General features: G+C 39.8%; 3 protein-coding genes across 6 annotated transcripts in view; 2 read left to right on the forward strand and 1 right to left on the reverse strand.

Moving 5' to 3' along the window:
• Window positions 1-3,678: 3,678 nt before the first annotated feature.
• Window positions 3,679-73,406, forward strand: nfx1 (nuclear transcription factor, X-box binding 1). 2 transcript variants are annotated; one of them, XM_072575504.1, is made up of 24 exons: window positions 3,679-3,874; window positions 8,434-9,528; window positions 15,249-15,410; window positions 20,118-20,195; window positions 24,143-24,248; window positions 26,889-26,960; window positions 35,620-35,759; window positions 40,252-40,351; window positions 42,772-42,989; window positions 46,497-46,594; window positions 47,308-47,338; window positions 48,060-48,142; window positions 51,022-51,130; window positions 52,084-52,203; window positions 53,438-53,517; window positions 54,798-55,028; window positions 56,137-56,210; window positions 59,399-59,500; window positions 60,134-60,175; window positions 63,494-63,592; window positions 64,581-64,647; window positions 67,060-67,205; window positions 70,861-70,965; window positions 73,012-73,406. In XM_072575504.1, the coding sequence occupies exons 1-24, from the start codon at window positions 3,682-3,684 to the stop codon at window positions 73,088-73,090; spliced, it is 3,630 nt and encodes a 1,209-aa protein (XP_072431605.1). In that variant the 5' UTR covers window positions 3,679-3,681; the 3' UTR covers window positions 73,091-73,406. The 2 variants fall into 2 exon arrangements, with proteins under 2 accessions (XP_072431605.1, XP_072431606.1); XM_072575505.1 differs by having other exon boundaries at window positions 48,063-48,142.
• A 99-nt stretch (window positions 73,407-73,505) lies between these two features.
• Window positions 73,506-119,046, reverse strand: LOC140480540 (uncharacterized). 3 transcript variants are annotated; one of them, XM_072575502.1, is made up of 15 exons: window positions 118,904-119,046; window positions 118,659-118,748; window positions 109,009-111,015; window positions 107,338-107,563; window positions 105,572-105,702; window positions 105,266-105,437; window positions 101,638-101,777; window positions 100,475-100,609; window positions 93,904-94,061; window positions 91,318-91,444; window positions 89,123-89,308; window positions 82,422-82,571; window positions 80,781-80,935; window positions 79,130-79,256; window positions 73,506-77,063 (listed from the first exon to the last, which is right to left on the reverse strand). In XM_072575502.1, exons 2-15 carry the CDS (start codon window positions 118,744-118,746, stop codon window positions 76,867-76,869), a joined length of 3,999 nt encoding a protein of 1,332 aa, XP_072431603.1. In that variant the 5' UTR covers window positions 118,747-118,748; window positions 118,904-119,046; the 3' UTR covers window positions 73,506-76,866. The 3 variants fall into 3 exon arrangements, with proteins under 3 accessions (XP_072431603.1, XP_072431602.1, XP_072431601.1); XM_072575501.1 differs by having other exon boundaries at window positions 105,278-105,437; window positions 108,427-111,015; XM_072575500.1 differs by having other exon boundaries at window positions 108,427-111,015.
• Window positions 119,047-131,585: 12,539 nt separating this feature from the next.
• Window positions 131,586-144,179, forward strand: part of LOC140480542 (charged multivesicular body protein 5) — a 20,187-nt gene continuing 7,593 nt past the window's right edge. The window contains exons 1-5 of the mRNA XM_072575506.1: window positions 131,586-131,723; window positions 141,835-141,939; window positions 142,303-142,349; window positions 142,444-142,537; window positions 142,996-143,067. Coding sequence (XP_072431607.1) covers window positions 131,655-131,723; window positions 141,835-141,939; window positions 142,303-142,349; window positions 142,444-142,537; window positions 142,996-143,067 — 387 coding nt within the window. The 5' untranslated portion in view covers window positions 131,586-131,654. The remainder of the gene's footprint in view (window positions 131,724-141,834; window positions 141,940-142,302; window positions 142,350-142,443; window positions 142,538-142,995; window positions 143,068-144,179) is intronic.

Raw genomic sequence — 144,179 nt, forward strand, 5'->3', positions numbered from 1 at the left:
ATTGTTAATGGAGAGCCGAGGCTTCCTGAAGGGCTTTTGCCTGAAATGTCGATTTTCCTGCTCCTCGAATGCTGCCTGACCTGCTGTGCTTTTCCAGCACCACTCTAATCTTGACTCTAATCTCCAGCATCTGCAGCACTCACTTTTGCCATTTTTGGATTCCTGTCAATATTCAAGAATTTCTATCCAGAATGAATCTTACTCTGAGGAAGGGTCAGTGGATCTGAAACGTTAACTTTGATTTCTCTCCATAGACACTGCCACACCTGCTGAGCTTTCCCAGATTTTGTATCCTACTCTGACGATTTTCTCCCAAGCCTTGCTTCAACCAACATATGACTGCTAATAATGGTTTCTTGCCTACATACTACTACACCAAATGCTTATAAGAGGAATTCCAATTGCAATACACTGTAAATTAGCATTTTTACAAGAATCCTTTTGGAAACCAGAACTCTTTGAAAACTATAGAGCCTTTCTTTCAATTCATCGGGCTGGTGGTGCAGTTAGAATCATAGAATCCCTGGTGTGGAAACAGGGCATCGGCCCAACAAGTCCATACCAGCCCTCCAAAGAGCATCCCACCCAGACTCACTTCCCTAACCTATCCCTGTAAGCCCACCTTTCTCATGGCTCATCCACCTAATCTACACATCCCTGATCAGTATGGGTAATTTATCATGGCCAATTCACCTAACCTACACGTCTTTGGACTGTGGGAGGAAACCCATGCAGAATCAGTAGAATGTGCAAACTCCACACAGACATTCACCCGAGGCTGGAAATGAACCCGAGTCCCTGGTGCAATGAGACAACAGTGTTAAACATTGTGCCGCCCCTTATAGTTTAACATTCTGGTTAACAATCCATTCAATGGCTTAACTGACACAAAGTGAACAGTTGTGATGCCACTAGGTATGGGTTTTCTCAGGAGTGAAATTGTGACTGTGTCAGACCATTGATCCGGTACTGAATATTTCAGCAGTTCCTCATAAACATTGGCCCCATCTTCCATAGCCTGTCAGAGAAGTATACAACTCGGAAACGGGCCTCAAGTGGTTGAACATTCTCTGCATGTTCCATGGCATGTGAAATCTGGGATTTCCCATTCTAATCAGGTTTTTGCTGATAATGTTCACAGCAGGAAGTGCCCCACCAAAGATTACAGCTATTAACAGTCTGTACTATGTGGCTGGAGGGAACATAGTCCTACACTTTGTTCTCTCTTGTTGCCTGCTCCTGGCTCTCCAGTAACACCGCCATCTGTGGCTAGAGGGTGCACCATCCTCTCGAGGCTCTCCATCAACAACGTCCCATGTGAATGATGAAGGCACCATACTCTCCTTCCTCTCGGGGAATAGTGCCCCATATGGCCAGAGGGAGCACCATCCTCTCCTGGTTCTCCGGACACAGTGCCCTTGTATCTGGGGGAGGCATCATCCTGCCCTGGCTCTCCATGTACCCTGTACAGTGCCCGATGAGGCTGGAGGGAGCACCATTCACCCCTGGCTCTCCGGATATAGTGCCCCTGTGGACGGAGGGAGCACCATTCTGCCCCGGCTCTCTGGGCACAGTGCCCCCTATGGCCTGAGGAGGCACCATGCTCTCCTGGCTCTCCATGTACCCTACAGTGCCCAATCTGGCTGGAAGAAGCAACATTCTCACCTGGCTCTCTGTGCGCAGTGCCACTTGTGGACTGAGGGAGCACCATCCCCGCCTAGCTTTCTGTGCACAGTAACTGATGCGGCCAGAGAAAGCATCATCCTCCCCTGGCTGTCCAGGTAAAGTGCCCCTTGTGGCTGGAGGGAGAACCATACTCCCCTGGCATTCTGGGTACAGTGCTCCTTGTGGATTGAAGGAGCACAATCCTCCCCTGGATCTCTGGGGACAGTGCCCCTTGTGTCTGGAGGGAGCACCATCCTTCCCTACCTCTCCAGGTACAGTGCCCCCTGTGGCCAGAGGGAGCACAATCCTCCCCTGGTTCATTGAGTACAGTGCTCTCTGTTCGCGGAGGGAGCAACATCCTCCGCGGCTCTCCAGATAGAGTGCCCCCTGTGGCCGGAGGGTCACCATCTACCCCTTGCTCTCCGGGTACAGTGCCCCCTGTGGCCGGAGGGAGCACCATCCTCCTCTGCCTCTCTGGGTACGGTGCCCCTTCTGGCCGAAGGAAGCACTATCCTCCCTTGGCTCTCCGGATATTCCTGAAGAAGGGCTTATGCCCGAAACGTTGATTCTCCTACTCCTTGGATGCTGCCTGACCTGCTGGGCTTTTCCAGCACATTTTTCAGCTCTGATCTCCAGCATCTGCAGTGCTCACTTTCTCCGGATACAGTGCCCCTGTGGCCAGAGGGAGCACCATCCTCCCTTGCCTCTCTGTTACAGTGCCCCCTGTGGCAGAAGGGAGCACCATCCTCCCATGGCTCTCTGGGTCCAGTGCCCCCTATGGCCGGAGGGAGCACCATCCACCCCTGCCTCTCCAGGCACAATGCCCTCTGTGGCCGGAAGGAGCATCATTCTCCCCTGCCTCTCTGGGTACAATGCGCCCTGTGGCCAGAAGGAGCACCATCCTCCCCAGGCTCTCTGGGTACTATGCCCCTTGTGGCCGGAGGAAGCATTATCCTCCCTTGGCTCTCCAGATACAGTGCCCCTGTGGCCAGACAGAGCACCATCTTCCCCTGCCTCTCTGTTACAGTGCCCCCTGTGGCAAAAGGGTGCACCATGCTCCCGGCTCTCTGGTTACAATGCCCCCTGTGGCCAGAGGGAGCACCATCCTCCCCTGCCTCTCTGGGTACAATGCCCTTTGTGGCCTCAGGGAGCATCATGCTCTCCTGCCTCTCTGGGTACAGTGCCCCCTACGGCTGAAGGGAGCACCAATCTCCCCTGCTTCTCTGGGTACAGTGCCCCTGCAGCCACAAAGGAGCACCATCATCCCCTGGTTCTCTGAATTCACTGCCCCCTGTGCCCAGAAGGAGCACCATCCTCCCTTGCCTCTCTGGGTACTGTACCCCTTGTGGCTGGAGGAAGCACTATCCTCCCTTGGCTCTCCGGATACAGTGCTCCCTGTGGCCAGAGGGAGCACAATCCTCCCCTGGCTCTCCGGGTAGAGTGCCCCCTGTGGCCGGAGGGAGTGCCATCCTCCCTGGCTCTCCTGGTACAGTGCTCCATGTGGTTGGAGGGAGCACTGTCCTCTCCTGGCTCTCTGGGTACAATGCTCTCTGTGGCCTTAGGGAGCACCATGCTCTCCTGCCTCTCTGGGTACCGTGCCTCCTGTGGCCAGAGGGAGGACGATCCTCCCCTGGCTATCCGGGTACACAGCTCCATGTGGCCAAAAGGAACACCATCCTCCCCTGGCTCTCCGGGTACAGGGCCCCCTGTGGCCGGAGGGAGCATCATCCTCCCCTGGCTCTCCGGGTACAGTGCCCCCTGTGGCCGGAGGGAGCATCATCCTCCCCTGGCTCTCCGGATACAGTGCCCCCTGTGGCCGGAGGGAGCATCATCCTCCACTGGCTCTCCGGGTACAGTGCCCCCTGTGGCCGGAGGGAGCATCATCCTCCCCTGGCTCTCCGGATACAGTGCCCCCTGTGGCCGGAGGGAGCATCATCCTCCCCTGGCTCTCCGGGTATAGAGCTCCATGTGGCTCCGCCTCGCCGCTTCTATTGGCTTGAAATGAGAATGTGACACATGCGCAGTAGGGTGGGGTTTGGGTTGGCCTGGGGATTGTCGTTTATTTTCTGTCAGTTTCCCCCATCCTCCGGCCGTTGGCTGAATTGGGGTTTTGTTTGGTCGGAGGCCTTTGGCCTTGACAATATCCTGCACAATGTGAATGATAGCGGCAGGGACATGATGGCGGTGCCCAGGGCCGGAGAGCCACCAGGTAGGTTACCCTAGCGGGCTCGGGACGGTGAGGCCTGGGACCTGGACCTGGACCTGGACCTGGATCTGGATCTGGGGCCGGGGCCTGGGGCTAGGCCTTATCGTCGGCTCCGTTTTTCCAGTGCGGCTGTGGATGGTGGTGTATAGGAACATCTTGCTTGAGGGCGTTAAAACCTCCCAACGTTGTGTGCGAGGCGACCTAATAAAGTCTTTAATACGGTCGAATTTGGTAGATGAAACTTCAAATAACTGGAGTCCAAAACGATGATTCATAATATATTTCTTTAATTATTGGAAAATTGCTAATAATTCCCATAAGGAATTAAGAAATCTCAACCCGAAGTGTGAGCAAACAAGAAAGGAATAGAAGGATACACTGATCAAGTGGGAGGAAGCTCAGAGTCTATAAATCTCAATGTAGTCTACAGTATTTAGATTAATTGGTCTGACTTTATTTTGCTGCAAACTCTTTCTTTTTTTAAAACCTATTGAAACAAATAGCATCACTGGGTAAAGGTTGAAGTGAGGATTTCCAGGACTGGTGTGAATGATGGCAATGTGGGATCCCTGTTCAATCCAGTGTCTTTATAAATATGATGCCTTTGTATAGTCTATGCAACTGTTACCATCAACCTTCGGTGTTAATCCCAGCCTATAAGAAAGTGAGGACTGCAGATGCTGGAGGTCCGGGTTAGAGTGGGAATCATTCCTGATGAAGGGTTTATGCCTGAAATGTCAATTCTCCTGCTCCTTGGATGCTGCCTGACTTGCTGTGCTTTTCCAGCACCACACTCAACTCTAATCCCAGTCTATAAATGGGATTTCACATAAATTAATCTGCAAGACATATGACACCTTCAAATAGTGAAGGAGCATCATAGATGCAAGCAAAGTAAATAAAGTCTGGTGTTGATTTACTAAATCCTCTTAATATCGAATGCAGTATTACAGTTTTGGGGTTCAGGTTAAAAGCAAGTGCTTGTCACATTTTATTCTGTTAATATGTTATAACTGTCACTTAATTGCATTTATAATGCATCTTGAATGTCCTCAAAAGTCTTTGTACACTTCACCAGAGTGGTGAATAAAATATTTGCAAAAAGTTAGGAGAGGTAGTAAAAAAAAGTGGAAAATGTAGTTCCAAATAAGGATGGCATGTGTCTGAAAGAAAAATTTGCAAATAATGTGTTCCCACGTGCCTTTGTCTGCCTTCGTCCTCTTAACTCTTAACTCTTCGTCCTCGTTAAGGTTGTAAGTTTGGAAGATGCCATTCAAGCAGGTTTATTTACTTTCTTTGCATCTTGTAGCTGGTTCTGCTACCACTGAGCAGCTGGTGAAGCATGTAATGTTTAAGTTGGTGAACAGTCTATTGATCAAGTCAGTCACTTCATCAGTCATTGAGTGTTTTTGAAGTTACATATGAATTGAATTAATGGTGAGTACCTTAGAGGAGTGCTTCGCAAATTATATTGTAACCCCATTTTGACACATTACCATGCCCCTCGACTTCAACAAAAAGACATAGATCATAGAGATGTACAGCACAGAAACAGACCCTTCGGTCCAACCCGTCCATGCCGACCATCTGCATAGTAACTGTTGAAGTTTGCTTATTATACTTAAACATAATGTTATGATCATTATATATGAAAATCTGTGACTGATACTAAATTATTTTGTGGAAAGGTTGTTTTAGTGTGTTTCAATGCCTCAAAATCTAGCAGCAAATGATACTGCACACCTAAACCCCAAAGTGATATTCAAGGTTGGTCGATGTCTGATCTGATGTAGGCAATTGTGTTTCACACAAATTCTGTTAACAGAAGGAACCATCACTACTTCAATGTGACTAGTGCAACACTAGTTTGAGTGAGTAAGAATGTTGTCAGAGAACTTCTGAAAATGGTTTCTTGTAAAAATTGTTTCGATAAAGCTGCGCCCAAATCCAGTTGTTCTCAGGAACTTTTGAAACAGATTTTGCACCCAGCCAAACTTTTTGCATTCTTTCCCTTCAATTTGGATGACATGAAGTGTACCTTCAAGTGGCTGAGATGATTGGTTATCGCATAAATGAGACATTGTTTGATTCTCATTGACAGAAAGAAACTTGTAAAATTGTGGAAAAAAGTCATAGTTCACCTTGACCATTACTCTCTCAAAATGCAGTTTGCTTCAAGAACACTGATTTGATCAGCCAATTGAATGTTTGTGTTCTTTTTCTTGCACAATTGCTTTTAATTAATTTAATTTCCCCAAATTTAAGAACTTTCAAAGTTTCCTTTATCTTGACAGCAGGTAACATCACAATAATCTAATCCCATGTCTTCAAACACATTTACAATTAGATACCCATGAAGTCAGTGCTTAATTAAGTTTACAGTTGATGTGACCTGCTGGACTGCTTCAACTTGTTTTGTTCTCTGTTCTTCTATTGTATTGTCCCTGTAAATAGTGCAGCAATCCAAAGAGCTAATAGCAAATCTCTTCATTAGGGCATAGGCACCTGACCTATAGCCTGCCAGAGCCAGAAAATAGTTAGTACTACCAACAATGCAGTCTCATGGAATATATTTGCCCTCCATGTACCCTGTAATTCACTGAATAGTCCATCTCATAGCCAAGGTTTAAAGCCAGAACAGTGGCTTCAAGAATACTATTTATCCATGTATAGTGTACAAAAGCCATTCTGTGTGCATCATGTCGTCAGTGCTCACCATCAATTTAAGCAGCTAAACAGTGTATGGATCACAGATACTCCACCAGCAGAGATTCTTGATCACTTGCAGTTGCCTCATTCCCCACTACATATTTGTGCTTCAGGGAGACACAGCTGCAAGTTTGTTTGCCTCTGCTTCTTCAAACGTTATTTTATACCATTTTGATTGACAAAGAACAAAAGAAAATTACAGCACATGAACAGGCCCTTTGGCCCTCCAAGCCTGCGCCAATCCAGATCCTCTAACTAAACCTATCGCCTATTTTCTGAAGATCTGTATACCTCTGCTCCCTGCCCATTCATGTATCTGTCTAGATACATCTTCAATGATGCTATCGTGCCTGCCTCTACCACCTCCGCTGGCAACGCATTCCAGGACCCCACCACCCTCTGCTTAAAGAACTTTGCACGCATAGCTCCCCTAAACCTTTCCTCTCTCACTTTGAACTCATGACCCCTAGTAATTGAGTTCCACACTCCAGGAGAAAGCTTCTTGCTATCCACCCTGTTTATACCCCTCATGATTGAGGTCTACAAAATCAATGAAGGAAAGCATCCCTTTGCCTTGACCACTTTACTGACTTGCTTTGCCACTTTCAGGGAACAATGGACCTGAATACCCAGATCTCTCTGTATATCAGTTTCCCCCAGGACCTTTCCACTTATTGAATACTTCACTCTTGAATTGGATCTTCCAAAATGCATCACCTGGCATTTGCCTGGATTGAACTCCAACTGCCATTTCTCTGCAGTCTCTCCCATCTATCTATATTCTGCTGTACTCTGACAGTCCCCATCAATATCTGCTACTCCATCAATCTTGGTGTCATTTGCAAACTTGTTAATCAGGCAACCAATACCTTCCTCAAAATCATTTTTATATAGTCCCAGGATGGATCCCTGTGGAACACCACTGGTCACAGGTGTCCATTTTGAGAAACTCCTTCCACGATTACTGTGTCTCTTGTTGCCCAGCCAGTTCTCTATCCATCTAGCTAGAACACTGCAGTCATGTAAAGCATCTTTTGCCTGTGAAATTTGTTGGTTCACCTCAAAAGATGCTCTTTCAGTTCCTTTGGATGCAGTTTAGGCCCTCTTCAATTGTTCTTTCAAAAGCTCCTCTTTCTATGTGCATGCAGTATTTGTATGAACAACTTGTCTTGCTCACTATCCATTCCCATTAGTCACATGATTCCATGATTTCATTAATTAATGATTATAGTCAATGTGTCAATTAACCTACAGTAGACGTGAAGTGAAGAAATCCTTGGAAATTGTAGGTGATTTCTAATCAACTTGCTCATCTTGTTAAACATCTCTCTAAACATTTTTGTGAGATATTAGTCAATTCTTCTGCAAAAAAAATCAGGAAAATTAGAGAAAATTGGTATTACTGTCTTGTAAGCCTGAGTTTTCAGGTAGGAATTATCTCATGTTCATGTTGTTACCTGTCTAAAGCTATAGCTTAATACTGGGGCAACATACTCTGCATTTTATATGTCAAAAAGAGCAGCACTCCTAATAGCAACTACTGCAGGATGCTGCAATTTACTTTTGCTCTATTTGGGAAAATGACTATTTAGTACTCTGCTTTCTGCCTTCTGGCCAATTTTGTCTACTCTTCCTTTAATCTTATATCTTAGTTTGCAAACCAATGCTGCGCAATATTTAGATTGCTGAAAGTGTCTGGTGCCTGCTTCTGTTCTGAAAGTTTCTGAATGTGAGATTTTTCTAATTATTTTTAATGATGGTTATGCTATTCAGATTATACGGGGGAACTCGGATAAATAATTTTTCAGTGCTTCATATGAAACTCCTAATTGTTATGCATTTGTGTTTAACAGGTGGACTGGAACTTAATCCAGATGCTGCAGATTTCATTCCTCGGGAAATGCAAGAAACAGAAAGAAAAAAGAAACCAGAGGATTTTGGCAGGAACAATAATACAAATCTATCATTATCAAGGCAGCGACCATTTCGTAGCTATCGCTGTGGTTTAACACACAAAGGGGAGTATTCTCAGCAGTCAAGGAATCATTATGATGACGATGCTATCTCTGATCCCAGGGCAAGTAGTGAGGGGCACAGGACTAACCAGAATAGAGCAGGCATGCATAGTTTCCAAAATCAGCGGCGACACCGTGTAAGAGAAGAGAAGGCCTGTTCTGGAGAAATGTCACTTGCCAATGAGTCACAGCAGGAAATTGCTGGAAATCTATTGCAGTCAAGGCTTTTTGAAAAACATTTGGTGGAGGATAGCGCACAGAAAGACCCAGTGGAGGCAGGGGCAGAATGGGTGGGGCACAGAAAGATTCACAATTCAGACCAAGAAAATTGGAGAGCACCAGAAAATCGGACTGGAGCCAAACCAAAGAAAGTTAACTTGCACATGTATAAATCCAGTCGAGGAATCGTTAACCAAGGAAAATTTACTTTTGAGAAAGACGCTAGAACATTTGGGAAAAAACACAATATAATTGAAAACGTGAGCCCACCAGAGACGAATCAAATAGAAAACGCTTGTGAACCTTCTGTAATGGATAAAAATTACGAAAGATGCAATGATCAGTCACAGAGAAAGTTTCTTAAAAATAGAAGTAGCCAGAGAGAATTCACCTGGGGCAAACCGTACTCTGACAATGAAGCGTACAGAGGTTTGACAGCAGATAATGTTCGGACAGGCACCGGTTTCGCCACGACTGCTTCAGCAACGGATACCAAGACTGATTTCAATGAGGAGAGCGTGAATCCTAAATTACAGGATCGTTTGACCCACCGAACACAAACATGGAAAGTGGGTGAGGTAGAAAGAAGAAGAAAACGCCCAGAAGATCTACAAAAAAAATCCTTTGATTCGCAAAAGAAATCCTTTGATTCAGGAAGGAAGAGCTTTTGGAAAAAACAAATGGAAGTTCACAAGAGCAAGGAGACTCACACAGGTTCACTTCCTCAATCAATTCATCAATTACAATTTCTTGAAAATGCGTTTTTACAAATTGTTGAATAAACAAGTTTGTATTGTGGGAAAGTTCTTGAATTCCAGCAGTTATAGTGTTTTGGGATAGTTTAAATCTCTTGTTTCACCTTGTCTCATCACTTTCTTTGGATACAAAATTGGCTTGAAGGTTGGAGAGGGAGGGTGGTGATGGAGGATTGTTTTTCAGGCTGGATGCCTCTGACTGGTGGTGTGCTATAAGGATCAATGTTAGGTCCAGTTTTTTTTTGTCGTTTATATTAAGCATTTGGATGTGAATATAGGAGGTAGGGTTAGTAAGTTTGGTGTAGAAGCTTACCTCAGTACAATGGGACCTTGATCAAATGGGCTAAGGAGTGGCAAATGGAGTTTAATTTAGATAAATGAGATGTTACATTTTGGAAAAACAAATCAGAGCAGGACTTGCGCACTTAATGGTAGGGTCCTAGGGAGTGTTGCAGAACAAAGAGACCTTGGTTCCTTTAGAGTGGAGTTTTAAGTAGATAGGATAGTAAAGGTGTTTTTTATGCTTTCTTTTATTGGTGAGAGCATTGAGTATAGGAATTGGAATTTCATTTTGCAGCTATACAGAGCATTATGACAGGTTTATAATATTGTGTGCACTTCTGCTCTCCCTGCTTTAGAAATTATGTTGTGAAACTTGAAAGGGTTCAGAAAAGTGACAAGGAAGTTGCCAGGATTGGAGGACTAGAGCTATAGGGAGAGGCTGAATAAGCTGGGGCTTTCTGCCCTGGAAGAGGCTAAGGGATGACTCTAGAGATTTGTAAAATCACAAGGGGAAGAATAGGATGAATAGCTAAGGTTGTTTTTTTTTCCTGCTGGTAGGGAGTCCAAAACTAGAGGGCATAGGTTTAAGGTGAGGGGGGAAAGATTTAAAAGTGACTTGAGGGTCAATTTGTTTTTCACACAGCGGGTGGTAAATGTATGGAACAATGAAGTGGTGGAGGCTGGGTACCATTACAACAATTAAAAAGCATCTGGATAAGTACATGAATAGGAAGGGTTAGAGGGATATGGGACATCTGCTACCAAATGCAACTAAATCAGTTTGGGATATCTGATCAGCATGGTTGAATTAGACCAAAGGGTCTATTTCGGTGTTATATAACTATGACTCTATGACTAAGTGTCTTAAACTAATTGGGCTGCCTTCACTTTCTGGAAATTTCGATTAGGATTGTGAATTGGCCATTCAGTTTTTTGAACATAGCCTGCCTTTTGATAAATTTGTAGCTTCTACTCCATTTAGCTATCCACTCCTAATGTCTTTTGGCTTCTTTACTTGTGAAAAATCTGCTTACCTCTGCCTTAAGTATGATAGTAGGTTATCCTATTAATTTAGTACTGAAGACATTATGTGCGCTACACAAAGCATATTGAGAATCCTTTTCATTTTCTTGATTTTTTTTTTGTTGTTCAGATCACCCCTCCTGATGCATGTCTACTTAAAGCTAACAGGATTTTTTTATTTTAAAGAAAACTTCTCACAATTAAATTTAACATTAGCTTTTAAAAGCAGGGAGTTGAATATGAATAAGGCCATTCACCTCCTGGAATGTGTTCCACCATTCTCTACAATCATGGTTGATCTCATTGTGTCTGCAAATTTGATCTCATTGTGTACCAAATCACCTTTTCGCCTCATTCCTTAACTAGAATTTATCAAAACATTAAAAATAATATATTTTTTAAGCTACTCCATGATTCTGCTTTCAAAACCTTTTCAGGAAGAGTTTTGAAGGCTTGTGACCCCCTGAGGGGGAAAGAAGGATTTTTTTGCATTGCCTTTTGTGCTATTTATTAAATATGGATAGCACCGACATGGCAGCATTTATTTCCTGCCCTATTTATCCTGATGATTTTAGGGCTGAAACTTTGTTATGACAGCTCAAATTCTGCTGCTGAGGCCAGAGACAGACCTGCCCTGCTTTGTTCAGCAGCAGAGTTCAAGGAGGCGTATTTCTGATCATAGCCAAATATGTGGCTACCATACCTAGAGTACAGCAGCCTGCTAAAGTCACCACAGGCCCAGTAATTTAGTCTATTAAGTTGATCTTAAGCCTGATGAAGTGTGAAAAGAGACATTAAGTAAACCTATTATCAAGAAAAGTGTCATAGAAAGAAGCCTTTAAGTATGTTTAGTTTCTACCTACTCACCTGGTCTTCCAGCCGTTTCTTTAGAATTATTTCTAACTGACTTGTTGAGACATGATGGGACTCGAACCTAGACCTTCTGACCCAGACATGGGACACTACAGCTCTGCTGTAAGAGCTCTTCTTGTGTACTCAAGCACTGAAACAATGCCATTCACTCATGTATCAAAGTATAATTAACATGGCATTAACAGACTTGGAGATCAGTGCAGCCCTCAGTGTTGGTCAGTACTGAAGTGACATGCCTCAGCTGTGGTACTCTCAAGATGACCTTACAGGTTTGTAAAATCATGAGGGGCATGGGTAGAGTAAATAGTCAAGGTCTTTGCCCTGCGGTGGGAGAGTCCAAAACTAGAGGGCATAAGTTTAAGGTGAGAGGGGAAAGATTTAAAAGGGACCTGAGGGGCAACTTTTTCATGCAGAGGGTGATGTGTCTATGGAATAAACTACCAAAAGTGGTAGAGCGTGGTACAATTGCAACATTTTTAAAAGGCATCTGGATGGATTAGAAGGATATGGGCCAAATGCTGACAATAGGACTGGGTCCATTTGAAATATCTGATTGGCACAGATAAGTTGGACTGAATTCTTCCACTGTTTCGGTGCTGTATGACTCTCTGATTGTATGAACTCCACGTTCCTGCCATTCCCCATTACCCTTCAACCCATTACTGATTAAAATCCTGTCAATCTATCTCCTTAAAATTATTTTGCATGCTGGCATTGAAATTGCACACTCTGGAGTTGTAAATTACAAATATTTGTTACCGTATGAGTGAAGTAATTCCTTCTGATCTGTTTTCTCTGCCACTGTTTCACTAAAACTATGACCTCTAATTATTCTTTGTCTTAGAAGGGGAAACATTCTATGCCTACTTTGTCAATCTTTTTAGCATCTTGCAGACCTCAATTAAACCTCCCCTCAGTCTTCCAAATTCTAATAAATAAAGGAAGAAAATGTTCAATCTCTGTTCAAAGAAATCTTACATCTCTGGAATTAACCTAGAGTACCTGGTCTGAACTGCCTCCAATGCAATTACATCCTTCCTCAAGGTGGCCAAAACTATGCATAGTATTCCTGATATTGTCTCACCAATGCCTTGTACAGTTACAACAACACCTTCTCTACTTTTATAGTCCATTCATTTATCAATCAAATCAAAATTTCATTTGCCCTTATTACCAGGTAATGCCAGCTCTGTGATTGATGCACAGATACCCAGATCCCTCTGTACCAAAGCAATTTGAAGTTTCTCTCCACTTACTATTTTTACAACCAAAATGAATAAACTCTCTCTCATCAACCTTAAACTCCATCTGCCATTCATCTAGCCTACTCATATCCATATGTAGTTTTCTGATTTTCATTGCAATTTACTTTCCCACCTATTTTAGTGTCACGTGCAAGTTTGACTAGAGTACATTCCTCTTCCTGCATCAAGTCACTAACAGGACTGAACCCTGCGGCACCCTACTAGTTACAGCTTATCAATCAGGAAAAGATCCATTTATTCTGATTCTGTTTTTAGATGATTAACCAATCCTCTATTCAAGCTAATACATTATCCCTAACTCCATGTGACCTTGTGTAATAACTTTTTGTACGGCACCTATTCAGATGCTTTCTGGAAATCAGATAAACAGCAATTTTTTTTTTATTAACCAGTACCTGTGGGACCATGATTGTGCTGGTTGATAGAGGTTTATAGCTGCAACTTTGTCTTAAATAAAACTTGCTAGCAAAGAGCCTTGTCACTCACACCCTCAACTGCTGCTTCCCTGCTGTTTTCAGACTTCTGAATGAACCTCTCTTGTTGATACGATTTCTCTGTGCACCTTCTCAGGTAACATTATATCCTGCACTGTCTTCTGATTTCTCTCTGCCCTTCTCCCCCCCCCCGCCCCACAATGCACATTTACAGTACGATTTGCCTGTAAAGCATGTAAGATTAAACTTCAGTTCATGTGACAGTAATAACTCAAAATCAAATCAACGGACTACTCAGACATCATAGACATTGCGATAATGCAGTAAACATCCGGTGTTTTAGGTATGTAATTTTTCATGGTTTATCAAGAGTGCCAGTTAAAATTAAAGTTTGCTGTTCAGCGTTTACAGGTCTTCTATTATCCACTTTGTTTGCTACATCTTCAAAGAATTCCAGCAAATTTAAACATAATTTATCCTTCCATGCTAACTGGTTGCACTTTTGACTTTCCAAATGCCCTGCTTTACTTAATAATCGATTCAACAATTCCTCAACAGCACGTGTAAAGCTAACTGGTCTTTCTGCCCCCCCTCCTTTTTAGGCGTTTCTCTAGCCTTTTTCTGATCCATTGGACCCTTTGCAGAATCTAGGGAAGATTGAAATATATGACAATACCTCTGTTGTTTCCTTTAGGACCCTTGGATAGAGGTCATCAGGACCTGGGACCTGCTGCCTTAATCCTAATTGTTAACTCAATATTTTCTCCCAAGTGATGTTTTAAGTTCCCTTTTTTTTTAAAACAACCTCTGCGTTACTTGTTACATATTGGGATGGTTACAGTGTCATCCACCATGAAAGCTAAGGCAAAATTCAGTTTTAATGTTTCTGCCAAGAATATGCTCAAAGGAAAGCTTCTCGTCTCACTGAATGGTGTCCTTTCTGCAGCTAAATACCTGCAGAGATGGAAAGTGCTGTTTAATTGCAGCCCATTTGACCTATTTCTGTGGTCACACAGACGGCAAATTTTACACTATTCTGTAGCATTGAATATGGCGTGGTGGTGAAAGTATGTCAAGTGTATCTCAGCCTGGTATATTCCTGCACCATTCTGTCAGCCTTTCTATCATCCAGCTTGTTGCCAAAAGCCTGCCGAGCGTGTGCCTAAGAGTCGTCAACTGTATACTGTAAACTTTAGTCATATGGATGCACATCAGTCTGTAGAATTGTTAAGTACCCTTTCCTGAAAGAAATTAGTAAATCAGATGACTTCTAAGACCACCTGCGACTTTTATGGCTATGTTATCTGATGTTAACTCAATTCACAATATTTAGTAGAAATAGATTTCTCAACTCACATGCTTGCCTCTGAATTCACAATACTGGCTTGCTCAACCACCATCATGGTTGTTACATGACCATGCCCTGCCATATATCTGTGGAGAAAGCTTGCACATAGAAATGTTAAAACAGTGGGTTAGAGATCAGTAATTTATAATCTTGGAAGGGTTACATGTATTGAATTAGGAGAATCTCTCCAGGCCTTTTTGAAATTACTTTAAAATGTCTTCCTTTCTTAATAATGGGATGGGTCCAATGATATTTGTCACACCCTTTTCTGTTATTTAGCAAATACCACGTGTTACATTGTAATTTTCTAAAATATTCAAGTTTTTCAATCCAGTAACAGATGAGCTCTATTTTCTTATTTGATCCCTTCTAATACTCACCATTTTCTTTTATTTTCAGCAGCCTGACACATAGTTTGGTCTAACTAGTTATCCCATTTTTGTTTGTTTGTCAGGATCTCTGATTGAGCAACTTACATCTGAGAAATATGAATGTATGGTTTGCTGTGAGGTGATCCGTGTGATGGTACCTGTCTGGAGCTGTCAAAGCTGTTATCATGTGTTCCACTTGAATTGCATTAAGAAATGGGCAAGATCACCAGCTTCCCAAGCTGAAGGTTAGTTTTGCAATAGACCACTGACTTGAAACATTAACTCTGTTTCTCCCTCCATAGATTATTAGAATGGCTGAGTATTCACAGCATTTTGTTTCTTCTGTTAGTGTTGGTTTACTGTTTAGTTTGCTTGCTGCATTAGAGTTTTGCACTCTGTTATAAAACATGATGCATAGAGTTAATTATTTTCCACCCTCTGGGTTAATTGATAGTTCTCGTAAAGACCATATTGTAGTGTGAGAAACTTGACTTTGGTTTCTCACACTATTAATGGCAAGCCACATTGTATGCATGCCTACCTGTAGTATGAGTTGCACCTATAGGTGGTGCTGTTGATGTCCATTTTCAAATTCAGATTTAAATCTGATTCCTAAGATTTTTGAAAGAGACAATTGGTGTGCAAACCTTTCATGCCCCAAAGCTTAAGCCATGCTAAGTGTTTTTAGATCACTACTACAGTAACACTGCCCTTAAAGTTATTGATGTGTTCTTGAAAATTGCAACTTTAAGTAACTTTTAAGACTTCAAGGAAATTGCATTTTACCATTAAAGCCAATGTAAGAATTATTAGGTTCAGCAGAACTCTCCTTAGCAATCTTAAAACATTGCTGAAGTACTTTGCTAAATTTTTATAATAAATACATTTTCAATTACTTTTACAAATGTGGAAGGAATCTAACATGATATCTTGCTACTTCCCTCTTGCTTGCTGCTGATCCTGCTTTCTGAACCTCCTGCTCTTCACACATTCTGCTGGCTGTCCTTCCAGGTTGCTGCAGACTTTGCCCCCTGCTGACCGTATGGATCACAGCCTCTCCCACTCCCTGACCAACCCTCTTGTAGTTACAATAATTTGTGGCTTCTCTCATTTCTGATCTTTTTTTGTTGCAACTTGTTCTACTTCCTGACCCAACCCAGGCAGAAGCTCTCTTTCTGAACTTTGCTCAATTGCTGCTGCTTCTGCCCCTCTGCTCACCTCCAGAATCTTGCGAGAGCTCAGACACGAGTAGTAGAATCAGGGAGCAGGAGGTTAGGTGAGTTGGGGAGTCAGGGGGGCCACTAGTTGGAAAAATGTAATGAGCGTAAATTAGGGAGACGGCAGGGCCACAGATCAGAGTCAGCAGCTGTCAAGTAGTTCAGGGAATGTGATCCTATGAACCCAAAAGTCATCACTAACCAGGAAATTGAAGGAGCAGGAGTGGTCACAAGATGTGAGACAGGCAGTAAGAAGTTGATTTAGGAAGCAGTAGAGGGTTGGCTGTGAGAAAATTTCAGGTAATGGGGAAGCTGCTGTTAAATGGCATTGATTGATTGCGTCAAGCAGCCATACGTAAGAATGGAGCAAATAGACTTAAAAACAAATCTTGTGACAATTAACACAAGTACTGACCACCATTTGACATGAAACAGCATAAAATGTCAAATAGAGTCTTGTTGTAGTGTCATTTAAAAGGAATCCCAAGTTCTTGTTATGGTTCTCTTACATGACTTTAAAGAATCTCGAGAACACGAGTGGACAAGGAACCAATTAACAGGTATTCACACTTAAATTTTTAAGATTATCAAATCAGCATCAACATAATTCAAATATTAAAGGGTAAATGAGATTTCAAATTAAAAATGTTAATTTTACTCTGAATAATTAGAAAACAAATGTATTTTATAAACTACAAACATCCATGTCATTCCTCTCTCAAAGTCATTTGGTCCCCATAGCAGCCTCAGCCAGAATTTAACAACTCTGATGGTGTCACAATCAGAAGTCCAATTATAACGGTCTTTCCAGAAAGTTACCTTGTTTCGCTTGGCAATTTAAAGGACTTAGTTCTTTATATTTGAAAAGTATGGCACTGGAAAAGTACAGCAGGGGGTCAGGCAGCAATCGAGGAGCAGGAGAATCTATATTCAGGGCATAAACCTTTCATCACATTCCTGATGAAGGGCTTAGGCCCAAAACGTTGATTCTCCTGCTTCTCAGATGCTGCTTGACTTGCTGTACTTTTCCAGTGCCACACTTTTTTCTACTCTGACCACCAGCATCATAGTTAGGATAAATAAACAAGGGGGAGTCCAGGACTAGAGGGCATAGCTTTGGGGTGAGGGGGGAAAAGATTATAAAAGAGACCTAAGGGGCACCTTTTTCACGCAGAGGGTGGTATATGTATGGAATGAGCTGTCACAGGAAGTGGTGGAGGCTAGTACAATTGCAACATTTTAAAAGGCATCTGGATGGGTATATGAATGGGAAGGGTTTGGGGGGGATATGAGCCAGGTGCTGGCAAATGGGATATCAGATTAGGATGGGATGGCAGATTAGGATATCAGGTCGGCATGTACGAGTTGGACCGTTCGGTCTGTTTCTGTGCTGTACATCTCTATGACAATGACTCTTAAGTCAGTCACAAGTTGTAAATAGTTCAGCCACCAGCAATGATCCCAATGACGCTTTGCTAAATGCAGGTTCCTAACTGGAAATGACCCCTATATCCTGATTCTGTCTCTCCTGATTGTTGGTTAAGCCTTTACTGTCCCAACACCTTGAGCTCTTATCTTGTGTGGTAACTGTTTACGTGGGACTTCTTTTGAATGCCTTTTGGAAATCCGAATAGTTCCCTTTTTAAATGCTTCGATTGTTGCACCTTCCAATTTATCAAAAAAATTTCCTTTATATATAGTACAATCAAGTTGAGCCAACATGATTTTATTCTGACTTTGTAAATGTGTTGCTGCTACTTCCTCAATTGAATCTCTGCAATTTCCCAGTTATGGATGTTAGGTTAACTGGCCTACAGTTTTCAGTTTTCTATCTCCATCTTGTCTTGAATAGAAGTGTTACATGTTTTCTAATATGTTTGGACCTTTCCAGAATCAAGGGAGTTTTGGCAGATTGACTGTATTATCCATGATCTCTGCAGACGCTTTCTTCACAATCCTAAATTGGAAACTGTCAGGTCCATAGGAAGCTTTAACCTTTCTAGAAATTTGACACGAGCAACTGAGAGGGTGTTTTGAGTTTCTTCCTCCTTTTTCTCCTTGATTTTTCTAATTTTCTTGGAATAGTTTTGATTTTCTACTCTGAAGAAATAGAAAATGCTTGTAAAAACTGAATTTTCTTGTTTTTCCCTAATTTCTCAACCACCTCCTTTTAAAGAGATCAATTTTTGATAGAAATAGTCTCTTCCTTTTTGTATACATAAGTTCTTACTATCTATTTTAATGTTTCTTGCTACTTTGTTTCCATCTTTTGGGGTCTCCCCCGTATTGTTGTTGCTTTGCTGGTTTCTAAAATGACCCCATGATTCTAGCCTGACATTAATCTGTGCAGCAGCACGTCTTTTCTTTCAGTTTAGTGTCATCTTTAACTTCCTTAGTTGGGCATGGATGATATATTTTCATATTTGAATTACTTTTTCAATGGAATGTGAGAATTATGACTAATAGTTGAGAATAATGCAATATTTCCCAACTTTCACTGCTGTTCATCAACTGTTTTATTTATTTTCAGGTTTACTGTAACCAACTGTTTTTAATCACACTTCGATAATTGCCTTTATTTAAAATTAAGACCTTATTGTGTAGGCTTCTCCCCCTCCCATAGAATTTCACATTTAATCAGGTTGGGATAATTCCTTCTTAGAGGATCATTTATAATGAGATAATTAATTTATCCTGTTTCGATACATATTCCTAAATCTGCTCCTTGGTTAATTCCAGGGTATATGTTTATTCCAAGTAACAATACCAAATACTTATGAATTTATTCTCTGGAGTTCTTGTGCCATTTTAATTTGTTCAATCAATGTGCAAGGTAAAACTACCTGCAGTAATGCAGTGCTTAAGTCATCCCTATTATGGCAACACTGTCAGGGCTTTTACCCGAAACGTCGATTTTGCTGCTCCTTGGATGCTGCCTGAACTGTTGTGCTCTTCCAGCATCACTAATCCAGAATCTGGTTTACAGCATCTGCAGTCATTGTTTTTACCCAATACTGAACAACACATCTTTATGTCAGTCAGTCAGTCAGTCAGATGTGTTGATATGGTAAAATATTTTCGCTGAATTAGCCACTATCTGATGAATTTTACATTCTATTTTCCAATATTAAATTTAACAGACTTCCTTATCCAAAATTCAGAGTTTTTTACCCCTCAAACCTTCAATAGTGATAACTTGGGGCTACCATAGTCACAAATCAGATCAAGTTGATGCATTAGACATTGCACTAAAGTATGTTGTGGTGATTTTTTTCAAAAATGAATCCCTCTAATGTCTACTTGATGTATTATGGGACAGCTTCTATTCTCACCTCAGCACAATACGATAACCTGTTTGCACTGTTCCACTGGTGTTGAAGCTATGGAAGACCATCAAGGGAGACCCAGTAGGAATTCCATCTGTTTGAACAAGTTGTTATGGATAAAGCCAATTTTTTAAAATCTAATTATTTTGAGTAAAATTTGTTTGAAGGGCAGCTGTTTATATTCAATGTTCTTGCAAAGCACTGTGTAAAGAATGAAGAAAAGTACAAAACCTTTTACAATTTGCATGCAGTCAGTAAGATAGCTATTCATGTAGAACAATAGTTTAGCTATTGTCAAATAGCAATTTTTCTTCTCTTACCATGAAAAAGTGTATTGAAAGATAATGGGAATAACTTTTGTTCTTAATATTGTTCTGAACAAAGCATTTCTATTCATTTTGCATGCTAGATGGGAATGGTGGTTGGCGATGTCCTGCTTGTCAGAACGTTTCTGTAAGAGTTCCCAATTCTTATATGTGCTTTTGTGGTAAGTAGAAAATTCTACGGCATTACCTGAAAATTTTCCCAAAAAGTATTCTTGGAAAATGCCACTAGTAATATCTTGTGTGTTTTCTATGTAATAAGGAGTGTTTGAAACTGCTTTACCCTTTATACATATCAGAATAATCTTTAATACTAAAGTACATCTGGAGTGCAAATCATGTACCCAGTTGTAAGATTGGATTTTAACATATATCTCTAACTCTAGGATAGTGATTCATTTGTTTCTGTACTTTGCTGTATTGAGTCAACATATGCTCCAATTACTCTGCCCATTTACAAGAAAGGGCAAAGTAAGATCACTTGGTGCGCCAAATAGTCTATTAATACATTCTCACTGAGCACTTCCACTCCCCCACCGCACGCAGACAAAATCTGGAATTGAACTCCAGTCTTATCAACAGGTGACTATTAAGTTTTGTTTAAATATAGCTGGCTCACAAATGTCATTTAGGTGAAGAAACCTACCTTGTCTGATCTACTTGACTCCTGATCCACAGCAGTGCTGTTGGACTTGTAACTGCCCTCTGACATGACCATGCAAGACACTCAACTGTTAGGAGTGGACAATAAATGTTAGCCGTTTCTGAGATAGCCAGAGAGAAGAAACTTTACTCTTTTTATTTCACTCCGCACTGATGTAAACTGTCCTGACTCAAAAAAACTACAATCTCCTTTCTTGGTCACTTGCTAATTTTGATTCTCAGGTTAGTGCCAATTTCACTGCATATTTCATACCTGTGGTATGTGATTTGTTGTCTACTTTGTCAACTTACTATTATTATACATCTAGTTCACTTCTGCAAATGGATGTAGATTGAAAGGAAGCTGTAATGTTTTTCATTTTGGTCCTTTATTGATTATAGAGAGCAATGGAATTTGATGACTTGGTAAAAGTGAACAGAGCTTACTTGACTTCTGAGACTCATTGACATTAAGTTTATTTTGTAGTCAAAAAAAAATCACAATGTGTGCATGTGGATATGGTTAAAGCCACTGAACCAAATGCTAATAAAAAGTCGAAAGTGACATGCAAAAGTCACCAGTTTTTGGACAAGTTTTCTCAAGACAGAGGGAAGGGAAAGCAACATTTAGTGATGTAACCTAGAACTCAATCTTGGGACTTCTGATTTTTCTTTTTTTTAAACTTAAGTCTACATTCCATGAAAAAATGTCTAGCAAGGTCAGCATTTGTCACTTGGCCTAATTGTGTGGCTTGCTCAGTCATGTCGACAGACACTTGAGAATCCAATATGTTTCTGTAAATCTGGAGTCACATGTAGGTCAGTCAAGTGAGGATTGTAGGTTTTTTCCTTTGAGGACATTAACTAATCGGTTAAGTTTTCACAAAAATCGGCAGTTTGGTCACCAATATTGAATGGCTCTGAGATTTGAAGCTATGCCCCCAGGGCGATAGCTGGGTTATTAGCCCATTGATATTTCCACTGTGCTATTGTTGCTAGTTTGCTTCTATAGGAAAAAGGGTGCAGCTAAAAATCTAACAGGTAATTTTTAAAAAACGAAAAGCAGATTTGACAAATGAAGACTTTACATCTATTTTCAGAGAAGATGTGGTGCAGCATAAACTGTTCATGTAATGGAGTTTAAAGCAAGTTGCAGGGAGAAAACCTAAATAGATGTTTTAAAACTTCATTCTAAAAAAAATCATGAGAAAATGAATGGATCTTGAGATAAACAAATCTCCAGGATATCATGCCCTGTATCTCAATCGATTAAAGGAAAGATGGCAGAAAATTAGAATTGGACTAGTCATGACTTGCCATACTTTGGTGGGATTATGTGCCTTTTGGTTTGGAAAACTGCATATCATTGCATCATTTAAGGAAGAAACCAGGAAACTATGAACTTGTCAAATTGAATCCTTTATCATAAAGTGACAATCTTTGATCCGTTCAATGTGAAGTACAAGTCATGTCTGACTAATCTAGTTACATTGGTTGAAGCTGTTTGGTAGGGTTGTCGGAGGATTTTTGTCTGAGAACCTCAACAATTAATTTTCAAGTTCCACCTAAAATTATCGACGACAATAAAAATGGAGATAGTTTAGGTAATTGAAGAGGTAGGTCACCAAAATGAAAAAGAATGTGATTCATTTGCTGAGAAACGACAGTGTTCCTTTTGTAGCTGCATTAGGGTGTCAACTCTAATAAATATAAACAAAATATGAATCCATAAATAGTGGTTTCATGTTTTTCATGACACCAAATTAACCAAGGTAATTTAAGTAGACTTAAAGCCACAAATACCATTCAAACTAGCAGATCTATATCAGTATCTTAAAGTGTGTGGATAATACATGAAGTTACAAAGACAGATTAAGTAATTAGCAAAATTGTGGCAGATGTTGTTTATTGTGTGGAAGTGAGGTGAGACTGGGAAAGAGCAAAGGGCTTTGGGTGTCCTCGTGCACATGTCTTGCAGAACAAACTGACGGGTATATGGAAAGGTGAATAATATGGCCTTCATCTCAAGGGTTAGAACTATGCTTATTTAAAATTGTGCAAAGTCTTAATCAGACCCCGTCTTGACTATTGTAATCAATTTTGGGCCTCAGGAAGATTTTGGCTTTAAAGAAAGAGGAAAAATTGACCCAGGGCTGAAAGGGTTAAATTATGGAGAGCAATTGTGCAGACGTGGCTTGTATTCCACTGAGTTTTGATAGTTGAAGTGATCTGATTTGTCATTTTTAAAGGGTTTGTAAAGATGCATTAGCGTTGATACAGGGAAGCTATTTAATTTAGTGTGCAAAATCCAGAGTAAGCAGCAGAAAGGAGTAAAATCAGCAGGCACTTTTGAAGGGCTGTGGAATTATTTCTTAAAATGCCTATGCTTGATTAATTAGTGTTCTAAAATTAGTTTCTAATAGTTAAGGTATCAGTGAGACCAAAGGTAGTTAATAGAATTAAAATTTGGATTAACCAGGATCTAATTAAAAGACTGTATAGGCTTATGGGCTTAGTGATGTACTTGTGACCCTGTGTTGAACACTGCTACAAAACAAAGTTGAGTTAAAATCCTCAAACTCCCTATGTGATGGCATTTTGGGTCTGGCTGTAGCACTTGGACTGTAGCAGTTCACGATGATAGCTCACCATCACCTTCTGAAAGGCAGTTGGCCCAGCCAATCATGCTCACATCTCACAAATGAATTAATCAGTAAGTTGTGACCAACATAATACAGTTCTCCACATCCTGAGTACTGTTCAGTTCCAGAAGACATTCTGGAGGCAGTCAATTCAAGAGTCTGAGGCCTGTCCCTAGAATGAAATATTGTAAGGTGTGGATAAAGTAAACCTAGAATGTTATTTGAATTGCAAGAAGTCAAAGTAAAAAGTTACTTTCCCTTTAACACTGTTATCACAACTTCTTTACACACAGTGATCATTAATGGAATGAGCTTTGAGATAGAATAGTGGAAGCAAAAAACTTTAAATGCATAATTAATCTGAATTTTCCTACCCTGCTTTATCATCCACTTTATACTGTCAGGATTCGGGCGTACAGATTCTATAAGCTTGTTTCATTTTCTCCAAGTTTACTAATTCAGCTTTTTGTCACATTTTGTTTACAAAAATATAACCCATGAGTTTTTCAGATGTGTCCTTGTCAACAACTTAGTAGAAGTCTAATTAGCAACATCTTTGGGACTTCAACTGTCTACTTCATTTGTAACTTCTTCAAATACATTTGACATTTATTGAGTAGCAGTTTCACTTTTTAGAATTCTGCTGTTTTTCTGATTTACTAATGTTCTCAAGAAATTTAAATTCTGATGGAGTGCAATTCCTAACCATGAAATCTCACTTTCGTGAGGAGTGCTGTGCAATTGTAGTTTTTTGAAAGAATCACAAGATCATATATGTAAACTTAAGTTCACACTCCTGGTAATGTTTTGTTTTGTATAATTGTAAGGTAAGGTTAACAATCCAGAATGGAACAGGAATGAGATACCTCACAGCTGTGGCGAGCTTTGTGGAAAGAAACGATCTGGCAATGACTGTCCCCACTCATGTAACATGTAAGCACAGAAAACACACAATGTATGCAACTTTATCCCTTTTACATGTTGCTTTATTGTCAATAATTTGCCTTTTTTAATATTTCAAGTTTTTGGAATTTTTCATGTGTATTACTAAATACAACAAAACTCACTTTGCATTTGGTATGTGTTTTTGTATGCTATTATTTTTCAGTTCAACTTTTATTGTGCCACTTCCTTTAGACTTGTAAATAAACTTGGGCAGATACTATATTTGGTTATGGTGGATCTTGTACTTTGGAACCGTGGTTAACTGTTTGTTGTAGGTGCTGCCTATCTGTCCCACTTTGGAAGCTTTGAACTGGATAGTTTGAAAATGAATCTGTGAAAAAGATTTTACTTGCATTTCAATGCATGTTTTTAAATAATTTAGCTGTGAGAGGATTGTCCTTACCTGATTCATTGAGGTGATGGTTGACTTGTGATCTAACTCCATATACTGGCCTTTGTCCTATATTCCCTATGCAGTTCTGTTGTCACAAAAATCTATTGAGGCCCGATTATAAAAATTTAAATTGTTCTAACCTCAATTGCTGTTTGCAGAAAAGTTCAAAATTTCTGATACGTTGTGTACAGATCTTTCCTAGTCTTCCCTAGAAGATTTGAGTCAAAATTTAACTGGTGTCAGTCCCACACTCCCAAACCAGGAGAAATAGTTTCCTCTGTTTGAACTTACCAGTTTCCCTTTGATTTTGAAAAAATTGATCACCACTTAGACTTCTAAATTCCCTAATTTTTCTGTGATGTTACTCCAACTTTGGAAATCAAAGCCCAAACAGTCAGTTTTAATGCTTTAAAATTATTGTTGTTCACTACTTTGAAAATGTTGATAGTTGTGGAAATATTTTTGTAGTTATGAAAAGAGTAAGATCATCACTGTTTTCCAAAATTTACAGATTTTTATCTAATGCAAACTTAATACCCATTGGTTCAACTTGAGAATATTTTATTTTCCAAGAAAAATGTCAGTAATCTATCCAATTCACTTTTCAAATATTTGTGGAAACCCCCAAGTATGAAGAAAGTTACCACTGTTTAAGTTAGTGTTAGATGTCAAAGTGAGGAGTAACATCACTCACGATTGCTGAAAATTCTGGCTGATGGTGCTCAATTCAACCATACTTCTGTTTCAAAATGAAGGTTAAAAACTGACTGAGGTTTCCAATTAATCCTGATGCCTTTACAACCCAGCCCAATCCCTGCAACAACAATTTAAGGAATTGTATTTTAATACTTAAGGTTACAAATTAGCAATCGTTAAATTAGTAGATTTCTGAATGATGATATATGAAGTCTTTTTTTTGAAAATTCAGTCAGGTAGGTAATCATGTTCAAAGGCCAGTATCAGCCAGTGCTTGTGCTATACTGAAAGCTTTTAAATTTTAACCTGAGTGCGAAAATTGAGAAATTTAACATACAACTATCTTGAGAAAATCTGCCAGCAATTATATTTGTAAAAATAATGACTGCAGATGCTGGAAACCAGATTCTGGATTAGTGGTGCTGGAAAAGCACAGCAGTTCAGGCAGCATCCGAGGAGCAGTAAAATCGACGTTTCGGGCAAAAGCTTTTGCCCGAAACGTCGATTTTACTGCTCCTCGGATGCTGCCTGAACTGCTGTGCTTTTCTAGCACCACTAATCCAGCAATTATATTTGGACAAGCTTCAAAAGTATCAAATGATGCTTTGCTCTTGCTTTGGTACTTTAACTGCATTCTCAATTTACTAACACTGCTTCTTTGTAACACATTAATATGATCTCTACAGAAGATTCACCAAACAAATGGAGCCCCCCATCCAACCAGCATTTCTAGTACTGTGTGGTAATTGACCCTAACATTGCATGGAAGATCATTGTAAATGAAAAGGATTTGTGTTCCTTTCTGTTAAGATAATTCTTGCTGTGCCTATGTGGTTTTAAGTCTTGTTACCTAGTTGATTCATTGCAAACTATTTACTCATTTATAACTGGGGCAGAGAGGAGAGTAACAGTTATGATAACAACAAATTTGTGAATGTCAATGGACTTCGGTTAACTTTTGATATTTCTGGCATGTATGTTGGCCATAGGTTTATAGCAACGAAGTAATTAACTGTTTTCAAGAGCAGGCTTTGCTAGTGACACACAGACATGTAAATAATTTAAAAATGTAAGTTAAAACATTTTTAGTCTCTTGCCTTACCTTCCCCACACCCCCACCCCATTCCTTCTCTTGCCATTCTCCTGCATTTATTTTAACTTTTGCTTTATTTCTAATATACCCTATTTCATCCAACTTTGAAAATCTTGACTGATGACTGAAAATTGGCTGTGAAGGCTAAATGAAGTTCAGAAATCTTAAGTGGCAGGTTTGTGTTAAATGTGTGTTAATTTGCTTCCGATTAGAAAGAGCTTGAACACTGAAAATTGCAATCCCTATGGCAGGATTTGAAATTAACTTGTACATTATATCCAGGGATTTTATAGGCTGTGTAGGGTTTCAGTTACAACTAAATTGAGCAATGTTTAACATGTGTGCTTTAAAAGTTATCAAGCCTATTACTTCTCAGCAGGGTGAAATTAGTGCTCTCTTTTTTTTTTCAAATGCAAATCACTGAAGCAAAATCTTTTCCTTTCAGCCTCTGCCATCCTGGGCCATGTCCATCATGCCCTGCATTTGTCACAAAAACATGTGAATGTGGTAGAACCAGGTAAGACCCACTTCAGTATTCCCATTTCCTGAACATTGTTTAATTTTTTTTGAAAAATTTTTGAGTAAATTATCCTTGAGATACTCAAATTTATTCTTTTCATTTTTATCTTCGTAGAATGGTACAGTACAGAAGTAGGTTGTTCAGCTCATGTGTCTTGCAGGCTCCTTGATGGCAATATTCAAATAATTCGCTGTTATTCTTAGCTCGTAATCTTTTTTTAAGTTTGCCTTTGTGTTTTTTTTTGGCATTATGATCAACTCTCTTTTCACCACCATTCTTTCATGTATTGCATGCTGTATCACAACTTCTTCCTGCATACCTTTGTTTTGCTCCATGTCATCTGCTTTCGTCTACCTTGAGTTTTTTCTGGTGACTGACGTTTTTAGAAATAGTTTCTTCCTTACTTGTCAAAATCCTTCATGACTTCTAATGCGTTTTTCTCTGATCTATCCATAACTTTGTGCTATGTAAGAACAACTTCAAATTCTGTAGCCTCTCCAATAAGTGTCTCATCTCTGGTATCACCCTCTCCATCTTCTTTTAAAGCTTTGCTATCTTGTCTGAAGTGTGGTTACAACTGAATGCATTACTCCACGTGAGGCCTAACCAATGTTCTATACTGGTTCAGCATAAATCTGTTGCTTTTGAGGCAACAGCCTAGTGGCATTATCATTAGACTATTAATCCAGAAACTCAGTTAATGTTATGGGGACACAGGTTCAAATCCTTCCATGGCAGATGGTGAAATTTGAATTGAATGAAGAATTTGGAATTAAGGGTGTAATGATGACCATGAGACCATTGTTGTTTGTTAGTGAACCAGATAGGTTTTTCTAATGTCCTTCAGGGAAGGAAATCTGCTGTCCTCACCTGGTCTGGCCTACATGTGACTCCAGCCTCCAGCTATATGGTTGACTCTCAACTGGCCTCTAGGCCATTAGGTATGGGCAGTAAACCTAGCCAGAGACATCTGCATCCTGTGAATGAATAAAGATTTTTTTATTCTGTACTCTGTTCCTCTAATAAAGGGGATCTTGTGTTTAATTCTTCAATCACTTTTGCAAATTTTCCTACCAACTTCAAAGGTTATGTGCATTTCTGTATTGCTGCACGTTTAGAAGTTTATTCATTAATTTATATTGCTTCATTCTTCCTACCAAAATATTTCACCACATTGATTTCATTTCATGCGCTGAATTCTGTTACTGTTCTCTTGATTATTATGTGAGACTTGTGTGACTTTGAGAAATCTCAAATCTAAATTCTGAGCGTTCTACCACTACCAACCTTTTCCCCAATAACTTGCGTGTTGTTTCTATTTGCATAATCACTTAATGCCCTCTTAAATACCTCAATTGAATTTGCATGCTTCCAAGCAGTGTATGATCTTGGCATTTGTCATAGAGCTGTAGAGCACAGAAACAGACTCTTCAGTCCAACTCATCAACATCAAACAGATATTCTAAATTAAATTAGTCTAGTCCTATTTGCTAGAATTCAGCTTATATCCCTCTAAACCTTTTTGTATTCATGTACCCATCCAGATGTCTTTTAAATGTTGTAATTGTACCGGTCTTCACCACGTCCTCTGGCTGTTCTTTCCATATACTCATCACCGTCTGAAAAAGTTGCCATTCAGGTCCTTTTTAAATCTCTCCCCTCTCTCTCACCTTCAACCAATGCATTGTAGTTTTAGACTCCCCAAACTGGGAGGTCATTTAACAGTTTTGTATATGGCATTGGTTTTGGAAAGTGACATGTCTTTCCTATCTGAAATCCAACCAGTCATAATCACTCTCTGAAGTTTGAACCTTAAGCAATGTTGTATCCATATTGCCACTGCCCCATGAATTCTATGGGTTTAAATTTTGGAACCAAATCTATTATGTGGCATTTTATCCAATGCCTTTTGAAAGTCCATGTAATCGTTTCCTCCTCTGGTATCATTCCAATATTCCTGAGGAGGATTAGTGGACTGTGCCTACAAGCTCTGCATCTACCATCTTTCCTTCCTTCGGTACCGTCCAATATCCCATCCAATCTGAGTGAAGTTTTGTACTTTGCAAACTGTCAACTTTTTAAGTACTATTCTTAATCAGTTATTTTTCCATCAATCAGACTATTGTTTTTCGTAATATAATATGTTGGCAACATCCTCTTTTCCCATGAACACAGATGAACTGTGCTTCTTTACAACTTGAGTTATGCCCACTGCTTCCACAAGAAGATCCTTTATTTTAGATGGGTTCTGCCCAAACTGACTCCCCCTTACAATTTTCATGTTTATAAAATAGTCTCAGATTTCCTTTCATGTTTCTTGTAAATCTTTTCTCAGACTCTGCCCCTTCATTCTCCTTTTTGAATGACTAAGCTTATTGCAGCCTGCTGGGATCTCTGCATTTGCAGTCTTCTGCTGCACAAGGCAGCCATTCAGCCAGTATCTCAAACAACTCTCTGAGCATTGGTACAATGCTCAATCTCCCATCTTTCCCCCAATAACTTGCATGTTGTTTCCATTTGCATAATCATTTAATGCCCTCTCAAATGCCTCAATTGAATTTGCATGCTGCCAGGCAGTGTATGATCCTTACGTTTGTCATATGTCTAGTTTTGTTTTGATTTTCTAACCTTCAGATCATCTTAATGTTTATTAATGTCACTTTTTCATTGTCCCATGTATCATCTTGTGCTTGCAGCTTCCCAGTCTTAATGACTGTGTCGTGTGCATTTATGGAAAATCACTCCAAGCCCATCTAAGAGAGCCTCACATTTGCTCTGTCCGATCTCTCCTAATTCTAATCTACCCTTGTATAAGATTTGTCTCTTTCAATACTCTGTTCAACTTACAAACAAGAAGAGAAATTGCTGGAAAAGCACAGCAGGTCTGGCAGCATCTGTGGAGAGAAATCAGGGGTACTAACTTAGTTCTATCCTTCTACTGCACTAGCTAACCATGTTAGCTGTGGAGTTGCAACCAGTCTACCTTGATCTGGCCTTGCCTGAGCCAATGTTGATACCAGTATCCCAAGAACCAAAAGCTTTCTTTCCTGCACAATTCTGTCACTGTACATTAGTCTACCTTAATATACAGCTCCTATACCCACTAGAGCATGCAGCTGAGATTAATCCTGAAATCTACAACTTTTAATATACTGCCTTTAGTTTCCTCAGCTTTTGAAACACTCGCTGTAGTACTTGACCCTTTTTCTCGTGGTTCCTGTGCACCATTTGCTATCCTGACACCAAGACAGCAGCATCATTGATTGCAGAAATGCCTATTGTCCCTTGACTATTGTATAGCTCCTCCAATTTTATACTTTACTACACCACTGTGGTGTCATGATCCTTGTGCTGCCCACCACCCCTATGTCTTTTGCACCAAAGTGCTGTATGCTCCTTTTTAAAATGCCTTCATCCTTATTTGGTGTTCAGTAGTGAAAGCCAATTTGAAGGTCACACTCCACTGCTTACTACTCCCTACCAGTTGAATGACCACCCATTCAGTGCCATGTCTAAAGTGATGTTTATAGTTTTTTTTATGAACTGGTTGTCTCAGCAGATTTTGAGAAGATTGATTTAGTCAAATTGCAATTTTGGTGCTTTATGAAATGTGTTGCGCTTTGGTTGCTACAGCGTTTCATTACAAAATGTTCACCAGGGGTGCGAGTATTGTACTTCATGTTGACAGCTTTGCACAGTTTCTCAGAGGTTTTCTTTAACTTGAAGACAGTATATAAAACATTTTGATTTGGAAGTAATTCAATTAGTGTTTTTGCCTCCCCTCAAAAATAAGTATCAGAGAGTAAAAGCAACCAACAATATTGGTTTCCAACCAAACTTCTGGTTTTAACATTTCTAATTAATTAGTAGTTGTCAAACTCCATATTTTAAAGTTAAAAATCACACAATGTCCAGTTATAGTCCAACAGGTTTAATTGGAATCATACTAGCTTTTGGAGCACCACTCCTTCTGGTGGTTGTGGAGGACACTATTGTAAGGCACCTGATGAAGGAGCGGCGCTAGTGTGATTCCAGTTAAACCTGTTGGACTATAACCTGATATTGTGTAATTTTTTTTTAACTATGTACACCCCAGTCCAACACCGGCATCTCCAAATCATGATCCATATTTAAAGAAATTGAGAAATTTGGAGCGTTAATGAGAAAACTGAGGGAAGAGTGTATTTCAAATGCCTTGCACAGTTCAATGGAGACCATTTTTCTAAGTGCATTTGATATATGTTCTCCTTGTTCTGGCATGTATTAGGAAGTCCTGCAGAAATCTAGTTTAAACTGTGATTGCTGTAATGGTTCTACAATGAGTAAGAATAGTAGAATGGTAATAGCAAGGTAGCTCTAAAAAGAATAGGTTTCTAAACCTGTCTCTTTGCCACTCCAGTACCAAGAATAAGCATAGACCATTAAGCTCCTTGAGTCTGTTCCACTATTGAATGACATTATGGCCATAAAAGTCTAATCCTATATACTTGCCTATGCATGTGATTTAATACCTTTTTCATTTAACAAAACTCTTACCAATCTCAGATTAAAATGTACATCTAATATTGCATCATTTGCTCTTTGCAAAAGAGATTGTGAAACGTCTACCACCCATTTTATGTAACAGTATTTCTAACTTGCTCCCTGATCAGGATGCTCTAATGTTAAGACTTTGGCCCTGAGCCAAGACTCCCCAACCCTAAAGATCTTTAATTTCTTGTATTTACCCTATCTGTTCCTGACAACTCTTGAAATTTTTGATCAAATCACACCTTAATCTCCTGAATTCCTGGGATATAATTCTAGTTTCTGTCATCTCTCCTTTTTAGTATAACCCTTGGAGTCCAAATATCTCACGTGCTATAATTCCTGCAAGGCCAGCATATACTTAAATTCTAGTGTACAGAATTATTCAGCATAACCCAGTGGTCCTCTAGCAAGGATTTGTTAATAGCTGCAAGATAGCTAGTCCCTAAGATATATTCACAAGCATTCTGATAGCTTTTGACAGTTTTCTGTACCTGTTTGTAACATTTTAAACCATCTTCCAGAATCCAGAGTTGCCATGGCGCTCCATTGCTTCAAGCTTTTCATTATTTCAAAATTACCCTGTCCTATTTGGATCTAAAGTGGATGACCTCACATTTGTCAAATTGCTCTTATCAAGGGCAGTTGGGGATGGGTAAAATAAATCTTGATCTAGCTAGCAAAATCACATCCTGTGAATAATTTTTTTTTAAAAATTGGAATCCATTTGGCATAGCTTTGCTATCTCTACCTGTAATTTTATGCTTCCGTCTATGATGCCATCTAGTTTGATAGGTGGCTTTCTATCCCATCATCTTCTAATAGATTAGTAAATTTGCAGATGACACTAAAGTCAGTGGAGTAGTGGACAGTGTGGAAGAATATTACAGATTTTAGGGGGACTTGGATAAATTGCAGAATGGGGCTGAGGGGTGGCAAATGGAGTTCAATGCAACTAAATGTGAGGTGATGCACTTTGGGAAGAATAACAGGAAGGCCGAGTACTGAGTTGCCACTCAGGTGGATAGTGCTGTTAAGAAGACATATGGTGTGTTAGGTTTCATTCGTAGGGGGTTTGAGTTCCGGAACAGCAATATCATGCTGCAACTATACGAAACGCTGGTGTGGCCACACTTGGAATATTGTGTACAGTTCTGGTCCCCATATTTCGGAAAGGATGTGGAAGCTTTGGAAAAGGTGCAGAGAAGATTTACCAGGATGTTGCCTGGTCTGGATGGAAGGTCTTATGAGGAAAGGCTGAGAGACTTGAACCTGTTCTCATTGGCAAGAAGGAGGCTAATAGGGGATTTGATAGAGACATACAAGATGATCAGAGGATAAGATAGGGTAGACAGTGAAAGTCTTTTTCTTAGGATGATGACGTCAGCTTGTATGAGGGGCATAACTACAAATTGAGAGGTGATAGATTTAAGACAGATGTCAGAAAGTGATAAGGGCATGGAATGCCCTACCTGCTAATGTAGTCAACTCCGCCACATTAGGGAGATTTAAATCCTTGGATAAGTACATGAATGATTTTGGGATAGTGTAGGGGGAATGAGCTGAGAATAGTTTACAGGTCGGCGCAACATCGAGGGCCGAAGAGCCTGTTTTGCGCTGTATTGTTCTATGTTCTATCTGCTGCTTGTGTCCCATTTGTAACTACCTTTGCAGGAAGTCTGCAGTCATGATATGTCACACCATTAGTTTCTATGGCTAACTGTGGGAGTTGTTAGCTGAGACCACAGACTCTTTGCAGGCAGCTGTCCACTTGCCTGTCCTGGATGTGTGTCTCACTTTGCCAGTGTCTGCCTTCTAAGCATTGTCATACTATCTTGTCAAGATTTGTTGGCTAATTTGCCATTCATAATTTTGGTACACCTAGAAGGTGCAAAGCATCCATGCTACATGAGGTGAAGCCTAAGGACCTTCACTTAGCCATCAGCTAAATCATCAATGCACATAGTGAAGAGATAACAACATCATAAGGGTACCTGACAAATTAAAATGTTACAAAGTGAGGCAACAGTTACCAAAATGAATTTTTGAGTTACAAATGGGAGTACATGTATTCTTTTGAATTGCATTTGATTTGAGCATTTTTATTTTAGCACAATTTATTCATTGGAGTGATTAATAATGTTGTTCAAATAAAAGCAAAGTGCTGTGAATGCTAGAGATCGGAAATAAAAGCAGATTGCTGGAAAACTCAGCAGCTTTGGCAGCGTCTGTGGAGTGAGAAACACAACTAGTGTTTAGAGTTGGTTCCGATGGGTCATATTGGACTCAAACTGTTAGCTTTGTTTCTCTTTCTCAGATGTTACTACACCTAAGGTTGTCCAGCACTTCGCTTTATTTCAGAATGTTGTCTTTAATTTTTCATTGAATATGGTTACTGTTTTAGCAGCAAACTGCAATATTGTTCATGGGCTTTTCTGACGCCACTCTCTCCTTCTTACCCACCACTTTCCTCTCCTACCCTTTTGTTACTTCCCTCTCACCATCTGCCTCCCTCCTCTGACTCTCCCATCCTACCCTTCTCTTATCCATCTCATCTTTTCTCCCATCCTCTTCCCATTCACCACATTTCTCCACCTGTCCTTTTCTGCTCACAGCCACCCTCCCAGTGTCCCTTTTCTACTTGCTAACTCTTACTATTGATGGAATTTCTGGCATGTTGCTTTTTCACCTACTTTAAATACAACCACAAAGTAATTACTCAGTGTCTGCTCTGTTATGCAATTTGTTTTATTAACTGGCACTTGTGGAACTAGAAGTGTACCGGTTAATCAAATATTCTAATGGATCAAGAAATCCACATAATTGATGTAAAATTGCATACTGAGTAATAGAAACATCATGCAGGGGGCATACACATCACTGTTACACTTTATAATTTATTATTTAAGTGATTTATGCTGTGAATAATGCAACTTGTCTTAAATAAAACTTACTGGCAGAGATCCTTCTCACACTCACACGCTCAACTGACTGCTCGGACATCGCGAAGATCGCGATAATATGGTAAACCACTGATATTTCAGGATTTTTTTATTGCTGGTTCACAAGATGCTGGTCAAAACAATTTGCTGCAAATATTAAGGAAATATATAGCTGTGTCAAATGGCTTCCTACGCAGTGCTTCTGACCACCCTCTTTTTCAGAGTTATGAATTTTTATTTGATCGTAAGCTTTTTGGCCGTTTGTTTTTTTTTTGCCCTTTCCTGCGCTCTCATTTCTGTTTGTCCCATTCTGTGCCTCTTCTGTATATTTGTTTGTCTTTAACTTTTTCTCTTCATCCATTTTAATTTTTGTAAATTTAAATTTACTACTACAGACTACAAAGGGAACTCCCATATCAATGCTTTTTGAACAATTTATAGCTGTCATTTTACTTATCAACAAAGCTGCTCACTTTGTGGATGGTTCTGTTTGATTACATTGTAATCAGTCTTACCTATACCTGGAATCATATCTTCTGCATTTCTCCCTTTCAAATACAATGTCCTAATCTGGAAGTAATATCGACACATGGTTCTGAGTGTTAGCAGCCATCTGGTACCTTTCTCAAGCAGCCATCTTTTATGCTTTTAGCCACACGAAGTATTACTTCCTAAGTAAAAACTCTATTCAGTACACCAAACAGTACCAGCTCTCTGACTCTTCTAAAATGCTCTCCAAATATTAAGCACTAGACTTCTACTCAAATCTTCATGTGCTCTGTGGGGGCAAAAAAATGTATGACTAATTGGTAAAGCCATATTTGGAATAAAATGTAGAACACAGGGAGCCAGATTTAGAAGAAAATTATCTGACCAAACAACACTAGATTGGTGAATAGAAAATAAAATGTCTGATAGACAAATCAAGCTTCATTTGAAGAAAAATTTTTATTGTCATCTTCATATGGATACCTATTTACAAATTAGTCAAACTTCTCATTATTTGTTCTGGCATTTAAGTTCAGTTGTGCACTCGCAATGTCCTTTTGATAATATTTAGATGTAACTCTTGAAGTGATCCAAGTAAGTATTTCATAACTAAACTACTGCTTCAGTTATTCTTGTGTATTTTGTGTTGTAATCTTTAAATTTTTCAGAGGATTTTAACTTTTTCCCCCACTTTGCAGCCAGTCGGTTCGATGTGGGCAACCGGGGACCATTAACTGCAGTAATGTGTGTGATAATCTCCTAACTTGTGGGAAGCATACATGTGCCCAGGTTTGCCATGCAGGGAAATGCCAGCCATGTCAACTTACTGTTCAGCAAGGTAAGGAGCCAGTCTTCATTCCAGGTACAACACTGATCCATTTTCATTAGCTATGGAAAATTGATTGATATTACATTGTCCACTGTGGGTATAGAAATCATTAAAGTTTATTATATGTTACCCTTAATTAAAAATCTTGAATAAGAAGGAAGTTACTGATTTTTGCTTAAGAAATAGGAGTGGGTCATTTGATGTCTTGTCTGCTCCACCAGTTAATAATCATGTCTGATATGAGATGGCCTTTACTTCATTTTTCTGTCTGCTCCCTCTTCACTTGTTAACAAAAATCTAACTCAGCCTTGCATAGTATATGTTTAGTGACCTAATCCTGACTGCTTGCTGAGGAGACAATTGCAAATATTGATGACTCAAATAAGTTTGTCCTCCTTTCTGTCTTAATAGAAGATCCCTTATCTTCAAACTGAATCCCTCAGTTCTAGATTCCCTATCAAGCATTCAGAATCTTATACATTTCAAATAATACCCTGGCATTCTTCTAAATGCCAATACATGCCCAATCGTCGTTTCATTCCAGCATTTAGCCTAGTGAAGCTTCTGCTCTGAACTCCAATGCAAATATGTTCCTCCAGTAAGGTAACCCAAACTACTTCATACTTGATCTCACTATTGCACTGTAGAATTGTTGCAAGAATTACTTGTTTTTTACACTCTATCCCTGTTATCAACGCCAAAGACAGCATGCTGTTCTGCGTATGCGCCAATGTCCACGCCTTTGTGCACACACGCTGCTGTCCACATCAGTCTTTGTGCTGTCCTGTGCATGGGCTGATGCCAGCTGCTGACAGCGCAGCTTTCTGTGAAAGAGACTGTACAGAGAGCAGCTTTGTATTTTTTTAAATATGCTACGTTAAATCTACTTTTGTTTTGTGAATAAATATGATTTCAACCTTCATTTAGGCTGTGCTAAGCTTTATACTTTTGGTGATTTTTGAGCGATCATGAGTGATTTTTTTTTTTGGCTGGTCTGTCCCTAACCCGACTTCTTCCGTAGGCCCCATTATTTCTGTTAAGTGATTTTCTGTTGAGCGAGGTTTTGCTGGAACGCAACTACAGCATTATAGGAGAATTACCTGTAGTTACATAAAGGGGAAGTGGATGGTCAGGAACAATGTTGGCCCATGAAAGACAGCAAGTGGGGACACTGTTAATGTCTACAGGAATTTTACAGGCATGTTGAATACAGTAGAAAAGGAGAGTAGTTTGTCAGAAGTCACAAGAACGTTAATAGTAGATCGTGAACAGGGACTGAATAAAGTTAATCTAAGCAAAACATCAGTAATGGAGAAGATAATGAAATTAAAAACTGACAAATCCCTAGAATCTTATGGTTTCCATGAGAGAATGTTGAAGGAAGTAGGGGACAAACTGTAGCCACTGTCAACATAATCTTTCAGAGTTCTCTAGATACGGAAGTTGTCCCTCTGGATTGGAAAATTGCACATATCACTCCATTTTTTTTTTAAGCAGGGTGAAAGAGAAAAACCAGGGACAAATAGGCAAACCACTAACAAACCATGAACACCAACTAGCTATAACCAGCTATTCCTAGTAGCCATATGCACAGATGACAGGGACTACAAATTACACTGGCACAGCACAACAATCATAGAACAAGCTAAACAGAAGGCAGCCAGAGAACTTCTAGAAGCATGGCACTCATCTACGGATTCCGTTAACAAACACATAGACCCAGACCCAAGATACTGGCCATGACAATGGACAATGGGCAATGGGAACAGGCAATCTGAAACAGGAACAGAACCAAATAAATTCCAGAAAAAACTTAGAGCAGCGCTTCACAGGAGGCTCCAAAGCACTGAAGATGTCACCTGGACAAGGGATGAAATGTCTGCAAATCAACATCCCAGCTCAGCAAACATACCCACAACTATGGCAATCGGCACCTGAGCTACAAATCTTGCTACAAATCTTTCCACAAACCTTTGAATAGGCTGCGTTTAGCTGAAAGCAGATCTCAAATTGATGCGTGTTATAGTTTTTTCTGAGACGGCACTGTGGACTTTGAGAGAGATGTTATTGACAATATTGAAATAGAATTTTAGGCTTGCTCATCAGAAACATCTGCAGACTAAATGTATTGGTAAAGACGTTAAAACAGTATGTTTGGAGTAATTTTGAGTCCATAACCTTATTCAGAGTTCTGAATATAAGTTTGCTTGCTGAGCTGAAAGATTTGTTTTCCGACGTTTTGTCACCATACTAGATAACATCAGTGAGCCTCTGTTGAAGCACTGGTGTTAGTGACCTGCTATCTGTTTTTGTGTTTAGGGTTCCTTGAGTTGGTGATATCGTTTCCTGTTCTTTTTCTCAGCATGGTAAATGGGGTGCAAGTTAATGTGTGTGTTGATAGATTAATAGTTGTGGAGTATAAGATCAACATTTCTATTAAGAAACACATCGACTTGGACGCCGTTTGCCACCCTCTGTTTAAAAAAACTGGAAATGACATCACTGCAGGAAATTGCATCACCAACCCACAGAAACCTAAACACATAAATAGAAAGTGGGTCACTAACACCAGTGCTTCACTGGAGGCTCACTCATACCTAGTATGATGATGAAACATCTGAAAACTAACCTTCCAGCTTAGCGAGCAAACTTATATCCAGAGCCTGAACCTGAGCTACAAATCTTCTCAAAACTCACGTATTTAGATAGTGTTAATCTTGCCTCCTGTGTTATCTCTATGCTAGGTCATCAGAGGAAAATTTTATCACATCTAAAAAAACAAATCATTGCAAAACTTAATTGTTATGAAGTTGAAGGCATGTATTGTACCTTTTGAGAGAGAGAGAATGTTGTTCTGAACTGCGATTACAAGCACCTCCATACATGATTAGATGGCAGTCCGAGAATGTAATGGAAAATTGAAAATATGTAACCTTTGGATGTGAAATGGATACCTGAGTTTTGGTTGCTATTTTACGACAACTCGAATTTAACCAATCAATTTAAATTATGCCCCAGGATATTAAAACCCTACCGTGTTTGAATTTACTGTTTTTCCAACATCAAACCAATGAGATGATACAAGGTTGGGTATTAGAATGTGGACATTTTGAAAATTGGTCAGAGACCAATTGTCATAGAGAGAGAAACTGCTGGAGAGCTAATTGCCCATCTTACATTTTGCTTTCAAAGAAATTAGGAAAACATTCTCTATCAAAAGTACTTCTTCATGTGAAACATACTTGCAGTAAAAAGAAAGACAATGACTCGGGGAGATCAGTAGCAGGAGAAGACAAAGACTGGGTGATTTTGAGATTAAGCTAATGTAATTTTGTAAGTGTATTATTGGAACAGCATAGTGTAAGTCGGGGAAAAGCTGTAAGGATTGACCATATTAGCATGGAACAGTTGTTGATTTTTAAAGAAAATCTCCAAAATCACCTGAGTTGATACAAATCACCAATTATCTCTTGTTTCATCTAAGAAGTGTCAAAATATTACAGGGACCCCTGGAAGAGAGCCATTTGTCTTGCAATGCTTTATATAAAATTTTAGAAAGTAATTTTATTTGTTTTAAAATGTAATTTGTGAATATTATGTAAGCTTTATTTTTAAACCAGGAAATGAGGAGTTAATTATGTAACATGATGTTGTGTTTACAGGAGAGGGGCACTCTTTGCTCAACACGTGTGCTCATATAAAGGAACACTTGGTAACACTGGAGCCATCTGTTTGAAATATTTCTTTGTGAATAAATCTAAAACTGAATAAATATTGCCCATTACAGCTGACTTTTAGAAGTTGAACAATTTATTGGTAAACAAATTTCAGCATATGGTGTGATATAGTGCATTTTGAATGGAAGACTGAGGAAATTGGATAGAAAGAGTATAAAAGGATAAGAAAACACAAGGGATCTAGGGTAGAGATAGTCAAATCACTAAAAGCAGGAAGACAAGTTTAGGACAACTTTTTTTAAAACAAACACAAGCACTGGGATTAAGTTCTCAAAGAATAGAACAGAACAGAGAAGGTAAACTGAATGTGTCGTGAACTGAATTTATTAGAACTGCACATGGCAGTATACTATATCCATATTTTGGAAACAATTTTATAGAAACATTGGAGAAGGTGTAGCAAATATTCAAACATAATATAACAACTGCCAGGACTCTTCCTCCTTCAGGAAAGGTTCAGGCAATAAATATATATGCACTTTTAACTAGAGAAGAATGTAAAGAAGAAATGAATAGAGGAATATAATGGAGTTAAATGAAGACAGATCATCTTTGTGGAGTGTTAAGCTGAAATAGTCACATTCAACCAGCTGCCTGTTTCTGTGCTGTACATGGAATGTGACTCAATTCTTTGGCTTTCTTGATCTTTTCACTGCATTCAGTTATAATGATCTTGTAGCATGATATGGCTTAAAGACTAGAAAAATACCTGAATTATGAAATAACGAAGTGATCAAATCATTATTACTTTGTCTCCTTTCTAGGCTGCTACTGTGGAGTTACTTTCCGAGAAGTACTATGTGGAACAGATAAAGAAGCATATGATGGCACTGGCTATTTTACTTGTCAGAAACAATGTGACAGGTGAATTGAGCATAGATGTATGCTTTAATTGGTCATAGTAGATATCTTTTAAGAAGCAGTTAGTGAGACAGAGAATATACTGATTGATAGTGTATGTTTGCTTTTTAAAAAATGTTAACTTACTAAGTGAAGTTTGAGATTTCCACTGCTTCCTTGAAATGGGATCTCTGTTTCTTCTTCCCTTGTTCAGGTCTGAAATTTGTTTCTCTTGCTTTTTCTCTATAATGATTTCTTTGATTTTTCTCTAAACCCTGCCATTCTGGGTCGAGTCTCAGTCTCTGTATCTCCAATTTTTGGTTAATTTCTCCTATCTGTCTGCTAAATATAATTAAAAGTAAAATAAGCACCACCTGGTGTGTCCAGTGACCATCCACTATTTTTCTCCCTCACAGAATGGATATATTTTCAAATTCACACATCTTAAGAACAAAAGTAGCAATATCCTGTTAAATCAGTATTTTCCAAGTTTAGACCATAAGAGACATGAGCAGAAATTAGGCCTTTCAACCTATTGAGTCTACACTGCCATTCAATCGTGGCTGATAAGTTTCTCAACCGCATTCTGCCATTTTCTCTCCGTAACCCTTGATCCCCTTGATACTCAACCCATCTATCTCAATGACCTGGCCTCCACAGCCTTCTGTGGCAATGAATTCCATAAATTCACCATTCTCTGGCTGAAGAAGTTTCTCTTTATCTCCATTCTAAAAAGTCTCCCCTTTTACTCTAAGGCAATGCCCTCTGGTTCTGGTCTCCTACTAATGGAAATACCTTCCCAACATCTACTCTGTCTGGACCATTAATTATTCTGCTTGTTTCAATTATATCCCTCCTCTCATCCTTCTAAACTCAGAGTATAAACCCAGAATCTTCAAACAATCCTTGTTAGAGCTGGGGCTAGTCAGTTAATTCTTAGATTTTTTTTAGTGTCGTGTTGGTTAGGATTTTGGTAAGTTTTTAAAATTCTGCCCTTTGTTTTGGTGTTGCTTGATCTGTATTGCTCTTCCCAATTTCCACTTGTCTGTCTGTTTCGGCTTCTCAGTGAGCGAGCCATTTGCAAAATGATGCCAGTTGTGGCTCCATGTCAAAAGATTTATTGGATTGTTTTATTTTAAATGTCATTTTAAATGAATGATAAAGCTAATGAATCTCATTAAAACAAGTAGACAAATTTTAATGAATTCATATTAACACTGAACCCCACCCCCCGGTACAGGTCTCTCAATCATGTATTTATAAAGTAAGTTGAGACTTCTTTAATGCCCTGGAAATAAAAGCCTTAATGTTTTGTAGTATGAAGAGGTAATGGACTTGGTGAGCTTAAAAAATTGAAAGAAATCATTGGCAAATACAGAATGGCAGTAGGTAGAGAGATATAGGAAGGTCGTGATTAGCTGGGGCTGTGCCTTCATGTGGAACTCTTGCTGATCATGATGTATTAGTACCCTTACAGAAAATAAAAATTGGTCCAATTTTTTTTATCAGCTTCGAAAGTTCCGAGCACAATTATCAGATACTTGCCATGGTGATTAATTTGAGTCGGGTCAGTTTTATAAACATCTGCAGAAATTTAAAGGACACTTGATGTGGGCTAAAGTTGCTCAATCTCCTGATTTGCTGAATTTTGGGTGAATTTCATTGCAAACATCAGCATTGTCTGCAGGAATCGCTACCCCAATGTGAACTGTGATTCCAAAATTAACATGTTGCATTTAATTTGATTTTCTACAGCAAAAGCGTAGGCTGAAAGTACTGTTTTTTTTTAAATTAAAACATTATGACAACAGTGTTGAAACTGAGATCTCTTTCATGCGTGTGAGTATGCACGCGTGCAGGAAATTGGGTGGGAGTTTTAGTTGATTGATCGTAGTAGAAAACTCTTTACAATAGAAAGTCGGCATGGAATCTGATGCCATGAATGAACGTGTCCAAAGTTACCATTTCTCACTAGCACAGCTGTAATTAATTTTGTGTAACCGCATTATTACAATTACCAAAGCTCATCCTAGATGTTTTATGTATTTAAAAGACACAAGAAATAATTGTTAAAAAATTGGTTCTGTCTGTTCCATGTTGTAATGCTATGTAATTCGCAAGTTTGATTTTTTTTTTCAATCACATCTGTGCATAAAAGATCTCACTTGGCAACAATCCAGTGGCAAATAATATTTTAAAAGTGAGTAGAACCAAGATTCTTGGATGCAAAACCATTTTTCCCACTTTAATAGCTTCGATTGTGAGCATATTATATGGATACTGTAAATGCTGTTTTTAAATTTCTGTATTGTAATCTCACCTTGTATTGGCTCATTGTAACTATCAGTATTGATTTGCCTGTCTGCATGACTGGTACATGCTATAATAATCCCTTTATACCTTATTGTTTACTTCAAAGTTTCTTAGATTGTTTGCTCCCTTAGGAAACTCGACTGTGGAAACCATACCTGTTTGCAGCTGTGCCACCCATCTGCATGTCAGCCTTGTCCTCGCCTGCCAGCATTGGTACACAGCTGCCCTTGTGGGCAGACTCCTTTGTGCAAACTTCTAGAGCTTGGTTACCCTGAGCGTAAGAGCTGCACTGATTCTATACCATCATGTGGGAAGACTTGTGGCAAGCCCTTACCTTGTGGCTCTGATGGTGAGGAGATTAGATGGCTTTGACCAGTTGTGTTTATGGACTTTTTTTTTTAATTGATGAAATGAAGTTTTTAAATCATATTATTGAGGTTCATTAATAAAAATTTTAAACTGGTTCACAACTTGGAACAAATTCTATGTGGAATTTGTTAGGATTGTTAAAACATTATTGTGGTACTTTTCCATAATTTGTTAGAAATCACTAAGGAGTTAGCTATTTTCAGTTTGTTGTTCATAGTATGGAGAAAACTTGTTTCCAAGCTGTAAATTACTTAGTGAAAACCAAGTAAACATATCCTTGTGCATTCTAAGCTGTGGTTTTGTAATTTTGGTCATGTTTGCTTTTAATGGGGAAAGGTGAAGTATACTGAGACTGCAATCATCATTGGCTTAATTTGATTGACCATCCTGTTTTGTTCATATTTGCTTCTCAAACATAATTATGAACAAAAAATTTGAGATAAAAACAGATACTAGAAATGCATAGCCATTCAGAGTATATCTGTGAGGTGAAAGTGCTTTTAAGCCTTCTGATTCTGCATGATGCAATAGAACTGTCAATAATTTGTTACAAGTGGCTAGGAAGAGAAAGAACCGAATGAGTGTGAGACTTCATAAATGGTTATAGCACCAATATTTCACCTGCATTGAATGTACCAGGTCTCTGCTAGACCAGTGCACCTAGTCCCATAGCCTTATCCCTGGAGACGTGCAAGTGGAAAACTGTTACATAATGTAGGCAATAATAGGTGAGTCAAGAGAAATATTGTGTAGAAGTCATTGAAGATGGAAAGATATCAGCGAAGTCCTTAAGCTGAAAACATGAAGGAAATTGAAGATCAAACAAATAAAAACCATCTCGTAGATTTGTAATAAAATTTTGACCCAAGGCAAATGCAAACTACTCTATCTGCATAGCTCTTTAGTGTACATCTGCAAAGTGGAAAAGCTTTTAAGTCGTCTGATTCTGCCTGCTTTGTGTTCGGCTGGCTATCTGAGTAGCAATAGCCTATCAGGCCAGCTCCCTACGGTTTAGAGTGTCCGGCTGTTTATTGCTAAAATCTGAAGCTACTGGTCAATATTTCGAACAGAGGTATTCAGGATGCCTAGAAAAAGGTAAAACGCTGTTCTTGTAGTTTGTTTTAAACTTGGGTAGAGCAGTACTGAAAACTTGATAAGTGATGGGATAGGTGAGGGTCTTGATGACAGCCAATCTCTGCAGAGGTGAGCCACAGGGTAGTATTTGGTCATATTTACAGGCACTTTAGAAAGTGTCCTAACATGTTTTGTGTCCTCATAGAAGGGGCTACACCATGAGCAGCAAATACAATCTAAATTCTCTTTTTCAAATCAGTTAAGTGTTTTGGACACTGCTTTCAGTTTGAATGAGAAGTGAAGAAGTATTATAATGTTCTGCATGGAAGTATCAGGGATAATGAAATGTCAGTTAAATTAGGGGAAGATCAAATAAGAGCATTCCCTTTTCCAGCAGCACCCCAGGGACTACAGCGGTACCACCACCTTCACAAGGGCACTTAGGGTGAGGCAATAAATACTGACCTGGCCAGGGACATCCATATCCCTGCAACAAATATTGAAAATGAAATCCTAGATTGAAAGTTATCCCTGTAAAATAGAGACCAAGAAATCTGTTTTGTGGAGACATCACAAGGTATGTAGTGGCGTGAACACTAACCATTAGTGTGCAAGGAAAGGGTGCTGTTGAGTGTCTAAGAGTGGAGGCCAAAACCAGTCCTCTTAGCACTGGAAAAGAAGCTCTGCCATAAAAAGATTTCTCTGACCTTTCTGGTATGGAAAGAGGAATCGTCAAATTAGATGTCACTAACATGGGAAAATTAGGAATCTCTTGCAGACTCGGTGTGGCTCTGGAAAAGCCCAGCAGGTCAGGCAGCATCCAAGAAGTAGAAGAATTGATGTTTCAGGCATTAAGCCCTTCTTCAGGGATGTGTGGTGGGGGTTTGGCTGAGAGATAAATGTGGGGGTGGGGCTGCACCAAAAGTAGCTGGAAGGCCGGTGGAGTGCAGATATGGTGTGATTGTGATTGCTCGGCGGGAAGAGTGGAGTGGATAGGTGGGAAGGAAGATGGACAGGTCAAGAGGGTGATGCTGGGTTGGAGGGTTGGATCTGGGATGAGGTGGGGGTAGGGGTGTAACTGTGGAAGTTGGGCTGTTCCATCCTACAAAGAGGCAGGCATAAATGGGTCCATGCGGGTGCCCATGGCTATCCTTTGGTCTGAAGGAAGTGGGAGAATTTGAAGGAGAAGTTGTTAAGGGTGCGGACCAGTTCCGCTAACTGAGTTTGTTGTTGGAGGGGTACTGGTTAGGTCAACAAGAGAGGAAGAAATGGGGTGGGGAGAGAGTTTGGAGGCAATGGTGAATACAGGGCATTGGAGGCCAGGGAAATGAATGTCATGGAGGTGAAGGTGTGGGTGGTGTGGGAGTTCCTGGATGGTGTCGAGATAAGAGGCCAAGTTCAGTGAGGCAGGAACAAGTTGACTGGTGCAGTCAGGTTAGTGGCTTTTGGGTAAGAGGTAGAATTGGGTGGTACGGGATTGTGGAACTGAGGTTGGAGGCTGTGGATTAGAGATCGCCCGAGGTGATGAGGTTGTGAATGGTCTGGGAGATGATGGTTTGGTGAAGGAAGGTGAGGTCGTGGTTGATTGGGTGGTAGAGGAGGCGTCCATGAATTGGTGCCTGGCTTCAGCAAGGTAGAGGTCAGTGCACCAAACTATCACTGCGCCCCTCTTGTCTGCTGATTTAATGGTGAGGTTGGGATTGGGGGAGAGGGAGTGGAAGGTTGCGCTTTTGAGAGCATGAGAGGGATGGAGAGGTTGAGGCGATCAATGTCACGGCGGCAGTTGAAGATGAAGAGACTAACAGACCAGGGCAGGATGTCCGAAAGGATGACGAATTCTTGAGTCCGAAGAAGAGTCCTTGGAGGGTGGTGGGAGTCACAATTGAAAAAGTAAGCACTAAGCTGGGGACAGTGGAAGAAAAGCTGGATGTTGCAACACTTGGGAATTTGTTGACCCTAGTGTGTGCTCCAACTTGCTCACTCACTCACCCCCTCACAAGGGCTTATGCCCAAGACATTAGATCCTGCCTGACCTGCTGTGCTCTTCCAGTACTACACTTTTCAATTCTGACTCTCCAGCATCTGCAGTCCTCAGTTCCTCTCTAGGTCTCTTGCCGTCTGGTAAGGTAATTCATTGTCAAATGTATGTTTGGAATATTGTAAGATAGGATACGAATTAATACTCCATGATGATTTTAACACTTAAGTTTCTTGAGTGTTCTCAAAATTAGATAGCCTGTTTCAGGCCAACAGTCTGAAGCAAATGTGACTTAGTGACTGTATGCACTATGTTGCTTTTTCTGAGACTAGTCCGTACAGCTAGTCTTCAACAATATTTGAGAATTTTATTTGCAAGAATTCTGACATTCATGGTCATCAATAGAATTAAGTTTTTTTTTTCTTTAAAACATAGGTTCCATTCATACTTGTAGTAACCTTTGCCATGAAGGTGAATGTGGACCATGTGCTGGAATTTCCACTGTTAACTGTCGGTGTGGATTTAAAAAGCAGGTGAGGGAAAGGTCACATCTATAATACAATATATTCTATCTACTTCATTCAATTTGCTTTCAATACTAATTCACATCTCATTGGAGTTAAACCATGGCAAGGACAGATTTAGGGAGACGGCAAGTGTTTATGCAGCAATCCTTTTGAATCTGGGAAAATAGGAGTAAATTTTCACAGACCCCAATTTCCTAGCAGAGATCTGGTTTATTCATCAATCAGTTTGACTTCCGAGTGAGGCACTTGTCATTATCAGGCACATGCATGCTGGTATGTTGAAACAATTCCCAGCATGCAAGGGAACTCAGACTTCAGATTTTGCATTTAACTCAGCTGAACACCCACCCATCTACATATTTTGCCACAAAAAGTATCTAGCCTGTAATTAAAATAATTACCAGTCTTTAAGACAATGAATAGATGAACTCTAAGCCATAAAAATTCTTACCACCACTAATAGTGTGCCATTTAACAATTGATTCACTATTTAATCTCTGTGGTTTGATGACGAATTAAGTTTTGCCATTTCTAAAGGACTATCCCCAAAATCATTGATAGAAATACATTCCTTAATTGAACTGTTTACTCACATCAGTGGTTGACCTGTGTGGAAGAATTTAATTCTGCATTAATCTCTGATAGAAAAACTTCAGTTCAAGAAAAAAAAATTCAGTGAATTTCAGCTTGTGTAATAATTATTATTTAATCCTGCATAGGATGTTCCCTGTGTCAACATCACAAAGGAAGGTAAGCATCGAGATGCTTCCATTTTTTTTGTTTTGGAAATTAAGGTAGCGATGTTTTCAGTTAAAACGTTGTTAGAAATTGATTATTTGTGTTTAATTTTTTTTTAAATAGGCGAAATGAGATTTCACTTCTTACATTTTCACAGTTCTGCCCCATATTATCACCCAAGGTTTTGAATGAGAGATTCCAAAAGTCTATTGTGAAACTAACTGCTAAATAAAAAATTTGATAGATTCTTGTGGCGACTAGCTTGTTTTAGCCTATCCTGCCCTCCTTTGTTGAGAAGCCTTCCTAAAGTAGTCGTACGATGTTAGATAACTGGCCAAGTTCTACTCTGCATACAGTAATTTGTAACTAACCTTTGCTGGTCACTGTTGAAAAGTGAATACTAAACACGTTTCCCTTGTCTGACACACTCTAGTGTGGTCACCTCTGTCCAGCACTTGTAAGTTTAATGCGTACACGTGTTCTCACATGTACATGGCGCAATTGCTACCCCCATTCTGTAACCAGTAGCAACCCCATTGGTACCTAGATACTGTTTTTTTTCAAAATGAATTTCATAATTTGTTGACTATATTGGCGATACTCATGGTTTAGTAGAAATTATCAATTTCTTATTGTATCAATGAAATTTTATTTCTGAAAGGAGATTGCACTGTTGTGAAAGCCCTTATGAGTTGCTGTGTAACACCACCTCTGCTGTAATGTTCTTGTGTAGCAGATCTGCTCTTTCTGTGTGACAAGCGTTGCAATAAAAAACGTTCTTGTGGCCGCCACAAATGTAACGAAATTTGTTGCGTGGTAAGTCGATCAAATATGTTTGAGACTTTTTTAAACAGCACACTTTATTGCCCCATGATGTACATTAAATATTGTGTTCTGACAAATCACAATTTCAGAAAATCAGATTAGATGCATAGATATATCTCATACTCTGTAATAAAGGCCGGTAACTTATCCTTTAAAATAAATTATCCAAAGTCAGTTTATCTTGTATTAGCATGGTTGCATTGCTACCTACCAATGCACAGGTAATGGTTTCCAAAAACAAAGGAGCAAAGTGGAAGCAACCACATGCTCCAGAATGCAGTCAGAATATGGGATGATGAAAGAACTTCAGAAGTAAGAACTAGAAAACGATACGTAGTCCTTCAAGTTGCTCTGCCATTCAGCAAAATCATGGTTGATCATCTACCTCAATTTCATTTTCCTGCATGATCCTATTCCCTTTGGCTAAAAGTCTATCTTTATCTTAAATATACTTGGTGAGAAGTTCCAACCCAAACAGCTAATAATGCATACTCAAAGAACCCCAAATCCTTTAGTGAAGAATTTTCTCCTCCTCTTAATTATAACTTCTCCTACCTTTTATTTTGAGTCTAACTATTTTCCAGATCCGATATCCAGGGGATTTTTTTTCTCTACATCTATCCTTGAAAAATGTTATCTCTTTGAATTAGATCCTCACTCATTCTTATAAACTTGAGTGTATGGACCCTCAATATTCTTAGGACAAAACCTTTACCCCAGCAAACAGTCTAATGAACTTTTCTGTCACACTTCTGGAGTAAGAGTGTCCTCCCTGAGGTAAGGAGGCCAGATTTGAACACGGTACTTCACACATGGCCACATTTAAATGTTGTAAGATGTGTAACAATAACTAGTATATGATTTGTCATTGTCCACATAAACATGAACATGAATGGGCGGCACAGTGGCTCAGTGATTACTACTACTACTACTCAGTGCCAGGACCCGGGTGTGATATCAGGCTTGGGAAACTGTCTGAAGTCTGTACACTCTCCCCATGACTGTGGGAGGAAACCCACATAGACCAGAGATGTGCAGATTAGGTTGATTGTGCAATTTAGCATGGCCATAGTGTCCAGGGATGTGCAGGCTTGGTGGATTAGACATGGGAAATTAAGGTTTTACAGGGATTGGGTGTGTCTGGGTGGTATGCTCTTCAGAGGCTATGTTGACTCGATAATCAAATGGCCTGCTCCCAAACTGTTGGGATTCTATGCTTCTACGAATATCAAAGTCAAAGGATATCAAAATCCTTCTAAATATAAAAAATTCTCAATTCCTTTGTTGCAAGTTTATATTTTTCCCACAAATTTATAACTTCATACTGTGTCACATTGTTTTCTATTTGCTGTTACATTCTTTTCTTCGCCCTAATCATTTACAAGGGTTGGTTTAAAAAAAAAGACTTACCTTCAAATAAAGAACCCCCTATGTACAAACTATATGCCCTGGAAGCTAAATAAAGTACATCTGACTTTTGCTGCTCTTTATGGACTGCATATCATACAGCTAGTATTGTCCTGAATTGAATTTATTGACAGTTCAGAATACACAATCTTAAATCTTACATTTTTTTTTTGTAACTCACTTGTGGGTTGAGTGATGCTGGCTGGGCCAGCATTTATTCCCCATTTTCCAGTTGCTTTGAAGATGATAGTGAACTGCCTCTTGAATCACTGCAGTCCATTTGGTGCAGGTATTCCCCCAAAATGCCACTCGCGAGGAATTTCCAGGATTTTGGCTCAGCGATACTGGAAGAGCAATGATATATTTTTAAGGTTGGCTCGCAAATAGCTTGGAGGGAAGTTAGCAGGTGGTGGAGTTTCCATGTATCTGCTGCCCTTCTAGATGGCTTGCTTATGTGCTTCAGAGAACCCAATTTTGATGTATGGTCTGGATTAGATGTCAAAAGCTGCAGCTAGCATTAAGAAATGCTGCAAAAAAGGTAGAAGGTGACCACAAAATATCTAATACTTAAAAGTCATGCCACTGCTGCTGAATGTGAAAATTAAAAATCTTCAGAAAAGACATACTAGTGTCACGTAGCATCCTTTTCTTTCACACATGCCAGTCATTCACAATGATTGGTGAAACAATCTGGATTGTTTATTTCCAAGTAAGATTGTATAATGTTCACTGGGAGCGAAGTATAGTATGCCTGAGTTTGACCACTGTTGCTCAAAGTTACATGACATGTCAGTCTTAATAAATCACATTCTGCCTCAAGTTGGTGGTGTTTAATAGTAGTTGAATGTGCTCTCTCCTTTAAAAGTGTATGAACATCATAACACCGTATCTGCTCTTATCATTCCCATAAATTTAACTCCGCATCTTAGTGTCCTCCCACCAACTCTTGTTGTCAGCAAATGTGGATGCATTAAATTTTTACAACTAGCTTACTGTCCACTGATCTCATCTTAAACATTTGGTGTTTTTAAAAACCACCTTCATTACAATATGTAAAGTTCTGTCACTATACAACATTTAAGCTCTTAAGATAGTAAGGTTGTTTTATTAGATCAAACAGACTATCTTGCCTTTAAGGTGCAGGCTGGTAGTTGACATTGCATTAATATATGCACCTTTGCTCATTCTAGACCAATTTATCTCAATTTTCTCTGCTTCTCACCATTCTGTCTGTCTGACTGTCACACTGCTGCTTCCTATATTCCATGCTCACTGTTTTGTGGAATTCCACAGTAGACTCAGTAACATTTCAGAGAGGCACTATATCAGTTATTTTGAAATGTATGTCTTGGCAAGTTTTTGAATGTATATGGAAAGTGAGGGTTTTATTTTGTTAAATAGATTTTTGAATAGTTTTAAGACTACTGTCAAATGTCTTGTAACCTGTTGGTTTCATTTTTAAGGATACTGAACATAAGTGTCTCCTTCTCTGTGGACGCAAGCTTAACTGTGGACAGCACAAGTGTGAGGAACCTTGCCACCGTGGAAACTGTCAGAATTGCTGGCAAAGTAGTACGTCTGAAGTCAAAAAATATAGTAATCTGATTTAGTGTCTATGAATTATGCAGCATTTTATAATATCAGAGTCCCATTCATGGCCCAAGCATGTGATTACATAAATGCAAGTTTTCTACTAGATTACAATCAGAAGCTTGAAGAATACACTCTTAAAACAGATGTTTAATAAAATCTAGCCTTTACCATAGCAAACCAGTTAGTCCATAACAGGATTCCAAAGGATCTTTTAAATTTTATGAACTGGTTGCTCAATAAGTTTTTTTTTTAATCTGCTGCATTGCATAAATTTCTTATTTTTTGTTTGAGTCTAGGGGCAGTCCTTCATCGATTTCACAGTTGAAGAAAATGTCATTGGATTTGATAGCTATCTCTAATTTGCCTGAAACAGTAGGACCTTTAGTTTAACAAAAAAAGAGAGCCATGCTTAAAATAAACTGTTCTCTGAAACTAGTCTTTTGACAAAAGACCTTTCAAAAAACTGTCAAAATTGTCCTTTGTCACCAAGAATGCTATTCCACACAAACGTGGAAAATCAGTGTCCCCTATTCTGCACTACTCATCCCTCTCAGTCTTTTGTTAAAAGTCACTCCTGATGCTTAACCTAGAAGCTGCTTAGCAACCAGGGGAAACCCAGCTTTGTCTGTCACAAACACCTCTTCACACCCATAGCAAAGAGTGAAGTGGATGGATAACACTTGATAAATGAGGCTTGTTGGTTAAAACTGATTTCCTATGTCTGCCAAACTGAAAGTTCACTCTCGCTGGACACCTGTTCAAGGTAAAATATGTCTGAAAATGTTCCGTCTGACTCCTCGACCTCCTTCCCATTATTCTACACTCAGTGTAACAGCTGTTTCTTCATCTGTTATTATCCACGTGTAGATTTACATGGTAGTGCAAACTCTTGGAAGCTAGATTATGCAATTAACCCAACATTTGCTGTTTAGGTTTTGATGAATTAACATGTCATTGTGGCAAAACAGTGATCTATCCTCCAGTACCATGTGGCACCAAACCTCCAGAGTGCAAAAACCCTTGCATCAGAGAGCATGAGTGTGATCATCCAGGTAAGAAAGAGAATGGCTTGACCATGCTCATTAAATTGAAATCCTTTTGTGATTTTTGGTGGAGCACAGGTGATAAACTTAAATCTCTTTAAACACAGTTTACGTGAATAGTTTGGATAGTTATGAATGGTGATAAGTAGTTAAGGGCTATCTTTGAAACCCATAGGGATAACAAAATTGACTATAACTTGTTTGACTTCGCTTAGGCAGTATCCAATGTGATCTAAAATAGCAGAGTATCATTTCTGCACTGGCTAGACCAAACCTCATGGAGTATCTAGCACCCATATTTAACTAACACAAATGATTTTAAAGAAGCATGAGGAGGGCTGCTTAAATTAAGTTTAAAAAGCGCAAGAGGAGAGTGACTTCAGAAAGTTAAAAGCACCAGTGGAGAGTGGCCTCTCATAAAACTAGCATGCATGTGAACAACTTTGGAAAGATTATGAATGAGAAGAGAATAGTTTGTGAGATCAAAGCAGGTCCACGTTTAAGGGAGTAAGTGATCCTGGACCAAGGAAGGAGCCTGATGAAGAGCTTTTGCCTAAAACATTGACTCTCTGCTCCTCTGATGTCCCTGACCCACTGTGCTTTTCAAGCGCCTCGCCTTTCGACAAGAAAGGAGCCATCAATCACAAAAGCGAGGGAAGGCAGAGAAAAGATTGGGATATTAGATCAGGCCCACACCATCAAGGGAAGAGATGGAGAAGATTCATCTCTTTGTGAAAGCACTTCTAGCTGCTTCCCATCCCTCTCTGTTCTCTAAAATGGAGATCCTGCTGCAAAATGACCTATGTTCTCCAACTCCCAGTTGATGCACAACTTTAATTCTACCCCTTTTTTGACACTCCTTTATCTGTGGAGTCAAAAGACACTGCCTGCTGTCTTAAAGTAGGAATTTGATCCTAGTAATGCCTCTGTCAAGCAGGACACAACAAGATGCGTTGGAAAGCAAAAGATATCTAATTTCTGTGTTGTGGCGTAAAAATGCAACCTTGATTTATTTCTTTTACCCCGCATGTGATATGCAAAATAAATACGCTCAATCATTGGAGAAAATTAGATTAATCAAATATTCTATTAAATATGTTGAGGACCTTGTTCTCAGCCCAGATGTGCCTGGTTCCGTACTACGGTCAGTTTATTGGATTAGAATTGTAATTAGACCATGCAGTCTTTTTGTGTATGGATATTTTAGACTGTCATTCATGTGCATCTTGTTATATTCCTACAGTATTCCACAATTGTCACAATGAGGAGAAATGCCCACCTTGTACTTATCTCACTCAAAAATGGTGCATGGGAAAGCATGAAGTAAGTACGGGGACGCGGCGAGGGTTGGGGGGGGGGAAATAAACCAGAATTACTTGGATTTCACTCCCTATCAAATCCATACATTTAAAACAAAACTGCAGAACACCGGTTCTTCTCAGGCTTTGTTTAGTAAATCCAGCACTGACCGCTGATCGCAAACTTTTTTTTTGAAAATCTCAACTTCTGCCTTTTTAATACAAATACAAAGAATAGTTGAAATCCAGCGGATTGAAAAATTTATGAACTTGCATCCTTTGTACGTTTTTAATAATGAAATTGAAAAAAAAAATTGCAAGCCACTATTAATGCTTACAAATAGCATATGTTTTTAATAAGACGTCGAAGCAGCAGAATGCCATTCACCCATTGAGGTTGCTCTACTATACAGTGGGATAATGGCTGATCTGGTAATCCTCAACTATGCAGACTCTTCACCTTTTTAAAGATGCAGGAATTCTGATAGGCAGTAACCTGCCTAATAGACAATTAACCTGTCACATTTCCTGGAAATGATGGTCACAGAGTTGCAACCAACATTTTGGCTGGTTGATCGGATCACAGCTATGGTGGTTAAATTTAACCCACAGTTTCTTGGCCTGATCACACACAAGACAGATTCCCTATAGAGGCAACCATGCTGAAAAGGTTCTCAAATCATAATGTGTACAGAAGCCTATGAAACATCTTTGCATCTATCATTGAAATAGATTTCAAGTGCAAGTCCTTCATTCCTGATTACAAAATTCAAACCAGGGAATTTACAGGTTCACCATTAGAATCAAAATGAAGATAAAGGCCATGTGAGGGTTGTTGACCATACATCAGAGTGGGAAGTATTGAGACAATACAGAAGAGCAATGTTTGTATGCTTTGTTGTAATGCAAGCAAGGGACCCTGTAGTAACAGAATAGTGGATGCAGTCTTTCAGCAGTGTAACTACTGTTGATCTAGATTTTAACTGAGATCTATCTGCACACTGAAGACATGATTTCTTCTCCATTTGAAGAGAATTATGTAAAAGTTATTTGTTACAAACAACAACCTATTTTTGATTCATTTACTTGTCTATTTTGCATATCTGCTTATCAGTGTAATGCAGTTGTGCTTTGATAGTCAGTTTATATTAAAGCATAAATCAAGGACAATTATTTTCAAATTTTTAATTTGTTTCCATTTTCAAAGCCAAATGCAGAATTTAGATGCCTAGTAGTAGGTTACAGAACATGATATCTGGAATGGATTTGAATTACATGGATTTAATGGAACACTTTCTTTACCAGATGCGGAGCAATATTCCTTGTCATCTGACTGGCATTTCCTGTGGGCTTGCATGTAACAAGCTCTTACCTTGTGGAATGCACAAATGTAAGAAGATTTGTCACAAAGGTGACTGTGTCACTGAAGAACCATGTAAACAGCTGTGTATCATTCCACGACCTGACTGTAATCATCCTTGTTCGTCTCCATGCCACCCAAATTTACCTTGTCCAAAGACCCCCTGCTCTGCAGAGGTAAGTTTATTATGTGTGGTTTCTGCGCAGAAAATAAAGTTAGCCTTGTGGAAATAAAAAGTTTGGATTTGCATGACCTGTTACATGTTTGAAAACACCTTGAGGCCTGAGTGTTACTTTTGAAATGCAATCATACAATATGTAAACAAACATAGCAGCTGATGTATGCCCAAAATTGTCCCTAAAACTGCAAGTTAATGAGCAAATTAAAATTGAAATGCTATTTTTATTTCACACTTCCAGCATCTTCACTATTTTGATTTGTATGTGAATGAGTGACCTGATTTTGGTGCAGGTACTTCTATAATGTGTTCTTGTGCGACTCTACATTATAGAAGGATCGCACTTTAGAAACAATGCTTCAAGTGTTGGTGGTGAAATCATGTTACAGCCAGCACACGTTTTAAAAGTCTGCACTTTAGAAACAGTGTCCCCAATTCAGTAATCGTGTCACAGCGAATGTGCTGTAATGAAATGCACGTTATGTTTCATTATAACCTGAGGGAAGAATATTGGCCTGGACCGGTACATTGGAACAACTTAAGTTCTTTGCTGTAGTGGCAGGGAATTCTTGTGCAACTTCTTGACCAATTAGATGTCCTGTTGTTTCAACATTTGTATCCTAACTGTGATGCAATACATAATTCGATCAGTGCCTCCCAGATATGTGTGTCACTGTCTTCAGTTCTGATGAAACGTAATTGAACTGAAAATAACTGTTTCTCCCCACAGATGCTACCTGACCTGTTGAATCTTTCCAAATAGTTCTTATTTCAGATTTCTAGCATCACATTTTATATTATTCTTAGCCTGTCAGCTTGTAAATATTTGAAAGAATACAAATATGTATGAGTGCTGTGGAAAAGAACATCAAAAATAATCGTTTGACTCCAACTGTAAACTTGGTTGCGTTTTGAGCACAAGAAAACTTCTTAAAGATATTCAAGTTTTATACTTTAAAAATGCAAAGTACGAGGACCAACTCAAGTAATTTCATTATTTTTAAACAGTGCAGTCAGAATTTCATACTCTGGCTTTTGATAAAGATGTAAATGTACAAAGTAGCTACATTAGGTGAATATTCATGTTTACATCTGTTACGTTGCAGGTAATATTATATTGTAGCTGTCAACGGAAAAAAGAGATCATGATCTGCAGTGAGGCTTCGAGTAATTACCAGAGGTTTGTACTGCTTCCATTTGCAACTGAGGCTGAAGCGTGAGTTTTTAAAAATATACACAGTTGGGCAGACATTTTGCCATTATTCATTATTTGTGGATGAGTGAATATTTTTTTTCCTGTGTTTGAGGATGGAGGTAACCTTTTGAAAACAAAGTTCCTTTCTTCAACATCAACCATAAGCCATACCCTAAGGTAGAAATAATACAAAAAGGCTGCATACTCCTCGATTCTAATTATACAGCTATATTTTTCTAAACTTATACTAATATTGGGCCTCAACTGCTTTTCCTGTTGGTCCATATGACTGTAAGACACTCCTAATAGTTTTGGACTAAATTGACCCATTAAAGCCTGAACTTACAGCATTGCTTGTGAACAAGAGATGCAGGAGATCAAGCAAACCTTTCACATTTGGTTGATTGTAACCTTGCCCCCAACTCGCTCACAATGCCAATCCTTACTCCCCACCATTTTTCCAGATCACAAGGCCACCAGCTCCTGTTCCTCCTCCCAACTTAAAATCTTACCAAAATAGATGGGGATAGTGGGTTACAGCCCCTGCCTGTCATCTTTCATCACAAGCATTCATGCCTGGCAAGTTGCCAACCTGGCCAGCTGTTGGGCTAAGAGCAGAATAAAGTAAAATTACATTGGTTTTGCTGTAATTAAAAAGCAATCACATTGATGAGATTTGAATTTCCATTGCAAATACACTCCCCAGTTTTCTAAAACATGTTGTGAAACCTGTATCTGCAGCTGATTTGTTAATGGCATATTCATGAGTCGTATATGATAGCGAATGGCCTCAAATCTGTGATTATAACTTTCTGTAATATTAAAAGTAATGATCTGGAAAGTTCAAAGGACTATTCCAGTCATTGACTGAAGTAAATAAGCTGGGAGTCCTAGTGAATGTCTTTAGAACTGTTAAGGCACAAAGGAGACTTTGTACAGCTCTCTTTGTGATTTTTTTTAATAAATGACTTGGATGAGGAAGTGGAATAGTGGGTTGTAAGTTTGCTGATGTCACAAGTTGTTGGAGTGGTGGATAGTATGGAGGGCTGTTGTAGTTTGTAATGGGATATTGACAGGATGCAGAACTGGCAGATGGAGTTCAACCTGCAAAAGTGTGCAGTGATTCATTTTGGAAGGTCAAAATTGAATACAGGATTGTTCGCAGTGTGGAGGAACAGAGGGATCTTGGGGTCCATGTCCATAGCTCCCTCAAAGTTGCCTCCCAAGTTGATAGAGTTGCTCAGAATGCGTATGGTGCGTTGGCTTTCATTAGCAGGGGGATTGAGTTGAAGAGCAGTGAGGTGATGTTGGGCCGAAGGTGGGTGGCACGGTGGCACAGTGGTTAGCACTGCTGCCTCACAGCGCCTGAGACCCGGGTTCAATTCCTGCCTCAGGCGACTGACTGTGTGGAGTTTGCACGTTCTCCCCGTGTCTGCGTGGGTTTCCTCCGGGTGCTCCGGTTTCCTCCCACAGTCCAAAGATGTGCAGGCCAGGTGAATTGGCCATGCTAAATTGCCCATAGTGTTAGGTAAGGGGTAAATGTAGATGTAGGGGTATGGGTGGGTTACGCTTCGGCGGGGCGGTGTGGACTTGTTGGGCCGAAGGGCCTGTTTTCACACTGTAAGTAATCTAATCTAATCTAAAAAAACTGTACAGATCCCTGGTTAGACCACATATGGAATATTGTTCATTTCTGGCCGCCTCATGATAGGAAGGATATGGAAGCTGAGAGGATGTAGAGGAGATTTACCAGAATGCTGCCTGGACTGGAGGGCTTGTCTTTTGAAGAAAGATTGAGGGAGCTAAGGTTTTACTCCTTGGAGAAAAGAAGGTTGAGAGGTGACTTGATAGAGGTTTACAAGATGATGAGAGGCCGAGACTTTTTACCAGGGTGGAAATGGCTATTTCAAGGGTGTATAATTTTACGGTGATTGGAGGAAGGTTTTGGGAGACGTCAGATAGGCTCTTTACTCTCAGAGTAGTGAATGTGTGGAATACACTGCCCACAGCAGTAATAGAGTCCAACACATCAGGGACATTTAAGCGACTCTTGGATTGGCACGTGGATGATAGTAAAATGAAGGATATGTAGGTTAGTTTGTCCTTTTAGAGTAGGATAAAACGTCAGCACAATATCAATGACTGAAGGGTCTATGTTCTAAATGCAGATTCGCATTGTAAGACAAGCAGGTCCAAACTGCTTTTGTGATTCATATCTCCGTTGAAAGGGAGTATTTTCTTCCATTCATGTGAAATTCAGGACTCGACCATGTTTTGAAATTGTTATTGAGTACCTTTTTGATTGTTTGGCTCCGTATGGTGACTCCTTTGCCAAGGTGACTGTGAACAAAGCTAGATAAAAGCATTGCAAATGAATAAGTGTAGTGAGAATGGGTGCTCAGGGTATAATTATGGTTGGTATGTTGAAAGCTGCTGTATATATGTTCTCCTATCATTTTGAGGCCAAGTGCCGATCGCGTGTAGCTAATGAGCAAATCCTAAGACTTGAAATGACAGTTGCTGAAAGGCAATACTTAATGGTGGGTGTGAAATGCTCTATGCCTGTCATCACTTTACATGAAGAAACAGCTAATGCCAAAACTCTTAGCTAGTTGAGAATGTAGAAGATGCTGGAAATGCATTCGTGTTTTGTGTTGAGTTGTGCTAACCCTGCCTGTTATGAGGAGCTAATTCTGCTGCCCAGTTTGAAGCGTTTAAAATTGCTGTTAGTTGTCTCCTGAGAGGAGTTATTGGTGGGATGAAGCTGGTTTTCAGCAACAGCCTGTGGTAGAACTTCAGAATGGAAGTGACGCCTTGCTATGACGTTGACACTATAAGTCAGACATGTCGACAGTCCATCAGTACAGCAGATGTGAAACTGATTAAATATCCATTCTGGCTCACTAGTGGAAGCAAGGGTGGGGAAGCTCATTGTCCAGCTCAATATCATGTGCAAGCTGTGTCCCTAATCTGACTGGTAGCCCAAAGTGGAGAAGCAGCAAAAAAAGCTTTGTAATAATTTGCTCTCGTAATACTTGAATTATAATGCTGTTTCACCAGAGCAAAGTTGAACACATTCCCTCTTGTTTATTGTTTCTTGTCATTTATGATTATAACTTGAAAATGAATCCTCTTTATTTATCTTCATGTTCTTTTGCTTACACTCTATGTAGGATAACTGCTATTTCCATGGCCAGCAAACTTTCTGATGTGCATCTTGGGGACTCGGTGGAAATCAGCAAACTCATTTCTAAGAAAGAAATGAAACAGAGCAGGTAAATCATTCTTTTACGCATTGGGAGATGGAGTTAGAATTTTCCAAACAAAAATGTAAAATAAGTTGCAAAAGCACCAAGGGCAACTAAGTTGAACAATAACTGACCTATTTCATCCAGGTGAGCATGATATGGTTTTATTTTCAACCGCTTGAATTTTGGATGGTGTTTACTTTGATTATAAGGAATCCTATTTCTCAAAAATAAATTGTGGAAAGTTGTACAGAATACTTAGAGACTTAGATCGAGTGGACGTGGGAAAGATATTTCCACTTTGAGATGACCCAAGGACACAGTATCAAATAAAGGGTTGATCTTATAGAACAGATGAGGGATTTCTGCACCTGGGGCCAGGGTTGGGGAATCTGGAATTCTCGCTACAGAAGGCTGTGGAGCTCAAGTCATTCTGTGTATTTAAGACCGAGATAGGTTCTTAATTCGTAAGGGAATCAAGGATTATAGGGAGAAGGCAAGAAAATTGGGTTGAGAAACATATCAGCTGGTGATTGAATGGCTGAGCAGAATGATGGGCAGAATAGCTAATCCAGTGACTTTATCTTGTGGCTAATCAATGTTTGAAGTGTTAATGTCAGGATGGTTGTGCTGCTATAAAATTGCTTCTTTTCCATGCAGATTGGAGTGTGATCAAGAATGTGCGGCAGTAGAAAGAAATAGGTGAGTTATTCTATGACATGCTATGACATGAGATGCATTTTCTAAAATTAAATGTGTTCTCAAATTGCTATAAACCAAATGTATGTTGCCTTTTCACTTAAGACTGCCCAAGCCTGATTTATTTTACAGATTTTCAGTTTGTGATTGATTAATGCATTGAAACAACATCCACTAAAGTGTTTGATTTGCTTTAACTCTGGAATAGTCTTATTAGTTTACACTAAAATACTGTGTGCAGCTATTGATGCCAAAGATCAAAATGATGCGCATTAATTGTTGAAGATGTGCTCAAGTGTAATGAGCAATGAGGAAATATTGGAGAAGCTTGTGTTCCAATATCTAACAATAAGAAACTCCAGGGTTTGGGAGGGGAGGAGGAAGAAAAAGAAAATTCATTACTTTGCATAAATCATTAATTTAGATAACATGAAACCAACATAATCACCATCTTCCAGGTATGTTAGTCTTGTGGGAACACAGAGTTGAGAGCTTTAGTGAATAGTAAATTAAACTATTGTCCAAAACATGATGAATATTTGAAAAGTAAAAACTATCTTTTGAGGTAATTGAATCGAAAGATGTTGGGAACATTTAAGGTGCTGCTGGTTATCAGGCAAGGTGAATGGATGTGTTCAAGGAGTTTTTCCTTCCTCTAAAATTCTTAAACATAGCATATAGTTTGCTTGTGTTCTCCAAATACCTTTTGTCCCTTTATTTTCTTTTTTGCTAAGTTCTGCATTTTTGAAGTTGATTCAGTCCAATCACAATTTAACTTTAATGAACAGATACATGTATTAATGTTCATTCTGTTTAATTCTATTGTTGTGAATTGATGCAAAGATATGACTAGCTTAGTTCCTGTTCTCTGTGAATGTTTAAGCTGTTGAACATATGACTTGATTCATATGATCAAGACACTTCAACAACAAAAAGCTGCCTTTTAATTTGTAAGTAATTTTAATTTATGGACATTGCCATAAAGCACAGTAACAAATTATTTTCTATTTTGGATGTGTGCATTCCAGTGCTGGGCAATGTTAACATGTAAAGTTAACAAATAGTCAATAAAAATGTTTAAAGCTTTTAGGACTATTCCTATAGACAACTGACACTTGCCCTTTATTATACATAAATTAGATAGAACTTGCACAGTCAAATGCAGAAGGTGCTATGCACTGCTTTGTCCTTGCATAAGCTACATACATCACTATCTAGCTGTTCAGTTAACTGTTGAATGGTGTGGCATTGTGCACAATCATCATGAATGTGTGTTTAACTGCCGGAAAGGACTGGCAGTTCCATTCTAAACACCCTTTTAGTGGTGGAATAAGCCTTAATTACTGTCAGACAACCTTTTATAATCTTGAGAGTTAATGTTTCACAGGCTTTGAGCTTTTACTTATTGGAGATTTTTCCCAATTTTTTTGTTTTCAATCTCCCTGTTCCCTATTTCCTAACTCCCTGTCTATTTCTGTTTTAATATTGACTTCTTTATTTTAACTTTGCTATCTTCGCCATAACTCCAGACCAAATCTGTGGCTGATGAGCTGAACCCTTCAATTTGTGGCTAGTAACAGTCTGGCCAACACCAGATTCCAAAAGACTAGTGACAATGGATTTGTAAGAGAAAGTAATTTTGGTAGTGAGGCAAGGTTTTTAGGACAATGTTGATGGATTATTTGATTGCAGCAGGCATACCTAAGTCTATATTTATCCATTTCAAATAGTGATCACTGAGTAGTGGTCAGGATTGAGTATTCTAGCCAATAGTGTTTCCTTATTCCTAGTCCAGGGATATTGAGGACAGTTTTATTGGGAGTTTCCTGTTGTCCTGACTGAGAATCGATTCAGCATAATTTGAGGATCAAACCTCAACTATACTTTTAGGGTAAACTGAATTGAGTCATCAGGTAACCTGGAAATCAGGCTTTCAGAACCATCTTTTCTGCTATTGGTGGATTTATTCCCAATCACATCCAACTTTTATTCCTGATCCTTTGTAGCGTCCGACATTGTAAAGGGTTTCCAGATCTTGAGTGCTGAGTTTGTTCTTTTCAAGGCTGCCATCACCTCTGCTCAAAAAACAGTCCTTTGCTTTTGTCTTTTCTTCTTTCCTGTTTTCCACTGCCCAGCTCTCACATACTAATATAGTCTCTGATTTCCTTTCCTCTTAAGCCCTTGAACATGTGGCCTCCCAGCTCCATGGTTTAAATCTTTTGCAGTGATGTTTCTACTCTGCCATAGAACTGAAATTACCTCTGTCAAGATGCAAATAATATCATATATGACTGTTTCTTTAAATTCTCCCTCTTTTTCACTTTCTCTGCAACCTTTCAGATCAATTGAAGATCCGTTATCTTTCTTTAGTCCCATTCCTGCCTAACAAATCATAGCCAGCACATCTCCAGCAAAGGATTGTCTTACCATCCCCACAATGTTATCTCTAGATCTGTCCTGGATCTATTTTTAACGTTCCTTAGTCTCTGAAGGACAATATCTTTATCTTTAAAGACATAGCATACATGCAAAATGTGAAGCAGATAATCCTCCAGGTCTACCTTTCCACTGCCCCTCAAACTTTGCTACTGGTTTCCATCTCCATTTCATTGTCTTCACTACTTCTGTCTCACTTCATCTGTTAATGGAACTATAATCTATAGATTTATTATCAAGTCTCCACTTTTCCTAGGGCTGTCCTAGCCATCTTCCAAAAACATCAACTCATTAAAACTCTATAACCCCTAGCATCAGCCTTATCCTATGTTAAGTGTTAACCTTTGCTTAGTGGAAGTATGCTCACCTCAAGGCCAAGAGTATAAGTTCACCTAATTGAAGGACTTTGCAAGTATAGGGTAATTTCCAGAAGCTTCCACAAAAGATCATGTCACAAGTTGCAGTTGTTGGATGAAGGCTAATTATTGGCCTGGGCATCAGGAGATCTCCTCTGTTACTTTTAGGAAAATGTAATAGGATCTTTGAGTTCATGTGAGAGGCAGATGGGGGCCTTGGCTTAAAACTGCATCCAGAAGTTAGAATGTTTGACTGTGCAGCATTCCTTTAGTAAAACAGTGTCAGCCTGCACAGTGTGCTGAAGTGATGTTTATCTTGAGCCAGCAGGCTTTATTCACATATGCTGCTGTTGAGCTATAGTTGACCCCTAAAAATTGGCCTGAATGCTAACCAAACAGTGTTGATCCATTAACTTTTGGTTTATATGCATAGCAATGATGGCTGTTTGCTAAACTGTCTTTCAGAAGTGTTTGAGTTCCTCTTTGCTGTTCGTAATGTTTCTTATGTTTTTGTGTATATTTTTCACAGGAGAATAGCAGATGCTTTAAACATTAACCCTGCCTCCGATCCATTTCATGTTCGCAGTTTAGGATCCAAATACAATGAGAGTCTAAAAGAGGATGCAAGGTCGGTGATGATTGGTATTGGGCACATGTAAAATGGAGTGCAGATAAATGATGACCAGTTTTAAAATCACATCTGTGTTTGACATCTTGGCTACAAAGCAAATGGATTAATAATTGTATTTACTAATTCGTCCAATCTGGATAGGCATAGAATTTTCACCAGAGCTTGAAATTCTGGAGTTACACCTGATTAATAAGCAGCTGAGCAAGAGGCAAGTTTTGTGTCCCACCAGATGTAAAAAATCTTTTTTTTTTAGTTTAGGTTACTAGTTATAATGATCATTTGTGTTTCTAAAGGTAGTACTGATTTTTTTTCATTTTTCTCTGGGGCTTGGACGGTTTTTGCCAGAGAAAACGTCTGTGCTATCTTGTCACAAATGTTTCTATAAGTAAACATGTTGATGTTGAGTTGGATGGATTAGTGCCATTTATCAAAAAGCAATCCCTCTGGCTAGATAAAATTAAATTGTGGTCTGCAAGCATCAATTTTCATTTTATAAAATAGAAAAATCTAAGGCATCTCATTCAGTTAGAATGGGTGAAATGGTGATTTTTTTTTTTATTATTTCCTTCACTGGTACATTTTCTTAAATCTTCCAATGTCACATTAAATAAATACGTGGTTGTAATAAAATTGCAATGGTGGCCCTATGCACATAGCGAAGGATTGATATGAAGTGATGAGAAATTAATCCATTTGAAGTGGTCAAAAATAAAGATCAACCATGATCTGAATGGCAAAATAGACTTGGCCGACTCCTGTTCTTCTTTCAGTTGTTTGTGGAAGTAAACAAATGATGCAATCCATTGCAAATAATGTATGATGTTCACAAGTATCAAATCCATCAGGTGGTTACATGTCCTGGAAAGTTACCTTGATTAAAAGTAAGTTTTCTAATAACCAACTGGAAATTAGCATGTGCTTAGTTTTCTGAGATGTATTGATGCAATAAGTCATAGGTCTGTTTTCTTTTTAATCTCAACTAAAGGAAAGATCTGAAGTTTGTAACTGAAGTGGAAGAAGAAATTAAAGCTCTTGTGGAAGCTGTTAGTAAGGTTGGTGCTGCCGCTAATAAAGTGCCTTTATTATTACTCTCCAACACAATGTCCTGTTTTAAAGATTTAACTGTAAAAGAGCTAATTGAACACACATGTTTATCATCTTTGGTGGTCAACATTAAGCCACATGATGTTTTGGAAATGTTCACCAAGTAAGTTGAGATATGTCATCCAATGTAGTAAAGCATGTGGCATCCTCTTCCACATTTTAGCTCAGAATCAAATTGGAAGATGACATTAAACTTTTGAGGATAAATGATGGGTAAACTCCCTCCACTCCAAATTTCTTCTGCTAATCAAGGAGCAGAGTTTGAGGGGTGTGAGGGAAAAGAACCACCTCCCTTTGGTGGCCAGGCGCAGCACTTGGTGGCATTTGAATTCACTTAACAGCTGGAATAAAGTGTCTATAGATGTCCATGAAACCCTGGTTGACTGTCCAAAAAGCTGATCTAGTTCATTAATGTTCTTCAGGGAAGGAAATCTGCCATGCACATGTAGTCTGGCCTGCATGGAGTTGGAATGTCATGTAGTTGTACAGGACTTGGTTAGGTCACTTTTCAAATACTTTGTACAATTCTAGTCAACTTCCTATTGGAAGGATGTTGTTAACCTTGAGAGGGTTCAGAAAAGATTTACAAGGATGTTGCAAAGATTTGGAGGGTTTGAGTTATAGGGAGTGGTTGAATAAGCTGGGTTTATTTTCCTTGGAACATTAGCTGAGGGTTCTCCTTATGGAGGTGTATAAACACATGAGGGATGTGGGATAGGGTAAATAGATATGGTCTTTTTCCTAGAGTGGGGCAGTCCAAAACTAGAGGGCATAGGATTAAGGTGAGAAGGGAAAGATTTAAAAGGTACCTGAGGGGCAACTTTTTCATGCAGAAAAAGTGGTGTGTGTATGGAATGAGATGCCATTTTAAAAGGCATGAGGATGGTTACATGAATAGGAAGGATTGAGAGAGATGTGGGCCAAATGTTGACAAATGGGACGAGGTCAGATTGGGATGTCTGATTAGTGCAGGCAAGTTGAAATGTAGGGTCTGTTTCTGTGCTATGTGACTCATGGATAATGGGGTTGACTCTCAACTGCCTTCTGAAATAGGCAAAAGTGAGGACTGCAGATGCTGGAAACTAGAGTTTAGGTCAGTGGTGCTGGAAAAGCACAGCAGGTCAGGCAGCATCGGAGGAGCAGGGTAATCGACGTTTTGAGCAAAAGCCCTCTATTCCTGAAGAAGAGCTTTTGCCCAAAACGTTGATTTCCCTGCTCTTCCAATGCTGCCTGACTTGCTGTGCTTTTCCAGCACCACTGATCTAAACTCTGCCTTCTGAAATGGCCTAGTAAGTCACTCCGTGGCACCAATCTCTCGAGTCTCAAAAAAAAACAAAAGCAGACTAACCATCTAATATTGATCTCAGCACCAGAAATTATAGTGGTAAAAAAACAGCTTTGTTGACCTTGCAAAGACAACATTATTAACATCTGGGGCTAGTGCCAAAATTGGGAAAGCTGTCTCGCAGACTAGTCAAGCAACAGTGTCGGAATGTCACTGACACCACCCATCACCATCCTGGATAGGTCCTGTTCCACCAACAGGACAGGCCCAGCAGAGATGGCAGCAGAGTAGTAGACAGTCAGGAGAAGTTGCTCTGGGAGTCCTCAACATTGACTTCAGACCCCATAAAAGTCTTACGGCATCAGATCAAACATGCAAAAGGAAATAAATCGCCCACCTTCAGCAATTGACTGTTTCTCATGTTGCACACCACTTGGAGGAAACCGAATGTGCTGTAGGTAGGGCGTTTTCATTGTCCACCACCAAAAGTGGCTCAGCAGTGACACTACTGAGTCAGGCCCTGAAGGGCATAGTTACAAGATTGGGTCGACAATAAGTGGTGAGAGAAAACTTACTTGACCAAAACTTACTTACCAAAACTTCACCAGACCTTCTGAGTTTTTCTAGTATTTTATTTCAAATATGAAGTGTTTGGCTTTCATATAACAATTAAAGCAGTGTTTGTAAAGCTTTGACAGATTTGAGTAACTTTTTAAGGTCAAGTTTTGTTGTTATTACTGACTTTATTCTGTATGACCTCACTAAGTGCTTTAAATGCTGAAATGCTGAGGTCACTTTTGTGAAGTAATGCAAAAGCATTGGTTCACACACTTGATGGAAAGTAGATGAGGGGACCTGATGGTTCTACACACTTGAAATTTAATAATTGCATCTAATTCAAGTAGGCTAGAAGCTTTTGCATTTCACGTATCATTAAAAACTGCTATAATTTTCCAGCACTACATGTTGTGATGTGTTCCTGATTCCCTATTCCAAAAAATGTTATTTCAGATTCTGTAGTTCTCATCCACTCCCATTCCTGAAATATTAAGTGATTTTCTTTAATTTAATCCAGGGCAAACAGCAGAAGAAAAGCCGTTGCTATCCCCCAATGAACCGGGAGCATCGCAGAATCATTCATGAGCTGGCTGAAGTCTATGGTGTTGAAAGTGTCAGTTATGACAGTGAACCCAAGCGCAACGTTGTTATCACTGCTGTGAAGTGAGTATTGACAACACTAAAAGCCTCAACTTGTTTCCTTTCCCACCCACCTGACATAGGGGGGAAAAAAGGTATTTACTCTTCTGTTCATATCTGCGTGTCGCACAGGAACCTTTGGGCACAGTGGAAAAGTTATCCATCTTCCCTTTAGATGGCAAATAAATTTTATGTGAAATTACTTTTGATAATTACATAGATACCTCAAAGTTGCCATCCAGATTGATAGGCTATTAAGAAAGCATATGGGTATGTTAGCTTTTATTGGTAGAGGAATTCAGTTTTTGAGCTATGAGGTCATGCTGCAGCTGTACAAAACTCTGGTGCAACCGTACTTTGAGTATTGCATGCAATTCAGGTCATCACTTTATAGGAAGGATGTGGAAGCTTTAGAAAGAGATTAGAGGAGATTGACTGGGATGTTGCCTAGTACGGAGGGAAAGCCTTACAAGAAAAGGTTGAGGGACTTGAGGCTGTTTCATTAGAGTAGAAGGTTGAGAGGTGACCTAACAGATATAAACGATAATCAGAGGGTTAGATCAGGTGGACAGGGAGAGCCTTTTTCCTAGGATGGCAATGGCTAGCATGAAGGGGCATAGCTTCAAATTGAGGGGTGGTGAATATTGGACAGATGTCAGAGATAGTTTCTTTACTCAGAAAGTAGTAGGGGCGTGGAATGTTGCAGACTCTCCAACTTTACAGGCATTTAAGTGGTCACTGGATAGGCATATGGATGAGGTTGGAATAATGTAAGATAGATGGGTTTCGGATTGGTTTCACAACATGGTGCAATATTGAGGGTCAAAGGGGCTGTACTGTGCTGTAATGTTTTATGTTCCTCCAATTTTTGGTGTCTTCTGCAAACTTGCTAAATTACCTACCATGTTCACATCTAAATCATTTATATAGTTTTCCTTTGCTAATCTGACTATCCCAACCTATGTAAAAGTTAAGTTCACTCATAATTATTGTCCTCATTATCTCCTGACCTATTATCTGTCACATCATGTCATTACGTTAAAGACTCCTGCCACCAGTGCATTTCTTCCATTTTTTATTTCTTTCCTCTTCCCATATGGATTTTGGATCTCTGATTCAAGATCACTTCTTGCTACCATACTTATTTCATGCCATACCAACAATGCTACCGTTTCTTCCAGCTTGTTCCTTTGAAAAGTCAAAAATCACTGAATATTTAGTTCCCAGCCTTGATTATATCATAGCCATGCCTCTGGAGTCATAGAGATGTACAGCATGGAAACAGACCCTTTGGTCCAACCCGTCCATGCCAACCAGATATCCCTCCAAACCCTTCCTGTGCCTCTTAAATGTTACAATTGTACCAGCCTCCACCACTTCCTCTGGCAGCTCATTCCAAACACGTACCACCCTCTATGTGAAAACGTTGCCCCGTAGGTCTCTTTTATATCTTTCTACTCTCACCCTAAACCTAAGTCTGGACTCTCCGACCCCAAGGAAAAGACTTTGCCTATTTACCCTATCCATGCCCCTCATAATTTTGTAAACCTCTATCAGGTCACCCCTCAGCCTCCGCTCCAAGGAAAACAGCCCCAGCCTGTTCAGCCTCTCTCTCTAGCTCAAATCTTCCAATCTTGGCAACATCCTTGTAAATCTTTTTGGAACCCTTTCAAGTATCACAACATCTTTCCGATAGGAAGGAGACCAGAATTGCGCACAATATTCCAACAGTGGCCTAACCAATGTCCTGTCCAGCCCCAGCATGACTTCCCAACACCTGTACTTAATACTCTGACCAATAAAGGAAAGCATATCAAACGCCTTCTTCACTATCCTATCTACCTGCGAGGAGGAGCTATGAACCTGCACTCCAAGGTCTCTTTGTTCAGCAATACTCCCTAGGACCTTACCATTAAGAGTATAAGTCCTGCTAAGATTTGCTTTCTCAAAATGGAACACCTCGCATTTATCTGAATTAAACTCCATCTGCCACTTAGCCCATTGGCCCATCTGGTCAAGATCCTGTTGTAATCTGAGGTAACCCTCTTCGCTGTACACTACACCTCCAATTTGGGTGTCATCTGCAAACTTACTAACTGTACCTCTTATGCTCGCATCCAAATCATTTATGTAAATGACAAAAAGTAGAGGGCCCAGCACCGATCCTTGTGGCACTCCACTGGTCACAGGCCTCCAGTCTGAAAAACAACGCTCCACCACCACCCTCTGTCTTCTACCTTTGAGTCAGTTGTGTATCCAAATGGCTAGTTCTCCCTGTATTCCATGAGATCTAACCTTGCTAATCAGTCTCCCTTGGGGAACCTTGTTGAATGCCTTACTGAAGTCCAAATAGATTACATCTACAGCTCTGCCCTCATCAATCCTCTGTTACTTCCTCAAAAAACTCAATCAAGTTTGTGAGACATGATTTCCCATGCACAAAGCTATGTTGACTATCCCGAATCAGTCCTTGCTTTTCCAAATACATGTACATCCTGTCCCTCAGAATTCCCTCCAACAACTTGCCCACCATCGACGTCAGGCTCACTGGTCTACAGTTCTCTGGCATGTCCTTACCACCCTTCTTAAACAGTGGCACCATGTTAGCCAACCTCCAGTCTTCTGTGACTACCGATGATACAAATATCTCCGCAAGAGGCCCAGCAATTGCCTCTCTAGCTTCCCACAGAGTTCTAGGACACACCTGATCAGGTCCTAGGGACTTATCCACCTTTTTATGGGTTTCAAGACATCCAGCACATCCTCCTCAGTGATATGGACATTTTGAAAGATGCCACCATCTATTTCCCTACAGTCTATATCCTCCATATCTTTTCCACAATAAATACTGATGCAAAATACTCAGTATCTACCTCATTTTCTGCAGCTGCATACAAAGGCTGCCTTGAGGGGTGCTATTTACTCCCTAGTTACACTAGGGAGTGATGTCCTTAATGTATTTGTGAAAACTCTGGATTCTCCTAAATTCTATTTGCCAAAGCTATCTCATGTCCATTTTTTGCCCTCCTGCTTATTATACCCATTTAACTTTGTATTTACACCATTAATTCATCTACTTTGTTCCATATACTGCACACATTCAAGTAATGAGCCATTTATTTTACCTTTTTGTCATGATTTCTCCCTTTTTGATCTGATTTTAGAACAGCCTGAATGTTCATTTATTTTTATTGCTGTTTGGTAGACCTTGCAACTCTGAGATGGGTTACAATTGTCTATAGATCTTGATAGTGATGAAGTGATTGACTAGATACCAACAAGTTTGTCAAAAAAGCAGAATAATTATATTGGGAGGCTTTAATTTTTGCATACTGGGAGAAGTCTCAAAGGTGGCCAGCTTCTTGAGTGTAATAAATTTTTTGATGGTGGATTTGCATTTTAAAAGCATTAAAAGAGAGGGCATGCTGATAGTTTCCAAGTTGAGGAAAATGGCCCCTTTCCGTCTGTTGGACCATTTCTCTTTATGGCTGGAATTGTCAAAAATAGACTTCTATGCTCGTGTTATTCATGTCGTATCTCATTAGCTCTTTCAGTCTAGTAAACTGTATGAAATAGACTGCAGGTTTGTCTGTTTATATTTTATGCCGCAAAACAAATTTGCCCATGATTTTACATTGTCACTTATCTCATTATTTCAGTAATTTTCATTTCTTTGCAGGGGAAAATCTATGTGTCCAAATGTTTCACTCACTTCATTGATTGAAAGAGAGATGGCAGCAAGACCACCCCCACCAATTGCACATTATAGGCAACAAGCACTTAAGTGAGTAACATGAAGTACATCACCTTCACACTGGTAACTGTAATTTCACAAGTGAATTCTTGCATGCATAACCGTACCAAATCTTTAACAAAGTACACTCTTATCTATGTAAAACAATGGATTAAATTTTCCAAAGAGTGACAATCTCATGTAGACTGTCATTTTGTCCCTGCTTTATGAAAGGGGAGAGCTCCAGCATTCTGACAGATTCTGAAAAGGCCTCCTTCAGAAAGTGGCACTGTAGTTCCTTTCTGTCAGGTTCCTCACAGCAGAATTGTCAGGGGAAGTGAAACCACTGCTACTTTAACAGCTTTTGTCAAACAGCAAGTCCGTGAGAAAAGCATGAGGGTAGGGTAGAAGGGAACCATCTAAGTGATGCAGTATTTAGGGTGGGTCACTGGGAAAGATCTGTTTTGGAGGTGGCCAGGAGGAGAGGTCATAGCACATTAGTGTCCAAGGTTTGGGGTAAGGGTCAGCTGCCTCCCAGTGGGACAGAGGCCAATTGGGTCTGAAGGTGGGTGGGGAGAGGGAAAGGTAGAGTGTAACCAACATTCCAGTCTGTTGCAAGGGGGAATGGGGAATTGGTGAGGTTCAGAAAATCTGCTCCTGGGAGGTGAAGTGGGATTGGGTCCAGAGGGGGTAAAGTTAATGGCTCATTACTTGAATATGTGCAGTATTTGGAACAAAATAGTTGAACTAATGGTACAAATACAAAGTTAATGGGTATAATCTTTTTACTACAGAGGCACGGTTATGATATAACCAAAGCTAGGAACTAAGTATTCAGTGATATTTGACTTTTCAAAGGAACAAGCAGGAAGAAATGGTAGCATTGTTGATATGGGATGGAATAAGTATGGTAGCAAGAAATGATCTTGAATCAGAGATCCAAAATCCAGGTCTAGCACCAGGAAACTGAGTCAGCAAATGTAAAGTGTGTCAGGTCCAACAGTGGAAATGGATGGGTCAGGTCTGCAGCAGTAAGAAAAGGCGTATCTGGTCCCTAGACATAAACTGTTAGGTCCTGGGGATTTGTCAAATTTTAGTTCCTTAAAAGTCTTAAATACTTTGTCTTTCTCAAATCTAATTGCCTTCTTTTTGCACGCAGGAATGTAACTTGTGTTGTCTTCTATGCAACCAGATTAAATACAATATGGTCAATGCCTCTGCCATTTGCTTGAACCAGTGTTTACATTGGCTTGTCTTTTCCTTTTTATAAACTCCTAAAAGCTCTTACAATTTGTTTTCATGGCTAGTTTGCTCTGCTATGTTGTTTAAATCAACTTTTTATGAAACTCTGGCATATGTTACTTTTAGACTTGGAATTCAGTTATATTATGATCACTTGTTCCTCAATCTTTTATTATGAGCTTACTAATTAATCTTGCCTTAGTACATAATCGATTTAAAATGGCTTTATCCCTGTTTGATTCACAATGCGCAATATTGTCCAAGAATCTTGCATGGAGGCATTCTACAAACTCATCGTGTGCCAATTTGATTATACTAGTCTGTAAAGGATAAAGCCCCTCCACAGTTACTATATTGTCTTTGTTATACACTCCAATAATGATGAATGAAAATATTGCACAAGCTTTTACAGTGGACAAAAGGAATTAAGGGTTAAAGCTTAAGCCATATAGTCAGCAATAAGGAAGGTGGCTACATATGTCAGAATTAACAAACTAGACATCAGACTTCAAGGTTAATAGCTAGAAGCCATGTTAATAAAGGCCTGGTATGAAACAATGCCTTCAAAGACTGCAAAACAAGATAATATGGAATATGTGTTGATGTTTGGGAACCATCGCTGTAATTATAACCATGCCGTAATCTGTATAAATCTTGGAATTCTCTTGGAGTGAGCGTTGACCGATGTTAAAGTTTCTTTCCAAATGTATACATCAAATAAACAATTATGTTCTCCTGGAGATCTCTACTAACTTGCGAAGTGGAAACAAATATGTTACTTAAGGAGATCTAGTTTACATATGTGATTATTGATAATTGTAAATGTACAAAATAAGATTTTCTATAATTTTACAGGCTTGACAATGGAACAGTTGCCCTGCAAAAGCCGTTCAAGGAAGAACCAGTCATTGATTACTTTGATGTTCAAGACTAGAAGAAGACTTATTTTCAAAAACTTTTGAAATTTAGATCACACATCTGGGAGTAAGTGGTTGAGAAATAACCTGATCAATAATGCACAAAAAAGAATCACTGAAGATTTGTAAGGTGATAAAATTGTGTTGATCTCTTAAACTTCAATTCAATATGCATAACAAAGTGAGCTGCTAGTCTCTGCTGTAAGGTGTCACTGTTGCATGAGACAAACATAAGAATTAAAACAAAATCTGTGGGATGACTATGTAAACCATGCATTCCTATCAGCTGTTGTATTGCTCCTGTTAATGGTGCTGAATAAAGGGTTAACATTGTTTTTCCCTTGGTTTTTTTTTTCTTTTTGAAAGAAATCAACATCAACGTGATAATGTTAAAGGTGGCTGTGTAATAATTGCACTCAACAATTAAATAAATTTCAACAAATATAATTTGTCTCATTTTAATGAGCTATGTGTGAATGAACCTTTGGAAGTAAAGCCACAACAATTAGATTTGTTGCAAACTGTTGGAATACAATAGTTAATCCTTTTGTGAAACATCCTCTCTTCCAGATTAAAATACTCATTCAGTGCATGACTATTAACTGAGAGCCTTTGCAGAGATATTGAGTCAAATGTACAGCACTGAAACAGACCCTTTGGTCCAACTTGCTCATTAGGTCCCTTCTAAATCTTTCCCCTCACAGTCTAAATCTATGCCCTCTAGTCCAGGACTCCCCCACCCCAGAGAAAAGACTTTGTCTATTTATCCTATCCATGCCCCTCATTATTTTATAAACCTCTATAATGTCACCTCTCAGCGTCAGATGCTCCAGGGAAACCGTCTGAGCCTATTCAACCTCTCCCCATAGCTCAAACCTTCCAACCCTGGCAACATTTTTGTAAATCTTTTCTGAACCCTTTCAAGTTTTACAACTTTTTTCCAATATGAGGGAGACCAGAATTGCACACAATATTCCTATTATAATCTCTTTCAGATTTGATTGATTTTACCACTAAACCCAATCTCTGTCCCTTCCTGAAACCTTTGGGATATACTTGAGTATTGTATTACAGAATGTCCCTAACCTCCAGGCAATTGGGCTGTGGAAAGGTGGTAAACCTCACCTACATCTGAAATCTTGTCTGAAGCATGAGGGGCAACATAACCTAAGTGCTATAATTTTAAAAGAGATGTGGGACAGGGAGACACATGGGAATGTGTATACATTAATCTTTGGGGTGGCAGAACAAATTGAGAAAGTGTATTCTTTTAAAACGTGATCTTGCCTAAATAAAGGCAAAAAGTGCAAAATAAAGCAAGCTACCTTAAACCTCCAGAAGTAAATTGTTTTGACGTCAACAAAAGTATTGGGTTCACATCTAGGTACAATACTGAAACCTAGGCTGAGAAGAGTAAGAAAGTGAATCTCCAATAATATTATCAGGAATGAACAATTTCAGCTTTTAAAGAGATGTAATTATGTTTCACTGAAGGTGTAATCCTCCAGAACACTGAACATCATTGCTGCCAGTGTTCAGCCAATTCAATTCCACATAATATCAAGAAGTATTTAGAGAAACTTGACATTTCAGAAATAATACTTAAAACTTCTGCTCCAGGCCTACTACAACGCTTGCATTTACCCAACAATGTGCAAAATTACCCAAGTATGTCCTGTACAGAAAAAGCAGGATCGATCCAACCCAGCCTTTTGATATCCATAAAGTGATATGGATGGTGTCATCAACAGTGCTATCAAGCAGCACTTGCTCAGTGATTACTGGTTTGGGTTTTGCCAGGGCCACTCGGCTCCTGACCTTCATTACAGCCTTGGCTCAAACATGGACAAAAAAGCTGAATTCTGGAGGTGAGAATGACCGCCCTTGTCATTAAGGCCACATTTGATTGAATGAGACATCAAGGAACTGTCATGTGAGCAATTGAGGATTCTGGAGAGATTTTAGAAGGATGGGGGGGGGTAATCGAATTGAAACTCTCAGAAGACTGAGAGGCCTGGCTAGAGTGGACATGACGAAGAAGTTTCCACTAGTAGGAGAAACTAGAACCTGAGGGCACAGACTAGGAGTGAGGGGACAACCCTTTTGATGAATTTTAGACAGTGGTGAATATGTGGAACGTATTGCCGCAGATGGCTGTGGAGGCCAAGTCATTGAGCGTATTTATTTGATTAAGGTCACAGGGAACAGAGAATGGGGTTGAGAAACATATTAGATGTGATTGAGTGGCGTAGTAGTCTTAGTGGGCCAAGTGACCTAATTCTGCTCCTATATCTTTTGGTCTCATGGAGTCAAAAGGAATCATGTGGGGAAGCTCTTTGCTGGTTAGAATCATACCAGATATCTAGGAACATGATTGTGGTTGCCGGAAATCTGTCATCTCCAGGATGTGGCTGGAGGGGTTCCTCGGGGTAGTGTCCTAAGGCCCAGCCATCTTCAGCTGCTTCATCAGTGACCTTTCCTCCATGTTTTTAGGAACAATAAGTCCCTCCAAGGCCCACTGCCTGGAACTATTAGTGGCCACCTTGGCCAGGCTGTGGAGCAGTCAAGAGATAGCCCTTTGACTTGCCTGCCCCTTCCCACACCAAATGCCTGTAGATCAGGAGTGAGGGGCTGAAGTGTAACCAAAACTTTAGTAGCAGCCCCTTCAAATAAACCAAAAATGTGCTGCAAATGGAAACAATCTACATAGACCTGAAACACTCCAGGTTACAAAATCTACACGAGCGAATTATAGTGAATGTGAATCTGGATAAGGGCCTGAGTAACACTTATGATACAGAGGAGCTGAAAAAGACAGCAAGTTAAAAATAAACATTCCCTGCTGCTACATAATTTTTTTTTCAACATGTTTAGGTTCATAAAGCCCAGGGTTACAAGAAATTAAAACTTCAAAAAGAGGGTATACTTAACAAGTTTTGAGAATTTTTGTCCATCCTAGGACAAGCCAAACCGAGACACACACCAGAATTCTTAAAAGCATAGCATTCCAACCATCCTCTCCCAACAAACGCATTGACTTGGATCCCGTTTACCACTCCCTGAGACGAAGAAAGGGAAATGATTTCATCACAGGAAATTACATCACCAACCCAAGGAAACCTAAACACAAATAGAAAGCAGGCCATGCCGCCAGCAATGATGTTACCTAGTATGGTGATGAAACATCTGAAAACAAACCTTCCAGCTCAGCGAGCAAACCTACATCCAAGAGGGTATACCTGTCAAGAACATTTGAACAAAGTCTGGCTGTTTACTGTAGAGAAGAGGGGACCAATGAGAGACCTCATGAGGTGTTTAACATCACGAAAAGATTCAACTGTCGGTATAGTAAAATGTTTTCACCCACTGCTGAGATCAAAATTAGGGCCAAACTAAAATGTAAACACTAGTAAATTCAACAGGGAATTCAGGAAAAATCGTATTTGACTAAAGTGTGGTAAGATTGTAATATGTGCACTCACATAAAAAGTTGAGGCAAACAGCACAGAGGAAGAAAATAATATAAGGAAATATTAACAGGATTAGATGAGATGAGATAGGCAGCAGTCAGCCTGAATGACATCTTTATATACTATGTAAACACTACAAAGGCCACTAAATTTTATGAAGACATGTACACACATCTAACAAAGTTTAAGCCCATACTGGATCAATCATTATTTTCAAACCCTTATGTAAATTCCTTTTCTCTCTTGTCAGGGAACAAAGGTTCTGACAGATTAACTGTCTTTGGTGGACCATAGCAATGCTTTCACAAAGATTAGTAGATCTTCTATCTCCCAGCTTGTCCTTTGCACATGAGCTTTCCTATAGTATAAAAGGCCATCTCTAATGGTGCGCCTTTGGTATCGCCAAAGTGTACAGCTTGGATGGGCAGTGATGATTTATCACGTAGGATTCCTTCATCCGTTCTCCAAATGTGGTCATTGCTATCACAATTGCAGAGCTTTCCTGGGACAGAACAGGATCCTAGAAGATCAACAAAAGAAGTTGATAACCATCAATTCATATAATGCTTCATATATTTTAATTGAAATATCTGGAACAGCTATGTCTGATCACAGGTATAACCAGAGTTGAGTTATTTTGTTGTTGACTTCACTCCATAACTTCATCACCCTTTTAGCGTAGTTTTTGGAAGTTTGTTCATCAATCTCTGCCTTAAATATAATTAATTTGCTCGGAACCCAGTCCTTCACTATGATTTCAACTTGGCTTCATGCTTCATTATTTTCAATCTCTCCATTCTATCAACTCAGGCATACCATAATATCTTTCTGCTTTACCAACAATAGCAAAGATAAAAGTTAAAACACTCTGGAATTCTTTCAACTCCCCGGACTTGTGTTTTTCCCTGTCTCCTTACCATTAAAAATTTCTGCTAAATTTACTTCATTGAGAACATTTTCATTCATAGAATCTTAGATTCCCCGCAGTGTTCAAGCAGGCCATTCGGCCACTCAAGTCCACACTGACTCTCTGAAGAGCATCCCATTCTATTCCTGTAACTCTGCATTTACCATGGCCAATCCACCTGACCTGCACATCTTTGGATTGTGGGAGGGAAACAGAGCGCCCAGAGGAAACCCACACAGACATGGAGAGAACATGCAATCTCCGCACAGATAGTCGCCCAAGGCTGGAATCAAACCCTGCTGCTGTGAGGTAGCAGTGCTAACCACTGACCCACTATATTGCCTGTTACTTCTAGTTTACTACACCTTCCTCTGCCATCACAGTCACTTACAAACTTTTTCATAAATAAATAGCCTTCTTTTGAGCAGGTCTGTGTTTCACCGGAAGGGATTTTGTTACATATTTTGGTGTCATGCTGTTTCCAATACATTTTTTGTAACTATAGGCAAATTGTAAATCAGAACAATTAAGATCATGACTCATCTCAAACTTTGAATAGTCATGTTATAGCTTCATATTTTTAATATATAACATCAAGCCGAATTTAATTTCCCAAAGATCACATTGTAATTCTATGTAAACCTGTAGATGAGCAGGCTATTTACAATGGAGTAATGAGTTTTACAAAGGCATTTATTACTTTAAGATCTTTAACCCAAGTTAGAAGTGATGTTCTTCAGGAGATAATTTAATTACTGTTCAAAGGTAGAACATTAATATAATAGGTGAATATTTAGAGTAGATGCAGTATGTTATGTTCAAAGTGAAATAGCGTTCTCACTATTTTTCTGAACTATTTCTTGTTGAACTTAATGGAGTAATTTTCTTAAGTGGTCATAGCAAGTATAGGAGATTCTGAGGAAGGGTCACTCAACCGAAAACATTAACTCTGATTTCTCCCCACAGACGCTGCTGGACCTACTGAGCTTTTCCAGCAATTTCTATTTTTTGTCCCTGCCTTAGATATTAGATATAGAACTCCTCCAGTGTGGAAACAGGCCATTTGGCTCAACAAGTCCACATGAACCCTCTGAAGAGTATCCCTCCCAGACCCATCCCCTTAACCGGTAATCCTACATTTCCCATGACTAATGCACATAGCTGACACTTCCCTGTACACATTATGGGCAATTTAACATAGCCAATTCACCTAACCTGCATATCTTTGGACCGTGGGAGGAAGCCCACGCAAACGCAAGCTAACATCACACAGATAGTGGTCTAAGGCTAGAATTGAACCTAGAACTCTGGCACTGTGAGACAGCAGTGCTAAACCACTGAGCCACCATGGCATGCCACTTTAACTGATTAAAGTGCTTTATTAGGTATAGATTGGTTCATCTTTAATTTGTAACAAATTAATCAAGTTATTCCAACATTTATATCACATGACTCTGAATAAAACAGGTTTTAAACTTCATTTATTAAATCTAAATTAGTGAAATTATGATAATTTCTGTACTGACCAGTAAAAATTGTAACATTTTAACTTACCTTCATCAAGATGTTACACACCATTTTAAAACTTACAGTGGGTTTTATTTTTAATCCTGAAAACCAAAAATCCATAGTCCAGGACACAGCTAATTAAAGCTAATGGTTTGGAGTTTCTCAGATACCTGTCATTCCACAAGCACAGCGACCACTCTCTGGACTTGCACCTCCCCAGTAGAACATTCTTCTTCCATCCCAGGATGTCCACCAGCCCCAGGCTGCTTGAATGAAGCGAATATGGCGACAGTCCAGCTATAGACACAATAGCACATTCTGAACAGGAGGAACATAAAACCATAAAGCACTCATTCCTGCAACCCTACTCAGGTTTATTTTTACTGGATTATTTGCTTTTTCAAGTAGTTTTTGATGCATTTAGAACAGCTAGAGATTCTACCATGCTGCCTTCGCCCCCCCCCCCCCCCCCCACCCCCCAATTATCCCAGAAGCCCCCTCTAACACACACACACATTATTATCAGGTTGTAAGTTTGGTCACTGAGCTGGTAGGTTTGTTGTCAAATGTTTCATCACCATGCTCGGTAACATTATCAGTGAGCCTCCGGTGAAGCAGTGGCGTTCTTTACCACTTGCTATTTATGTGTCTTGGTCTATTGTGGTGGATAGTATCATTTCTGGTTCTGTTTCTGAGAGGTTAGTAAATGGGGTCCAAATCAATGTGTTTGTTAATGGAGTTCGGGTTTGAATGCCAGGCCTCTAGGAATTCCCGTGCATGTTTTTGTTTAGTCTGTCCCAGGATGGATGTATTGTCCCAGTCGAACTGGTGTCCCTCTTTGTTTGTGTGTGTGGATACCAGTGATAGTTGGTCACGTTTTTTGGTGGCTAGTTGGTGCTCATGTATCCTGGTGGCTAGTTTCCTGCCCATCTGTACAATGTAATGTTTGTTGCAGTCCTTGCAGGGTATTTTGTATATAATGTTTGTTTTGCTGGTTGTGGGTACGGGGACCTAATCAGTGGTTGCTTTAGTGTAGTAGTGGGTTTGTGGGCTACCATGATGCCTTGGGGCCGAAGCAGTCTGGTGGCCATCTCTGAAATGTTTTTGATGTATGGTAGGGTAACTAGAGTTTCTGGGCATGTTGTGTCTTGCTAGGCAAAAGTGAGGACTGCAGATGCTGGAGATTAGAGTCAAGATCAGACTGATGTTGGAAAGGCACAGCAGGTCAGGCAGCATCCAAGGAGCAGGAAAATCGACGTTTCGGGTAGGAGTCCTCATCAGGAATCAGAAACAATGTTGTGTCTTCCTGTTTAGATCTGTTGTGGTGCCTTGTTTATTCAGCTCTATAATCTGTCAGTGAGTTCAGTTTTATTTAACCACAAAGTGATTTATTTTGGGAGGAGGCAGGAAATGGAGAGTTTATTTCCATCATATTGGATTGTACATGCGCTACACGGTATCTTCATTTATTTAGTGAATTCAAATAATAAAGCCATTTTTTTAATTTCACAAAAAACAAAGGTGTTCAAAGGCAAGGCACCAACAGGTTGAATGAAAGGGAAAACTGGAAAGCTGAATGAATGGACAATCAGTCACTGTGGGTCCACGGTGCTATTGGAAATTATCAGGACAGGCCAACAATGGAATTAACCCTCAAACAGACTTAGATTTTGGACTGAAGTAACAACAAGCATAGGGTTTAGAAAAAAATTGCAATGTATAGGAGATGAAAGAACATAAATTTTGCAAAACTGTTGAGAAAGCTTAAAAATCTGCACTGATAATAAACTGTGCTCTTTATGAATTTTCCAGTCCCCTGACCTTGACATACTGCTCACAGGATTCAGAAATGCTTGTGAGAGCATTCAGCTGATTCAGCTCTGCTTCATATTTTATCTCTTTTCTGTAGCAGCCAGGATCCTCACAGGGAGCTACTCTTGTGCGTCTTTCACTGTCATGGCTCACGATGGTTATACCTGCATCAGACACACGGCAGTCAGTGTTTTTTTTGAAAACTCTTATGTAAACACCTTGTAATAATTTGTGGCCAAGATTTTCTTCTTAGTTGCTGTTGAATTTGTGGCAAATTAATGTGTTTTGGTATAAAGGCATAATTCATATTTTCTTCTAAATCCCATTGTTTCATTGTCGTGTGATGAAGCAGAATAAATTTGCAATTGATTTAGCAACTTCAACCCCAGTTAACTGCCATTATGAGAAGGGATGCAACAAGACATTCTTTGTAATTCCAGCATGAACAATTATTTTTCTAATTATTGAAGCAGAATGTGCATAATATGGAATAAATTATTAGATGGAAACATTGCATCATTTATCAGAATACCCTTCTGGTGAGTTTGATCATTTTTATCATGAGGGCTGTGAATTAAAATCTTGCTCACAATGCCATCTTTTGGAATGAGATGGGTATGAAAGGGTTAACACAGTTTTGTTCTGGTACTTGACAAGTTATCAGTTGAATGCTAATACAGCTTCGATCATTCAATTTAACTGCTGCATTTGTGTATCACAATGCTGCCTGTGTCGCATTCTACTTATCACCACATCATTCAGACTGGTCGTAAGATCAGAGATGGGAAATTCTGGATTGAATTTAGATTAAGATGATTTTGGACCAGTTCAATATCCTAGAAATATTTGCCAAGTTTTAATTGTAAAACTGTTGCAAAATTTGGACCAGTTGGGCCTATAAACTAATGTCCCTTTAGTAAATGATTCTGGACAGTAATTTATCTGATTCTGCTATTCAGCAGGTTACCAATAAACTGAATGGCAGCTGAGGACAGCAGCAGCCTTCCTACCCTGCTACACTCTCCACAACAACCCACCTTTGACGGTCCCTATCCCCACCACCACTCATCATCATAAGTGGGATTTTAATTGGAAGTCACCTACAGATGTATATGACATGAGTAGAGCCCAAAATGTCAGTTTACAAACCCTGAAGAAATTCCAACACTCCCGAAAAATTTCAAGCACATTCTACCTCTGGAATACATCTCTAAAAAGTTAACATTTTAGAATAAATGTGCTCTTAACTATGCCTGTAAAATTCTGATTCAATTATCTTAATTGAAACCTTGTTAAAATTTGTGTTTACTTTAAAGTTTACCATAGAGATTCCACCATTTAGCTGATACCGTTCTATGACAATGTGATTGTGAAGGATAAACAGGATGTGTGCTAATAGGCAGGTGGAACTGGTTTCGTATGGAATTTGGGCCAGCACAGATTGGTTAGGCCACAGGGTCTGTTTCCATGCAGTATGACTCAATGAATGGCTGCAACTACGTTGTGTCTTAAATGTATTTCTGTGGTTTTGAATTTATTCATTCATGAGTCTTTCAATTATTTTAATAACAGCTCTGTTGATTTTCGGCTTTTGTTCAGATCAAGAATAACTAGCGACAGTCACTTGTCATTTTGACAGAATCTAATTACCTGTTGATTGGTCAGAGGTCAAATCACAGAAAACTTCAAATGGTGCAACTCCCCTTCCAGCACCATCTGGGTCAATGACATAACGACGTGATTCCTGGAACCCTGCCTTTTTCAGTGCAGTACAGGACTCCAGCACCGAAACCTGGGAACCTATAAACCACAGGCAAATCACACAGCCAGTGTTAAATTGACTGCATGTAGAAAATATACATGGATAGCATCACCTCAAGGACAAAGGACTTGCCACAGATGGTTTGCACTTTCACTCTGGTTTGTATGACTTTCAGCAATAACAATTCAACAACAACTTGATTTTTTTTAAATTAAAAGAAAGTCTCAAGTTATTTCACAAATAGGGTTGAAAGAGATAGATGTCAAACACAGGAGGAAGAGATTAAGGGACTGAGGTAGGTTAGTGGGGAACTGTGCATTTGTTTTGGGAGGCAGGTTTTAAGAAATTTCTTGCTAAGGAGGAACTTGTAGCAACTATAACCTCAACATCTGAGGGAGAGCTCTGTGGTGAACGTTGTAGTGAAAGGGTGTGGGGGGATATTCCAAAAGTCCCAAGTAAAAGGGATAGAGGGAAGGAAATAGGCCTGAAAGAGATTATAGGGATCGAATTAGGAAAAGCAAAAGGAAATTTTGCCAAGTACCTTCCAATCCTTTTATTAATTATTTAAACCTCCGTTTCTGTATACTCATCAGTGCTGTGTAAAGTAGTTCAAATCCCTTTTCAGCCTCCTGTTCTATGATTGAGATTGTGTTAGCTTACTGTTGTGAATCTGTGCCCTGTTAAATCTTAAATGCCTACAAGGTTAAAATTGAGCCTTTTCCACTGGAAACATTCAAAATCTCCACAGCCTACCATCAGAATTCATGTTTAATCCTAGCTACGGATTCAGAGCCCTTCACTGCACGGTCTCCAATGCTTAGTTGTCTTTCATATAATTGATTGATTGTACATTGTCTCCCACATGGGACTGAGCCAATGCATTATACAAACTCTATCACTGAGGTATATGTACTACTGGTTTAGTTATACATCCCAAGATCCTACTTAACTCTATTCACTGCTGCTTTACAATGTTTTGTGGGCTTCAGCAATTTATCTACCAATGTCTGCAAATCCTTTTCTTGCATTTTTACTGTAAAATAAGACCTTGTGGTGCCACTGCTTATTAAATTTACAGCTAAAAAGATTGGCATCTTTTCAGTGAAACTAGTCCTCGCTGAACAGTTTCCTCCTTCCCAAGGAATGGTTCTAATGTATCGTGGTTCCAAATGCACCATCCTTTAAGCCTTACAATCTTTTTTTGTCTCTCTCACCCAGCTCAGAGTGTGGCACTTCTAGTAATTCCAAGATTACTACCTTGGGAATCTCAGACTATTCCTTTCCCTTTGAAACTGAATTTCAAAGGTTGAGCCTGCTCTCTCATAATTGCTTCCTATGTTAACCAAAGCCTGTGGCTATTTTCACAATCCTTTAAGAAATGTTTCTCTACCTACTTATTAAATCTTGAGGCAAAGTACCATAGGGAACTCCTGACATGACTGCAAAAGAAAAATTAGCTATCTCTCTATTAATAGGATCTGTATAATGATGACCTTTCTGGTTTTTTTTCTACTTCCTTAACAATGTTTTTTTCTCTCATTATGCCCTGCTGTCTGCTTCATAGCTATTCAGTATCTGGCAATAGCATCGGAACTTTGGGAATACCCATATTTTTTAACTCTGTTTCTTCAGCAGTGACCTATTTAGTTAATTTTTCAATCTGTGGAATAGTGGTAACATGGAATGTGTGGAATTTAACTCTGCACTTTGGAAGCTGTACCCCGATCATAAATACCAGGTGCACACCTGCCTCCGTGACTTTCCTACAAACACTTTGACTGGTCCTTAATTAGATCAAGGCAGGTCTCTCAGTACCTTCTGGGAAGGAAGTCCCGCCTCTGAGATCTAATGAACAATCAAATGACTGGCAGATCCCACCAGTGCCACCATGAGGGATGGTCACTACTGGTACTGCATCCAATTCCCAATATGATCGTACTTGGAGCCAGTCACCAAGGTAACTGGAAGGGCTTCGTGAGGGCCAGACTATGGCTGGAGATAGGGTCTAGTATGGGAAACTGCAGTAGATAAGTCACAGAAGGAGGGGAAAGATCTTGAGGAGGTTTGCCTCCAAGGGACTGCACTCACCACCAAAATAGTACTGAAAGTGCCAGACAGCAGACCTGATGCCAGCCTCTGCCTGCTGTGCATAACATTGCAGCAGGAATAGGGGAGGGTAGATAGGTGCCAAGAACCATGCCATAGTATTGAGTCCAATTTTTTTAAAACCACAACCACTGCCAAACTGCTCCTGGGCGGGTATAAAATTCAAGCTCAAATGTTGCGTTTTGCAGACATCAACTCGTCACTAAAATGTCGGTAACGCAATTCTCTGATAATTCCGACAAATGTAATGTTCACCATGCACAGGACTGCCCACAGTTTATATATTACACGTCATGAGCTGTTCTTATTAGTCAATTATTTCCAAATGATGAATCCATCTTTTATATGCTATAGTTGACTCACCAATCATTACTAGTCTTGATCAAGCTTTCCCAGAGTAGTACGACTAAAGAAACAATGAGGAAAAAGAACATGCTTGTATTTTAGATTAGATTAGATTCCCTACAGTGTGGAAACAGGCCCTTGTTGTCACGAAAGTACCAGAGATAGTAAAGGCAATTAAACCCAAGCCTGGCTTCCAGAAGTTAAAAACAATATAAGGAATTGACCTGGGAACAGACAGTCTCCCTCTAACTTTAGTCCCAGAATTATACTTAAAAAAAAACTAAATTACAGTAATCACAGATGTTATTCTGTAATGTTTATTGTGAGCAAAGGAAGGCAATTCAGAATTAATAATTTCTTCAAATAGAAATGATCTTTGTTTAAAACCTCCTTTTAGTAAGGTCATTGTAATAATACCATGTATTATGAAAGAATGAAATGTTACAATGTTTTTGTGTTTTCCTTGGCTAAAGATGTTTCCAATTTGTAACTAATCAGCCAACTTACCAAAACATCTGCAGATCATAAAATCTGTCACTAAATCTACAAAAAGCATTGAACAGGTAATGCAAGTGGGAGTAAAACAACGTCTGTTTCAATTGCACCCGAGATGGTTTTTTAACTGTGGAAAGCTAAGTGACAGCTGGATTTCTTGTACTGCAAGAAACCTCTGTCAAGAAGACTCCTGCTTTGTAACAGGCTGCTATCAAATCAGAGGCACAACCATCTACAAGGTTTATACAATATTAAAACTAACATATAATCTTAGCACTTTATGCATAAATCATTTAAATGTTTTTTGAGTTTTCAAAACATTCAAACTTTATCCCCCCCCACACTGCATTTGTACAACTAAGATGTAAGGGCTGCTCACAATGAAGCTGGTCACACGCCCGATGTAAGTGCAGCTGGAGTGCAGAGGATTGGTGGAAAGTTGGGCAAGAACAAGGTACCAAGATCTCTCCACAGAAGTATCTTGGAGAACATTAATTGAGAGGCCAGCACAATCCTTTTGCCTATTGATATCCCCATATGTTGAATCTCCAATCTACCTGGGAATTTCAGCCCAGGAAAGAAATCAACTTCCAGGTCTTTGTTAAAATAGATGTAAACATGTGGCCTATCGGAACATCTAGGGTAAAGTCATAGCCTGATCCAATTTTTACTTATGGTCAGCACTTTGATTCTTGCGCATTACAAGCAGGGATTTCAACTTTTATAGGGGACCCGCCACTGGTCTACTGACTGTCAATTTATGTATCTAATGTTGTGTATCATCCTCCAACAACTTGCCCACCATCGACGTCAGACTCACTGTTCTATAGTTCCCTGGCTTGTGCTTATCACCTTTCCTAAATAGTTGCACCACATTAGCCAACTTCCTGTCTTCCGGCACCTCACCTGTGACTATTGATGATGCAAATATCTCAGCAATTGGCCCAGCAATCACTTCTCTACCTTTCCACAGAGTTCTAGTTTATACCTGATCATGTGTCCTGGGGATTTATCCACTTTTATGCATTTCAAGACATCCAGCACTTCCTCCTCTGTAATGTGGGCATTTTTCAAGTTGTCATCATCTATTTCCCTACATTCTATATCTTTCATGTCCTGTTCCACAGTAAACACTGATGCAAAATACTCATTTAGTAACTCCCCCATCTCTTGTGGCTCCACACAAAGGCAGCCTTGCAGATCTTTGAGGGACTCTTTATCTCCCAAGTTACCCTTTTGTCATGTCCCCTTTTTGCCCTCCTGATTTCCCTCTTAATTATACTCCTACTGCCTTTATACTCTTCTTAGGATTCACTCGATCTATCTTGTACATATGCTTCTTTCTTTTCCTTAAACAGGCCCTCAATTTCTTTAATCACCCAGCATTCCCTAAACCTACCAGCCTTCCCTTTCACCCTAACAGGAATATACTGTCTCTGGACTCTCGTTATCTCATTTTTGAAGGCTTCCCATTTTCCAGCCGTCCCTTTACCTGTGAACATCTGCCCCCAATCAGCTTTTGAAAGTTCCTGCCTAATACCATCAAAATTAGCCTTCTTCCAATTTAGAACTTCAACTTTTAGATCTGGTTTATCATTTCCATCACTATTTTGAAACTAATAGAATTATTGTCTCTGGCCCCAAAGTGCTCCCTCACTGACACCTCAGTCACCTGCCCTGCCTTATTTCCCAAGAGTACGTCAAGTTTTCTCTAGTAGGTACATCCATATGCTGAACCAGAAAAGTATCTTGTACACACTTAACAAATTCCTTTCCATCTAAACCCTTAACACTCTGGCAGTCCCAGTCTATGTTTGGAAAGTTAAAATCCCCTACCTTATTATTCTTACAGATAACTGAGATCTCCTCACCAATATTGAAAAAATAGACTCAAATTGGGTGTTTCTGCCTGTGGGGCAATTTGAACAAGAGGTCATAGTTTTAGACAACATTGTTGGGCGGGTACAGATTTAAAACTGAAATGAAGAGGAATCACTTCTCTTGAAGGTCCTGAGTCACTACCCCAGATTGTGGTGAACAATAGGACAGTGAATAAATTCACGTAGGAGATAGGGAGATTTTTAAATTAGTAATGGGTTGAAAGGTTATGGGAACCAGACAAAAATATAGAATTAAGGCTGAGATGAGATCAACCATGATTGTATTAAACGATGGAGCAGGTTTGAGGGTGTGAATAGCCTACTCATGTTCCTAGTTCTTATGTTCTTATGTAAATACTGTGGCTATAAGAGCAGGCCAGAAACTAGGAATTCTATGGTGAGCAAACTGTATCCACAATGTGATCAACAATAGACAAATTATTTCCCCAATGCTGCCCTCCATCTACAAGATACAACTTTGGAGTATAATGGAGTACTCTCCACTTGCCTGGATGGGTATAATTTAAATAAATGGTAAATACATGGAATAAGCTGCCAGATGAAGTGGCTTGGGTGGGTACAATTAAAACATATAAAAGGCATTTGGACAGATGCATGGATAGGAAAGGTGTAAGAGGGATTTGGACCAAAAGCAAGCAAATGTCAGCATGGATGAGCCTACTTCTGTGCTGTATGACTCTATTACACTCAAAAGGCTTGACGCCATCCAAGACAAAATGTCCCACTTGATTGGCATCCTATCCACCATTTTCAAATTAATATCAACACTCAGTAGCAGCAGCATGTACAATTTACAAGATGCACAGCAGAAATTCATCAAGGTTTCTTATAAAGCACGTTCCAAACCCACGACCGTTTCCATTCAGAAGGACAAGTGCAGCAGATACATGGGAACATCATCACCTGAAACATCCTCGCCAAGCCTCTCATCATCTTGTCTTGGATGTTCCTTCACTGTTACTGGGTCAAAGTCCTGAAACTCTATCCCTGAGAGCATTGTGGGTTAACCCACAATACGTGGACTGCAGCAGTTTAGGAAGTAGCTTACCATTACCTTCTTCAGAGAAGTTAGAGGAGGGCAGTAAATACTGACCAAAGCAGTGATTGCTGTTATCCCATGAATGCACGAGAAAACATTCTCCAGCCCAGCCATGCCCAATAAAATTGGAAAGTGCCATGTCTGCAGAAAAACTTGTGACTTTAATTTCTTGTGAAATGAGGGATTTCCAATCGAATGTGTGAGAAGAGTTTCTCAAAGGCTTTCCTCAACTTCAATGACGCACGAGCAAAGCTGTTAATGTTCACATTTTTCACCCATACTATACAGTCAGGAATTGGCCAATTATCAAACTCTTGAGTTTTGACTAAGTGCAAAGCGACAGAGAGTTGAAATTCTGTTTTTTAGCTTCTCCTGGGTGTGTCCCAGTATACTAATTCATTTTACAGTGACCTGCCTAGGGAGACTGGAATTTCTCAGACCCTAAGGCAACCTGTGGGATTCAAACTGAAGTTGCATTCTTGATTTGATGTTACAGTATTTTTAACAGGATTTTATGGTCACAGAAATCCTGTCCAGTTGGTTATCAATACCTGTGCTATTCTGTTACCTCCATTTTCTCTACTAATCAGATACTGATCTGGTTGTATTGTTTTGTAATCTAGTTGAATTTTAAACTGCTTCATTATTCTTTAAGCATTAGTTACGAATTGAGATTCCCATTTTCTTTCAAACATGCTCTTACTCTGTCCATAACAATGAAGTGGGCTGATTTTGTGAAACGCCATCTCGACAGGTGCATCTCTTGTATCTCCAAATCTCACTTCGCGTACAGGAAGAATGGCTTTGTCTGTCAAATATCCTTTGTCTTGTCTCCAAACTCCATCATTTGCATCACAGTTGCATGTGGAAAGACCCAGGGCACAGTTGCCTGTGAAAAAAAAAGATTCGCTAGATTTTTTTAGCGCCACATCATATCGAAACAATTTGCCACTGAATAAGATTTAGCATTTTTAAATATATATAAGTCTATGTGGGTGTCCTAACATGAGTCCCAAACATAAACTACAGTCCTAAACATAAACTACAATTAACCATTTGGATGCTCACTAACCAGAAGAGTAAATGTAATACAATCCAGTTGACGTGTTGTTTCTAGCTTTTACATGGCTTGAAACTGCTTCAAATGATTATACTTTTTTCAACTGCTGGGGCTTGAAAGCTATTCCAGTTAGATTCCAGCATATCTTTTTCAATCAGAATTCTTATTTCTGACTGTGGACATTTCCAGGACTTTAGGAAAGCTTGCCAGCAATATGAAGTTGGGGGGAGTGGACCGGGAAACTTTAAAAAACTCAATATTTCAAGAAATTCTCCAATTACAGATTTGAATTATGTCTGAGGGTCAAGAATACACCACACATCAACTTTTCAGCACCAGTTGGAACATGAATACAAAAGCAAAGGGGAGAGATGTATTAAATTTATAACATCGGAACAAGTTGTAAAGAATGAAGATGACAGCAATTTGCATTTTCATCAAGAATTTGACATAAATAACATTTCCCAAGGTGCTTGGAAACAATACATGGCAGTAAGACATATAAGGAGACATTAGGTCAGATGACCACAAGCTTTGTTAAAGAGGTAGATTTTCAGGATGGTCTTAAAGGAGGAAATTTTAATAAAGAGGCAGAGAGGTGTACAAAGGGAATGCCAGAGTGTAAGACCTGAGCAGCTGAAGATATTGCCAGCAATGGTGGAACAATTGAAATTGGGATGTTCAAGAGTCCAGAAATTGTTGAGTACAGATATCTTGGAGGATTGTGGGGCTGGAGGATTTTAGAGAGATGGGGAGGGATGAGGCCATGGAGGGATTTGAAAACAAGTTGAGAATTTCAAAAAGAAGACATTGCTGTAATGGGAGCCATTGTAGGTCTACAGCCACAAAGGTGATAGGGTAATACATCCACAGCAGAGTTTTGGATGACATCATGGACATTATGTTGAGGTTGCACAGGAATTGGTGAAGCCTCTTCTGGAATACTGTGTCCAGTTCTGGTCACCCTGTTAGAGGAAGGATATTATCAATGTGGAGAGGGTTCAGGAGTGATTTACCAGGACATTGCCGTGAATTGAGAAGCTGGATTGGCTGAGCATAGGAGGTGACCTTGTAGAGGTTTATCAAATAATGAGATGTGTGAATAAGATATGGTAGTTGTCTTTTCCCTCAGTGGGACATTCCAAGATTAGGGGGCATATTTTAAGGTGAGAGGAGAAAAAAATTAAAAAGACATGAGAGCCAATATTTTTACAGAGTGGTTCATGTTTGGAATGAATTTCCAGAGGAATTGGTGAATGTGGCTACAGTTACAATGCTTAAAAGATATTTAGAAACATATATGAATAAGAACTGTTTGGAGGAATATGGGCCAAATGCAGGCAGGTGGGACTAGTTTAGTTTGGGAGTATGGTTGGCATGGACTGTATGACTAACTGACTCTGTGACCTCAAGTCTACATAAGATAGAGTGTGGGACAACAATCATGAGTGTGTTGAATGATTCATGTCTAGATGTAACATAGATTGTAATGTGGGGACCATCAGTAGATACACAGAGAAGTGAACCAATAACATGCAGGTGGAAAGCGATGGTGCTAGTGATGGTGTGAATATTTAATTGAAAAGTCATCCCCAGTAAAATACTGTATAAAGTTTGTGAAGAATCTGGTTTAATCTCAGGCTATTGCCTGGGAGATACGGACATCAGTAATGATAGAGCTTGGAGGGGGCTCATTTCAACCTTCCCAACATTTAATTAGAGGAAGGAAGAAGAAGCAAAAGACTGACTCCCTTTTTTAAAATAAATGCCAGTGTTTCAGGTTCAGTAACAAAAGAGAACTCATCTGTTTTTAATCATTAATGTACAGTGGTCCTTACCATTCTCCCCACAGGCACATTTTCCACTGTCAGTTGAAGCTCCACCCCAGGAATTTATTTTACGCCCATCACGAGACACCCACCAACCCCAGTGCTGCTTAAGGAAACGGATATGGCGACATTCCAACTAAGCAAAACAAGAAATAAAATATTGTTAATTGGCTATGTTCCTATGAACGTTGCAGAAGTTAATATGAGTTGTTCCTTTCTCTATCTGTGCTCTTGTACGGTTTATATTACTATCCCTGATCCATCACTGGCCCATTAAGAGTCAATCTAGAAAACAGATCTACACAATCATACTTGAAGGTACTTTAACTCTTCAAGTACCGATGTGGTCAAGCTTCCTACAAGAGACAATTGTGCATTGTAAGTAAATGCTTTTAATACATCTAAGATTGACACATCTATGTTCAGAACCTATCAATCATTGCTACACTTCTCATTTGATGTCGCCTTATATTTAATTACATAGTGTGTTTTGTCTTTCCTTTCCACCTCTTGAATGGAATGGAACTAGAGAAACAGAAGAATGAATCTGTGGACTTCATTTTTTTAAAAATTAACACATGACATATTTCATCAGGTAGAATTAGAAAACAGTACAAGTAAAGCATTCTTTCTTAAAATGGGAAAAAATCAGGCAGAATGTGACAGTCTACCTAGCTGCACCATCCTTCCAAGCAGGTGAGCTTGTGGAGGGTGTGTAAAATTCAGGTTGGATACCTGGACAAGATGTGCCTGGCATCGATCTACCTCCATGATTATTTTACCAGCACTGGAGTAGCTGACAGGCAGTGCACAAAATCTTGAGTCATTGATGGTAACCATTTAATGGTGACAAGGCCCTCAGGTATGCCTGCCTTAGGACTCTGTGGGAGCTTCCACCTGTTTGGGAACCCTGTATCCCTTCTAGTGGAAAAGATTACCTTGTTCAAATTTGCATGCCACCTTGGCCTCCCCTTCACCCTGGCTGACTGGTCCTGGTGAGGCTGCCCCATTAATGTTGAACTCCAAGCCTCAGCAACAAACTTACCTGAGGTGTGACTGCAGTTCTAGCAGTCGTCACTGTTTCTGGTGGCACTGTTGGGACTCGTGAGCTGCCAGTTATCTGATTTGCCAGCAAGTTTGGAACCTCCCAGATGGGAGTGAAAGCAACTCACTCAGGCCACCAAATCTCTATGACCACAAAAATTATTTGTGGCTTTCTTGCCAGTGAGTGGGGCCACTGTATAAAGTTCGGCCCAATATTGTAGCACCAAAGACGTTCCTGATTTTTACACTTCTTTTATTAATGAAATCACAAATCATAAGCTGGAAATTAAAGCTACCAGCCCAAGGACACATTTTATTTAATCCTTGCATGGGATTTGGACATCACTGGCAAGGTCAGCATTTACGATGCATCCTTACATCTCCCTGAAATAAGTGGGTTGCTAGGCCAGCTCAAAGTCAGCCAAATTGCTGTGGTCTGGAGCCACCTGTACGTCAGACCAGGTAAGGACAGCAGATTTCCTTCCCTTCAGGACATTAATGAATCAGATGAGATCTTTAGAAAGTCAATGATAGTTCATGGTCAATATTACATGGACTGCCTTTATATTGTAAATTTAATTATTGAGCTTAAATTCTACCAGCTGGCATGGTAATTGTTTCAACTGCTGGCTCTCATTCAGTGATATTACCATTAGACCAGCACCTTAATCATCTTTCTGAACTGACAAGTGTCTAAAAGTTAACATTTCTTTAAAAAACATTTTTAATGGAGGGTCAGAGTGGATCATCCTGATGGTTGAAAGCATGTCAACCAGTGGCAGAGTCAAGGAAGTGGGGATTGATTTTAAAAGTCAAGTCTCAATAATTGACTGATTTTAAACAGCTCACACAAATATCTGAATTAGGTATAGTATGAGATCATTTAGCCCCTCTGAGCCTGTTCTATCATTTAATAAAATAAATGTTGATCTGATTGTGGCCTCAACTCTACTGTCCTACCCATTCTCGATACTGTGTTACTTACTTGTTAGTCAACAATCTACCTATCTCTAAAATTTCCTTATCTTTAAAGTATTAATAACCCTTCTTCCACACTTCTCGAGGGAGCAGAATTCCAAAGACAGGGAAAAAAATTGATCCTTGTTTCCATCCTAAATGAACAAGCTATTATTTTTTAACTGTGTTCCCTAGTTCTAACACTTCAGTAAAAAGTTGTTGCCTGAGTGACAGAATCTAAATGTAAGTAAGACAAAAGAATAACTAAATTGAGGATTGTGGAAAAACATCGATATATTATCATTCAATAATGTTATTGTAAATTGGAGATAAGGAAAAATGAAGCAGGTTGAAAATTGATAAGGGTAGACTTTCATTTTCACTCTTTATGTGACAATCTGCTTTGATAGGGGACACAAAGGTATCTGTTGGACTTTTTACACTATTTTCACAATTATTCCTTTCTAAGTATAATTTTTTTTTCATTTTGCAGAACAACTAAAATACTTAAACCAGACAAGAATCTAGCACGTTCATTTTGTTTGCATTACCTATGACTAAGAAAATGATTATCATGATGTATCAGTTACTTACACTGATATATTGCTTACAGTACTTTGATGTCTCAGTTAAAGCCTTAAGTTGATCTAAAGATGCCTGATTGTAATGTATAGCTCGAGAATAGCACCCAGCATCTTCACAGGGAGATACACGGATTCGATCCTCTGAATCGTGACCGATTATGGTAATGCCTTAAAAAAAATTGTAATTTTCACTAAGCAGCTTGTTCACTTAAATATGAAATTGTTAGTTCATTAGTGTTCAACTCAGACTAGTTTGAATTTGTGTTCACTACTGAATTAATTCTTAAAGATTAAGATGATGCATTCACTTCCACACAAATATCTGATACATTATTATTCTTGACTGAACAGTTCCACCAGATTCCCCACCATTTCAGTGTTTTTGTACAGAAATTCTTACTGAAGTATAAATTTTGAAATGAAGCATCCCTCACTGGTACTCGTCCCAGTAAATGCACAGCTTGTAAATCACCTCCCTTTTGTTGCAGCAGGGAATGGCAGAACCAGAAATGTGAATCATTTTTCTTTCAAATGTAACTGAACAAAACTTGAAAAAAACTTGAAGGAAAATACTCATTGAAACAAAAACAGTTTTTGGTGTACAATTGGTTGTGATGTACTCTTGTGGGAGATGAGGGAGTGAGTTACTGGGGCCCCAGCGGAAATTTATTTGCCACAGGGGAGGTGCCAGAGCACTGGAGGTGAGCTAATTTGCAAGGGTGGTAGAGTGAGACCGGAGAACTATTGACCAGTGATTCTAATATATCAAGGTTAGGGAAATTATTGGAGAAAATAATGAAGGAGAAAATTAATCTCCATTTACAGGGCAAGGTTTGATCAGGGATAATCAGCTTAGCTGGGACAGAGGGAGGTCATGCCTAACAAATCTATCCGAATGCTTTGAAGAGATAAGGGTATGCAGTTGATGTAATTAATATGGATTCCAGCAAAGCCTTTGAAAAGGTCCCACATGGGAGACTGATAAAGAAAGTAAAATCACATAGGATCCAGGGTAACTTGATAAAATCGATCCAAGATTGGCTTAATGACAGGAGACTGAGGGTGGTGGTAGAAGGCTATTTGTGTGACCGGAGCCCAGTGTGCAGTGACAAACCACAGGGATCAGTGCTGGGTCCCTTATTGTTTGTGATAATCATACAAGATGGAAATAAGAATATGAGGGGATGATAAGTAAATTAGCAGATGACACAAAGATTGGCTGGGTGTTTCGACAGTGAAGAGGAAGATGTTACGTTACAGGAGGATACTAACAGAGTGATCAGACGGGCAGATTAGTGGCAAATGGAATTTAACCCTGACAAATGTGAGGTGATGCACTTTGAAAGATGGAACAAGACAACAGAGTCCTCAATGAATGGCAGGACAGTAGAAAGTTCAGAGGAACAGAGGGATCTTGCATTGTTTGTCCACAACACCCTGGAGGTGGCAGGACAGGTTAATAGGGAAATCAAGATGACATATAGGATCCTTGCTTTATCAGTCATAGCATAGACTTTAAGAGCAGGAAAATCATGTTGGAGCTGAACAAAAACTTTGGTTAGGCCACAGCTGGAGTACTGTGGGCAGTTGTGGTCACCAGACTATAGGTAGGATGCAAATGCACTGGACAGGGTGCAAAGGAGATTCAACAGGAAGTTAGATGGACTGGAGCATGTTAGCTATGGGGAGAGGCTGGAGAAGTTCACATCTTTTTCGGAGCAGAGAAGGTTGAGGGGGGAAACCTGATAATATTATGAGGGGCACAAACAGGGTGAACAAAGTGTCAATAACAGGTTGGCATAGATTTAAAGTGATAGGTGGGAGGGTTAGAAGAGATCTGAGGAAATCCTTTTCACCCAAAGGATTGTAGGGTCTTTAATGCCTGGGAGAGTAGTTGGCACAGCAACATCGCAACCTTTACGAAGTACCTGGAGGAGCGTTTGAAGTTGCTATGGACCTAGTGCGGGCAAGGGGTATGTGTGTAGGTTGTACTATACTATTGGTGGTATAGACCTGATGAATCAAAGGGTCTCTTCAACACTTCACAAGTTGTTCTGATATAACATGCAAATTGGCTAAAAGCTGACTGGGGGCAGATGTTCGCATCGCAGGTAAAGGGACGGCTGGAAAATGATAAGCTTTCAGAAATGAGATAACTAGAGACAGTATATTCCTGTCAGGGTGAAAGGAAAGGCTGTAGGTGTAGGGAATATTGAATGATTAGATTACTTACTTACAGTGTGGAAACAGGCCATTCGGCCCAACAAGTCCACACCAACCCTCCGAAGAGCAACCCACCCAGACCCATTCCACTACATTTACCCCTTCACCTAACACTACAGGCAATTTAGCATGGCCAATTCACCTAACCTGCACATCTTTGGACTGTGGGAGGAAACCAGAGCACCCAGAGGAAACCCATGGGGAGAATATGCAAACTCCACATAGACAGTTGCCCGAACTGGGAACTGAACCCGGGTCTGTGGCGCTGTGAGGCAGCAGTGCTAACCACTGTGCCACCGTGCCACCCATATAGCTAAAGAAATTGAGGGTTTGGTTAAGAAAAAGAAGCAAGCATATGTCAGGTATAGACAGGATAGATTGTGTGAATCCTTAAAGGAGTATAAAGGCAGTAGGAATATACTTTAGAGGGAAATCAGGAGGGCAAAAAGGGGACATGAGATAACCTTGGCAAATCGAAATAAGGATAATCCAAAGGGTTTTTACAAATATATTAAGGACAAAAGGGTAACTAGGGAGAGAATAGGGCCCCTCAAAGATCAGCAAGGCGGCCTTTATGTGGAGCAGCAGGAGATGGAAGAGATACTAAACGAGTATTTTGCATCAGTGTTTACTGTAGAAGAGGACATGGAAGATATGAAAGCAAGGAAATAGACAGTGACATTTTGAAAAGTGTCCATATTACAGAGGAGGAAGTGCTGGATGTATTGAAATGCATAAAAGTGGATAAATCCCCAAGACCTGATCAGGTGTACTCTAGAACTCTGTGGGAAGCTAGGGAAGTGATTGCTGGGCCTCTTGCTGAGATATTTGTATCATCAATAGTCACAGGTGAGGTGCCAGAAGACTGGAGTGTGGCAAACATGGTGCCACTGTTTAAGAAAGGTGGTAAGGACAAGCCAGGGAACGATAGTCTGATGTCAGTGGTGGGCAAGTTGTCGGAGGGAATCCTGAGGGACAGGATGTACATGTATTTGGAAAGGCAAGGACTGATTAGGGATAGTCAACATGGCTTTTGTGCGTGGGAAATCACATCTCACAAACTTGATTGTGTTTTTTGAAGAAGTAACAAAGAGGATTGATGAGGGCAGAGCGGTAGATGTGGTCTATATGGACTTCAGCAAGGCGTTCGACAAGGTTGCCCATGGGAGACTGATTAGCAAGGTTAGATCTCATGGAATACAGGGAGAAATAGTCATTTGGACACAGAACTGGCTCAAAAGGTAGAAGACAGGGGGTCGTGGTGGAGGATTGTTTTTCACACTTGAGGCCTGTGACCAGTGGTGCTGGGTCCACTACTTTTCGTCATTTATATACATTATTTGGATGTGAGCATAAGGGGTATAATTAGTAAGCTTGCAGATGACACCAAAATTGGAGGTGTAGTGGACAGCAAAAAAGATTACCTCAGATTACAAAGGGATCTTGATCAGATGGGCCAATGGGCTGAGAAGTGGCAGATGGTGTTTAATTTAGATAAATGTGAGGTGCTGCATTTTGGAAAAACAAATCTTAGCAGGACTTATACACTTAATGGTAAGGTCCTGGAACATGTTGCTGAACAAAGAGACCATGGAGTGCAGTTTCATAGCTCCTTGAAAGTAGAGTCGCAGATAGATAGGAAAGTGAAGAAGATGTTTGGTATGTTTTCCTTTATTGGTCAGAGTATTGAGTACAAGAATTGGGAGGTAATGTTGCAGCTATATAGGACATTGGTTAGGCCACCTTTGGAATATTGCATGCAATTCTGGTCTCCTTCCTGTTGGCAGAATGTTGTGAAATTTGAAAGGGTTCAGGAAAGATTTACAAAGATGTCACCAGAATTGGAGGATTTGATCTATTGGGAGAGGCTGAATAGTCTGGAACTGTTTTCCCTGAAGCGATGGAGGCTGAGGGGTGACCTTATAGAGGTTTATAAAATCATGAGAGGCATGGATAGGATAAATGGCCAAAGTCTTTTCCCTGGGGTGGGGCAGTCCAGAACTAGAGGGCATAGTTTTAATGTCAGAGGGGAAAGATATAAAAGATACAGAAGGAGCAACTTTTTCACACAGAGGTTAGTATGTGTATGGAATGTGCTGCCAGAGGATGTAGTAGAGGCTGGTACAATTACAACATTTAAAAGGTATCTGGATGGGTATATGAATAGGAAGGGTTTAGAGGGAATTGGGCCAAATGCTGGAAGGTGGGACTAGATTAGTTAGGGATATCTGGTCGGCATGGACGAGTTGCATCAAAGTGTCTGTTTCTGTGCTGTACATCTCTATGACTCTATAACATGATCAACAAATTGTGGATGCTGTTTGGATAACACGAACTTTCTACTGAACGGGTATAGCAGTTTTTAATAGCGCAGTTACAGATGAACGCAACTTTCACGTTATATCAGAACAATCTGTACAATTCTGTGAATAAACTGAACAGATTTGATCTGTTACAACATTTTGAGACAAAACATAGCATATTTTAGAAATCTGTTTGATGTAGAGTATTAACATTTAATAGAATTCTTGGAGTTGAAATTACCAGAGTTCATAAACACAGGGCTATTTTTCCTTGGGGGAGGGTGGGGTTTCACTTCTGTGTTTTTTCTGGTGGACTGTATAATCTGTGATAATGTGACAGAACATACTTTTCAGATGACAAGGAATAAAAGCTGAACTGATCCCATTGTGCCCAATACACTCCTCAAAACCTGGCAAACTTAATTTGTATCCTCCAGTATGAAGGCAAAATATTGCAGGGGTTGAAAATCTGAAATAACAACTGGAAGTATTTCAAATAATTTAAAAATGGTAAGGTCATGGGTGACTCAGTCTGAGTAAGACTGAAAACATTTTGAAGCCATCACTGTATTTGTTCTTGGAAAATGAAATGCAAATAAATCTTGCTCACTCCACCTGATCTGGGGGATTTCAATGTGACATGCTGAGAGGCTTTGGCAGTGAGAGAGTTAGGAGTTTTTACCCTCTTGACGCTTGCTGGTTATAATGATTTATGAACTTCTCCCCATCACTGGCTCCGGGTGTGGCATGTGTCCCACATTAACTTGATGCAGTCAGTAGACATCTTTGACAGCTCCAAATGAGGGAAGGTTCCCATGGGCAGCAGACACTATAAAGTATGTCCTCTTTATTTTGTACGATCCACAGGTATGAATGATCGCTAGGACCTCCTCAGAATCTTAGGAACTGCAAACATTTAAACAGAATCTGAAAGGCTGAACGTAAGGAAACAAAAGTTGAAGCGATAAAAGTTAAGGAGATGATCATCACTGACAGCTCAGTGTGAGGCTGGGTAAGGATGGAGTTGCTGAAGTTTAAGTGGCTGTAGTTCATAAGCTCAAGCTGTTTTCTGTTTGTATCATGCGTATCTTTTTCATTCATGTGTTCGCCTATAAGCAATTGATAGGATGTGATTTCCAGAAGATAACAGTGAGGCCAGGGGTGATACAGACCCAATAAGACTGAGAATGTTTTGAAGCCAGTGTTATAATTGTCCTTTTAGAATTATGTATAAATAAGTCTTGGAGAGAGAAGCTGAGGGACTTAGAGGGTGAGTGTGACTTTAAGAGGGTTCAAGAATGTGTGTAAGAGAGAGAAAGAGAATTAGGAGTTTGATCTTCTCATCTACCTGCTTGTAATAAAAATCTTTGGACTTGAAACATCTCTGACTCTAGGTATGGCATTTGTTCCACAAAATAATCATCACTTGTTTTACCTGCTTAAAGACACCTCCAAGATCATTCTTAAATTTGCACACATCTTTTTCATATCAATTTATCACAGGAATAGCCAAAAAACTTTCAAGTTTTGAACATGACTGCAAAAACTAAACAATTGAAGAAGCCACTTTTTGACTTTTCAAAATTCAGATGATGGAACACCTCGTCTCCAAAATTAGTATTTATGAGATCAGTTTTGCCCATCATGAAAGATAATGCTGATAATAATAATATAACAAAAGCCTAGAATCATGGTTATTGCAGCAAAATGTAACAGCATAGCATTGTCCCACAGACAGAAATGAGTTGAAAGCTGATTGGTCTGTTTTGAGAGGTGAATATTATCCCAATACTGTATATAATTCCAGAAATTACAAAGGAAAATTGGAAATTTATGACCATAGCTATTTTGAAAAAGAATCACAAAATTAACTTTATCAACAAACTCATTTGACGTTAAGCGAAATTTTACCTTGGAATTTCTTAATTATCAGTTTAACACCACACAATACTTGTAAAATAATGCATGAAATATTGTAAACATGAATTGAAGAATGCTCCACAACTTCATTGCCAATATTTGAAATATTAAATAAAAATATGGTGGATTACTAACCTGTTGCTGGGTCAGAGATCATGTCACATGTAACAGGAAAAGGATCTACTCCACCATTCACACCATCAGGATCTATTGTGAAGACCCCAGACTTCAGAATGCCTGCACTTTTTAAGGCTGCACAGGATTCCATGACTGTGGCAAATTCAAAGTAAAATTTGAGGAATTTAATTTCATCTGACTGCTTTTATTTCTAAAAACGTAATCTAACATTATCAATTAGTATTCAGCTTCAGGTTGGCAAGATTTATTTGTGATTATAATGGTTTGAAATTTCTACACTAAATAGTTTCTCAGGTTCAATATTCCTTATCAATCTTGCGACCCGTCCCTAAGTTCCTTCAACATCTTTTTTCTATCAAGGAATTCCTTGTGAGACAATAAGTGCTCATCCCTTAAGTGTTGTTACTAACATGTACCACAAGAAATTCAGCACCAAGGAATAAAGTATATCTCATGTTAACATCATCTCTCTCCACAGATGCTGCCAGACCTGCTGACTTTCTTCAGTGTTCTATGTTTGCTAATGCTTTTCTTGTTGCAGAACCAGCACCATAGGTCTAGTTTGTTCATGTTGCATAAATTTTAATTCATGGCAAGTTCAATCTTCCCTACAGATGTCCATTTATATGGTAAACAGGAACAGACTACCGGGAGGAAACCTAATAAAGGCAGTATACATTTGTGTATTGAAGTACTCATTGAATAAGACCACAACGTGTGTCCACTCCACTTTTAAAAATTCAATGTCTGTGTCATGCAGTCAAGTTACCATGGTCTTAGCAGACTGTAGGGGTACTCTTTCATTATAGAGAGAAAGTGACACACAACCAGTCGTAGTTTAACCTGAGGATCACCACAGGTAAGGGAGAGTCTGAGAACGAGAGTCCTTCATAATAACCTCAGCAGGTGCAGAAATTTAATCCACACTGTTGGCGTCATTTTGTGGTGTAAACCAACTGTCTAACTAACTGAACTAAACTGACCCTCCCCGTGTCATGTGATGCTTATTCTAAACATATTTACATGATTTATTTTTACATCAAGGAACAAGAGAATTATTGTTTTTTAACCTTGTTTTTATAAGCCCATCCTTTATCCCAATAGTAAGGTGTGAGTATCAAATCTCGGAAGTTGGCAATATGGTATGACAAACAACTCACCTTGGCAGATGACTGCGGCATGTTCATTGCTTGAACATTTACCAACCCTTTTGATATCACAGTCCTGCAGTACCATTTCATCTCCTTTGCATTTAATGTAAGGAATTGTTTGTGAAGTATTTTGCTGATTCACATCAACTCTGAGAGAGAGAAGGCACTATTAATTTCCAGTACCATAAACTGTCCATCACAAATAAAGCTCATGTAATTGTAGCTAATATATTGGTATGGATTGAGGATTGGATTACAGACAAAAAACATGGAGTAGGAATAACTGTATCATTTTCAGGTTGTCAGGCAGTAACTGGTCAAGTCGAGTAAGGATTAATGTTTGAGTCTCTGTTGCATTTATGGGCAGAATGTTTGGGGGTCTGAGTGAAATGGGCCAAGGCAAGATGAGTGATAGAATCACATCAGAGGTCCAGTGAGGCCATCTCAAATTCAAAGATGAGTGTATTATATCCACATTTGCTGATAATATGGAGTTAGGCTGGAAAGTAAACTGTGGGGAGGATGCAAAATAGCTTAAAAAAATTAAATGAGTATATAAATATGTAATAGTTTAAATTTAAAATAGGGAAGTATGAAGTTATCCATTTTGATAAGAAAAATATGAAAATAAAATACTTCTTAAAGCAGCACGGTATAGAGAGGGATTTGGGTGCCCTTATATGCAAACCGCAAGCATTTAACATACAGGTTATGGCATGATTTGTTTGCCCTGCCTATTGCCTATTTAATTACTGGTGGGACACGGGTGATACTGACTGGCCAGTATTTATTGCCTGTCCCTTGTTGCCCTTGAGAAGGTTGTGGTGAGCTGCCTTCTTGGACCGCTGCAATCCATGTAGACCCACAATGCAGTTAGGGAGGGAATTCCAGGATTTCAATCCAGCAACAGTGAAGGGATGAAGATATATTTGCAAGTCAGGATGGGGACTAATGTGAAGAGGAACGTGTGGGTGTTCCCATGTATCTGCTGCCCTTGTCCTTCTCTATAGAAATGATTGTAGGTTTGGAAAATGCTATATAAGATCCTTGGTGAATTTCTGCAGTGCATCTTGTAGATAGTACTCACTAATACTGCTGGCAGTGGAGCGAGTAGATGTTTATGGATGTGGTGCCAATCAAGTAGGCTGCTTTATCTAAAGGCAATTTGGACAAGAGTTTGCTAAATAGTTGATGAATCCAACAAATCATTGCACAGCCATTACATTGGTTGGTCACTGCATTGCTGCTACAGCTCTGACCTTTATTCTTAAGCAAGTAGCTGTACTTGGATGTAATTGACATGTACCAGGAATAAGGGAAAGTCAGAGAAAATATAATAGAGTAATATAAGTTAAATATAAGTGAGTTAAGGAGAGCAGGATATTCCAATCTAGGACAGAGTCAATTGAGCTCGAACTTTGGAACATAAAGAATGCATTACCTTATTCAGGGTAATCTATGGACCACCAACTAATGCAGAGGATTTGGTAAGCAAATCAGCTGGGAATCACAGAGAACAAATTACAACAAGTTACTGAGAAATACCAACTTTGTAGGATAGTTCTAACAGAGATTTTAATTATGCACAAAGTCTGGGATATTGGTGGTTTAAGGGGTAGTTAGGAGCAAGTGTTCCTGGATTATACTCAGGAGAATTTCCAACAGCAGTATGTGACCAGTTCAATAAGAAATAATGCACTGTTGAACCTGGTTCTTCAGAAATGAGGTAGAATGAGGTAGAGTGAGTAAATCAAGTGTCAGTGGGGAAGCAATGAGAAGATGGTGTTCATTGTATTGCAAGGTTCAGGATAATGGTACAGAATGACATTAGTCAATCCAGTGAAAGAAAAATCAATTGGCAGAGTGTCAATTTCAGTGGGGCAAGAACAGAACTCAGCAGGATGAACTAGAATGAAAGGTTGGCGTGAAACAATTAACTGAGCAATAGGCTACCTTGGAAGGTGCGATGTTTCAAGTACGCTCAAGGTATATTCCCTCAAATGGGGAAGGCAGGGCAAATAAATCATGCCATAAATTCCTCCTCTACCTTATCATCATAATTCAAGCAAGATGGATAGGCAGCTCATAAAGGACCAAATTGTAACCAGCACCAAGAACCATTGATAAATATGAACCAGAAGCCAGAAACCAAAATGATATACAAAAAACTAATTTCAGATGCAAGGGCCTAGCTTAAACATTTCCAGATTGCATTGATTTGGGCAGCTGCCAGGGTGCTTAAAAGATGACACATTGGCCTGTACACCCGCTCAGATTAGGTATAGGTATGGGTCTCTGCAGGAAAGTAAATACGGGATGCATGTTCCCAATGACCAGGGAATCCAGAACCAGGGGTCACAATGTGAGGATACAGAGATTTCCATTTCAGACTGAGATGAGGAGAAATTTCTTCACCCGGAAAGTGATGAGCCTATGGACGTCTCTGCCACACTGAGGGCAAAACATTGCATGTTTTCAAAATTGAGTTAGAACTAGTTCTCAGGACAAAAGGGATCAAAGAGTATGAGGAGTAATCAGGAACAAAGTACTGAGTTGGATAATCAACCATGAATGTGAGAGCAGGCTCAAAGGACTGAAGGGCTTGCTCCTGTTTCTAGTTTCTATGTTTCCAATTAGGCTACCTTTGTGTATCTTTCATATCTGGAAAGTAGGCATAATGATGGTGAATTTAGATTCCAGTCAATTTTGAATTAGAATTGAAAAATCCAACATTAATCATAGGTTCATAGCTCCTTGAAAGTGGAGTCACAGGTAGATAGGATAGTGAAGAAGGCACTTGGTATGCTTTCCTTTATTGGTCAGAGTATTGAGTACAGGAGTTGGGAGGTCATGTTGCGGCTGTACAGAACATTGGTTAGGCCACTGTTGGAATATCGCATGCAGTTCTGGTCTCCTTCCTATCAGAAATATGTGAAACTTGAAAGGGTTCAGAAACGATTTACAAGGATGTTGCCAGGGTTGGAGGATCTGAGCTATAGGGAGATGCTTAACAGGCTGGGGCTGTTTTCCATGGAGCGTCGGAGGTTATGGGGTGACCTTATAGAGGTTTACAAAATTATGAGGGGTATGGATAGGGTAAATAGGCAAAGTCTTTTCCCTGGGGTCAGGGAGTCCAGAACTAGAAGGCATAGGTTTAGGCTGAGAGGGGAAAGATGTAAAAGAGACCTAAGGGGCAACTATTTCACACAGAGAGTGGTACGTGTATGGAGTGAGCTGCCAGAGGAAGTAGTAGAGGCTGGTACAATTGCAACATTTAAGAGGCATTTGGATGGGTATATGAATAGGAAGGGTTTGGAGGGATATGGGCCGGATGCTGGCAGGTGGGACTAGATTGGATTAGGATATTTAGTCAGCATAGACAGGTTGGACCGAAGGGTCTGTTTCCATGCTGTACATATCTATGACTCTATGACTCTGCGTTTCTTGGATAACAGCTCTCAGAGTGGGAGAAATGGGCTGTGTCAGTTCTTACATATTGGAGGCAAACATCCATGTGTAAAGTAACTAATTGTGTGCTAGTCCTTCCAAAAAATTCAACTTCCAGATCTGAAGTATTATCTTTGTAATGCAAACAGCAAACAGATTGATAATGCATATCACTCGAAACTCAGCTCACATTCTTATTGACCTTGTTGCTAAGGCTGGTCCACCGAAGCCTAACTGACGGCACACCACCATGGCATCTCTATTGGTCCAGTGTTTGGCACATATTCCTCCCCAGTGCCCATTGGACATCATTTTTATTATGCCACCATATTTATTATTTCCTCTATCCAGATGGATATAACCTATGGGTATCAGAGACAGAACAAGAAATGAATGTGTCAGAGGCTTCAGACCCTGCTAAATTAGTTGGCAGTTCCAAATTCTATCATTTGTGCTTTGACAAACCAACAAACAAAGTTCATTCCATGCCATCTACCTTCTGGAGCTTGAAAAGTGCTAAACTGGGCTGAAAATCCCTCTAATTCCATCGACGAGTCTGATCTCATTGTGATGCTCATTGCATTGGAAGAGCCCTGGAGCTGTGGTGGCAATTCAGATCCACAGAACCTGATTCAATGAGGTTAAACAAGAAAAGCAGAACTTTAATGTGCAGCTATTACTTTTCTCATAATTAAACAACAGTATTTTATACAAGTTATATGACACTTTGTAAATTTCAAGTTTTAATGTTCATTCTCCAGTGCCCAAATTAGCAGTTACAGCATTATGTTGTTTTTACAATAAATGGGGGATATCACTGATGATACAATATTTATTACACACCCTTGCTTACCCTAAAGCCCTAAAGTCCCTGGGTAAGAAGCATGTAACACAGGATTAAAGTTGTATGTAAATCAAAGCATCAGATGACTCCTTGAAAGATGTTAGTGAGTCAGTTGTGTTCTTACAGTTGTGTTCAGCATCTTTTATAGAGTCAGAGAATCGTTACTGCACAGAACAGGGCCATTCAACCCATTTTATCCATGCTGGCTCTCACAAGGAGCATTTCATGAACGGCCACTTCTCTACCCTTCCCCAAATCCTTACACATTCCTCCTTCTCAGATATTTAGAAAGTGTAAAACAATTACAGTGGAGAAACAGGCTATTCCACCATCATATCTTTGCTAAAATCCATGCAGAGCAAGTCACCAGCACTGCAGCTCTTTCACCAGCTTCATCTCTGGAAAACAAAGTCCCCCACATGTTGGACTTACAAAATACTGACCGAAAATGTTCTCCTGAATGCAATTCAAGAATTCTGTTTCTCCATTCAGTTACACTAAACTATACCAGTTAATATAATTATAATCCCTTATTACTGCTTTCAAGTTTTGCATTTTCACAGATTTGCTTACTTATTTGTTCTTCTATCTCCCTCTGACTGTTTGGAGTTGAAACTACACTCCAAACAGTGTTGTTGTCATTTTCCTTTGTTTCTTAGCTCAATTAATATGGCCTCGTGTGATGATCCTCCTAAAATATCATCCTACCTCACGGTTGTAATTATTTCTTCAATCAAAATTGAGACCCTCTCCTTTTTTTAACCCTTCATGAACAGATCTGAAACCTCTGTAACCAAGCAGCTCTTCCTGTCCCTTTCTAACCACGTCTTTCATCTGTAATTGCTATGACATCACATTGTCATATTTCTATCTAACCCTTGAGCTTGTCTGTTTTATTTTCTAACACCTTGCACTGAAGTATATTTCCTTGAGCAATACCAAGACTTTTTTTTTCATTTTTCTAATCTTTGTTCCCTCTATCGTCCAGGCTTATTGACTAATTAGGATAACTTTCTCGTGCAAATCCACAAATGGCCAGATTATTAAATTTAATTTCATATCTTGCTGCAGTTTGTCTTTTAAAATTCACAGCCTCTGAGCTGCCAGAGAAATATCATAACCATTATGCTGTAGTATAACAGGTAGTTGTGGTTACAGATTTGAATAACATCATTTGAGGGTTATTAAGCAACTAAATATAAAATAGTTCCCTGCAACAAACGTTTTGGCAAATTCATAAATAATACATGAAAAACAGTTAATCCCAGCATGCATTGCATTTATGCAGCATATGTGACTCCTAAAATGAATGTTCCATTTTACAGAAATTATTTATCTCCTCACCATTTCTTTTTTTAGAACTGTTCTGCCTGTCTTACAATCCTCCTTGTTTATTATGCAAAATTTTCAATTCTTACCTGCCCATTTCTACTTTGTCGGGTCCTTTGCCGTCATAAACAACCACATAATCATATTTGCATGTTCTGTGTTCTTCGATAAACAAGGAAGTAAAATCCAAACGGATGAGATATCCAAGAGGTGCTTCAATCTCCCAGGTGCAGTCCATGTCCCTCGGGTAGGACTGTGGATAGTGTGGGGTCTGAAATCTTCCTTCAATCTGTCTCATCACACCACCACATGAATCTAACATGAAGCAAATATGCTAGGAGGTTTGTGGATTGCTTGCAGGGTGAATCCCATCATACGTTACATTATGAACTATTTAATATTAAATCCAAAATGTTCAAAATGATACACCAGAAGTTTTGTTTTATTCACTCACAGAATATGGGCATCTCTTGTTATTGCCAGTCCCTAATTGCCCAGAGTGAAGTTACGAATCAACCACATTGCTGTGAGTCTGGTGTCACATGTAGGCCAGACCAGGTAAGTATCACAGATTTCCTTCCCTAAAGGGTATTAGTGAACCAGATGGGTTTCTCCAACAATCAACAATGGATTAATGGTCATCATTAAATCCTGAAATTCAGATTCTTTAGTGAAATTAAATTTCACTATCAGCCATTGGTAGGGTTTGGACCCAGGTTCCCAGAACATGAGTTCTGCACAAAGTACTACTACACTATTGTCTCCTGAAGTAATTACCATTTAACAATGACAGGTTTTATGTCATGTCAAATAACTGGAGCCTAGGTGTGTCCAGCACTTTCTTACTGAAACTTTTGTGATTCAAAAATGATGTATTTTACCAGAGGCATAACATTTATGAATGATTGAATTCAATAATATTGGTAAAAACAATTTAATAGAAAACGTCGTGAAGAATAAACAATATATCCAATAGCAATTTAAACAGTATAGGGTGCAGGTTGCTTATTAGAATTCCATCTTCATTGAATAATTTATAACTTTTCGGGAAGAGCGATGAATCAAAAGAAATATTTATATAGCTGTGATATCTGATTGATTCAAAAATAAACAGATACTTTACAACTAAAAATACTAATGCAGTACATTTATTTAGTTTGAAATAAATTTTCACTTACCTGGATTTACAAATGAGGAGGTAGATGAATGTACATTACCTCCCCTTGTTGGTACTTTTGTGGTAATGACAGGAAAAGCTGATATGGACATGTCTTCAAGATTTAATGGTGAATGCGCTGCAGGTGTTTGCATAGTAACTGGACTTATAGATGAAGCAACTAATGATAAAAAATCAGTGACAACTTCTGTGATGTTGGCAACATTTTTTCTACGGAATGAGGGAAGGGTCACTGTTTCAGTTAAATGTGACGCATAATTTTGACTAAATTCCTCTTTTGGTAATGGAGCCCCTTCTGTGCCTTCGACGCCCTGACCTCTATATACTCCAGTAAATGTGTGTGTAATGGCTTCATGAACATCCTCAGAGGAGTTTTGTTGCATTGTACTCTTTTCACTTAGACTAAGTGATGGCTCAAAGATGTCAGCGATAGTTGTAACTACTTGCAGTATACTTGTATCTTTGTCGACAACGGGCTGAACTTTGCCATCTTTTCTAGTCATGGGTAAAAAACTCTTAGTGGTTGTTACACTTACAGGAATTTTATCTTTTGCATTAGAAGTGATGGATTGGGATATATCACCTGGGGAGTGAATGAGTGTCTGAACAAGACCATCTTTGTCTAGACTTTCTTTCTCATAGACCAGATTCTTCTGACTTATTCCTGCAACTCCACTGAATGTGGCTGGTTGAACTGTTCTTTCTTCAGTAGATGTGGTAAGTTCCATCCTTTCGCTGTCTGTGGATTGCTGAAGTTGACTGAAGGGTGTAGTTATTTTGGACAGGACAGAACTATTTCCAGTTAGTACAGGTTCAATTGGTTGGAATGTATTTATTTCACTGGTTTCATTCACATTTGCATTTCTTTCTGTACTCACTGTTGCTTGTGAATCTGAATTGTGTGTAACGGGTTTATGTAGCATAATCCCATCATTCACTCTGGATCTAAATGACTCTTCTTCATTCTTATTTACAAACAGGTTTGATTTTATATTGACATTTCCTGGTTGGGTACTGCTGGGTACTGCTGTTTGTGAGAAATCTTGTGTTTTGAATGTAATTAGCTCTACATTTGTGCTTGTACTGAATGCCCCTGGAAAATCTGTTACATTCTGACTAGATGCTACCAGCTGTGTTTTTTTGTCCACATTCTGGGGAAGAACCATATAAGATATCTGCAGATGTTTCATCATGGCTTCAGAGCTCTTTGTTCCTGAAAAGGTAGTTTCACCTCTAGTTAAATCAAGCTGATGGTTCTGATTCTTTCCTGTGGGATATGAAATGTCTTCTATTTTACGTGTGCTAGGATGAAAATTATCCTTAGTGGTAGTCACCCCTGACAATGCAGCATTGTCCAAATTCAGCACATTTTGTGAAGCTGGCAGGTGCTTATCTGGAGCTGATTGGTGGACTGCACTATCCTTAGCAACATTTTCCAAAAATATTTCCCCTTTTGTATTAACTAGATATTGTTCATCTACTTCCCCTTCTTTAAAATATCCCCCTAATTGAAAGGGCAGGTCTGACTTATTGCTTTTCCTCAAGTCCATAACAAACTTCTTCAGGCTCACCAAAGAATGTGTTGTGATTTCATGTTGGTATGATGTATTCATGGAGAGCGCACCTCTTCCATCAGGGCTATTTTTGTAACTAAGGGGTGAAGCTTGAGGGGTTTTAGTGTCTTTATATCCTGAATCATCATCTATTTTCGAGCTTTTAGGTTTATCAATAGTCATATTCCAAAGTTGCAATCTCACTGCATTTATTTCAGAGGAAGTAGTGATTGAACTGCTTGTCATTTCTGAATAGTATTCTTTCTTGGTCCCATTTGTCAAGTTGTTCGTTGTTTCAAACTTGGACCAATTTACACTTAATTGAGAAGCTGCATTAACTTTATCGCTTTGTTCCGCTTGCAGTGAATACTTATTATCTGAACTTTTCACAAAGTTTTCAATTAAAAACGGTTTCACCAATTCCTTAAAGTTGTCCTTTTCTGAAACATTGACTGAGGAGGCAATTGAAGTTTCTGCTAAAGCAACATCAGCTGATGTGAAAGTTTCTAAGTCATGTAGATCTTTAGTCTGCTTGTTATGAAAGCTTGGTTTTACCACATTTGGGAACTGATTTGTTTGATTTTGAAGCTGGATCAGATCTGCTTTAGCAATTTCTTGTTTCTTGGAAGCATTATTCTGAGAAGAAGGCATGATCGATCCCAATAATAGATCCATTGATTTGCTGTCAGAAGTACTTCCTTCCAATTGTAGTGATTGATTATGAGCAAAACAGTCATCACCAGGTTTGTAGCAATACACGTCCCACTTTTCCAAAAGGTTCTTCCTAACTCCGTATGAAATAATGCCGACTCTATTTTGGCCACAATTCCAGTTTCTGTGTCTCCTTGGATACGCAACTTCTCCTGATGAAATCCAACCTGCTCTGCATCCCTCTAGTCCAGCAAGGTAGGCAGCATGAAGCTGCTCCCTTGTTGCCACCACAGCACCAAAGTCTTGCTCACAAGCCACTTTAGCAGCAGGGAAAGTCAGTGAATATCGAATCCTCTGATCATAATGAAAAACACCACTTAGACTCCCTACAGCAAAGAAAAGATATAGTTTGAAAAGTACTAGAGCTGAGAAAATGTTCTATTTTGACACACTTCCAAGGGTATTTACTGTCACCAGTTTCTCATGGTTCTGTAATACAGTTAATTCTTGTCGAAGTCCTGGTTGTCTTGTCATATACAATACTGATTTTTAATGCTAACTGCAGAGAAACCAACAGCAAATTCAAATGTTGCATACTAAATAGACATTTTTAAAAGGAAGATAAAATGAGACTGCAGATGCTGTAGAGTCAATTGAAGTGTAGTGCTGAAAATGCACAGCAGGTCAGGCAACATCCAGAGAGCAGAAGAGTCGACGATTTTGGCGTAAGCCTTTCATCAGGAATGTGGAGGGGAAAGGGGGTTGAGAGATATATAGGGGGTGGGGTGGGGTTGGGGAGAAGGTAGCTGGGAAGTCAATAGTTAGATGCAGGTGGGGACGATTGTGATAGGTCAGTGGGGAGGGTGGAGCAGATAGATGGACAGGTAGGACAGGCCAAGAGGGCGGTGCCGAGTCAGACAATCTAGGATGAGGTGGGGGGAGGGGGGATTTGGAAACTAGTGAAGTCAATGTTGATCCCGTGTGATTGAAGGGTCCCGAGGTTGAAGATGAGGCGTTCTTCATCCAGGTGGCGGTTGCCTTGGATTTGGTGATGGAGGAGGTCCAGGATTTGAGTGTCGTTAGGGGAGTGGGTGGGGGAGTTGAAGTGGTTTGCTACAGGGCAATGGGGTTGTTTGGTGCGTGTGTCCCAGAGAGTGAGTTGGCATCCTGGCCCCACGATGTAGAGGAGACTACATTGAGAGCAACAGACACAGTAGATGAGGTGTTTGGAGGTGCAGGAAAATCTCTGCCGGATGTGAAAAGATCCTTTGGGGCCTTGGATGGAGGTGAGGGAGGAGGTGTGGGCTCAGGTTTTACATCTCTTGTGGTGGCAAGGAAAAGTGCCGGGAATGGAGGGTGGATTGGTAGCGCACATGGACATGATGAGGGAGTCACAGAGGGAATGGTCTCTGCAGAACGCAGATAGGGATAGGGAGAGAAAAAAATCTTTTGTAGTGGGTTTTGACTATAGGTGGTAGAAATGGTGGCAAATGTTGCGCTGTATATGAAGATTAGTGGGTTGGAAGGTGAGGACTAGGGGGAGTTCTGTCCTTGATGTGGTTGTAGGGGTGGGATTCAAGGGTGGAAGTGCAGGAAGTGGAGGAGATGCACTGGAAGGCATTGTTGATCATGTTGGAGGGGAAATTGCGATCCTGGAAATACAAGGCCATCTGGGATGTCCTGGTGTGGAATTGCTCCTGTGGGAGCAGATACAGTAGAGGCAGACGAATTGGGAGTAAGGGATCGCGTTTTTACGGGGTGAGGGATGTGAGGAGATATAGTCTAGGTAGCTGAGTTTGAAATAGATATCTGTGTGGAGTCAGTCGTCAATGGAGAGAGGTCCAGGAAGGTGACAGAGTTGTTGGAGATGGTCTGTGTGAACTTACGGTCAGAATGGAAAGGTGTTTGTGAAGTTGATGAACTGTTCAACCTCCTTGTGGAAGGACAAGGTGGCGCCGATAGAATCATCAATGTAGCAGAGGAAAAGGTGGGGGATGGTGCTAGTGTAGCTGCGGAAGATGGTCTGTTCCACATATCCTACGATGAGGTAGGCATAGCTGGGGCCTATGCGGGTATCCATGGCTACCCCTTTTGTCTGAAAGAAATGGAAGGATTTGAAGGGGAAATTATTGAGGAGGACTAGTTCCACCAATCAAATGAGTGTGTCAGTGGTTGGGTAGATGGGCGAGAAAGAAAAGGAGGGCTTGGAGGCCTTCGTCATGGCGGATGGACGGGTACAGGGACTGGATGTCCATGGTAAAGATGAGATGTTGGCGGCCGGGGAACCGAAAGTCATGGAAGAGATGAAGGGCATTGCTAGTGTCCCAAATATATGTGGGAATTCCTGGGCCAAGGGGGACAGGACAGTGTCGAGATATGAGAAGTTTGGTGGGGCAGGAGCAGATAGAGAAAATAGGTTCCCCGGGGAAGTCAGGTTTGTGGATTTTAGGTAAGGGGTACAACTGGGTGGTGCAGGTTGTGAAGCTCTGAGGTGGCAGACTGTGGATGGGAGATCGTCTGAGGTGTTGAGGTTATGGATGGTCCGGCGATGGGAGGTGAGGTCATGGTCGAGGGGCGTGGGCACACAATTACAAATTAAAATTCCTGCCTTTTATTTGCAGTCACCCTGTTCAAGAGTTGTTATTACACACCTCTGGAGCAGGTGAAACTTGAACCAAGGGTTCAACACAGCCAAGAGACAGGGACACTTCCATAAGGGCCCTTCACTCCTGGCTGTTTTAAACAGCTGTACCGATGTAAACCACACATTATTGGTTTTAATCCACGAGTAAACGACAGCTTAAAAAGTTATGAGATGCATCGTCGGAAGACTTTTGGTGCAATGTGAGAGGGCAGCAGTAAGCCTAAAATGCTCCATTTATGTCACACAATGGTAACATTTTTTAGTGTTTTTTTCCCTATATATGTGCCTTTGCTTTTCAAAAATAGAATGAGTACATTACTACCTCGTGGGATGTCAGGTTACCATGTGTTCAGATGAGACCTGGGGATCCTTGTCATACTTCCGCTTTTATCACATTGACCTGAGTATAAAAAACAGGCAACATACACAAAGTGCTGATCTTTCCTGAGAGAGTCCAAGCAAACTTATGATGGGGGACTCGCTACTCAAGGGCACAGACAGGCTGCTGCTGTGAGTGAGACTTCAGGAAGATGTGTTGCCTCCATGGTGCCAAGGTCAAGGCTATCTCAGGGCGACTAGAGGAAATTCTCAAAGTGGGAGCGTGAGCAGGCAGAGGTCACTGTACACATTGGTAACAACACTGTAGGTAGACAAAGGGATGAAGTCCTGCAGAGTGTATATAGGGAGTTAGGCAGGAGGTTAAAAAGAAGCCACAATCACCTGATGAAGGAGCAGTGCTCCGAAAGCCAGTGCTTCCAAATAAACCTATGTGATTTTTAACATTAAAAAGCAAGACCCCAAGGATAGTAATCTCTCTATTACTCCTGGTTCCACCTGCTAGTGAGAGTAGGACTCGGAGGATAGGGCAGATGAATACATGGCTGAGAAGTTGGTGGAAGGGGCAGGCATTCAGATTTTTGGATCACTGTGATCTCTTCTCAGGCAGAAGAGGGATGGGATTACATCTGATCTGGATGGATCCAATATTCTGGCGGGGAGATTTGCTAGTGCTACAAGGTAGGGTTTGAACTAGGGGAGGTGGGACCCTAATCAGTAGTGAGACAAGAGAGAAGGTTGAGGCTGGTACAAAAGTTAAAGAGAGCAAATTACGTAGAAACTACATGCAAGAATATGACAGATAATGAGGGAAGACTGACTAAATTAAACTGCATTTATTTCCATGCAAGACAGCTGACATATAAGGCAGATGAACTCAGGGCATGGATGGGAACATGGGACTAGGATATCATAGCTATCACGGAAATATAACTGAAGTAGGGTTGGGACTGGCAACTCACTGTTCTGGGGTATAGATGCTACAAGAAGGATAGAAGGGAAAGAAGAGAGGAGGGGGACTGGTATTTTTGATTAGGGAAAACATCACCACAATTTCTATATACAATAATTAGAACATTACAACACAGTACAGGCCCTTCAGCCCTCAATGTTGCGCCAACCTGTGGAACAATCTGAAGCCCATTTATCCAACACTATATCATTCTCATCCATATGACTATCCAATGACCACTTAAATGCCCTTAAAGTTGGTGAGTCTACTACTGTTGCAGGCAGTGTGTTCCACACCCCTAATACTCGCTGAGTAAACAAGCTACCTCTGACATCTGTCCTATATCTATTACTCCTCAACTTAAAGCTATGTTCCCTCGTGCTAGTCATCACCATCTGAAGAAAAAAGGCTCTCCCTGTCCACCCTACCCAACCCTCTGATTATCTTATATGTCTCAATTAAATCACCTCTCAACCTTCTACTCTCTAATAAAAACAAGTCCCTCAGCCTTTCCTCATAAGACCTTCCCTCCATACCAGGCAACGTCCTAGTAAATCTCCTCTGAACCCTTTCCAAAGCTTCCACATCCTTCCAATAATGCAGTAATGTACGCAATACTCCAAGTGCGGCAGCACCAGAGAGTGTTGTACAGCTGCAGTATGACCTCATGGTTCTGAAACTCAATCCCTCTACCAATAAAAGCTAACACACCCTATGACAATCCTATCAACCTGAGTGGCAACTTTCAGGGATCTATGTACATGGACATTGAGATCTCTCTGCTCATCTACACTATCAAGGATCTTACCATTAGCCCAGTACTCTTTTTTTCCTGTTGTTCCTTCCAAAGTGAATCACCTCACACTTTTCCGCATTAAACTCCATTTGAGGAACTTGAAGGACTTTTTCTCGAAATGTCATTTTTCCTGCTCCTTGGATACTGCTGTGCTTTTCCAGCACCACTCTAATCTAGACCAGTCGACTGGGGGATGCTGTTTGCAGGTAAAGGGATGACTGACAAGTGGGAGGCTTTCAAAAGCAAGATCACAAGAGCTCAGGGACAACATGTTCCTATTATTGTGAAGGGCAAGGCTGTCAGGAGTAGGCAACAGTGGATGATTAGAAATACTGAGGCTCTGTTCAGGAAAAAGGAATATGTCTGGTATAGCCAGTTGGGATCAAGTGAATCCCTTGATGAGTGTAGGGAATGTAGGAGTACACTTAGGGGGGAAAGCAGAAGGGCAAAAAGAGGACATGAGATAGCTTTGGCAGATAGGGTAAAGGAGAATCCAAAGAGATTTGACAAGTATATTAAGGGCAAATAAGTAACTCGGGAGAGAATAGGGCATCTTAACAATCAATGAGGCCATGTATGTGTGGAGTGATATGAGATAGGTGAGGGTACTAAACAAACATTTTGCTTCAGCATTTAATGTAGAGAAAGACACAGTACTTGGGAAAATAAATAGTGATGCCTTGAAAATAACCCTCATTAAAGAAGAGAAGCTGATGCATATCTTAAAACACAAAGGTAGATAAATCCCAGGGACCTGACCAATTGTATTGCAGGACATTGTGGGAAGCTAGGGAAGAAGTTGTGGGGCTCCGAGCAGAACTATTTGTATCACTGGCAGCCACAGGTGAGGTGCCAGAAGGTTAATGTTGTATCACTACTTAAGAAAGGCTGCAAGGAAAAGCCAAGGAACTACAGACCAGTGAGTCTGACGTCAGTAGTGGGTATGTTGTTGAATGGGATTCTGAGAAACAGGATCCTTATGTGTGAAAAATCTTGTCTCACAATGTTGATTGAGTTTTAGAAGAGTTGACCAAGAACATAGATGAAGATAGAGCAATAGACATTGCCTACATTGACTTTAACAAGTTCTGCACGGTAGACAGGTTTGTAAGATTCGATCACAAGGGATCCAGGGAAAGCTAGCCAATTGGATACAAAATTGGCATAATGGTAGGAGACAGAGGGTGGTAGTGGAGGGTTGTTGTTCAGACTGAAGGCCTGTGTCAAACCAGAGTGGGACTTACACAGTTAATGGTGGGGCCCTGGGGAGTGTTGTTGAACAGAGAGACCGAGGGGTGCACGTACAAAATTCCTTGAAAGTGGTGTCACAGGTAGACAGGGTGGTGCCAAAGGCATTTGGAATACTTGCCTTTGTTGTGTACAGGAGTTCAATTGTCACATTACAGCTGTACAGACATCGGTAAGGCCACATTTGGAGTACAGTGTTTAGTTTTGGTCACCCTGCTATAGAAAGGATGCTATTAAACTGAAAAGAGTGCAAAACAAAAGCTCTACAAGGATGCTACCAAGACTGGAGGGTTTGAGTTATAAGGGGAGGCTGGATAGGCTGGATTTTTTTCACTGGAGCATAGGAAGCTGAGGGGTGACATTAAAGAGGTTTACAAAATCAGGAGGAGCATAGATAAGATGAATAGCCATAGTCTTTACCCCAGGGTAGGGAGTCCAAAACTGGAGGATACAGGGTTTAACATTTCACGTCCAGTGACTCTTTATCAAAATTAATTATTCAGATGAAGAGTCACCAGACTTTAAATGTTAACTCTGTTTCTTCTCACAGATGCTGCCAGATGTGCTGAATTTCACCACCAATTTCTGTTTTTGTTTCAGATCTCCAGCATCCACAGTTCTCTGTTTTACATTAATCACGCAGCCAGACTCAACTTATGGAATGAACCTGACACTGCACTGAAGGTAACGCAGAGCATGCTGGAAAAACTTAGCAGGTCAGGCAGCATCCGAGGACTCAGAATGCATTTCTCTCCATGGAAGCTTCCAGACCTACTGAGTTTCTCCAGCATTCTCTGTCTTGGTTTCAAATGTCCAGCATCCACAGTATTCCGCCTTTACTACTACACTGAAGATAAATGTCATGTGATTTAGAATGGAATCACAGAATCCGACAGTGTGTAAACACGCCATTGGAGTCCACACCACCCTTCCAAAGAACATCCCATCCAGACCCCTACCCTGTCCCTTTCTCCCTGCATTTTCCCATGGCCAATTTCCCAAAACCTGCAAATCTTTGGACAGTGGGAGAAAACCCATGCAGACACAGGGAGAACATGCAAACTCCAAACAGACAGTCACCCGAGGCTGGAATCAAACCCAGGTCACTGGTGCTGTGAGGCAGCAGTTCTAACCAATGAGCCACCCTGACACTCATTTGCCCATTTGTCCACCTACATGGGGAAACTCTTCAGTATTTTATTGCAACTTAATGTCACAGAACATAGAGAGGTAACTGTATCCATATATAAAGTAAGAAACCTTTAGAAGTATTCAGGTGATGTTACATGTTCCCAGACCAGTTTGCTACTGGGATTGACTGAATTACAACGTTTTGTAACAAATACAGTTTTTGCTTTTGGGAAAAAAAATTGTAAATCTTAATTTTTTTTCCAGTGATGTCTTATTACATTTCTCTGAACTACCTTGTGATTTTACTGGGTTTTTTTCTACATTAAAGGAATAAGTAAATGCAAGCTGTTGATATTGATTAAAGATTGTCTCAGAGACTGTGATTGTGGTGTTAGCTAAAAACAGTTGGAGATACATTACTTAGATATTAGAATTCAGTCAAAAAGTAACGGAACTCAGAAATCTCAGGTTGCAGGCCAGGTTTTATCTAACAAAATATCATTGCAGGTATATTTTTTATTTGACGAATTTATCTATTGTATACTTTTACTAAGAGGTAGGCTGAAATCACCCTGAATAGCACAGACCTTTTACAGGAAATTACTTTTCCGTTTCACAGCAGCTTATTTTGTCATTAAACACATCATCCCTCACTTATTATCCATAATTCAAAGGGATTTCTAAAATAAATGTTGGGTTTTATGATGTCGCTTAAGAACTATTTCTATTTTAAGAACTTTTAGTCTTTATTTTCAGAATTGCAGTCTTTCTAATTTGAATTAACTAACTTCTGTGCATTGCCATTTTTAGTAACAACGCTGTCATATTGTGGGGGGAATGCAACTTCCAAAAAAGCAATCATTTCCATCTGAGAAGACAACGTTCATCTAGAAAAACCCGGACGTGGGATTAAACTACTTACTGCTCAGGTAGAAAGCACAGTTCAGCCCCTGTGAGGAAACACAGCGAATGACGAACGGCACCAACAGGACGGCCGCAATAAAGAACATTTCTGGTGAAGAAAAACAATCTCAGTAAAGACCGGGTGGGTACAGTGTGTGGAACGTGACTACATCAACAGTAATTCGTTTTGCCTGTATCGTGCGCAGATGCATTTTCGTTCAGGAATGTCAAGGAGCAAATGTGGAATCCTGAAATAGCACTAACCTGAACAATTCCTCTCTCAAAGGTAACTTTTGGAAGAAACGATTGCTCAGCACAAAGCTCTGACTGACTGTGCTCAGACACTGTAGTGCTGCTGTTCAGGAAGGAAGGGGCAGCTTGAAGAATCCGCGGTTCCCTCAGGATCATCACCCTGAGATGAACTCGAAATGGACTGTGGGGGTGTATGGGCTGAACAACTTTCAACTCCCACTCACATTCATTCGCTGCACTGATTCAAATATGACACAGGGGAGTGAGAGAAGGAATAAAATTATCCCAGCCGCCAATAATAAGGGCAATTTCTTTTTTAAAGAAGCTTTATTTATTTCCTTCTGAATTTTAGTTCCCTATTTTGTTTTTAAAGAAAAGGTGACCGAGAAACTACGGACACTGTTCCTGTTAGTCGAAGTTTCCTATCAACTCTCTCACTGAGGGACAGTTTCTAACTCTAATGGGGAAATGAAGCAAAATTCCACATCTGTCGCCCCTTCCTTAACATGTTCTGACAGTAAGTTGGGCTTTGTTCTACAGGCTGTTAACTTGTTTAAGAAGTTTCATCAAGAAGGCCGAAACAACATTTTGAAGAAGATAAAAACAAATTGCTGGAGAAACACAGCAGGTCTGGCAGCATCTGTGCAGGGAAAACAGAGTTAACATTTCAGGTCCAATGACCCTTCTTCATAACTGAAACTCTAGCTGCATTCAGATGGTTCGGAAGAAGGGTCACTGGACCAAATATCGACAGAGCTTTCTCTCCATGGAGGTTGCCAGACCTGCTGTGTTTCCCCAGCAATTTCTGTGGAAGTTTTTGTTTCAGATTTCCAACACCCCAGTTCCTTCTTTTTAAAAAATTTAAAGATGATAGTAGATTATGTGATCAAGGCTTCCAGTCCATTTATTAATTCCACAATTTGCTTTGCCAGAAATAAATATAAAGGCACCAAGAGCAACTCTAACATTAGAGAGAAACAATGGGTGGTAGTTTAACGCCGGGTCACCACAGCTCAGGCAAGGGAAGAAGTTTAGAAGGAGAGTCCCTCATGGTAACCTCAGCCTGAGTGGAGATTGGAATTCATGTGGTTAGACATTAACTCTACATAGGAAGCTAGCCATCTAACTAACTAAGCTTAGAAGTGAGGACTAAGGGGACAGGGACCAAAACCAGACTCAGCAAAAAATGCAATCATTGAAATTAAACATTTAGAAATGAATAACATTATTTAACTTGCCCCATCATTTAGACAGAAGTGGGTATTGCAGATGCTGGAGATTAGAGACAACATTATAGTGGTGCTGGCAAAGCACAGCTGGTCAGACAGCATCCAAGGAGCAGGAAAATCGATTCTAATCTTGACTCTCCCCATCAGTTGATCACTGATATTTAAGGTGTTGAAGCAACAGCAGCGAAGGAATGATAATTTTAATAGTCAGTTGTAAATACTGTATTGTATTATTAGAAAGTCATCAATGTTAGGTTTGGGGTTTTTGTACACTTACTTTTAGGTTCATTTTGAAATCTCACTCAAGATTATTTTATTGTTATGGACTAGGCCAGACGCCACCGCCCTCCCCCCCAAAAAAAATTTCAAGAAGGTAGTCCAGACCCATATCCCAGGAGTGATGCAGCTGGTCAAACCACTTAGTTTCAAACAAAACAGAGTTTATTTACAAGATTACACAATGAAACACAAACAAAAGAGAGCAGAATATCGAACCTATCTGAAAAACCAACAGATCATCCCAACTTAAAGATGCTGTTCCAAATAGCTGCAACAATCCCCATAAACACCCCTTGGGACCACGTTTGCCAACCTCCAGTCTTCCGGCACCTCTCCTTTGACTATCGATGATACAAATATCTAAGCAAGAGGCCCAGCAATCACTTCTCTAGTTTCCCACAGAGTTCTCGGGTACACCTGATCAGGTCCTGGGGATTTATCCACCTTTAATCATTTCAAGGCATCCAGCACTTCCTCCTCTGTAATCTGGACATTTTGCAAGATGTCACCATCTATTTCCCTACAGTCTATATCTTCCATATCCTTTTCCACAGTAAATATTGATGCAAAATATTCATTTGGTATCTCCCCTATTTTCTGTGGCTCCACACAAAGGCTACCTTGCTGATCTTTGAGGGGCCCTATTCTTTCCCTAGTTACCCTTTTGTCCTTAATATATTTGTAAAAACCCTTTGGATTCTCCTTAATTGTATTTGCCAACGTTATCTCATGTCCACGTTTTGCACTCCTGATTTCCCTCTTAAGTATACTCCTACTTTCTTTATACTCTTCTAAGGATTCACTCGTTCTATCCTGTCTATACCTGACATATGCTTCCTTCTTTTTCTTAACCAAATCCTCAACTTCTTTAGTCATCCAGTATTCCCTATACCTACCAGCCTTCCCTTTCACCCTGACAGGAATATACTTTCTCTGGATTCTTGTTATCTCATTTCTGAAGGCTTCCCATTTTTCAGCATGATTTAGATGCGAGCATAAGAGATACAGTTAGTAAGTTTTCAGATGACACCAAATTGGAGGTATAGTGGACAGCGAAGAGTGTTACCTCAGATTACAACAGGATCTGGACCAGATGGGCCAATGGGCTGAGAAGTGGCAGATGGAGTTTAATTCAGATAAATGCGTGGTGCTGCATTTTGGGAAAGCAAATCTTAGCAGGACTTCTACACTTAATGGTAAGGTCCTAGGGAGTGTTGCTGAACAAAGAGACCTTGGAGTGCAGGTTCATAGCTCCTTGAAAGTGGAGTCGCAGGTCGATAGGATAGTGAAGAAGGCATTTGGTATGCTTTCCTTTATTGGTCAGAGTATTGATTACAGGTGTTGGGAGGTCATGTTGCGGCTGTACAAGACATTGGTTAGGCCACTGTTGGAATATTGCGTGCAATTCTGGTCTCCTTCCTATTGGAAAGATGTTGTGAAACTTGAAAGGGTTCAGAAAAGATTTACAAGGATGTTGCCAGAGTTGGAGGACCTGAGCTACAGGGAGATGCTGAACAGGCTGGGGCTGTTTTCCCTGGAGCGTCGGAGGTTGAGGGGTGACCTTATAGAGGTTTACAAAATTATGAGGGGCATGGATAGGATAAATAGACAAAGTCTTTTCCCTGGGGTCAGGGAGTCCAGAACTAGAAGGCGTAGGTTTAGGATGAGAGGGCAAAGATATAAAAGAGACCTAAGGGGCAACTTTTTCACGCAGTGGATGGTACGTGAATGGAATGAGCTGCCAGAGGATGTGGTGGAGGCTGGTACAATTGCAGTATTTAAAAGGCATTTGGATAGGTATATGAATAGGAAGGGTTTGGAGGGATATGGGCCGGGTGCTGGCAGGTGGGACTAGATTGGGTTGGGATATCTGATCAGCATGGACGGGTTGGACCGAAGGGTCTGTTTCCATGGCTGTACATCTCTATGACTCTATGGCACAAAAGATAAAATCAAACACAGGGTCTTACAGGATAGGTGTCAGCAGGGATCTGCTTCTTTGGGTCCAGCAGCTTCAAAACTGCCTGACTGCTTTCAGTGAATAAACAGACCAAACCAAACCAGAGAAAAGCTGAAGTGGGAGAATTGGCAAATCTCCTTTCAATGTACAAGTGTTTTTAAATTTAAAAGCCTTTTTTTCCATTATGCTAATACCTATAGTCTATATCTGAAAGATTCCAAAAGGATGTAACAACTGAGTTCTCCATTTTCTTTAACACCACAGAGTTTCAATTAATTCAATTAAGCTGCTTGAAATGACTGTGGTCCAAGGCAGATTTTTAAAGTTTCTGATATCTATTCCAAAAGAGTGTCTCCTTCTCAGAATCTAACTCCAGCTAAGCAAGGGTTGCAGGATTTGTGCTATAGGGAGAGGCTGACTAGGCTGGGGCTGTTTTCTCTGGAGCGTTGGAGGCTGAGAGGTGACCTCATAGAGGTTTATAAAATCATGAGGGGTATGGATAAGATAAACAGACAAGGTCTTTTCCCTCGGATGGGGTAATCCAGAACTAGAGGGCACAGTTTCAAGATATAAAAGGAACCTTAGGGGCAACTTTTTCACACAGAAGGAGGTGCGTGTATGGAATGAACTGCCAGAGGAAGTGGTGGAGGCTGGTACAATTACAGCATTTAAAAGGCACCTGGGTGGGTATATGAATAGGAAGGGTTTAGAGGGATATGGGCCAAGTGCTGGTAATTGGGACTAGATTAGGTTGGGATAATTGTTTGGCATGGACGAGTTGGACCAAAGGGTCTGTTTCTGTGCTGTATATCACTATGACTCTAAGACCAGAAACCTTTAGCATAATCTAAGAGTTTGCAAACATGTACTGAACAGGGAGTTTTCCATTGAATTTGCAATATTTTAGTCTTATAAAGTCCATGACATAGAGTCATAGAGATGTACAGCCATGGAAACAGACCCTTTGGTTCAACTTGTCCATGCTGACCAGATATCCCATCCAATCTAGTCCCACCTGCCAGCACCCAGCCCATATCCCTCCAAACACTTCCTATTCATCTACCCATCCAGATGCCTTTTAAATGTTGCAATTGTACCAGCCTCCACCACTTCCTCTGGCAACACATTTCATACACGTACCACCCTCTGCATGAGAAAGCTGCCCCTTAGGTCTCTTTTATATCTTTCCCCTCTCACCTTAAATCTATGCCCTCTAGTTCTGGACTCCCCCAGGCCAGGGAAAAAGACTTTGTCTATTTATCCTAGCCATGCCCCTCATGATTTTACAAACCTCTATAAGGTCACCCCTCAGCCTCCGACGCTCCAGAGAAAACAGCCCCAGCCTATTCAACCTCTCTCTGTATCTCAAATCCTCCGACTTTGGCAACATCCTTGTAAATCTTTTCCGAACCCTTTCAAATTTCACAACATCTTTCCGATAGGAAGGAGACCAAAAATGCACGCAATATTCCAAAAGTGCCTTAAGTGATATTCCTCAATGGAATAACTGTCGTCTTTTTAAAATCTACCAAAGTCTGCCCATTCCTCAATGGCATTTAATAGACCATCATTCTTCTCACTTTATATCCATTAGCTTAATAGAAGCACTAAACGTACCTTGTTTTCCACCTGAAGGCCTTTAATCTGATAAAATATTTTGCATCTGTGCATACTCTTGTTAGGAAGCTACAGTGCCAAAGGCACACCTTGCTTTTACCATTTCAGTTGGGTGTATCTCATGTTTATGCATCTACCTCACGTTTCTATAAATAAGGTAGAAATTCAGAGGACATCAATCGGAAATCATTTGCTGAGAATTGACACTTGATTTTAACATTGATCACAAAATTAACTCAAGTTACAATCCTCTATCTGAAAAAGAATTACTTTCCAATCTTTACCACATTTTTAAAATCATCAATTCACATACATGTCAGCTGTCCTCAATGAAACATGTACCTGTTAACATACATGGTGAAGGGAGGCCTGCTTTCATAGTTCAGAATCGTTACAGCAGAAAAGAAGGCCAATCAGCTCATCATGTCTGTGACACCTTTCCAGAGCTGTAATTTACATGGAGACATTCCCCTCCCAGTACAGCTGCACATTCTTCCTTCTGAGGTAAAAATTTAATTCCCATGTGAATGCCTCAATTGACTCTGCCTCCACCACACTACATTCATGACTGTAAACACTCAGTACATGATAAACCCTTTCTTCTTGTCATCACTGCTTCTTTTGCTAATTAAATCTATGTCCCCTTGCTCTCAACCTTTCTACCAATGGGAATAGTTTTTTCCCTGTACAATATGTCCCGATCCCTCATAATTTTGAACAGCACTGTCAAATCTCCTCTCAACTTATATTCACCAAGAAAAGTGGTTCCAACTTCTGCAGTTTTCTACATAGTTGAAGCTTATCATTTCCAAAACCATTCTTGTGAATCTTTTTACCAAAGCTCTAATACCTTACCATCTTCCTTAATGTGTGGCAAGCAAAACTGGATACACTCCAACAGAGGCCAAATCAATGGTCTATTTAATTTTATCTATACACTTTGTTAACCATGCTGTCAAACTGTCCTGCCACCTATAATGAATCATGATTATGTACTTCTGAATCCCTGGTTCTCCAGCATGTTTTAGATTTGTACCCTTTATTTTGCATTGTACATTTCATGCATACATTTTATATTTCATTCTTCATGTTAAAGTGAATTACATTGCACTTCTCTGAATTTTTCTCTGTTATTTCTGTCCCATTCTATTGATTTGTTTATGCCTTTTCAGATTTGACAATATCATCTTCACAGTTCACAATGATTTCAAGTTACATTTCATCTCCAAACTTTGAAATGATGTTCTGCACATCAAGGTCTGGGTCATTAATTTATATCAAGAAGAGGTGGTCTCAACACCAATACCTACAGTATTCCAATACAAATCTTCCTGTTGTCTGAAAAAGTTATCCACGGCTCTCTGTTTTCTGTTATTTGGTCAACTTTCTATCCATATTGCTAATACCATGTTTGTTCCAAGAGCTATCACTTAATCCACAAATCTGCTGAACAGCACTTTATCAATGGGGGTGGCATGGTGGCTCAGTCGTTAGCACTGCTGCCTCACAGCACCAGGGACCCAGGTTCAATTCCAGCCTCGGGTGACTGTGTGGAGTTTGTACGTTCTCCCTGTGGCTGTCTGGGTTTCCTCTGGGTGCTCCGGTTTCCTCCCACAGTCAAAAGATGTGCAGGTCAGGTGAATTGACCGTGCCAAATTGCCCATAGTGTTAGGTGCGTTAGTAAGAGGGAAATGGGTCTGGGTGGGTTATTCTTCAGAGGGTCGGTGTGGACTTGTTAGGCTGAAGGGCCTGTTTCCACACTGTAGGGAATCTAATCTAATTTTATCAAATGCCTTATGGAAGTCCACTTACACCACATCAATGGCATCATCTCATCAACCTTCTCTATTATCTCAACACTTCAGAAACACTTCATCAAGTTACTGATTTGTTCTGAACAAATTTGTGCTGGCTTTCCTTAACTAATCTGTTTTTTATCCATGATGTGGAGGTGCCAGTGTTGCACTGGGGTGGACAAAGTTAAAAATCACACAACACTAGGTTATAGTCTAACAGGTTTATTTGGAAGTATAAGCTTTCGGAGCGCTGCTCCTTCGTAAGGTAGCTAGTGGGGCAGGATCATAGGACACAGAATGAATAGTAAAAGATCAAAGTATCATACAACTGATGCAATGTATTGAACAAACCTAGATTGCCGTTAAGTCTTTAATCAGTTCGAATTAGATTGCAGGTTTTGATTCATTAGTAAGTAAATTTTAAAACTAAACCTGCGATCCCATTCTAAGTGATTAAAAACTTAAAAGCAAACTAGATTTGTTCAATACATTACATCAGTTGTATGACATTTTGATCTTTTACTATAAATGTGTCCTATGATCCTGCCCCATTAACTACCTGACAAAGGAGCAACACTCCAAAAGCTTGGCACTTCCAAATAAACCTGTTGGACTATAACCTGGTGTCGTGTGCTTTTATCCAAACATTTACAATAAATTTACAGACATCCAGTTGTTCCACATAGGTGCCAAGAACACAGATTAAACCAGCAAGAGGTTCTGCTGAGGGAGTATGGGCTGTTTGGTGCTAAGTTAAAAAGCAGATCCTCAAATCTCTGGCTAATTACCTTAGTCACAAGTAAAATGGTCTGGGGTAAATAAGATTTAAGAGCTGAATATGTGGCACAAATATTAGTGTTGGAGAAATTAGTTTGATTAATGGGCACTGGCACCAGCACTTAGGAAAGCAGAAGCTATTTTATGGGAATGGTCTTTACCTGAACTGTGCTGGGAACAGTGTTCTTTCAAGTGATATAAATAGGGTGAGAAGTGAGCTTTTACCTTAATAGTGGAGGAGAAGGGTCAAATGAAAGGAGATCTGATAAATGAAAGTGAGAGGACAAGGCATGAAATCAAGGTAGCAATAAGAGTAACGATTATCAGAATGTGGGGACAAGTGACAAACATAAAAATATGCCAGGAGATAAGGCCAGAGGTTGCAAAAATAGTAAAAGTAATGGTTCTGTTTTGAAATATGTGTAGTATTTCTTATAAAATAGATGAGTTATCAGCCCAATTGTCGAACATTCACAATGATGTATCACAGTGAGAGTCAAACATAGTTCTAAAGACCATGATGTAGACTCAATTTAGGTAGAGATACAAATAGCAAAGATAAGAAACATATGTTATTGTTGTTTATAGTTCCTTACACAGTAATTTCGGATGAGGTGCTTTGTCAGGGGAGTGGTGAGAAAGGTACATCAATAATCGTGGGTGGTTTTAATCTATATGTAGATTGGATGTCTCAGATTGGCAAAGATAGCCTGGAAGATGGGTTCATTGAATATTTTCAGAAACAGCACATTCAAGACCCACCTAGACAGCAGGCTATTCTAGACCTGATAATTTGTTGCAAAACAGGGTTAATTGATGACTTCATAGGGAAGGATCATCTAGGTAGCAACAATCAAATTTGAATTTCTCATATTGTCTTAGAAAGACAAGGCTAGGTCTGAGACTAACTCTTTAATATTAAGTAATAGCAATTGTATTGCTATGAAAACAGAGATGGAGCAATAGAGTCAGACAGTTATACAGTGCAGAAACAGAACCTTCGTCCAATTCATCCATGCCAACCAGATATCTTTTACAGGGTTTGGAGGGATATGGGCCAGGTGCTGGCAGGTGGGACTAGTTTGGGTTGGGATATCTGGTCGGCATGGACAGTTTGGACCGAAGGGTCTGTTTCCATGCTGTATATCTCTATGACTCTATGAGTCTATATCCTAAACTGACCTAGTCCCAAATGGCTAAAGTGAAGGAGGAAATCAGATCAAGAGGCAGGTCAATAGAGATGCAGTGGGAAATGTTTAAGGAGATATTTCAAAACATTTTCAGCAAAAATATATTTCAATAAGAATGGAAGACTCTTAGAAAAGGAAACATCAAATGTGGCTAAATATGGAAATTGAACATTGTATTAAATTGAAAGAAAATTTTGAATAACAAGCGAGGAGAGGACAGAATATAAAAACCAGCAAAGAATAATTAACAAAAAAATGAATAAATTAAAGCATGAGAGAAAGTTAGCTAGAAATATAAAATTGGTATTAATAATTTCTAAGCATTTAGAAAGTAAAAGAGTAACTAAAATAAATATTTGTTTTTTAAAGTGAGAATCTTGAGATTAGTAGTAATAAAGAACAAAATATAGGATAAATTGAACAGATATATTGATCATAAGACCATAAGATGTAGGTACAGAACTCAGCCATTCAGAACTGAGCCATCGAGTTTGCTCTGACATTCAATGAATTTGACTGATCTGAGAATCCTCAACTCCACTTTTCTGTCTTTTCCTCATAACCCCGTTTCCCTTGCTGGTTAAAAATCTACCTATCTCAGCCTTGAATATGCTTAATGACGCAGCCCCAAAGGATGTGGTTTAAAAAAAAATCCATAGATTCACTCTTCAATTCAGGTTCAATCCTCCTCATCTCTGTGTTAAATAAGCGATTCCTTACTCTGAGACAATGCCCTCTGGTCCTAGAACTGCCACAATGGTTAAAAACATTTTTGCTTCTACCCTGTCAAGTCCCCTATATTTTGTGTCTTCTTTCACTATGGAAGTTACAAATAACAACTCAGAAATAATTGCAAATCTAAAGGGACTGATGAACTTAAAACAACTAAATCACCAGGGAAAATGTACTGACAAACCAATTAGAACTAAAGGTTGACAAGTCTCAAGATCATGATATATTTCATCTGGAGTCTTAAAAGAAGTGGCTGCTTAATAGTAGATGCATTGGTTTTAATTTTAGGAATCTCCATAGATTCTGGAAAGATTCCATTCAAAAATGATGAATGTAACTCCTCTACTCAAGAAAGGAGGGAGACGGAAAGTAGGAAACTACGAGCCAGTTGACATCTCATCGGGAAAATGCTGAAATCGATCATTAAGGATGTTATATCAAGACACTTAGAAACTCTCAAAACAATCAAGTAAAGTTGACATAGCTTTGTGATTTCATTTTCAGGTTGAAAACAATTAGGCACACGAATGCCACAGGAATTTCTGCTGGACCTCAACTATTTACAGTTGAAAAGTGTGGTGAAGGAAAAGCACAGCACAGCACCACATCTTTTGACTCTGATCTCCAGCATCTGCAATCCTTTCTCAACTATTTGCAATCGATGTAAATGACTTGTATGAAGGGATCAAATATTGGGTAGCTAAATTTGCTCATGATACAAAGATAGGAAAGTAAGTTATGAAGAGAATATAATGATGAAAAGGACATTATATGAGCAAAAATATTGGCACATGCAGTAATGCATCCAAAAGTATGAACTTGTCCTCTTTGAATAGGAAAACAGCATATTATTTATATGAAGAGATATTACAGAATTTTTCAGTACAGAGAAATCGGAGTACTCTAATCAAAATATTAGCACACAGATACAGCAAATCAAGAGGAAATCAAATGGAATTTGTTTTTTATTTGTCCAGGGATGACTGGGTCAGCATTTATGGTCCACCTGTAATTCCACTTGATATGTTGATGTTGTGCTATCTTCTTGAATAATTGTAGTTCTGGACATTGGAGATACCCACAGTGCTATTAGGGAGTGCCAGGATTTTAACTCAGTGACTGACAAAACACTGACAAAGAGCTATGTGAAGATTGTGTGTGCTTTGAGAGGGAGTTTGTAGACTGTAATATCCCCATGCATTTTCTGTTCTTGTCCTTCTAGATAATAGAGATCACCTTTTGTTTGTTTATTGCAAAGAGAATGTGAGATAATAGTGAGGTGGTCTTTTTACTGTTGTGTACTACTGAGATCATATTCAGAGTACTCTTACAATTTTGGTCTCCTTATTTAAGATAGGAGATGATTGCACTGTTAGTAGAGAAAATTCACTCAGCTGATTCTTGATATGAAGGAAAGTTGAACATTTTGAAGTTCAGAAGAATAAGAGGTGACTTTATTCAAATCTTAGATTAGATTACATACAGTGTGGAAATAGGCCCTTTGGCCCAACAAATCCACACAACCAAACCCACCCAGTCCCATTCCTCTACGTTTACTCTTGACTAATGCACCTAGTACTATGGGCAATTTAGCACATCTTTGGACTGTGAGAGGAAACCCACGCAGACACAGGGAGAATGTGCAAACTCCACACAGACAGTTGCCCGAGGTGGGAACTGAACCCAGGTCCCTGGCGCTGTGAGGCAGCAGTGCTATCCACTGAGCCAACGTGACTTGACATGATGAATCTTGAAAAGATATTTCCCTTTATGGGACAAAGTTAGGAAACACCATTTAAAATAAGGGGTGACCCATTTATAAGTTTGACGAGGATTTTTTTTCTCTCAAGTCATTAGTCTGTGAAATTCTCTTCCCCACAGAAGTGTGGAGCCAGGGTCAACCATTACCTTTCAGAAATAGGTTTTTGATTAACATGGGAGACAAAGGTTAGACAGTAAAGTGGGATTGAAGTTAAAAACTGGATGAGACACAAAGTAAAAACAAAATACTGTGATGCTAGAGGTCTGAAATTTAAAAAAATTAAAAATGAAGAACTTCAGTAGATCTGGCAGCATCTATGTAGATAGAGTTAACATCTTTAGCCCAAAGTAACTTAAGGGCAGTACTGTAGCTAGTGGCTAGCACTGCTGCCTCACAGCACCAGGGACCCAGGTTCAATTCCAGCCTCAGGCAATTGTCTGTGTGGAATTTGCACATTCTTCCTGCGTCTCCAAAGATGTGTAGGTTATGTGAATTGTCTGTGGTGTTCAGGGATAAAGTTAAAAATCACATAACACCAGGTTATAGTCCAACAGGTTTAATTGGAAGCACACTAGCTTTTGGTCACTCCTTCATCAGGTGATAGGAGCGATGCTCCAAAAGCTAGTGTGCTTCCAACTAAACCTGTTAGACTATAACCTGGTGTTGTGTGATTTTTAACTTTGTACACACCAGTCCAACACCGGCATCTCCAAATCGTGTTCAGGGATGTTAGGTGCATTAGTCAGAGATAAATATAGAGTAATAGGGGAATGGGTCTGGGTGGGATACTCTTTGGAGATTGGTGTGGGCTTGCAGGGCTTGTTTTCACAATGTAGGGTTTCTAGTTAGTTTAAAAAACTGATCTCCAGTGGGACAAAATCCTGGAATTCCTTTTCCAACAGCATTGTGGGTGTACCCAGTGGTTCAAAGAAGGCAGCTGATCACCACCTCAATCAGGATATGCAAAAAATGTTGACTGAAGCCACGTCACGTGATTATTAAATGAAATCCACAAAAATACACAATTGGTGCCTTACATCGGACAGATCAGAAGACTGTCATACTTGCTGCACTTACAGCCCGATTGTAACAATAAACTATTCACCAAGTCCAGCAGCGAACAATGAAAACAGACCACACAGGCACTATTTTGATAGCAATGATCTGATTGGCTATATTATCTAGCAGAGTATCAAACACAATCTTATTGTGCTTCATACCGCCCCTGTTGGCCTGGCTCTGGGACTGCACCCACCAACCCCGAAACGCCTCGAGGGGTGTACGCGCTGACGCCAGGGCGAGGCCGATCATCTATGCTCGTGGCGTCATAAGTCACATGCTTTTGAGGCCCGCCCACGCTTCCTGTGACGTCCTCGCTGCTGGGTCGGGTCTGTATTTTTTGTTTTGTCGCCGCCGCCGCCATGAACCGACTGTTCGGACGGGCCAAGCCTAAAGTTCCACCGCCCAACCTGACGGATTGTATCGGGAATGTGAGTGATGCGAAAGCAGCCCCAGGGGGGCAGGTAGAGAGGCCGGGTCCTGAGCCAGGGACTGGGGGGCGGGGGGCGGGGGGCGGTAAATGCAGAGGCCGGGATCGGGCTGTGTTGGGGGTCAGGCCCGGTTAGGGGCAGAGTCTTGTGGCCCAGGGGGAGGGGGGAATGGCTGAGGGACAGTCAGTTGTCAAGGTGTTTACACAAGGGGGTGAAGATTTGGGACATCCTTCACGGAGCCGGTGTCGCCCAGCCACTTTGGAAGTGTGACTGTCCTCAGCAATGATCCCACTGACGGGAGAAGGAAATAAGTGTCAACAATCTCCTGAATGTAGGTGTTGGCTGGGGCACCGGAGATAACAAACCCTGCACCTCTCTGAAACGGTGCCATGGGATCCTTCACATCCACCTGAGGCCTCTGCTTCAGCCATGTCAGCATCACAAATACCCACATCCCAACATCATTTATGTGACTAGTCGTCCGAGTCCGGCTGAAAAAGTTGTCCCCGTTTCTGAAATCATTTAAATTGAAATTGTCTAAAGATGAGCCTTGTTGATTTTTTTTCAGCTGATGGGGCTGTGGATGTTTCCTTTAGCAGCTTGTTTTGCTGTGAGATTTTCTAGGGGGTGGTGTGCAGAGGGGTTCAGGGGCAGAGATTGTTGACCCACTGTCTGGGAAACAAGTGGCCTTTGCACATTGTGTGGCTTATTGTTTTGTCATTGCCAGAGGGCACCAGGTACTTGTCAATTCCCACCATTCCATTCTGCCAAAACCTTCTGACCGTCATCCTTCAGCGTTGCTTCAGTACTGTGCTGGAATGTTCACTTAGGCTTTGAGATTTTGGAGAAAGTGGGGTGAATATTTAGAGCAGTGCTAAAATATCAGAAACAAAACTATACTCCTGACCACAGTCATTGGTAAGATCTTATTGTCCATTATTAAGCATGAGATTCTCAAGTACTTGAGAGTGCATGGTAAATTAGGGCTATCAGTGTGGCTTTGTCAAGGGCAGTCATTCCTTACAAATCTGTTAGCATTCTTTGATGAGGTAATGAGCAAGCTAGACAAAGGAGCCAGTGGATGTGATCTATCTGAATTTTCAAAAGGTGCTGCACAGGAGGCTGCTAAATAAAATAAGAACCCATTAGAGGCAAGATCCTGGCATAGGTAGACAATTGATTGACTGGCAGAGAATTGAGGTAAGGGGGTCTTTTTTATGATGGCAGCAGCTGACAAGTGGAGTACAGGCCTTAGAGTTGGGATGACAATTATCACATTATACATTAACAATCTGGATAAAGGGTCTGAGGGCATTGATGTTTAGTTTGCAGATGATACAAAGATGAAGGGACAAGTAGTGTTGAGGCAGTGGGAAGGCTACAGAAAGACTTGTACAGGCTAGGAGAGTGGGCAAAGAAATAGCAGATGGAATACAATGTGGGAAAGTCTGAGGTTATGCACTTTGTTAGGAAGAATAGTGGTGTGGTCAATTTTCTAAATGGGGATAAGGCTTTGGAAATCTGACTCTTAAGGGGATTTGGCAGTCCTTCAGGACTATCTGAAGTTTAACATGCAGGTTCATTTGACGGTTAGGAAATCAAATGTAATATTAGCATTCATTTCAAGAGAGCTAGAATACAAGAGCAGAGATGTACTGCTGAGGCTATATGATGCTCTGGTCAGACTACATTGGAATATTGTGGGCTGTGTTGGGCCCTGTATCTGAGGAAGGAGATGCTGGGATTGGAGTGGGTCCAGAGGAGATTCAAAAGAATCATCCTGGGGATGAAGGACTTGTCATATGAGGTGTAATTGAGGACTCTGGGACTGTACTCAATGGAGTTTAGAAGGATGGAGATCGGGGTTGAGGGGTGTCACTGAAATTTACAGAATACTGAGACCTGGATGCAGCCAACATGGAGATGATGCTTCTGTGAATAGGAGAGACGATGACCCGGGGCAAAACCTCCGTGAAGGGATGACCCTTTAGAACTGAGATGAGGAATGTTTTTAGCCAGAGGGTAGTTAATTTGTGGAGGCCAAATCATTGAATGTATTAAAGACTGAGAAAGATGGGTTCTTGATTAGAAAGAGGTTGAAGGGTTATGAGGAGAAGCAAGTAGAATGGGGTTCAGAAACGTATCAGCCATGATCCATTGGTGGAGCAAACTCAATTGGCTGAATGATGTAATTCTGCTCCTATATCATATAGTCATCTTGGTATAAACTGGGAAAAGGGTAAAAACAATGACTGCAGATGCTGGAAACCAGATTCTGGATTAGTGGTGCTGGAAGAGCACAGCAGTTCAGGCAGTATCCGAGGACCAGTAAAATCAACGTTTTGGGCAAAAGCCCTTCATCAGGAATAAAAGGAGGGCTTTTGCCCAAAACGTCGATTTTACTGCTCCTCGGATGCTGCCTGAGCTGCTGTGCTCTTCCAGCACCACTAATCCATAAATTGGGAAAAGCATGTCTGAAAATCATGCAAAGAAATTGCATAAAATGCAGTAGGAAATTATGAACGGAATGCAGAATTCCAGAAGTCTTGTGTAATGGAAAGAGGTTTTAAAAGTAAGAGGTGAGACCACAGAGTGCTTAACGTGAGGTTGAGAATTTAAATTACGTTGGATATATTGCACAGAGATGGGGCACAAGCCAACACAATAAAATCAGAACTGTGGATCCTGGAGATCTGAAATAAAAGTGTAGTGCTATCAAAACTAAAGTCTGGCAGCATCTGTGAAGAGAGAGTTAATTTTGTTTACTTGTTCGTGAGGTGTAGGCTTTGCTGGGTAGGCCAGCACTTATTGGCCATATCTAGTTGCCAAGTTGGATGCTAAAAGTCAGCTATGTTGCTGTGGATCTGCTGTGGAGGCAAGATCGGGCAAAAATGTCATATTTCGTTTCTCGAGGTCATTAATAAAGATGGTGGTCATTTTCTAGATTTTTATTCCAGACAATTATTGAATTGAAATTTCACCATCCATTATGATGGGATTTAAACCTATGACCCAAAAGCATTAACCTGGGATTCCAGACTGTTACTCCAATGACTACCTCTCCAAATTCCAATATGACTCTCGGAACTGTCCAGCCACTCCATGTTGACATTTATGCTTCTGTTCGTCCTTCCTCATCCAGCTCTATATGTATCATTCTATTTCCTTCTATCTCCTGCTTCCCTAGCCCCTCATTAATAATATATGAAATTAGTAGTATAGATGGATTTAATGAGTTCCACATTCTCACCACACTTCTGAAGCTCAAAAGAAACAGCTTTATCCAATCGATATGGAGTCATACAGCATGAACATGGACTCTTCAGTCCAATCACTCCATGCTGACCATAATCCCAAACTAAACTCATCACACCTACCTGTGCTTTGCTCATATCTCCAAATATATCTCATTCATGTACTTATCTAAATGTCTTTTAAATGTTGTAACTGTATCCATATCCATCACTTCCTCTGGAAGTTCATTCCACACACAAACCATTGTGTTTTTGAAAAAAAAGCCCCTCTTTTTTTTTAAATCTTTCTCCTCTCACCTTAAATATGCTCCCCTAGTCTTGAAATCCCCCACCTGCCATTCATCTTATTGATACCATTCATTATTTTATAAACCTCTATAAGGTCACCCCTCAACTTCCTAGGCTCCAGCGGAAAAGTTCCCAGCCTATCCAGCCTCTCCTTATAACTCAAACTCTCTATTCCCGCAACATCATGGTAAATAATTTCTGAATGCTTTCCAGCTTAATAATATCCTTTCTATAACAAGGGACACCAGAACTAAACACATTAATTGAGAAGAGGCCTCACTAATGTCCTGTACAACCTTAACACAACGTCCCACCTTCGATACTCAAATGTCTGAGCAATGAGCAAATATCTTGCTGTAATTGGCCTCTTATTTTGCTTATCTCCACAAGTGGCAATACCCACGTTGTGTCTATTAAATCCCATTATAATATAAACCTGCCTTTGTTACTGGAAGTTGTCTTATTCAAGAGAAAAAATACGCTGTTTTTTCCTGAATGTCATAATTTGCATTTTTGACATCATCCTGATAATTTATTTGAACCTTCTGTCAGCCCACTTAGCTTTTGCGTAATACGGTCAACAAGTTTAGTAAAATGACCTGTATTGCAATTTTTAATATTTTGTGTATTTGTACTGCCAAATAACTTTGTTCCTCTATCACATTCAAAATTTTATTTTCCCAGCAATATGTGACCTCCATAGGTTTCTTGCCAAAATGTAATAACACTCCATTAATTGGTTAATGAATTTCATTTGTTAAATGAACTGTTCACAATATTATTGAGACTTTGGGGAGTCCAAAGCAAACACAGGGAGTTAGGGCATGGGCTGAACTTTGCTGCCTGGATTCCAATCTGCACTGAGTTTTGAATTTGATATGGATGAAGGAGAATGACTAACCAGCTGGTGATCCTCTGGACAAGTGATCCTTCGTATTGAAATTTGTTGTCTGCTACTTTTTGTAATGTCTTACCAGTGTTTTGTGGTTTTGATAAACTTTATACATAAACAAGGTCTGAAATGTAGAAGTAATCTTGCATCATTCATTTGTATTTAGTAGGCTCAGTGTTTTCTATGAATGAAGAAAATTTCAAGTGGATGAAAATGCATTTTGCTAATTTTAAAAGTTTAGCTTAGAATCTACTTAAATGCATTGAGATTGAAGTCAATCTGTTTGCATTTCACTGTGTTTGTGTGAATGTGTTAACCAAAGCAGAAGAGAACTTCTTGACTCATCAGGAAGAAGGTTTAAAAAAAAGTTCTTTTTTGTTGCCTAAGATGCAATAAAGCTCAGTAAACACTCCTGTACATGAGTAGAAAGTGAGGACTGCAGATGCTGGAGATCAGAGTCGAGAGTATGGTGCTGGAAAAGCGCAGCACGTTGGGCAGCATCTGAGGAGCAGGAGAATCGACGTTTTGAGCATTGACCCTTCATCAGTAAAGAAGAGCTGATTACCAAAACTGAAATCTGAACTCTTCACCCCAACCAACAAAATAACAGCAACACCACCCTGTCTGAATTCTGGTCAAATAGCGATAAGTACAGTATGTGACAAGTGTATGTATTCGAGTTTTGAGGAAACCGGAAGAACTGCTTTTATTTGTTCGGTCCAAATATTTCCTTTTCCTTTCCAGAAAACAGTGACAATTGCTAATGCTTGGCAATTTCAACATCTTGTTTATCCATTGGTTTCTGCTCTAAAAAGGGTTGCATCTCTTTGTTGTTTGGTTTCCAGAAAACGTTGGTAGCACTTAGTGGGTCAAAGAGTATCTGTAGATGAAGCAAATTAACATGTCAGTGAAGGACCATATGTGAAAATATATTGCAGATTTTTTAAAAAAACAGTATAAGACATGTGAAGGGCAGGAATGTGAATAAATTAAAATGATCTTTAGAAAGTACTCAAGTGGAAAATGGGAAAGGACAGAAGTGATATTGCCATTAGAGTAAGTGACATATTGAGAATAACTGAAGATGTTTAGAAAACTTGAGCAGGAGTGGCAGAAGAAGTGGGTGATAATGCAAGGGAAAATAGTGAGAAATGGAATAGGTGAGGTAGGAGAGTAAGTCAATATCAAAGGTACAGTTTGCCCAAAGCCTGCCAACCCAAACCACAGAACTGGATACACTAACACGGGTGGCACGGTTACTCAGTGGTTCGCACTGCAGCCTTACAGCACCAGAGTCCCAGGTTCGATTCCAGCCTCTGGCGCCTGTCTGTGTGGAGTTTGCACATACTCCCCGTGTCTGTGTCGGTTCCTCCTCATGCTCCAGTTTCCTCCCACAGTCCAAAGATGTGTAGGTCAGATGATTGGCCATATTAAATTGCCCATAGTGTTCGGTGTGTTAGTCAGAGGGAAATGGGTCTGGGTGGGTTACTCTTCCGAGGGTCGGTGTGTACTTGTTGGGCCGAAGGGCCTGTTTCCACAGTGATGCTGACTTTCTTTGTCACTGTTGTGGGGTAAATGTGATCGCCAAATTGTGCCTAAGTTTCTACATACAGCAATATGATTAAATAACCAGTTTTCATTTCATGATATTGGTTGATTTAATCTTAGGCCAAGCTATAGGATCTCTTTTTAAACTAGTGCCTTGGCATGCCACTTCTACCTGAGAGGGCATATGGGCTGAGCATTTTCCCTAGAGGTCGCCCTTGTTTTCTGATTGAGGTTTAGACCACTTTACATTTATGGATTACAATTCTGCATTCCCCTTGCCAAAACCACCACCACTACCATTTAAAGACTATTTTGCAGTATTACCTTGTGCACCATACTCCTATTAAAGAATGGAGACTTCCAGACATCACATGCAGGAACACTGAGCAAAACTTGCAATCTTGCCACTTGAGATTTAAACCAGACTTTTGTTCTGTTGTAACTTGTTGGCTCTGAGATTTCTATTCTTCTTTGATTTTGCTATGTATTTGTTGGTCTTTATCTTTTATTTCTACAAAAGAACAAAAAAGTACTTTTTAAGGCAAATAATTTTTTAATGATACAATACAGACTTGACGTAAGTCATATATGCACGTGACACACTCTGGAAGTGCTCCCTGCCATTTCTCCATACTTATTCAAATTATTTCCTTTAGGTTGTTTGTTCAATTGGTAGTTTTACGCCACAGTGAATAGAATCCTTTCCTCTGAATCAGAAGCTCCAGGTTCAAACTGAGGATAGCTGAGGAAGGTGCATTTAAACAGGTTGTCAATTTGTAAATCCTTCCAAAATACACCAGTGGCAGGCGATAAGCATGTGAGAAAGTCATAACTGGCCGTGTGCTGGAAAGAAAATTGGATCCTCTACCATTGTTATTTGTAGCTCTGGCCTAAACATGCAAGCAAAAATGCATGTTGCCAATAACTCTGAGTATTTGGGTGTCAGGGAATGTGGTTGGCTCAGTTTGCTGATGGCTAATGTGGACGCTTGCCCAAAGAACTGAATAAAGAAAGAAGAATTTGTTCAATTCCTTTGAGTTATTGAATCTGCATCTATTATTATCCTTTCAAGTATTGCATTCATAATCATAACTTTGCTTAGTCAAAATCCTTCATGATTTTGAACACTGCTATCAAATCTCTTAACTTTCTCTACTCTGAAGAGAACAACTGCAGGTTTCTGTGCAAAGTATGCTTAATGAAGCACGAAAGCAGGAGTAGGCCATTTGGTCCAAAGAGCCCCACTCTACCATTCAATATGATCATGCCTAATTCTCTTATCTCATGGCATATCTCTGCTCTCCCTCCATATTCCTTGATACTTTTAGCCTCTAGAAGTTTCTTTTTAGCTGGCGTATAGTCAAGTGAATTGGCCTCCAGAATCTTCAGTAGAATTCCATAGTTTCAGCACCTTCCTCAGTTAAGAATTCTGTTCACCTAGATTGAAATAGTCTACCCATATCCTGAGGCTGTAACCCCTTTTTCTGAACACCACAGGCCAAGGGAAACAATATTTCTGCATCTGCTTTGTCCAGCCCGACAGAATTTTATACATCTTATTCTTCTCGACCCCTGTGAATACAGAGTCAAAATGTGTGATGCTGGAGAAGCACAGCCAGTCAGACAGCATCCGAAGAGCAGGAGATTCAATGTTTTGAGAATAACCTTATTGACTCTGATCTCCAGCATCTGCAGTCCTCACTTTCTCCTTGTGAATACAGACCTAATTAATCTTTTTTTGATGGAATATCAATGGTTCAGTTCTATAACTACTTGCTTTCCATTTATATCTATCAATTAAAAATGCTGACCTCCAGTCAGTGGAAACAGTTAAAATATATTTCCATCGGAGTGCCAAAATATTTATGCTGTTCATGTGACTTCTATTGAAGTGGATGTGACTCACATTGAGATACTGTAATGTTCTTGGCTTCATTAAAAGCTAATCTATGGCAGCACAATTTGGGTACAATAGTTAGTTTTCTGGTTGCCAAACAAGTAGATATTCCTGCTTGCTAGTGAAGTATAATACCTAATAGCGTGGGATGACCAATTTAAAGCTCTGTTTGTTTCAAATAAATAAATGCAAGTATTTTGCAGTCAAACCGAATCTGAATGCTACACATATTGGTTCCGATTTGAGATGTACTGCCACCATCTCTTGTGCAATATGTGATTAGAACATGTCTATTCATAAGACCACACCTGCTGGATTTCACAAAGGCAAAACCCCTGCTCCACCTACCTATTCTTTACATGAAAGTGCTAGCAGGTTAATTTACAGGAGTGTGGGCATGACCATTGAGCTTGATCATCATGCGCACATTTTACATAGAGTCATTGACAGAAATTGGTCATGTCTATTTTCTCTCTTGGTCCAAGGGCACCGAGGCCAATAGTGTTGCTTCACTGCTGCATGAACCCTTGTCTGACAGCTTAGCCATTAGCTCTTCTTGCCAGTTTGGCCAATATGTCTATGTGCATTAGGCCAGTTCACCAGTGGTGCTCCTGCTCACTCTCGACCCCAGGCTCTGCTAATCACGTGCTACCCTCACCTAGGCCTCCAAGTGACCTCCTCCTTCATAACTATATCCCTCACAACCATTTGCTTTCAATGGGTAATGTCCAGCCCACACATTGCCTTTAGTTGGAGCCCCATATCCCTCCCCTCCCACAGCATTAATGAAGTCCCAAGCCTTCCTTATTACCTATGTTGTTAATTGATGAGAACTGGTGATATTCACCAATTTCTATGTAAAGCAGTGATCAATGGAAGTTTGAAGACAGAAGATCTGGTGTTAAGATTCAGTGAGTGAAAGATAACATCAATTTTACTTGCAGATGACAAAGCACTTGTAACTGATGCAGTTCATGCATAAATGCAGCATGACCTGGACAATATGCAGCTTTGGGCTGAAATGTGGCAAGTAATATTTGTGCTACAAAATGGCAATGATCATATCCAACAAGAGAGAACATAGTCATTATCCTTTTGATATTCAGTAGCATTACCATCCACCGGCTGGTATGTTAGGAGTGTGTTGCAATATTCTCCACTTGCTTGGATGAGTGCTGCTTCAACAACATTCATGGAGCTTGATGCCATACAGGAGAAAGCAACCCTCTTGCACCATAAATATAAACATTCACACTCTCCATCACTGATACTCAGTAGCAGCAGTTCTACAAGATGCACTGTAGAAATTCACCAGTGCTCTTTTGAAAGCAACTTCCAAACCTGCAACCATAACCATCAGTTGTTCAAGAATGCAACTCCACCACAAGAATATCTAGGGGTGGGCAAAAAAAATCCTGGCCCAGCCAACATCACCCCACATTCCCATGAAAGAATTTTTAAAATCACAGAAGATGCTTGCAAAAGGTATTGGATAAACTGGTAACAATTGGTTAATGAAAGTGAACATTGCCAAAACCACACTCTGGGACGCTGGCATGATAGTAATATTGGTGAACTAGTAATAGAGACCCAAGCTAAATCTCTGCGGGCAATTAGGAACGGGCATTGAATGCTGGCATCAACAGTAATGACTGTATGGAAGAATAAAAAACAACTCAATTTAGAAGAAATGGTCCTGTTTGAGAGCTGAGACTTTATTATGCTCCCACTAACACTTGACATACTGCACACCTTATTGCAAACCCAATAAGGATTCTCACTTGTCATTTTCCCATGCCTAATTCCCTTCTCCACCTCTCTTCATTCATCCTCCAGTGACTTAGACCCATCACACATGAAACATTTGGTCACCCCCATGCCTGCATGAATAGCCAACTGTCTTTTCCAACTTCACTGATTGCTAACTCCAACCTTGTGTAGCAACTCATTGTCATCTCTTTATCCCTCTTCCTCTAATTCTGTCTCATTTCCAATCTGTCCTTTGTTCCACTCCTGTTTCTCACTCTTCTTGTCCTCTCTCTATCATCTTTTCTGTCCCCCTCATCTATTTTTTACATCTGGTGAGCTATGTACCAACGATGAGAGATTTCAGATATTTTAATCAATAGGTTATATGAATGAAAGCTATTATTCTTATTATGTTCTCTCTCTCTCTCTCTGCTTTCAATTCTATTTGAAGGAAAAACAAACCTTTTTGTTCTTTTTGTTCAGGTTGATGGCAGAGCCGAATCTATTGATAAGAAAATTTCTCGGCTTGATGTTGAATTGGCCAAATACAAAGATCAAATGAAGAAAATGAGAGATGGTGCATCAAAGGTAATAGTTTAAAAAAAAAATCATGGTTGCAAAACATTATGGTCAAAGCTGGCTTTCTGGCATTTTTTTGTTCAGCTCTGAGGGATGAAAACCATTTATTTGGAATCATTTATAAATCAGGGGAATTACTGTTATTCTTTACATGGAATTGTTGTCTTAAACCGGAACTAAACAATGACTAAAGGAATTTTTTAAGATGTCTGAGAAAGGTATTGCCTCTTGAGCTTTTAGTTAAATGCACCACAAGTCGTCTTTTTAAGATTTGCTTCTATATCCTAGAGGAGCTTTGACCAATGGTATGTATCTTTGGGCTTTTGATTACATTAGCAAAAAATACTCATTACTATTTTTTTTGTTTTCTAGAATATGGTAAAGCAAAAGGCAATGCGAGTTTTGAAACAGAAGAGAATGTGAGTTTTTTTTTTATTGTAGTTAATCTTAATTGTAGTATACTCAATAATTTAAGCAATTAATATTTTGAATGTATATGGTATCCATTGATAGGTACGAACAGCAGAGAGACAATCTAATGCAGCAGTCGTTCAACATGGAACAAGCCAATTATACCATACAGACATTAAAAGATACAAAAACAACGGTAAAGCAAAATAGCATAACTGCAGTCCTAATGTGCCTAAATGAAGGATTTAATATACATATGGACACTAGTTAATATGGAAAAATAAAAATGAGTGATAGTTTTATGAAGTAACACTGCAAATGCTTATTATATTTAAGAAATGGTTTTTCTAAATAGAGTAAATTGCCTTAAGCTAACTTTGTTGAATTATGCGGGGTTGTGCTGATATTTAGAGTTGAAAAGTGTGGCACTGGAAAAGCTCAGCAGGTCAGATAGCATCAGAGGAGCAGGAGGGTCGACGTTTCAGGCATAATCCCTTCATCTTCCCTGATGAAGGGCCTATGCCTAAAACATAGACTCTTATCCTTGGATGCTGCCTGACCTGCTGTGCTTTTCCACGTCACACTTTTCGACTCTGACTCCAGCATCTGCAGTCCGCACTTTCTCCTCGTGCTGATTTCTGTTCTGTTCTGTAGGTGGATGCAATGAAAACTGGTGTCAAGGAAATGAAGAAAGCTTACAAACAAGTCAAGATTGATCAGATTGAGGTGAAGCACTATTCATTGTTCTCTCTTTAGTAACTGCTGTTACTGAAATTGATCAACTGACAAAGGCAAGATAATTAGGAATTTCTAAAGATATTAAGCCAGATTTCTGACATCAAATCTAATGTCAATATGAGAGGATTATAGAGCTTCTTCTATCATACAGTGAAATCATGGCTGGTCTGGATCTTATTTCTATCCACATGTCTTATTTCCATGTCCTTTTATATCCTCAGCTAAAAAAAATTGTCTCTGACATGAAATTATTGCTTGAAGAAAATCTATGCTTTTGTGGAAGAGAATTACACTCAACTACCATCTTTTGTGTAAAGAAGCATTTTCTGATTTCTGTCCCAATTATATATAGTATCTGTTTCTTAATCATATTGATCAGTTGTATTTCTTTATCTCTCAGTTCCCATCATTTCTAAGCCAGATCCAGGATTGAAAAAAAGAGGGGCAATTTTTTTAATATAAAGGGTGTTTTGTATATGGGATGAACTTCCTCAGGAAGTGGTGGATGTGGGTGCAATAAATATTTGAATAAAAAAGGTTTAGAAGGACATGAGGCAGGTGTGACTAGTTTAGTTTGGGATAATGTTTGGCATAGACTGGTTGGACTGAAGGGTCTGTTTCCGTGCTGCATGACTCTCTGATTCTATGACTTTATGCTTTGTCAAGAAAGCTAGTTGATTTATTTTCAACTCTCCGCAATCAGTGTTCCAAGCAGGCTGCTAAGGGGGACATAAGCTACCTGGAACCAGACTGTTCTTAAAGGCTGGTGATTCCGTATGTTGGTAGTTCAAATTTATTGGCTCTTTCTCTTAATTTCCTTGAGCGATTTACAACTGAGTCACTATATCTCAAATAATTCTTAAGTAAGCAGTTACCACAGCCATGTTATTTACAGCATTCAGTGCAACATGGTGTTTAAGAAGGAATATTGCATATGAACAAGGATAAGGCCACTCGGCTCTTCAAGACTGCTCTACCGTTCAATAAGATCATAGCTGATTTTTAACCCCACTGTACATTCCTGCATACCCCTGAAAATCTTTCATCTCTCTTTTTTGTTGACCAATAAGATAGACTCAACTTTGAAATTTGTTCTGTGG

The sequence above is a fragment of the Chiloscyllium punctatum genome, chromosome 8 (assembly GCF_047496795.1).
Source record: "Chiloscyllium punctatum isolate Juve2018m chromosome 8, sChiPun1.3, whole genome shotgun sequence".
In the NCBI taxonomy this organism is placed as follows: Eukaryota; Metazoa; Chordata; class Chondrichthyes; order Orectolobiformes; family Hemiscylliidae; genus Chiloscyllium; species Chiloscyllium punctatum.

Bases quoted from the DNA above. Each gene is read 5' to 3' on its own strand.
- LOC140480540 (XM_072575500.1), bottom strand. From the start codon at position 118,746: ATGTTCTTTATTGCGGCCGTCCTGTTGGTGCCGTTCGTCATTCGCTGT. The intron at 107,564-108,426 runs GTAAGTGAAAAT...GCTTCATGTTAG, and splicing joins CTCCTCATTTGTAAATCCAG to ATTCATGTGGTGGTGTGATG. The intron at 89,309-91,317 runs GTAAGGACCACT...TTTTTTTCACAG, and splicing joins ATGTGCCTGTGGGGAGAATG to GCAACTGTGCCCTGGGTCTT.
- nfx1 (XM_072575504.1), top strand. From the start codon at position 3,682: ATGCGCAGTAGGGTGGGGTTTGGGTTGGCCTGGGGATTGTCGTTTATT. The intron at 48,143-51,021 runs GTAAGTCGATCA...TTCATTTTTAAG, and splicing joins GTAACGAAATTTGTTGCGTG to GATACTGAACATAAGTGTCT. The intron at 55,029-56,136 runs GTAAGTTTATTA...GTTACGTTGCAG, and splicing joins AGACCCCCTGCTCTGCAGAG to GTAATATTATATTGTAGCTG.